Raw genomic sequence first — 144,179 nt, forward strand, 5'->3', positions numbered from 1 at the left:
TGTTTGCTGTTTCATATTTTTTAAAACCACGGTAAGCCTTGTTCACAATAAGCTTACCTCAATATACGATATACATAGAATTACAGATTATATAAAAAATCGTATCATTATATTCTTTGTAAGTCCATTGATAACTGCCTGTCTAAATCTTTTAGAGCTGAATTTGAACTTTATGTAGTAATATTGTTTGTACTGTGTATTGTTTTATTAGTTAACATTAAGTTTTTTCCAGTAATTTTCATTATTGTTTTTATAATAAATTTTATTTAATTTGTTTTATAAACTGTTCAACCAAAAATATGTCATTTACAAAAGTTTATGCCATTATCATCAATAAATTCATTATACTGTGATAAAGTCCTAAACAGAGGTCATAATTTAAAAATGCTAATGGAAAATTTATTGAGTTGATTTCGTACTCCCATTATATTTGATAACTTTGCATCACTCAAAGGACTTCGGCAACAAGTGTTACAGAAAGCTGGCAATGTTTGTTAAATTTAAGGTACATAATGCTTACGTGCATGTACACGTGCGTACATACGTACTTGTGTGCGTGCGTGTGTGTATGCGTGTGTGTGTGCTCACTGTTTTATTATGCCCCCTTCAAAGAATAAGGTATATATTGCTTTGCATTTGTCTGTCTGTCGGTCTGTCCGTCTGTAGGTTGTCAGTAGACCAAACGGTTCCCGATCTCAAACTAAATAATGTTTAGGCCTATGATTATTAAATAAAGGTGTCAATGGTCAAGGTGATATTGACTTTGTAAGTTATAACGGTTTCCGTTTAAAAACTAAAGAACGCTTAGGCATAGGAACTTCGTAGGCGCATTTGCCTGGGCAAGTAAATGAGCCCTTTTGAAATAAGGTTCAAGAGATCAAAGGTCAAGCGCACATTGACGTTGTAGTAAAACACGGATTTTCATCAAAATAACGCTTATGCCTAGGAACTTCAAACGTGATATGAGGATTGTTTTATAACCAGTAGATGACCCCTATAAATTTTGGGGTCAGGGGTGAAAGTTACATTGACCTTTTAGGTAAAAACGGTGTTCGATCTATTTAATATATATTATATAATATATGTTTAAGCTTGACCCTAGAAACTTCAAACTTCGTAGGTGCATTGGTCTTGGCAAGGAAATCCCTATTGATTTTGAGGTCAAGAGGTAAAAGGATAAGTTCAAATATACCTTGTTGTAAAAAAAGGTTTTCTATTAATTAGTCAAGAATGCTTATACCTAGAAACTTGATATGAAAATTATTCATGAACAGTGGATTACTCCTAATGATTTTTGTGTCCGGGGGTCAAATGTAAACGTCACATTGACCTTGTAGGTAAAAACGGTTTCCGATCAATAACTTGCCATCCCAGGAGCTTTTTGTATCTCAAACTTCGAAGGTACATTGGCCTTGGCAAGTAAACGACACCTATTGATTTATTGGTTAAGGGGTGAAATGTCAAGGTCATATTGACCTCGAAGATATCAACGGATTCCGATTAATAACTTCACATCCCATTGGATGTTAGCCCTCAAACTTCATAGGTATATTTGTCTTTTCAAAATGACCCCTACTGATTTCAGGATTATAGGGTGAAAAGTCAATGTCACATTCACTTTGTAGGTAAAACGTTTTCCGATCAATAACGTGACATCTCATGGGCCTTTGACCCTCAAACTGTATAGGGACATTGGTCTTTGCCAGAAGATGACCCCTATTGATTGTCGTGTCATGGAGGCAAAGGTTTCCGATTAAACACTTGACAACCGTCAAACTGCATAAGTGCATCAGTTTCGCCCAAAAGATGACCCCTTTTAAGGTCAAAGTCACATTGCCCTAGTACGTTACAATGTTTGCGACCATTTACTTATCGACTCAAATATCCTTGGGTGATATTGTTTATTAAACTAAAAATGTTTTGGTTTTCACCTTTCAAGGTCTTATATATCATAACAAATTGGCTTTCATTAAGGAGGCCGGCTACATAATTCATAAAAGTTATGCATATATCATTTGGTAACAACAAAAGTCGTTTTTATGTCATGTAATTTATACAATCCAGTATACTGTGTTAGACTGTAAATCTTAAAACTTTTAAATTTACATTATAATTATTGAAAAAAAAATGTTGTTTAAAGCAATTGAGTAGTCTGCAATATATATTTATCTAAAACATAAACATTGTATAGATAAGACATTAACCTAATATGATCACCTGTCATATACTAACCAGTACCAATGTTCTAATTTTTGAATGCTTATAATGATACATAGTCAATCTTATTATCAATCAACTATTTAACATCTCTCTAGCAGGATTTGTGAGTTCATAAACGTGTCAGCTATGAGGAAAATAAAAATATCCCATGTGTATTATTCGAAAAAGTGTTAAATAGAGCCACAAGTCTGGTTTACGAGTATTGATCAAAACCCTGATGTAGTCAGAGAACCCAACAAATGGTCTTACTTTTCAATATAATTGCCTTCTACATCAACGCACTTTGCCCACTTGTACTGCAAACTGTTTAACCCTTCTAAATAGAATTATCTATTTTGGTCCTTAAAGAACTCATTGACCGCCTCCATGATACCTTCATTGCTTCCAAAACTTCTACCACGAAGCTAGGTTTTTAGTTTTGGAAACAGGTAGAAGTCAGATGGGGCCAAGTCAGGAGAATATGTGAGATGGGGAAGAATTTTAAAGCCGCAATTAGTTGCAGCAGCCATTGCAACTTGGGATGTGTGAGCTGGCGCATTGTCGTGCAGAAGCAGAACTCCTTGAGTCAATATGCCCTCCTTGTACGCGCGAATTCTTTACGCAGACGTTTCAATGCATCTGCATAGTACGCATCGTTTATGGTACGATTCTGCTCAAGATAGTCAATAATGATTATTCCCTGACTATCCCCTCAAAAAATTGAAGCCATCATCTTCTCTGCTGATGGCATCCTCTTGAATTCCTTTGGAGGGGTGAGCCAGGGTGACTACAATGCATGTTGTGTATTTTTTGGATTCAAGATCCGTTCTAGTCGTCAGTCAGATATTTGGGGACCCGTCTAGCGGAAACTTTTGACATGCCATAAACATTAATCAGAATTGCCTGAGCTCAACCAAAGCTTATACTCACTTCCCTAGCAATGCTTTGCATGTCTCGCTTTCTGTCTCACATGACCAGATCGTGCACAGCTTCGGCAGTTTCATCGTTTGTGGCCTCTTTTTGCCACCCAGGCCGCTCATCATCTTTAAAGCTCTCCCTGCCTCTCTTAAATTATGCAGCCTATTTTTTAAAAGTGCTATAGGAAGGGGAATCCTCCCAAAGTTTATCCGTGAAGTTTTTACGGATTTCCTTAGGGACATCCATTTTTTACAGAGGGGCGTAAAGGCGAATCTGAATTAAACTTTTTCCATTTCGTCTAAATGACTCACTGATAAAAGTGTGTTTTTTGTTACTTAATCTGTGTAAAACCGCGTGTAACTTGGTCAGTAATCTCCGATAAGATATCGGTATCGACTTATGGTGTGTAAATGTCAGTGTAGGCGCCAGACGTATATCGGGCCGAGAACTTTTTGATTATACCTCGTACATAATGTCACAACTAGTACGCCATTTATGTTGACAGTAGCGTTTTGCTATTTACAAAATCAGACTTATTCTGATTTAAAGATATTTAAAAAGACTAAATTTAGGATAAAGGTATTCAAGGCATCAGCTTGTTCTCCCTAAGACAGAACGTGTTTTGGACAGACTTTTTATATTGATTGCTGCAATTTGTGGACATGCATATATTGTATGCATACAAATTGCACACATCCCCATTATTAATGTCTGTACTTTCGCTTTAAGAAACCAAATTAGAAATAACAGAAACGTCTTTTTTTTTCTTTTTTTTTCTTTTTTAACTTGCATGCTTGCAATAAATGTTTAATATTTTCTGATTTCGTCAAGCGACTTGAAAAGAAAATACGATGGTTTTAATGCAAAACTAGATTCGAAGGACGTACGAGTCATTGTTGGAGACCATGATCTTACTAAACAAGATGAATATGAAGAAATGTTTCATGTCGAATATATTGTCAAACACTGGAATTACAGTGGTAAGAAATTTTGTTTTTCATAGTAGCTTATTGAGCCAGAGATATGCACATATTAACCGTAATAATTCATTTTCTGTTATAAGCGGATTAATTCATCAAGTGAGTTGTCATGTTCAAATAATTAAAATTAATATTTGTTTAGTTATTTCAATAAGATCATTTTATGAAAATTACTAGATCATATCAACTTTTTTCTATTAATAAAATATCTGGAATTTAGGTAGATGTATTTTACTGCATATCAAATTATTTCCAACAATGACAACATAAAAAAATAGCGCCGAAAAATACGCTACAGTTGATTATAAAGGCTCATGTTTTAAACAAAATTAATGGAATAATAGGATTAACCATTTAAATCAATCTGCAAAAGCAGCTGTATAATAAAATCAGTTAAACATAATTTTGCACAATGGCAGATCAACAACTGGTGAAACGTGATTTTATTTGGTACAGTAGTAAATAACCTTGAAAATTACAAGAAAAAAAAAGAGAAAAAAAAACTCCTTTTCAGAAAATCAACAAGTAGGATAGTGAAAAGCACGAATATAAGCACGCTTTAAAGATCCTGCTACACAATCATGGTTTTATATCATAGTAGGATGTTTGAATTTAGATTTAAAAAATTTGTAAATCCCAAAAGGATTACCGTCATAAAAATTTCATGTAACTAAAGGAATGTAATGAAAAAATAATATTTTTCTATAAAATGTAAGTCGAATTTTTCAATAAAAAATTAGTGCATATATTTTAATGATTACATATTATATGTACAAATATTTGCAGTACATATTACACATTTTCTTCGAAGTTTGGAAATTGTTTTATTGGAATAATTTAATGCATATATATAATTCCACATATACAACCCCAATTTCAACATACAGGATCTTTAACGATATGTTTATATATGACGTAATGAGTGTTATGTAACCAATGTATTATCGCTTTTATTAAGTGGCTTTATTACACTCCTGCGCCACGGTTTATGTAATAAACTGATATTCTCTATGTTATAAGGTTAAAAGTTTCATTGCAGTATTCGAAAGAAAGTACTCTAACAATGATATAGCTCTACTGAAAATAAAATCAACGAGTGGGATATCCTTCAATAACTTTGTACAACCAGCTTGTTTACCTGAGGAATTCATGTTGCTATCACCTGAAACTAAATGTGAGGTTTCGGGATGGGGAAAAGACAGAGAACGTGGTAATAATTATTTATTTACTGTATATTTATAAATGAAATATTAGAAAAACTCTAATTGAGATTATGTGTTTTTATGTGTTGAAGATAAGAAAATCAACTGCGACAAATAAGTGAAAAAGTATTTTTTACACAGGTACAATATCTGATATATTAAAGGCAGCAGAGGTGACGATCATCAAAGAGCACGTTTGTCATAGATTATACAAGACTTATCCCATTAATTTTCGAAAAGTAATATGTGCTGGTGGAAGTGCTGATACTTGTCAGGGAGACTCGGGAGGCCCTCTTATTTGTGAAATCAACGGCCAGAGTACGGTTATAGGAATCACATCATGGGGTAAGGGATGTGGTCAAGAAAACCATCCTGGAGTCTACACAAAAGTATCAGAATATATCAGATGGATAAACAATCAAGTTTCTAACCACCGCTTAGAAGAAGGTTTGTGCACTATTATTTCTTTTTTTATAATAAAGTACTCTATCAAGCATCAAATGAATTTTTCATCATTGTCAGCAGTCTTTTCTGTGAAGAAAATATTTAACTAGAAGGTTAATTACAAAACTAACATGTCAAGTCAATACAGTGAAGGTGGTTTGAACCAAACCTTAACCCTGTCGTAAATCGGTTCTTCTTTATTATAACAATGTTGAGACGAATCGTTGTTAAAAGATCAAATACGGTGGTTGTGATGGAAACAGTAATTTCTTTGAAACTTATGTTGCTTGCTATATAAAGCAATATTTCTTTAGTGAAAAAAGGAAAAATCTTTAAGATACTGGCATTCAGATGGTAATATGAAAAGAAAATGAAATTGAATTTCAAGTGAACCGTAAAAGACCGACTTAGATAGGTTTAATGGATATCATAGTATCGATGTTTATAGTTCTTCTTTAATTTCGTATTTGAGCGTATAAACAAAATAAAAATGTCGGCGCTGAGTCGCTTGACCAAGCAGCTGGTTATTATTTTTTTCCGTATAACTACGGTCATGTTAAAATAACAAGGATAAAGATCAACAAGGCAAAGGCAACGTTTACAGGACGCCGCCCCCAGACTTACCCAAGCAGGACACCCAGAAGGCACCAAACAAGTACCTGGAGTGGACATAAGGGCGAAAGGAGCGGGACATGTAATGTGAAATAATATAAACGAAAACAGGCCAATAAGGGAATTTAAGGGAAAAGGGCTGTACTGGTGAAAAGGTGGGTGGGGGGGGGGTAAAAATGGAAGGGGGGAGAGAAAATACCTACCGTCAACAACAATCTAACAAGACAGACATCACAAAACATGTAAACATCCAAAAACAAGTAACAATACAGACAAGAAAAACACGTGAAGGAACACAAAGGGTTACCGCCTTGGAACGGTCAGTAGTATTTAAACCACGGGGGAGTTTTAACCAGTTTTAGGCACGCCAAACCTCACTCTTAGCCCCAATATGTTCCTGAATGACACGAAAATGTAAATAAAATTAATCCCCGCCAAGTGAAATTATAACAATGGTCATGGTTACATTAGACGAAATAAATAAAACACATACAAAATTATGTAAATATGTAGAAAAAGTTTCTGCCTAACGACCATTACATTAATATATGTTAAAACTGTAAATATCATTTGAATATAAGTGTAATAAAAATGCCCTCGAAAATAATAACAAACCTCTAATGCCTGTAGTCATTAGTAATAGAAACATGCATCATACAGATCACGAAATCCATGAAACTTTAGACCATAAAAGATTAAACAACTTCTGAGAATTTCGAAAAACAATATGTGTAAGTCTCGTATTAGTTGTTGGCATGAAAATGCATATGTGACAGTTTATTGCATAGCCGAGAAATAGACTGAATGTCAGAGAACGTATCGATGACTTTGGAGCGTTGCAGCATTGCTTCAAACAGTGATTCTATTATTTATACATTATTATCAAAGTTATCGTACTGTTTCCATACTGCTTTTAGCAGTTAACAGCAGTTGTTATGTACCGTTGGCCAACCGTAAAAGTGGTGATAAATCTATTGATTGCATTTGAAGAAAACGTGTTTAGTTTTGCTGTACTGTCAATTACAATGACATTATTATTTATTTAAAATTTACATCGTTTAAACTGATTTTTTTATCCTGACAGCCATGGGAACAAATACAGTCGACTCCGCTTATAACGAAGTTAGTGGGACATTTAAATATTGTTCGTTATGTCCGAAGTTATCTAAAAGCGAAGTAGCAAACACATGCTGACTTGTTGTAGAATCAATTATTTGGTAATTATTGAGTATTTACCGTAAACTATCAAACGAGGGTGCGCAAATCAAGTAGGAAATTATATATGATAACATTTTGTCAAAATATTTTTACCCTGAAGGTATAACTTAAATATGTAATAACTAGATTAAATGATTATCGGATTGCAGTATTAATGTACTGATATTTAATTGAGTAAATCCCGATATTTCAATAATAACAGTTTGTTTAAACCGAATAAATTTGTTTGCCGTTTGGGGCTTGAAAAAATGTTTGCTATAGCCGAAAATTTGTTTTAAGCGAGTACGTTTTAAGCGATGATATTTAATATAAAATAAAGAAGGAATCGGAAATCGGCCGAGGATTTCAGATTTAGTTCGCTATTAACGATAATACGTTATAAGCGAGTTTGTTATAGGAGGAGTCGACGGTTCTGTACATATTGAACGATATTTCAATTCTAAAACTAACTCATTATAGATATTTTTCTGTGTTTATTAACATTATTTAACGATACCAAAGTCACAACATTCCAAAACTCATTCATAAAATGTGTTCTGGAAATCTCAATTTTAATATGATTGTGATAAAGGTTTCTCTATTTATCTTGCTAGGTGTCATCACTTGACTAGACTACGTATTGTCAAATTATTTTTACTGCTTAATAATTTTAATTAGTTAAGCTTCAATCTCAATATTGAAAATGAGCTTTTACACTGACTTTTGTAACGAGCCAGGCGTAACTAGAAAGAAAAGCCAGCAACAAACTTGTAACAATAACAAATTTATTACAGAAAAATTATTAAAGAAAAATTAAATAACAATTTATGTTTACAAATACCTGAAGTCCAAATAAAAATATATATCTCAAATGTCTTTTGAATAGCACAGTTAAATCCAAGAACACTTTAGAATGAATTCCCACAATATAATCCACAAGAATAATTTAATCTATTATAAAATCCAAGCTCCAATAAATTTGGCACTAAAAACGTTAATATTCAAGTCGAATAATACTCCAAATGTTTTGATGACTTAAAAGGTAACTGATGACTTAAAAGGTAAAGGTAATGAAAAATATCCCCTAATATATACTAAGCTAAGATCATTCCAGATCAGTCTATTATGTTCTACAGTAATCATAATCTAGCACCTTCAACAATAAAGAATAATCTGGAAACTTCTATCTAAATATAATGCATGAATCATAATCTAGAATTTTCTACAACAGTTAAGAAACTCCTTGTTAAATCTTATTTACACACATGTAGTTTATGTTCTAAAAATAGAACAATAATAATATTGGAAATACCAACTTGTCAGAAATAAACTATATACATGTAATATGTTGCATACATAACACTTTAATTTTATAGTATAATATAAACCTGAAAAAAGTTAAGCCCAAACGGCATTTTACCTCAATTTTGACATGACCACAACATACATTCTAAATTTTATTTGGGCAATGGTACATGTACATGGTACATATTATACTTCAGAGGTGTGCTTTACTGAATAACTGATTAATTTGTTTTGAACGTTTAATTATTTTCACTTGCTTCTGTCACGAAATTTGTGGTAACGTTATGTAACCGCTAGAATGTCACTTAAGCAATTGGTGTCTTGTTTTTCAAAAAGACTTGATTTAATCATAAAGTCGAAGATAATGGTAGAATCGGTCAAATAAAATCAAGGCTATTAATCGGGGTCAATTTTCTGATCGCATGTGAGCGACTAAATCAATTAACTCATGTGTCTGGCTACATCCACCATTTGCAAAACGCTGTTCCGATTTTTATTATTTCAAAAGTAGTTGCAAAGTGCGTTAAGGCAGCTGTTAATAGTGGTGAGTCGATTAATCGCACTTGACAAAACAAAAAACATTGTACTCAGCAAATAAGTATATCTACATTCACCATACTAATGACCAGTTTAACATTAAAATCAATGTTCGAAAACTAGAAATGTTTAATCATGCAAAAGCCAAACAATCAATCGCATAAAACAGATTAAGAAATTGTGAAAATGGTGTCACATTTAAACATTGTACACTTCGAGAATTCTTATTGAAGCAAACATATAGAGTGTGTCCCCATTTTACTTAGAATTTGCTGCTTAAACGTATCGTTTTTCAAAAACATTTCATGTTAAGATGCATAGATACTGTGTTTGGCTTATGCGTTAGTCCCCTCTTATATGTTTTCTGCAATATAAAGTTTGACAATATTGTATATTGCTTTAAATAGATCTTGTTTAACATCAATTATATCAATAATACAAAGAAAGAGGAAAGGTGTCCAACATGATTACATTCAATAAACATATTCAGATTGAATCATAGTAATCATGGCGGTTATTTATATAATAATATGTCACTGACACAGACTAATTTGCTCATGTGATAAGCATAAATAACCTTTCCATATACAGTATAACTTTTGTGTTTCCCCTGATCTATTAAGCAAAACGACATCAAAGAACTATTTACAATGATTTCATGCAAATTGATACAGAAAAAAACACAATGATTTTCCTATAAAAATAAATAAGCTAGCATTTCCTTAAAAAAGAATAAATTAAATCATCATAAACTTTGTATACGTTTAACTTCATACCCAATGATGTAATTTACTACTTAAAAAATTAATCTTACTGTTGTTCAAAAACCAAATTCTCTAAAAGTTACAGAACAATCTTGGCTGGTTATTACACTACTCACACATTCGAAATCAAAAATTTCTATTACTATCTGAATAAATTCCTTTAGTTTACTGTCACTTATATATGACTACTACAAGAGGGACAATTTTTTATAATTCGTTGATGAATAATTTCCCTTCGTCATTGGCAAGGCATGGGCCATTTAGTTATTAGTGCTTAACGAACTTCCCACCTATAGTCAGTCGAAGGTTTCAACTTTACTTACAACACTGCCATTAATTTTTTGTTATTTTCAATATTATTCACAGTATTTGTCATATATAAATCTACTTTCAACATATTTTTTTTCTAGTTTCTGGACTTCTAATTGCATTATGTGAACTTGTTGATTTTCCATCTTGTATAATCAAAACAATATTTCTTTTACTGAGTTTGGATCGGGCATCTAAAATAGGATTAAAAAGAGATATATTTTAAACAATGTTCAATTTGTAGTACTAGCATATAACTACTTATCATGCGAAAATTATACTGACAAACACACACAGTATTAACTGGTCCTTTAGATCACCAGAGTTGTCAGGGTATGCCTTTAGGTTGGTTGTATGTACTGTCGTGTTTTCACATTTAGTTTTTTAAAACTTTGTTTTTGGGAGCACTTTGGAGCAAGACGTATGTTCAAATTCGAAACAGCCTTCCATGATTAAAATAATGAATTTAAAAGCCTCAAAAAGCGACCAAAACAAGTAAAAATGAGGCAATGTATTGGGTGATGTATTTCCCGCGGTCAAATGATTGTCGGTATGACGGGGTTTTCTCTTTTGGCTTTTTAAAAATTTATCATTCACTCTAAATATATTGACTCATTAATCAAAAAAATAGAAATATGTTTGAAAGTGTCAAAGACATATCAGCTTCCTAAATATTAGTAAGGCCTAGAAACACAGACAAAGAACAAACAGACAGACAAGTCCAATTAAAGATACACATATGTTCCTCAACGGTATTTTAGGTATTTTGCAATCAAGTGAAACAACCATAAATGACAAATTGACAACGAGACGGGGCGCGGATTGAAAGGCATCCTCTTGTGCTTTATTCGAAGAGATCCATGTTGGACTGTATGCTTTATATTAACAAACCATTATAACAATTCGAACTACTTACTTTTATTGATTCATTTTGAGACTGCTTATAACATAATTGCCGTATAAACTGTAACTGTTTTATTTTGATTTTGCCTTTTTTTGTAATTCTTCAATCTACCTTCTACCCAAATATCCTAATTTATATTATGCAAAAATAATGATTTATTACAACCAATATATTCTTTTAAACATATTTATTAAGAGACAATTTAACAATGTCTACAGGCAATCACATTGCATTATCCTAACCAAACTTAATTCAACACACGTAATGTGAAATAAATCAAAAGTGTTTTAATAAAAACACAATACTTGCCATAAACAACACAAGTTTCATACACGACATGTAAGTCACTATGCGGATTTCGTGAATTTTTAACAAAACACGCTGCCTAAGTAACGTTTTAAACACTCCAGGATAACGTGTGTTTTTTTTCTATTCAATCTGTACGATTTCATTAAAATGTTGTTATCGAAGAGAAGGTAAAATATATGTGCTTACGAATATATATACCTATTAAAGTGGAACAAATCTTTAAAGTATTACTCGAATAATGCTGTAATTTCGGACATTTTTGTAATTCAGTTCTAACATGTTGCATTTGGTCATGTACGAGGCTTAAAGCTGTTAAAATTCGTCATTTTCTTAATACATAAATACTTCTCATAAAATCTTGTAAATAGATCTATGTCCAATATTGTTTATTTTAATTTGTTCCTTTTTTTTAATTCGCGCACCCTCATAATTGTTATCTTCTTCGACACTGATAACAGCATAAAATTATGGAATGAAATAAAGCAATCTCGAAACAAATGCTAAATTAAAAAAAAAAACACTTTCTTTTCGGTATGCCAATGTTTGATTGATTTGGGTTATTTATATAATGTATTTAACAGTAAGAAAATGTAAAAAAAAAACACCACTTTATTTTTCCCAATGCTTAATATTACTCTTTTCTGGCTAAAATATGATAAACAAGATCAACAAGGAAAGGCGGCGTTCAATGAACGAAACCCCCATTCGACCCAGCAACAAGAACTAGTGGCAAGGAGCCCAGGCGGACCGCAAACAAAAACAAGACAGAGCACAAGACATCCTGTTTAATTTGTTTTAAATGCTCTAAATCAGCTAAACGGTTGTGTCCAACGTAAATTGTGTATACGTTATCATCTGCTAATTCTTAAGTAGCAATTTGACGATATAGATTTATTCTTGTTTAAACATTCTATATTTTCCACATTCGCAATTCATTAAAACAATCTGTTTTATATTTTTAGCAATTTCATGTCCAACACTCTCTCAATTACAACATGGCAGTCTACACCAAAGCAAAAAGGATGCCCTTGCAAATAACTATGGAAGTATTGTTAAGTACACCTGCCATCCGGGTAAGTATTTCTGTATTGTCAGTGTACTATATTTCCAAATTTAAACAGTGCAAATATTAGTTATCAAGTAGATAACTTTGTTCTCTAGTGTAGCACACGACGAAATTATTTCAGCATATGAATATCTTACAGATATTACAGATTTGTATAAAAAAAAATATAAACGAAATATGCACTTAGAACGCGACTCTTTGCGAACTGTCGAGGAGCGTCTTGAACATTAATATGTTAAGGTTGACAATATATCAGATTTGATTACGTTGACATTATTCCAACAGTTTTAATCTGTTTTGTACATATGACGTCAATAATTCAGGTAAAGTACGCGCGTAATATACAAAATATTTGTTGTATGAAATCCGTATTTTACTTTCATCCGGATTCTTATATATAATTTACAGGTCTGTTAAAAATTCTGAATAATTCACATTCAATTAAAGGAAAGAAACAGTCTGATCTTACATTTGTCAGAATTATTACTTTTTCCGCATACATAAACGTCCAAATAAGAAAGACATTAACTAATTCAATAGAATTGCAATTCGACATATATAATAATATATGTTATAAATTGACATAATTATACCTGTATTTAAATTTTACAAGCCCTGGTTCCAGTTTGTGGTTCTTTTCGGAAATTGACTATATATCTATCAGAAACGGTGATATGCTCGTATCAAATAGTAGGGACGAGTAAACAAAGCCATTCAATGCTTGAATATCAGGCAAAATTTTTACATCTATATCTGCTTTTTAATCTCAAGATATAAATATAAATTTAAAGTTCTTTGCCAAGGAACGCAAATTCATTTTTGCTTAATTCGTCAGTATTTACAAATAATGCAATACCATAAATATTGATAGTGTCGCCATACCCACAAACTACAACAACATTACATATAGATGTTGTGTTATGGAACGCTGTGACTGTCTTATGTGATCAATGTTTTTGCTATATTGTGAAACGATGATATTATTTTATCGTTTGAGCATGTTAGCATGTGCAATTCACATCATGCCTTGTCCAATCATCATTATGAAATGTGCAGACAACATGTTAACTTGTCAAAGTATAATGATGACTTGTGCAAACGACTTGTTAACTTGTCAAAATTTCATGATGACATGTGCAAACAGCATGTTAACTTGTCGAATTATCGTGATGACATGTGCAATCAGCATGTTAACTTGTCGAAATATCGTGATAACATGTGCACAAACATGTTAACTTGTCAAAGTATAGTGGTGACTTGTGCAAATAATATGTTAACTTGTCAAAGTATCATGATGACTTGTGCAAACACCATATAAACTTGTCAAATTATCATGATGACTTGTGCAAACACCATGTAAACTTGTCAAAATTTTACGATGACTTGTGCAGACAACATGTGTGTTTGTCGAATAATCATGATGACATGTGCAAACAACATGTTAATTGTCGAACTATCGTGATGACATTTGCAAACAGCATATTAACTTGTCGAATTATCGTGATGACTTGTGCAAACAACATAGTATCTTGTCAAAGTATCATGATGACTTGTGAAAACGACATGTTAATTTGTCAAACTTTCATGATGACTTGTGCAGACAACATGTTAACTTGTCTAAGTATCGTGATGACTTGTACAAAACACAGTCATGTTAAATACTCAAAGTATCATGAGCATGTCATCACGCTAATTCGTCAAGTAAACATGCTGTTTGCACATGTCATTATGAAATTTTGACAAGTTAACATGTCGTTTGCAGATGTCATCATGATACCTCGACAAGTTAACATGTTGTTTGCACAAGTTGTCATGGTACTTTGACAAGTTAACATGTTGTTTGCACATGTCATCATGATTATTTGACAAGTTAACATGCTGTTTGAACAAGTCAGCATGGTATTTTGACAAAATATGATGTAAAATGCACATGTTAATATGCTTAAACGACAAAATAGTATCATCATTTCACAAGATAGCAAAAACATTGATCACTTAAGACAGTGATGGCGCTCCATAGTGTGTTAAGTGTAGGATACTTGATCGGATATAACATATTTGTATTCAGCATATTATAAAATACACTGCATCAATTTCTATTCATCATAATTATAAATGTTCATATTTAATCGCGTAAAAAAGATCACCATATTTGTTCCGGAAATATGAGGATCATTGTTATTTCTTGAATTTCTTTTTTAGAGGACGATTTTTGTATTTTCTGATCGACGATCAGGAACTACAAAGTTAACATTCAATCTCTGACACAGCGGTTCACGACAAACCCAACAACAAGTAGTTCACAAACCAGCTTAAACCTAGTTATCACTGCAGGTGATCCTATATCAATATCACATAACATCCTATTTAATTCGTCCTGGTAGTGCGTGTATAAGTGGTTCTGTCTCGCGACAGTCAGTATGTTAATCCTCGCCAGGTTTAACGTTTATTATACGACTTATTTAAGATTAGATATATCTGAATCGTTATTTTGATAAACTATTTAAAGGGAGTCTGCAAATCGTGCTACAGTTCTGGAACTTGTAAGATATGGGACTTCATTAAATGGCAACTATCATTTTACAAGCAACATATTTAACCACATAAGAATGTGCCTGTTGGAAAAGAAAATTCATTTTGATCAGCCGCTTTTCTCAGGTTGCGTTAAAAATTACCAAAAAAAACAAAAACAAAAGACAGAGATAAATACTATATTTTTCATCTTCAAAGGCTACATCCTGAATGGCAATGCACAAATTCAGATAGTTGAAAGAACGTGCCAGTCAGACGGAAAATGGAGTGGCCATGAACCAACTTGTGAAGGTAAATTTCCATTGTGTTAGATGATAATATCATAATACCAAATCATTTATAAGGGTGATGTTCTGTTAATAAATTAAAAGCATTTTGGGTAAGATATAAATATCTAAAGGGATTAACATGACCAAATTATCTTCATGTCTATGATTCTTGTGATAATCCATCGGAAGTTATTTCTTTCCTTGTGTATTTTATAAATTCTCTAAAAATTACAGAACAATCTTGACTGGTTATTACACTACTCACACATTCGAAATCAAAACAATATTTCTTTTACTGGGTTTGCATCGGGCATCTAAAATAGGATTAAAAAGAGATATATTTTAAACAATGTTCAATTTGTAGTACTAGCACATGCGAAAATTATACTGACAAACACACACAGTATTAACTGGTCCTTTAGATCACCAGAGTTGTCAGGGTAAGCCTTTAGGTTGGTTGTATGTACTGTCGTGTTTTCACATTAGTTTGTTAAAACTTTGTTTTTGGGAGCACTTTGGAGCAAAACGTATGTTCAAATTCGAAACAGCCTGCCATGATTAAAATAATGAATTTAAAAGCCTCTAAAAGCGAGCAAAACAAGTAAAAATGAGGCAATGTATTGGATGAAGTATTTCCCGCGGTCAGATGATTGTCGGTATGACGGGGTTTTCTCTTTTGGCTTTTTAAAAATTTATCATTCACTTTAAATATATTGACACATTAATCAAAAAATAGATATTTGTTTGAAAGTGTCAAAGTCATATCAGCTTCCTAAATATTAGTAAGGCCTGGAAAACACAGACAAAGAACAAACAGACAGACAAGTCATATTAAAGATACCCATATGTTCCTCAACGGTATTTTAGGTATTTTGCAATCAAGTGAAACAACCATAAATGACAAATTGACAACGAGACGGGACGCGGATTGAAAGGCATCCTCTTGTGCGTTATTCGAAGAGATCCATGTTGGACTGTATGCTTTATATTAACAAACCATTATAACAATTCGACCTACTCACATTGCATTATCCTAACCAAACTTAATTCAACACATGTCATGTGAAATAAATCAAAAGTGTTTTAATAAAAACACAATACTTGCCATAAACAACACAAGTTTCATACACGACATGTAAGTCACTATGCGGATTTCGTGATTTTTTTACAAAACACGCTGCCTAAGTTACGTTTTAAACACTCCAGGATAACGTGTGTTTTTTTTTCTATTCAATCTATACGATTTCATTAAAATGTTGTTATCGAAGAGAAGGTAAAATATATGTGCTTATGAATAAATATACCTATTAAAGTGGAAATTTTTTTTAAAGTATTAATCGAATAATGCTGTAATTTTGAACACGCGGACATTTTCGTAATTCAGTTCTAACATGATGCATTTTGTCATGTACGAGGCTTAAAGCTGTTAAAATTCGTCATTTTGTTAATACATAAATACTTCACATAAAATCTTGTAAATAAATCTATGTCCAATATTGTTTATTTTAATTTGTTCCTTTTTTAATTCGCGCACCCTCATAATTTATCTTCTTCGACACTGATAACAGCATAAAATTATGGAATGAAATAAAGCAATCTCGAAACAAATGCTAAATTTAAAAAAAAACACTTTCTTTTCGGTATGCCAATGTTTGATTGGTTTAGGTTCTTTATATAATGTATATAACAGTAAGATAATGTAAAAAAAAAACACTTTATTTTTCCCAATGCTAAATATTACTCTTTTCTGGCTAAAATATGATAAACAAGATCAACAAGGAAAGGCGGCGTTCAATGAACGCAACCCCATTCGACCCAGCAACAAGAACTAGTGGCAAGGAGCCCAGGCGGACCGCAAGCAAAAACAAGACAGAGCACAAGACAACCTGTTTAATTTGTTTTAAATGCTCTAAATCAGCTAAACGGTTGTGTCCAACGTAAATTGTGTATACGTTATCATCTGCTAATTCTTAAGTAGCAATTTGACGATATAGATTTATTTTTGTTTAAACATTCTATATTTTTCACATTCGCAATTCATTAAAACAATCTGTTTTATATTTTTAGCAATTTCATGTCCAACACTCTCTCTCAATTACAACATGGCATTCTATTCCAAAGCAAAAAGGATGCCCTTGCAAAAAACTATGGAAGTATTGTTAAGTACATCTGCGATACGGGTAAGTATTTCTGTAGTGTCAGTGCACTATATTTCCAAATTCAAACAGTGCAAATATTAGTTATCAAGTAGATAACTTTGTTCTCTAGTGTAGCACACGACGAAATTATTTCAGCATATGAATATCTTACAGATATTACAGATCTTTATAAAAAACAGTCTGATCTAACACTTGTCAGAATTATTACTTTTTCTGCATACATAAACGTCCAAATAAGAAAGACATTAACTAATTCAATAGAATTGCAATTCGACATATATAACAATATATGTTATAAATTGACATATACCTGTCTTTAGATTTCACAAGCCTTGGTTCCAATTTGTGATTCTTTTCGGAAATCGACTATATATCTATCAGAAACGGTGATATGCTCTTATAAAATAGTAGGGACGAGTAAACAAAGCCATTCAATCCTTAGATATCAGACAAAATTTTTACATCTATATCTGCTTTTTAATCTAAAGATATAAATATAAATTTAAAGTTCTTTGCCAAGGAACGCAAATTCATTTTGCTTAATACGTCAGTTTTTACAAATAATGCAATACCATAAATATTGAAAGTGTCGCCATACCCACAAACTACAACAACATTACATATAGATGTTGTGTTATGGAACGCTGTGACCGTCTTATGTGATCAATGTTTTTGCTATCTTGTGAAACGATTATATTATTTTATCGTTTAAGCATGTTAACATGTGCAATTCACATCATGCCTTGTCCAATTATCATTATGACATGTGCAGACAACATGTTTACTTGTCAAAGTATCGTGATGACTTTTGCAAATAGCATATTTACTCGTCAAAATATATAATGACTTGTGCAAATGACTTGTTAACTTGTCAAAGTATAATGATGACTTGTGCAAACGACTTGTTAACTTGTCAAAGTATTGTGATGACATTTGCAAAGGACATGTTTACTTGTCAAAATTTCATGATGACATATGCAAACGACATGATAACTTGTCGAAATATCGTGATAACATGTACACAAACATGTTAACTTGTCAAAGTATAGTGGTGACTTGTGCAAATAATATGTTAACTTGTCAAATTATCATGATGACTTGTGCAAACAACATGTGAACTTGTCAAAGAATCGTGATGACTTGTGCAAACGACATTTATTCTTGTATCACGCTGACATGTCAAAATCACTGTCAAAGTATTATGATAACTTGTGCCAACACCATGCTAACATGTTCAATTATCATGATGACATGTGCAGACAGCATGCCAACTTGTCAAGGCATCATGATGATTTGTGCAAACATTATGTTAACTTGTGAAAGTTACCTGATAACTTGGGCGAAAAACATATTAACTTGTCAAAATTTCATAATGACATGTGCAAACAGCATGTTAACTTGTCGAATTATCGTGATGACATGTGCAAACAGCATGTTAACTTGTCGAATTATCGTGATGTCATGTGCGAAGAACATGTTAACTTGTCAAAGAATCATGATGACTTGTGCAGACAACATGTTAACTTGTCAAAGTATCATGATGACTTGTGAAAACGACATGTTAACTTGTCAAAATTTTACGATGACTTGTGCAGACAACATGTGTGTTTGTCGAATAATCATGATGACATGTGCAAACAACATGTTAATTGTCGAATTATCGTGATGACAAGTGCAAACAGCATGTTAACATGTCAAAATTTCATGATGACATGTGCAAACAGCATGTTTACTTGTCGAATTATCGTGATGACATGTGCAAACAACATGTTTATTTGTCAAAGTATCATGATGACGTGTGCAGACAACATAGTATCTTGTCAAAGTATCATGATGACATGTGAAAACGACATGTTAACTTGGCAAACTTTCATGATGACTTATGCAGACAACATGTTAACTTGTCAAAGTATCGTGATGACTTGTCCAAAACACATGTTCAATTCTCAAAGTATCATGGGCATGTCATCACGCTAATTCGTCAAGTAAACATGCTGTTTGCACATGTCATTATGAAATTTTGACAAGTTAACATGTCGTTTGCAGATGTCATCATGATACCTCGACAAGTTAACATGTCGTTTGCACAAGTTGTCATGGTACTTTGACAAGTTAACATGTTGTCTGCACATGTCATCATGATTATTTGACAAGTTAACATGCTGTTTGAACAAGTCAGCATGGTATTTTGACAAAATATGATGTAAAATGCACATGTTAATATGCTTAAACGACAAAAGAGTATCATTATTTTACAAGATAGCAAAAACATTGATTACTTAAGACAGTGATGGCGTTCCATAGTGTGTTAAGTGTAGGATACTTGATCGGATATAACATATTTGTATTCAGCATATTATAAAATACACTGCAACAATTTCTATTCATCATAATTATAGATGTTCATATTAAATTGCGTAAAAAAGATCAACATATTTGTTCAAGAAATATGAGGATCATTGTTATTTCTTGAATTTCTTTTTTAGAGAACGATTTTTGTATTTTCTGATCGACGATCAGGAACTACAAAGTTAACATTCAATCTCTGACACAGCGGTTCACGACAAACCCAACAACATGTTGTTCACAATCCAGCTTAAACCTAGTTATCACTGCAGGTGATCCTATATCAATATCACATAACATCCTATTTAATTCGTCCTGGTAGTGCGTGTATAAGTGGTTCTGTCTCGCGACAGTCAATATGTTAATCCTCGCCAGGTTTAGCGTTTAGCATACGACTTATTTAAGATTAGATATATCTGAATCGTTATTTTGATAAACTATTTAAAGGGAGTCTGCACATCGTGCTACAGTTCTGGAACTTGTAAGATATGGGACTTCATTAAATGGCAACTATCATTTTACAAGCAACATATTTTACCACATAAGAATGTGCCTGTTGGAATAAAAATATACATTTTGATCAGCCGCTTTTCTCAGGTTGCATAAAAAACAACAAAAAACAAAACCAAAAGACAGAGACAAATACTCATGTTGTTTCATCTTCAAAGGCTATATCCTGAATGGCAATGCGCAAATTCTGATAGTTGAAAGAACGTGCCAGTCAGACGGAAAATGGAGTGGCCATGAACCAACTTGTGAAGGTAAATTTGATAAAGATGATAATATCATGATACCAAATCATGTATAAGGGTGATGTTCTGTTAATAAATTAAAAACATTTTGGGTAAGATATAAATATCTAAAGGGATTAACATGACCAAATTATCTTCATGTCTATGATTCTTGTAATAATTCACCAGAAGTTATTTCTTTCCTTGTGTATTTATGACTTATATTTTTTACATTGATTCGGAATAATAAGCAAAATAATTATATCCCATCCATCGGTGAATAAGAAATCGTTCATTTCATAAAAAATAAGAGCCAAATACAGCGTTGTTCTCGTAAGAAACCACAATTCAGTTACAGTTTTGAAAAGATAATTATTAGAATACAATTTGAAGTATAAACTCCCTTAACACAGGATTTTTATAACAGTGATATGACAATATTTTTTGTTTAAAATTCCAAAAAGGGAAACAAAATTATAGTATTCTTACATTTGTTAAAGTGAATAAAAAAGCATAAGGTGAATTTGAGTCATGCAACTAACACTGGTGAAAGAACTATTATCAATAAGGGAAGCGTCTTAACGTTACAGTTAAATCATTTTAAACCTAAAACGAGCAATAAATAGTGAAATTTTAAATGAGTTAAACTATTTTTTCCGTTTGTTTTAATTGCTCTTCAACAACTAAATTGCTGTATTTAAATTCAAATTGAACTTTAATGTACCATCATACGCAATCCTTTAAATACAATTTAAAGCTATTAATTGATTGACTAGAAATACTGTTTGTAATTGATTCATGTTACATGTTCTTTATTCAGAATTTTTTCCAACTTTCAACTTTCATTTAAGCAATCGTATGTCCAACACTGTCTCGAATACAAATTGGCAGGCTACTCCGAGACACAAGTAATGGCTTTGCAAATAACTATGAAACTGAAAATGAGTACACCTGCGATAAGGGTAGGTAGATAATTGGCTCCTCTCAAGTTTTCACTTTGCCTTTAGATCAAATAGATTATTTAAAGTAAATGCATTATGTATGTTTTGTGAAAGTACATTAGCTATGATATTTGGCAGGTTGCAATCCTTAGTAGACCCGTCTTTGTGGTAAGTTAGTTATTTAAAAACGCGTATAAGTCTTCTTTTTAGAAATTAGAATAGACCGCTTACAAAGGTGTGTAATAAATGTTCTAGGGTTAACCATGATCTCGCCCTTGCTAACGGTTTAATATAGTCAATGTTTTCAAGTCTTCTTCTCCTCTCTTCCTTTTCTACGTCTTCTCTACACTAATTTCATAAGTTATATATTTGGCATTAACAATCATCACTTTGTAGCTTCTGAATCTTGTCCTAATAAATTCAATTGGTGATTTAGTTTATTTAGACTTAAATACGAAAATATTCTTAAAGTTTTCTTTCCAAAAACTACCAGGCAAGAGTTTAGATATGCTGCATTTATTTTTTTGTAGCAGATAATCTAAAATTATGTAGCTTTGGTAAAAAAAAGCAAACCCAATTATTAATTTTTGCTGTCAATAATATTACCTGTTCAACCTCAGTTTAGCAACCTTAGTCCACGATGGCCTGTTTTTAAATAACTACACCGTTTGTAGGTTCAAACCGATGTTAAGTATTATTGTTTTTGTAGGTATGTGTGTTAAACAAGTTAAAAGAGAAATTGTAAGGTTAGCAAAGAGTGGAAGCCGTCCTGCGATTGAATTGCAACGCTACGCATGCAACTTTGGAAACTATGGTTAGTTATAGGTCAATAAGATTCCTAATGGCGCTAAAATATTGCGGTAAATATGGCACACACTAAGACAAACAGAAATAACATTAAATTGTGGCATAGTTACCATGAACAGGAAAAATATAATAAAGATAGCAAAGGCGAATTGTTATACTACTTCTTTAAATGAGTATGTTGTTGCAATATTTTAAATAGCATAATGAGAAGGAATTAAACGTAAACATTTCTGATCAAATTTGGGAAAATTCCGTACACAATACAGGCTATTCTTTTTATTCAATACCGTTTATATTGGAATGTTAAATTTTTCATATACATGTATAAGATAATAACAATAATTGAGTGGCATGTTTTTCAAAAAGTCAAAGACGGATATTCGGAGTTTTTGAGGCGAGAAAAATGTATAATGTAAGTTTATCCGTTAATCCCGTTTTAAAAATAATTAATATATAGATATAAGTTACATTGTCAGCTTTTTAGATAAATTACTTGTATATTTCAGCTGTACGCGTTAGAATAAAAGAGGTTACATATAATGACAAAACACAAATGACTGCAATCGGCATTGTGATGGCCAGTTTGATTCAAGGTAAACATAGCTATCGTCATCATGACTATATCACTATTAAAGCAATAACTATCATTATGTTCGACCGTCATCATCATCTTCGTCAATAACATTATTAATTTTATTAAGTATATGTTTTTAAATTATTTTACTCAAACCATTTTAACTATTATATCTTTATGAATTGTGTAAGAGTATATTCACTATGAAAGGTTTATATGATGGCATGAATTTAATAATTCTCAAAGCCTTATCATAAACGTGTTGATGTTCATTTTTGTAATGCTAAAACTTGGCTCTCGTCTAATGATTTCAATTAAGAAGGTCATTTTTAATTGCCAAGTATCCTTAAACTAAAAATAATTATTATAATCATTCAGCCGAAGTAAAACTAGTACCCTTGCACAATTACGTTTTTCTAAGTTTTCGATACATAAACTTATACTTATATATTTAAATTAGTTCATTGAAAGAATAATAAAGAACTTTTAAACATTTTTATTACTTTCATTTAGTTTTATTTTATAATGGCAAGAACTATCCTTTAAAGATCCTGTAACACAATTTGTTTATGGTTTTAAATCATAAATATGACGCTTAAATTGAGATTTATCAATATTGTATGTTTCAAAAAGCATTATTTATAAAGATATTACCGAATTTAACATTTCATGTAAATAAAGGGAGGTAATAAAAAATCATTTTCTATAAAGTTTAAGTCAAATTTTACAATAAGAAACATATGCATATATATTTAATGATTACATGTTACATGTACAAAAATTTGCAGTACGTATATTTTATATATTCTTCGATGTTTGAAAATTGTTTTATTTGTATAATTATGAACACATATATGATTTCACTTAGTGTGGTTAATCACTTTTATCACAACATACAGGGTCTTTAAATTTTATTTTAGAACTATATTACATATTCCTTTTTGAATGGAAAGAACTGCCCTTTACATTTTATTTAAGACTGGCCGTTGATATGCCAATATTTTAGTTTGATTTCTTGGAAAGGCCAATGGAAATTCTTCTTATATTCGTCCCTGTAAATTGTACAGGAAATCAAACCGAATTTAGATAGCGGGCGAAACATTCTGTTGACGTCTGTTTGATACAATTGTATTTGCCATTAAATCTAGTGTTACTAAGTACACAAATGTGTGTATTTAAATGAAAGGTTTTTAGAAGGTAAAATATTGAAATAGATCTTTATATCAATTTTTTGCGGGTATGTAATACAATAAATAGTTGCATTGATATTTTATCAGTATTAAGTATCACATAAAGCATATACAAAGAAAGAAATATAATTGTAGGATACGGTTATTAATTGTTCTAGATCAAAAATTTATTATTCAACATATACATTAGGTTCATGTAAAATCAGTACGACCTTTATTAACATTATTTTCTAGCAATATTTGAAAATATCAAGATAGAACGTTTCTATTGATTTCATCAATATTTGAAATTTGTTATTCATCAGAAAGATGAATGCTACATAATACATCGATATGGCTGTAATAGATGCACCTAATAAATTTATGTATCAACAATGGCAATCGTTTTCCAAATATCTAAAAGAGCGATCATTGACCACACGTGTCGTCTGGTGAAAGTTAGTTATGCAATTGTATTTAAGGGTGATTGACCAGTCTGTTCCATATAATTTGCGGCTACTTTTTAGCATGTTGCAAATTTTTTAGCAAGAGACACAAACATCTTTAACAGGCCAAAACACTTTTTTATAATCATTTAACCGAAAAGAACTCGGTAGATATATGCAAGTATTAAAGGTATTGATAAATCCTTTAAAGTTCAATTCAATTTTTACAATCACTTTGAAAGATGCAGTCCGAACAAAACTTGTATGAGTAAAAATGATTAAAAGGCTTTAACAAATCATTGTAATGGAAAATCCCGACACCTCCTGGCACGTTTTGTTAAGGCCGGCAGGACGGACGGACATACTGATGGGCAGATATGAAAGAAATATGTTTTCATGGCTACACACTCGACATATTTCACATGTTTTGCCATATTAGCAAAAAATCATATACAAACTGTTGCAAAGTGTTTAAATTGCTATGTTTTTACTGTTTGTAAATATCTATTTAATTTAGGGGCCTTTTTGTGTTTCATTTATACAATTGCATGAAAGTCAAATATACAAATAATCAAAAGGATCTCAAAACAATCACAATCTTTTGATAAGATACTTATTGATACAACCTCTGACCTCCGATGTCCTATAAGTACCAGTATAATGTTTTAATGTATCATTTAAAGGAATTAAATTTAAATTTAATCAGGTTTAAAATAAGTAAAGAGTCAGGGACAAACTTCATTTATTCTGTTTTGAAAATTTTTAAAATTGCATGTATGTCAGAAGATTCCATAAACCTAGAACTAGACGCAAGAGAGAATAGATGCTCATGTGGTATTTATTTACATGTAAATATAAAGTCAAATTCGTTTACTTAAAGTACATATTAGAATTTGTTTAAACTTAAAAAATATTTTCAATTTCATTTTAGCATTTTTCACTATGCAAACCTTATGATTTAAGTACACGACGATTATAAGGGTTAAATTTGTTTGAATGGTTAAGTGGTTAACAAACCTTTTTCTGTACCGGCAACACTATATAAGTTGCTATTTTCTTGTGCAAACACACCTTAACCGTTTTTGCTTCACGGTGCACTAGGCCTGGCGTTCAGAAAAAAGTACTCAGCTCATCAGAAATATTAAATTTGTATGAAAACATCCGTTACAATGCGTAAATATACCGTTAAATTAGGACTGCTACTTATAGTCATGTTTGTTGATTTAATATTGAAGAACGGATGATCTGAAGGCAGAGTTTCACATGCAAACAGAAAGTGTACTTCCCATTTCGCCATAATGACGTTGCAGATTTTATGCTTATAAAAGTCATTTTGGTTGTCTGGAGACCAAAACAAGATCTGGAGTCGATTTGAAACCCAATTTATCAATGAAATGTCGCTATTTCTGTTTTCATGAAATTTATTTAATGTAGCTTTAACAATAAGTACATCCTTACAAACACAAATTTAATGTTTAGCCGACAGCACTTTTCTACACCTCGATGAGCCATCAACTGTTATTATACTTAAGTCGTTATTACTTTAGAGGACAAATGTCATAATGATGGACACATATCGCAACAGGTTGAAAACTGCATTCTTCGGGGGTGTTTCTGTGGTGACTTACTGATACGCGGAAATAATGTAAACGCAGAAAAGGCAATTATACGATAGTTTGGAATAGTTTATGCCATGTTTTCACAGCATTGTATTTGTAACGTCATATTACAGGAATAGAGGATCTTCAAAAAGAAGACGAAATGTTTTTTCACTCGAATATCTCATGTCGATTCCAAGAATTGGAACAAGGAAAAACCTATATAATTACAGGCTACGATGGCAACAAGTTTCGCGATGATGAAGGTCATGTTAGGTAAGCAAAATACCTGTAAATTTTAAATACTTTGTTTTAGGCATTTGTTTTGCAAGAATTAGGATCGTGCCATAAGTGTAAATTACAAATACTTTTAAAATTCCAGATGAATTATGTAACTAAGTATCATTTTTATCAAGCAGTATGCCCATTTCATGTCAAAATCTTTTTTTTCTTCTTTACTGACGCTGTTATTATATATCAAATTAATGTATGGAATTGATAAATAAGTAGTTCATAAATTAGGATTTGTTATAACTTTACTTTGTAACAAGAACATTACATCGTGTGATGAAAGTTTAAGACCATAAAATATTTCTTTAAATGGACTTAACAATAAAACGTAGTCAGCAAATGGCAGCATTTCGCTTTATATTTGTTGCTGCGAGGGACGAGGGATCTCTCAGTTTTTACATTGTTACATTACAATACTTCTCATGAACAATGAACAAAACCAAGGTTTCAATTTTCCACTATTTGTTTTGTTTACCTTACTCTGAATCGATTCGTTTTAGCCGTATTTAAACGATAATCTTGTGTCACCAAAAAAAAAAGATTAAAATTTAAAAAAATAATAAAGTTTATTGGTCGCAAAGTACTTACATAGTGATTATATTGCACGTTTTGTTTGATTTAGTCTTTTTTACACACGGCAGTAAAAAATGCCAGCCATCGTTTATGACCCCAACCCTCCTCGGTCACCAGAATAAGTAGATTTCTTTGTATGAACATAGAACTAATGTGTCATTCTAACCTAATAACCTAAAAGAGATCCCTGAGAAACCATTTAACATGTTTAAACTTGCAATACATTTTGGAGAACATGTGGCTAAAGAACAGTTAACACTATTTTCTTTTTATTTTCAGGATCGTGTATCCTATAATGGGAACAACATTAGTCATGGAGTATATAAGCCCCCAGCAGTATAGGGTTGATAGAAGAAATTATGATATACTTTATAAGGTCCAATCTAATTTCGAACACATAATGTCTAGTGGTTGTCCAAACAAGTAATAATTGGTGTCGAATGTTTCATGTAAACTCAAGGGTTTTCGACCAAAATCATAAAAGAAAGACAAATATGTGTTGTTTTCTGTGTGTGCGTGTGCGCACGTGTGCGTGTTTTATTGTTAAATACATATATATACATTTTATAGTGCAAATGAATGAGAAATATATTGAAACTAAGTGATCCCTCTGTAGTATCATCGTACATGATGAACTTGAGCTGACCTATGTATTATGCTTGTTTGCGCATGCTCCATATTTTCTAGTAAATCTAAGATCACATGTTAAGGGTTTACAGAATAAATTTATATCTTGTGCTGAACACTCGTCGTGTTTTACTTTACTTCATTGTATCAACGCACTTGGTTTAATTTCTATTACTTATTGTTCATTAATAAACGAACATTACAACATGGTGTCAGAAGAAAAACGATTTATAAATAACCTGGACATACAATACAAAAATTGGAACATTATCTCAAGAAATAAAGTTGCACAATTAAATTAATATTTGAAAACAAAATGAAATTATCTGGATTGTCAGTGCCCCAAATGGACTGGGAATCTTCGAATTTACCTAAAGCTTACAATAAATTCGAACGTCACGCAAAGCTAATGTTTACAGGACCTTTGAAAAAGAAGTCTGAAGAAGAACAAGTTTCTTACTTTTTGTTATGGATTGGAGATAAAGGGCGGGATATCCACTGCACGTGGAAAGATATTTCTGAAGACGATGCCAAAAAGATCGACACGTTCTACAGAAAATTCAGAACTTATGTGCAACCTAAGCTCAATCCAATATTTGCTAGATATAAATTCTACAATCAAACACAGGGAGAAGAAACCATCGATTCGTTCTTGACAAAATTACAAATCTGTGCACGAGACTGCAGTTTTGCAAACACAGACGAAATGATACCGGACCGTATTGTATTTGGCACAAATTTTTCTAAGGTTCGGGAAAAGCTCATTAAAGAATGTGCAGAATTGACCTTAGATAAAGCTGTACAAATCGCTCAAAATATGGAATATTCCAAACAGCAATTATTGAGTTCAATGGCATCTGCGGCGGACAAGGACGTTCACCAAGTGACAAGGCCTAGAAAACGTTTAGTCCGAAGGCGGGAAAAGCCACAAGACAGTGACGGGAAAGTGACCTGCTCCAGATGCGGGACAACACATCAAGAGGGCAAAACGGGTCCAGCGAAGGGGAAAACGTGCAGAAAATGTGGCAAACTGAATCATTTCCAGAAAATGTGTAAATCACGTAATACTGTGAACAATATAAATTGTGAGTCGGACTTATCGAGTGACGATCAGGATTTCTATGTATGCACGGTAAATGATTTCAATATTTCTCGACCTGATTGCGCAATGGTTAAACTCCAAATTGGCCAAAAGTCCGCCCCTGTAAAATTCAAAATAGATACAGGTTCTCAATGTAACTTGATACCTCAGGAAATGCTCAAGAAACTAGATTTCAAAGGCCCCTTGCTACCCTCTGATGATAGGTTATCTTCCTACACAAAAGACCCTATCCCAGTTTATGGAAAGGTCAACTTACCCTGTAAGTTCAAGGATAAGGAAATCATTGCATGCTTTCATGAAGAATGCAGTAAATCTCCAGCATTATTAAGCTTACAGACTTCAATAGATTTGAGATTGATAAAACTGACCTATGCTATAGAAAAACAACCGGTCACGTTAGATAAACAAAAAATCTTGACTGATTACAATGACGTATTTAAAGGCATTGGTTTATTTCCAGGTACATGCAGTTTACATTTAAAACCAAAAGCTGTACCTGTAATTTGTCCATCCAGGCGTGTACCTGTAGCTTTACAGGACCGTTTAAAAATGAGTTGAAGTCTATGGAGGATAAAGGAATTATCCAAAAGGTTACTAGACCGACTGACTGGGTCAATTCATTAGTCTGTGTGGAAAAACCTAGCACTGAAAAGCTTAGGGTGTGCTTAGATCCTAAAGAGGTGTGCTTAGATCCTAAAGCACTAAATGACAATATTATGAGACCGCACTACCCTATGAGGACTATAGAAGACGTGACAAATCAATTGACTGGTGCTAAGTACTTCAGTGTATTAGACGCAACGAAAGGTTATTGGTCGATAAAATTAACGGACGAATCCTCATATTTGACGATATTTAATAGTCCCTTCGGCAGATACCGATATTTGCGGCTTCCTATGGGTATCAACAGTTCCCAAGACATATTTTGTCAAAAAATCTACGAATTCTTCGAGGACGTGACGGGCGTGACGTCAAAAGTAGACGATCTTCTTGTGTACGACGGACTATCGAAGAGCATGATGCAAACCTGACACGTGTTTTGGACCGAGCACGTGAAAGGGGTATTAGGTTTAACCCAGACAAATGTGTTATCTGCTCTCAGGAAGTTAAATACTTTGGTCACGTACTGACAGCTGACGGTCTTAAGCCCGATCCCGAAAAAATCAGGGTAATTGTAGAAATGAAAGCCCCAGAAAAAAAGTCAGATATAGAAACTATTCTTGGCATGATCACGTATCTGTCAAAATTTGATTCAAAATTGGCATAAATGGTAAGCCCTATGCGTGGCTTGTTGAAAAAAGACATTGAATTTATATGGGACAATGCGCAAATGGACGCCTTTGTAAAGGTTAAAGTCGCAATGACTAAGGCACCAGTCTTGGCATACTATGACCCGAAAAAGCCTGTCACATTGCAAGTCGACTCGAGTGCACGTGGTTTAGGTTGCACGTGCTTACAGGACGGCAAGCCCATTGCATTTGCATCAAAGAACTTGACCCCTACAGAGAGAGGCTATGCTCAAATAGAAAAAGAGACATTAGCTATACTTCATGGTCTTCGACGTTTCAAGCAATACTGTTACGCAAGACATAATAAAGTTGAATCTGATAGCAAACCTGTTGTTTCCGTTATGAAAAAAGAAATATGTCGGGCGACCCCCAGACTACATGTACAACGTCTCTTATTACAGATTCAACAGTTCGACATAGAAGTCGTACATTTTAGCGGGAAAAGCATTCCCGTAGCGGATACATTATCCCGTCATTTTGTCAAGGACACGTATCCAGAATTGTCTGACGGACTTGACGTGCACGTGCACACGGTTATTAATAGTTTACCGGTTAGCGACGGAAAATTACAAGACCTCAGACTTTCCACACAGCAAGACAGTCAGTTTCAGACACTGAAACAAACAATTATTGACGGCTGGCCTGAATCTAGGCATGAGTGCCCGAATTCCATTTTAGAATTTTGGAATCATCGGGATGAACTCTCGACTGTAAATGACATAATTTTCCGCAGTCAAACATTGGTCATTCCAAGTTCATTGCGAACTGAAATGATTAACGCTGTTTATGTAGGTCATATGGTAGTGAATAAAACGCTGAACAGGGCCAAGGATATAATGTTCTGGCCAGACATGGTTAAACAGGTCACAAACCACGTGTTAGCATGCCCTTTATGCCTAACACACAGAGCATCAAATGTGAAGGAATCAATAAATCCCCACATTGTGCCCAAAAGACCCTGGCAACATATTGCCGCTGACTTATTTACGCTTGACGGACGTGATTACCTTATAACTGCAGACGTCTACAGTAATTACTTTGAAGTCGATGCATTGCCAGAAACAAAAAGTAAAACTGTTATTAGAAAATTAACAATGCATATGGCTCGCTATGGTCAAGTAGAAACATTGAAAAGCAATAACGGGCCACTGTTAAGCTCAGAAGAATTTCAAAAATTTGCTTCTGACTGGAATTTTAAATATGTAACATCCTCACCTGGATATAGCCGATCCAATGGTTTCATAGAAAAAATGGTCTCAATAGCCAAAAAGTCAATGAAAAAATGCCACGAGACCAAAACAGACCCATATTTAGCATTTCTGGAATATCGTAACACACCTTTAAACTGCGGCTATTCCCCCGCACAACTGTTAATGGGCAGACGGTTAAAATCCATTTTGCCTACAACTAATGAGCAATTGAAACCATCTTTCATTAACTACAAATCTGTCAAAAAATCTCTGCAAGAAAACAAGGTTACGCAAAAAGAACTATTACGATAAGAGTTCGAGGTCACTTCCCCCGCTAAGCAAAGATGACTCTTGCAGGGTACAATTTGGGAAAACTTGGAAACCAGCCCTAAAAAAGAAGGGGAGAGATCATACAAAGTGCAAACTGAAGATGGCGCTATTTACCGCCGTAATCGCTGCTTCATAAACAAAACGCGGGAAAAGTTCCCTATCAATACAGAGTCCTTCCCTAATATCCTCCACCAAGGTCAAGATCCTCATGATATAATCTCAAACAAAGCACCTTTAAATGAAACAGGTATTTCCCAGAATATTCAAAATCCTATTAGCCATGAAACAAGGTCATGCACAGATTATCAGACGCGCAGTGGTCGAGTAGTAAAACCTAATAAACGTTATAATACCGACGAATGGAGCACTGTTAATTAATCATCCGGAATTGATAGACATTATAATGTAAAGAAAAAAAGAGAGAACAGAAATAAAATAATAGTAATAATAATAAAAAATTGTGACTTTAAGACTATTTAAATTGTTCTCTTCAGTATGTATATGCATTTTTAATCATCATAATTGTTTATTATCATATACAATTTTATTAACATGTGTTGCTTTTTTTTTTCTTTTAAAAATAGTGAGATGTAGTATCATCGTACATGATGAACTTGAGCTGACCTATGTATAATGCTTGTTTGCACATGCTCCGTATTTTTTAGTAAATCTAAGATCACATGTTAAGGGTTTACAGAATAAATTTATATATTGTGCTGAACACTCGTCGTGTTTTACTTTACTTCATTGCATCAACGCACTTGGTTTAATTTCTATTACTTATTGTTCATTAATAAACGAACATTACAACACCCTCGGAAGCATTTAAACAGCAAAATTACATGAACATTGCAGACTCGGTTAGATTGAGTCTGTACAGAAGTCACGTTTTAGTTAGATGTATATTATTCACAGTATAGCTAAAGCAGCTTTACATTTTTACATTTCATTATTTCCTGTGAAACGCAAATTGCTATACATCAATTTGGTAAGAAAAACATTATACCGATGAGTTTCTATTCGTTTAAAATTCATCCAGTGTAAAGTTTTGTAAACTGTAACGGAACACTGAAAATAAAGAAGAGTAATAACAAATTATATCATTTGAAGGCTTAGATTGCCTTTAAGGTTGTCTTGCAACCAAATTATGACTGTATGATAATGTTTTCACGACGATCAGTGAAAATGTAAATTTTGCTCATAAAATTTTCACCGAAGCTCTAATAGTACAGTATTCCGTCAAGACATCAGTTTTTCACTTATGGTGTATATTATTTTGGTATGAGAAATATTATTGATGTAAATCTTTTGCCGAGGGTACCATTTTCGGGGTAAGGCTTTAATAACAATCAAACATAATTATCAAGTCGACAGTGCATGGGGGCATGAATATAAGTTTGCGTTGATCAAAGCCACCAATGAAAATGTCGTAAAAAAACAAGAACAAATAAGATTTTTATCAGATATTTTATATCTATTTTCATTAGAATAATTAATCAACACATACTGCAAAACAATACCTTTTTTCGAGAAAAATGGGTTAATTGCAAACACGTTTTGACTGTTGCTTATGGGTTGACATTGTTGAATAGCAAAGACTTCTTTATTTCATATTCTGATATTTATTATGTTTGCTCGACTGTGCATGATGAATTGGCTAATTGATGTAAATAGTCTATAGATATCTAACTAAGCAAATTTAGAAGAGTTGCAGACTTGGTTTGATCGAGCCTCAGTGTTAAATGCAACTTATTTTTGCAATATCTTGCAATATTATTATGAAAAAGATGATTACCTTAACCTGTAAAAGGTAATACTGTTTTATAAATAAAAAAACAAATGATTGCTTTTTTTCTGTTCTTTTTCTGATACTCAGATATTATTTTAATTAATTGTCTTAACCCTTTGACATATAAACTAGACAACATACGTTGGCAAACGTATAAAGTAAGCCATTTATATCTTTTGATAATATATAATGTCAAACTACTACCCCCTAAGTGCTTTCAACTCCAATAAAACAAAAGAGCTGCATATTGTGTGGGTATATGACAAATCGCTTTTTTGCTTCTTCGCTACTCGACATTATGCGCTTGCTAAAATGGAGCGGTAGAGCGTTTTATCGTAGACCTCCAAAAGACGTAGCTCTGTTGTTTACTACGAGTCGACATCATTTGGGGAATGTTTACTTTTAAATTAACATTCTTATGTTCACATTATTCTAATCTGATCTTATTGTTGTCATTATTCAACACTTTACCTGCAGGAACTTTAAATGTCAGCTATTACAACCATTATAGTATTATAGTAATACCAGTACAGCCTGTATATCATTTCAGTCTGATCAAGATAGATGTTGTTGGTGATGATATAGAAAGAATCCAGTTTCAGTTTAATACACCATTGATAGCAAATAATCCAGCGAAAAATTAAATATTTTCAATCACATGTACATGTACTTACAAACATAACTAGCAAAGTAATACACATAAAAATACTATACACGAAGTAATCAATGTTAATAAGACTCACACATATTCTCTTTATTTAACGCGTCAATAATTGAGCTTTTCCTCATCCAAAATATTAGATTTATTACAGCATGTACCGTCTGAACTTCTGTTAGCTTTTATACATTAACAGAATTCTGATCATATATTTTATATTACAACTCTGCAAAATGAGTTCTCTATAAAAACCCGAAGATCATAAACTGTGCGTTGTAATGTAATTGTTAACCTATATCTTTTTCTTTCTCTTTCATGCTATTTATCCAAGATAAAAGTTCTTCTGTGAGCTTTGTGAAGAATCCATATCTGCCGTTTTCCTTGCAGCCGAACCCAAATGAAAATATCCCTAAATAAGTAGAATGTTTGTTTATGTAATCATTTTCAAACAAGCAAAAATAGTTTTAGTTGCATAGAAATTTCAATTCGGTTAATATATTTTACCGGTATGCAGGATTTCAAATTGTTTCGTCTTCCTTTCTCGTCAAAAATGAATTTAAAATATACCTGTGATCAAAGTCATACTTGCTATCAACCGAACACATTAAGATAGTTATTTACGTTAGAATCTGTAACAATTATTGGTTTCATTGATTTTTTAAATATTTATAGAATAGAAATTTGAACTATGCCAAAGAAATTATAAAATACTTACCGATCTGAAGGAACTTGTTTTCCTCCAGTGGATGAGGTAAAAAAAAAAAGGACCACCATTATCTCCCTCACATGCGTCAATATTTTGGACCTTATCATCGACTTTTTCTAAAACCAATACGTTTTTTCAATTACTTTATGAAGTGACAAGTGAAATCATAACTGTCATTAACACAGCAAGCACGAACTAAGTGACAAACACCAGGAAGGTATGCCATAATGTAATTAAAATCAGCTGTTGATTCTTTTTTGTTCTGTTTAAATATTCTACACACATGTTGATATGACATTTATGCCAAACAATTATTATCACGAGTGCCAAAACATAGCCAAGTACTGTCCGGTTTTATGTAATGTATATATGTTGTCAAATGTTCGCCTAATAAGATTACTAGTACCTTGTCTTTAAGCATTACAACAAGTGGTTGAATTCATCTGGATAAAAGATGTAACTGACAAACCTTTTCCACCGGCACAGAACATAAGCTCAGTGCTAACATCAACCTTTTCTCTGAGCTTTAAGTTTTCCAGGCATTCCTTGGATGATTTAACTTCCATTTGCATTTGTTTTAGCGTTCCTGCATATTTCGTAGATTCCATGTTTCTTTTTCCCCAACCAGTGACGACACCGTATGTTTCAGTGAAAAGTTTATCATAGGTAACTCTTGTTTTGTCTAAAATATTTATCACATAAGAATCAATGTCTCAATATCAGGAAAGCACATGTGTTTGTAATTTTATAAAATGTTCTTGTTTAATAATGAAATCTTTGTTTGCTGCTACCTGTATTCATCAGTGTAATGAAAGCTTGTAATAGATAAGTGCTTGACTTTCCAAAATAAAAAAAAAATCGCTCTATATAATCATTCAATTTAAGTATTTATCAGCTGGCCACATAATACAGTCTTAAAAATCAAAAACTTTCCTTGAAGAAAACACAGCTTGCTTTTTTGCTTCTGTTATCATATTTAAGACAAAAGGAAAGGTGAAAAAAATGTATACTATTTATGTGATGCCTCTTGTGTATAAACCAGAATCCCAAAAAGTACGACAAAAACGACACAATTGAAAATATTACAGGCTCGGTTTGATTGAGCCTGTTCATGAACGGTACTGGAAAATGCAAGATACCGTGCACGCCCCGTAGCACCGCTTAAGTAGAATTCAAAATTTAATCATGAAAATGGTGAAATTTAAATTTGGAAATATTCGCAGACGTAGAGTACTATTTGATTGCTCACTAAATATTCTTAATGACGCAAAATGTAAAACTGTTGGTATTTATTTAAACGAGTAGACATTTTTTGCCAGAAACATAGTGCAATATGGGAAATTATTGATCATATTATAAGCACTCATATCTGCAATAATTACACTAAAAGCATCAATGTAACAACCATAAAGCCTGTGTGCAATCTTATTTCGTTTATTCAAAAACCCTTTATTTCATCAAAACGAAAAATTATTTTCTTCAAATCTGATTAATTGTCAACGAAAAAAACCCATTAAAATCTTAATATGTGTATACTATCGTACATTAGCTATGCTAACTTCTGAGTGCAAGTAAAAATCATAATAATTGTATTATAAAGGAAATCAGTTATAATTTCCTTCTATCATAGCCTAAATCCAAACTCAACTTAACCAAACTCAACTTAGTTTAACTTATCTATCTTTATCTTATCTATTGAATATGCACAAGCAATTACTTGTTAGCTAGACAAGGTTGTTCAGTGAACTGGTTTCATTCATTAAAATGTATTAAAATTAAAAGTTCAAAAACAAAGTATACCTTCAATGGTTTTGTCCCATAAGCAAACTGGCAGCAGGTCGGGTATCCGATCTATCCTTTTATCAAGTTTAACCAATGCAATGTCATACAGTTTTTTAGGTTTATTTTCTTCGTTGTATTCTGGGTGTACATATATATTTCTCTGTAGTATATCTCGCTCTTTGAAGTAATATTGGTCATTCAACTTTAGTTTTTCTAAAAATTAGAGTTGATTTTTTAAATACATTTGCAGCATTACTCTGTACACAATCTGTAAGATTTTACTTTTATCAAAACATAACTTTACCACTACAATTTACATTCATACATGTAAGTATTTCTAATAATTATTGTGTTTTGATAACTATATCTTGCCTATTATTTCACTTAATTTAAAACACATAATGGTTCAAAAGTTCTTGTTCAATGTTCTTACAAAACTAAAAAGTATTCAAAGATGTTCTGATTGCCATTTTAACAAAATAAAATCTCACGACAAAATTTATATTAGTAGTTGAGAGTTTATCAAATCTTAAAACGTTTTTGCCAATGCCATTCATAAGTTTAAATTTTATCCTACAATATAAAATCACTAACAATAACTCTACAATAAGAAACTTCAGTGGAAGCGTTCATTTAAGATCGATACTGATGCACTATATCTGTTTCCGGTATAAAATGTGAATAAAATCTGGTAATTAGGTGTTTTATTTATAGTTTGATCACAGCCATTTTACTAGTTCCCTTAACAGATCGAGATACGGTCGGAAGAAATAAATTGATGCAACGATTAAAACACATGTTTCCACCTATTGAAAATTTGAATATAGATCTAGGTTATCCAAAAACAAAGTATTTTACGTTATTGCTGTGGTCATAATATTTAAGTGACATACCAAAGAAATACTGGTATAAAATAAATTCTTTTCTACTTACGTAGGTAATCAGTATGTAAAGTTGTCAAACTCCTCTGCAAAAGTATGCATGTTAAGTATGTTAATACGGATTATTTTCGTATGGATATCACTGATTATAAACTGTTAGCCTTCGTTGAAATTCAATTATGATTTTATTTCTGTATTTTATTTGGACAATTTACTCACTCAAGTGAATTTTTGAAACATTTTGAAAGACGCAATGAGCAGCAGTTAGGATCCACTGCTCTCTTATAAGAGAGCCCCCGCATACGTGTGCATTCTGCAAGAAATAAATAAGATAGATTAAGACATATGATTAGAAATTAGCATTTCAAAGGCAAAGTAGTCATACATATCTTCATTCCTTATTTATTTATTTATTTATTTGTTAGTCCTATAAATTAAACTTTGTTATTTGTGCTTGCAATTAACGTTTTAAACAGGTCGTTTTATTTCAAACACTTAATAAACTTAGAAATAAGATACCCGAATTCAAAAACATTCAAAAACATTAGAATGTTCTCATTCTTATAATGCATTTCCCATTTTCGAATACGACGGAGTTGCTGCAACATTAAAACAAGAGGGCCATGATGGCCCTGAAGTCGCTCACCTGTATATAGGCCTCTGGAGCAGAGCCAGTTTAACCCCAGGGCTTTTATTTGAACAAACTTGGTAGACACCCATTAAAAGATGTTTCATGCTAAACATCTAAGGTCTAGCTCGTTGGGTTTTTCAAAAGAAGATTTTTAAAGATTGTTCTTATATATTTAAAAACAATGACACCCCTGGGGCAGGGTCAGTTTTGATTCCCAGGGCTTTTTTTGAACAATCTTTGTAGACACTTACTAGAAAATGTTTCATGCTTAATATATAAACTCTAGCTATTCGGGTTATTGAAAGAAGATTTTTAAGTCTTGCGATACACAAATAAAGAAAATCAATTTCCCCCAGAGCGGGCCAAGGGCTTTTATTTGAACAAAATTTGTAGACACTCACTAGAAGATGCTTCATGCTTAATATCTAAACTCTAGCTATTTGAGTTTTTTCAAGAAGATTTTTTAAGTTTTTGCTATACACATAATTATCAGGAAAATAAATGACCCCTGGAGTGGGGCAAGTTTTGACATCAGGCTTTTATTTGAACAAACTTTGTAGACACTCACAAGAAGATGTTTCTTGCTTAGTATCTAATCTCTAGCTATTTGTTTTTTTTGTTGTTTTTTTCAAAGAAGATTTTTTAAGTTTTTGCTATATACACACAAAAGGAAAATCAATAACCCCCGGGGCGGGGCCAAATTTGACCCAAGGGCTTTTAATTAAACAAACTTGGTAAACATCCATTAGAACATGTTTCATGCTAAATATCTTAGCTCTAGCTCTTTGGGTTCTTTAAAAGAAGATTTTTAAGTTTTTACAATATGCATATAGGGAAAATCAATGACCCCCTGGGGCGGGGCCAATTTTAACCCAAGGGCTTTTATTTGAACAAACTTGGTAGATATCCATTAGAACATGTTTCATGCTAAATATCTTAGCTCTAGCTCTTTGGGTTCTTTAAAAGAAGATTTTTAAGTTTTTACTATATGCATATACGGAAAATCAATGACCCCCTGGGGCGGGGCCAATTTTGACCCAAGGGTTTTTTATTTGAACAAAATTGGTAGACATCCATTAGAACATGTTTCATGCTAAATATCTTAGCTCTAGCTCTTTGGGTTCTTTAAAAGAAAAAAATTAAGTTTATACTATATGCATATAGGGAATATCAATGACCCCAGGGCTTTTATTTAAACAAACTTGGTAGACACCCATTATAAGATGTTTCATGCTAAATATTTTAGCTCTAGCTTTTTGGGTTATTTAAAAGAAGATTTTTAAATTTTTACTATATGCATATTGGGAAAATCAATGACCCCCTGGGGCGGTGCCAATTTCGACCCCAGGGCTTTTATTTGAACAAATTTGGGAGACACTCACTAGAAAATGTTTCATGCCAAATATCTAAGCTCTAGCTCTTTTGGATTTTTAGAAGAAGATATTTAAAGTTTTTTTCTTATGGTTGCCATTGCAACCAGAGTTCTGCATGGAATGATATTCTTTGAACAACTTTGTTAAGGCTTCACACAAGGAACTTCCCTGTGACGTTTCATTATGATATGCCTTATGGTTTCAGAGGAGATGTCGTTTTAAAGGGAGACACAGACAAAATTTTCATTTATTTTTTAAGTTGTCATTCATTATTTTGTAAATGCCCTCATAATAAATATATTAGACAGTAAAAGGAACAAAATTTTTCTCCATATAAAGAATAAAATGGTGGTTTCCTAACTTGACCCGCGTGGGTCAGGTTAGAGCGCTAGCATTTCACAATAGTTGTCAAAGTGAACTCAGGAAACGTTATTGAACATGTCAAATGAATAACTTGGGATTGTTTTAATCATACAATATCCACAATATCTGTTATTGTAACTTTAAGGATTTGTTCAAGTCACCTGACTTGTTTTAAAACTATTTGGTGATTCTATTGGCGTCTAAATTTTGTTCAACATATATAGATATATTTACGCTTCAAACCCTAAATATTTAGAATTTAAACAGAAATACATGCTGAAACTTCAAGAAATGTCATTTTAGCGTAATTTGAGAACTTAACATCATTTTAATATTTTTTGTCATTATTTTGCCTGAATATCCCTTTAAAAGTATGAACGGACAACGGACGACGAACGACGGACGACTGATGGTCAGGTGAGCTAAAAACAACAATTAAGTCTTAATCAAAGAAAGATTTACTTCCGGTTATTCAAGACAGACTAACTCGTGCTTTATAGACTTCTCAGTAAGATGTTATAATTAATTGGACGACTATACAATTATAGGATACAAAATGCCTGATTTTTTTTTAATTGTGAGTTTAGTTTTCTGGTAATTTCCCTTCAGATAGAAGAGAAATAATTCTTATTTGCATTAATTTTCTTTTTTACTACAATTATGGCATCGGAAGGTTCAGTAAAAGCAAACAGTACCAGTGATCGCAGTTCTGCCATCCACGGCCAAGCGTACCATTTGGCGTCAACTTCATATCTATTTTCTGATGGATTTGAGATACCTGTTAGTTGTGGCTTTGTTAATCCACAAGATACCTCAAAACTGTCTAATTTAAAAGAAAAAAACATTAACCATTCAGTTAATACATTTTACAGAATAAAATACAAATAAAAGTTATATATCTTGCATTCCTAATATTATTATAAACTTTATGTGTATATGTCGCATGTGCTGCAAAGATAGCTGTGTCTCTAATTCATGAAATGCGTTCTTTTCATATTGCCTGTCATAACTATACAATGCACAGAAAGAAAGCTTTAAAACATTATTATAGATGGGCGTGTTGAATTCATATTGTCTCGACTTAATTAGAATAATGAAACAATAACAACAACAACTACAACAACAACATATTAGGTCGCAGACACGAGAAATTTGAAGCAACAAAACTAACTTGTGACAAAGAGTTGCCTTCTTTGTCCTTCGTATACATTACTTACTTTTTAGAAAAGTATCTTCGCATTTATTATTCGATCTATTAAAGCAGCATGCCTCCATTTTTCGCGATTAATTTTGTAAAACTTCTTTACAAACGTACGTGTTTAAGTGTTAAATATTGTAAAATGAACAGAGCATAAAATTTACTCATTGCAAACGATGCTAAAATCGACGTAAATATCCCCATCCCTCCGCTCAAAAATAAGCACAAATATTCTTGACTGCATGAATAACGCAGAAGAAATATTGTGATAAATATTCCAAAACCGAGCGTTTTTTCTTAAGTTTGATTTTCTTAAAATATTTCAGCATATCTGGAGGTTTGCAGCTTTTAATCCCGTGATATTTTATAGTCAATGTAATATAAATATTAACAAGTATGAAAAAGAACAATTGAAAGAAGTTCAATATGACGTCATAGAACCATTTGAAAGATTAAAACTACATTTCTTTTTTTAAATAAAGAAGATCAGTGTCAGACCTTTGTTGATCATCTGGTACATAACATCTCTAAAGACATCCTCATCATTACTTATTGCAAAGAAATGATTTTCGTTTTCAATATGTGAAGCCAAGTTTCGCATCGTATTAAAGCCTTTAGTATATGTAGGGTCCCCGATTGCGATTGAATATATTTCCACATTGAAATCGTCTGTAAGTCTTGAAGCGACATCAGTCGGATCACCCATTGTTGTGAATCTTCCTGTTATATAGTTAGATTTCAAAGCATTATCCTTAAATCTATCAGAAGAGACAAAGCTGAATATGTAGATGTCGACGATGTTAATGAACCAACTTTATTCCGTTGAACTGAACAATATCTTTCTATGCTGTTATCTCTCTTTAAAGTGAATCAAATTATATCATATGAAACAGTTTATAAAAACGTTTTTAGAAATAAGAAGTTTTCAAAACTTAATGGTAGTTTCGTGTTAGATGTGTAACAAAAAATGTTTATGTATTTCAATATTTATATGCTGGAATATTGTACGTATACAGAATAAAAAATATGTGACACAGTGAAATTATCAATTTGATAATTTTCACTTTTTTTTAATTCAAGCCCGTTACGTTATTTCTGTGAAATACTAGCGTGCACAAAACAGGAAACCAACTAACTGACGTTTTATTATTTGGCGCTCTTTTCATTTAAAATTAGGTAATAACGTCTTTTTAAACGTTTCTTTGCATATAATAAAAAATGTTTACTTTAGTTCAAATTCGAAATATGTTTCACCTCCTAAACACTAAAAAGTTCATATTTCACTCGTGGTTGCGCCACTCAGGAAATGTACCTTTTGGTGATCACTCCGTGAAATATTCCGATCTTACACTGAACTAAACAAATATCCTCTATATCTTTTAGTTACAGTAATTTGGCAATTCAAGGATAGAAATTATATAGCTTTAACTCTCTATTACATTTTATCATTTTCAATTTCACATTACTATTACAAGACTTTCAATGGTGATAACATAGTTTATATTATGTGATTAAAAGCGAATAGTCATGAACTGACATCATATATAGTCAAGAAATGTTATAGCGGTAGCCGCAGTTTCTTTCTCTTTTCAAAGTTCTTTTTTTGCGAAAATAATTGTTTTCAAAGTATCTTTAATAAAAATATATTGTTATGATATCGATCTAACAGTCCTGAAACTCAAAATATGCGGACACTTAATTTCGCAAATATGTCCAAAGTGATTATTTTACGAAATAATGGCAACGCAAACATATATTAAATTACAATAATATATATTTGGTTAAAATGAAAAGCAATCAGGTACCCGCCGCAATCTGGAGTTTAATTTATAAAGGAGTCGAATGACCACTACAGGTAAAGTGAAAAATATGTAACATGCTATAAACTGAATAAATGAATAATAAAAGTAAGTAGACAAAAATAAATCATTACAATAGCATAATGCTAAAGCAGAATTCACTAACCGTCACTGATGATAAATAAAACTTCCTGGGAGAATCTGCCCAGACCTTTCAATGAACGAACTCCTTTAAGACCAACTTGCCAAGTAACGTCATCCAGCGCAGCTGTTATTGCAGTGCCCGTACCTGTATATTCATTATAAGATTTTCACAAGGTCAAAGGTCAGGTTTACTATAACCTTAAAACTGAAAACAGTTTTCGGAGGAAAGTTCCATTTGGCCCGCAGTGTTCAAACTTTATCGGATGATTGTCCATATTGGGCAGAAGACCCAATTGATTTTGGTGTCACAAGGTCAAAGGTCAAGGTCACTTTTACCTTAAAACTGAAAACAGTTTTCGGAGCATAACTGAAGTTCCATTAGGCCCATAGTGTTAAAACGTTATACTTAGGATGATTATCCATATTATGTTGAACACCCTTATAGATTTCTGGGTCACAATGTCAATGTCACTTTTACCTTAAAACTGAAAACAGTTTTCGGAGCACTACTTAGATCCATTTGGCCCACAATATTCAAAATTCATAGAAGGCTTGCTATTTGAAGAAGGTAACACTTTTATTTAATTCCCATGTCTTCCAAATGCTTTATTCTTACTAAAACACTTTCGGGCATATAATTCTCCGCCCAGCGGTGCTCTTGGTTATTTTCTTATTGAATAACAAATTGGTTTATGCCATTGTTACATGTACTTATTTCAATAAGTTTATACGATCAAAAGACAATCACCAGAACAAAATGATCTGGCAAGCTTGGAGCTCAAAAATGGTTCGTTTAAAATGTGCTTTATCATGGTAATACATATTTTAGTGATACAATAAATTGAAATAAAACCCTACTGCTTGTACGTAATTTGATAGCCACAGCACAAACACATGTGTTACTATGAATACAACTAAATAAATCCCTTATTATTCAAAAATTATTTTACTTCTATAAGTATACTGCCTTCATTTTAAAGTAGAAAGAAATGACATATTGTTTGCTATGCCATTTGGGTCAAACTAAATAATCTTAAAAAGAGTAATCACTATAAAAATATTTTATTATTTGTTTCGTATACATGTACAAACTTCGAAAGTCTACCGGTTTTGATTGCAAAATATTTACGGTTGAAAACCATGAAGGTGGAAAACTAGAATCCATCCAATGCAGAATTCAACATGCGACAATTAAATTGTAGGCTTCGAGCATAGATGTGTCAAATTGCGGTCAAATCATAGACCATTAGTTTTTCTTTAGGTTAAGTTATTCATTGAACAATGAAGTGGCAAATGTTCCCGAAGTAAAATCATGTCCTATAAAATTATCACGATTATATTTTTCTTTGGAAATTAAACAAAAATAAATAAATAAATAAATAGATTATCAATAAGAGAAAAATGTTAAAAGCGCCTGGAGTTATTCAGATCAATTATCAAAATCTTGAAAAGTCACAAAATGGCATTTTACAGTGCAATTGTCCTCCAATCAAACAATATTTATATCCTCAATATGTAAAAATTAGTTCAAAATAGCAATGCATGAAAATTACGATAGGTATAGAGTACGATATCATAATGTCTTTTAAAAATTTCAAATAGAATGTCGAATAAGTTTTAAATTGCATGGCAATGATTTGCAACTTTCCCGTTGATGCTAATGGGCTGTAATACATCTGTACATGTTACTATATAAGTAAAAATAAAAAAACAACAACTTACTTGTTTTCATTGTTATTGCATTTAGCTCCTTTTTATTCATATAACTTCCAATTTCTTCTGCTGCTTCTTCGTATGACTTAATACCTCTTCGAAATTTGTTGAATGTTGGTCAAACATCCTACACGGTTTGGTGCCAAAGAATGTCAGCGCTAGTCTTGTACCAGTATCACCATCATTTATACCAAGCTTTAATAAGGATGATTGAATGTAAACTGACGAAAAAGTATCTCATTGATTTTTTTATTTCTTTAAGTCTATTTAGTTATAAATTTTTTTTTAGAATATATTGACAGTATATACAGTGTCCTTAATATAAAATTCAATTTTAGGTTTGATTGTTATTTAGAATTTCTCTCTAATTTATCACACATTGATGGTTTTCGCAAACTGAATTTTCGTAACAAAACATTATGATGCTACGTTAAGTAGGGGTTTAACCGTTTAACAATGATAACATCTTTCTATCATTTTTCTTTTTCAAAAATCAGTTCTGCAGCATATACATTTTATAGATTTATACACTTCATAAAGTAGAATGAACAACTATAATCTGCAACATAATGACTACGACTAAGTGCTTTCCTTCAAACGTGTTTATGTACAAATACCCTTGTTTTCAAGCCCTGATGTTAACAAATCCCTGACATTACAAGCAAATGGAATTTCAAGACGTTTTATTAGCTCGAGTTTTTTCAAAAAAAAAAACACATAGCAACAATCATCTTGTCCGTTCCCGTTGCGATCCGAAAATCAGTTATTACCTACCATTAGTTATTATTTCTTTATAGCTTGTCTTCGTACTACATATTGATCAAATTAAATATGACCTTCACTCACCAATAACATTTAGATTTGAACAAAAATAGCTTGATTTTTGCTTTGATTTGTTTTTAATGAATGGCTGATGATAACATCCGTATGCTAAAAAGTTTAAGTATAACATTGAAGTCAAAACGACCATGACCGTTATGTCAAATTATTGAATTGTTATAGTTTGTTACTTATTTTCGGATTTGATTCATACTCAGACAAAATAGCACATTTGACAAAACTGACAACTTGAATTCCTCTATATCTTCTATGCGGAACACGCTCATGCTGAATTATTCTAATTTGCCCTAGACTTTTAAATGACCTTGACAACAACCAATATCAAATCATTGAAATTTAAATTTTCATAACTTTGCCATATCTTTATTTTTTATGTTATGAATTTGATTTATCCCTGGACAGAAAATACAATATGTCTAACCGATATTATGTTTAACTCAAATTAGACATTTACTGACTTTTGATTGAACTTGACCGGTCAAATAAAGAATTTGAATTCAATTTGTGTTAAAATGTTTTATATCTCCTCGGCCAAAAGGCTAATTGTGGAAAAAAGAATATTGTTTCTGTTCCAAGAACAATCTTTGTTAGGAGTTTGTCGTGAAATAACACATTACAATCAGCATATGAAAAGTAACAAAATTGACATTTTTGTAATGATTTATTACCAATATTTATGCACGCTGTATAGAGAGGAAAATTATATTCTATGTCTATATGGCACAATAACTCAAAAAAGATACTACATATATAAACATTAAACAGTACGAATAAAGTCGTTGAAATGGGTGATTAATAACGTATTATCAATTTGGCTTTTTTGTATCAGTAATGTTCTTTCAGTGTTTGGTTGTTTTTTTTTTGTTTTTTTTTTTCTTTTTTACTTTAAATGTTTTTTTTTTTCCTTTAAAGGTCAATTACTCAGATGAATAAGTGAAATAAATACCTCTGGGAGTAAAGCAAATAGAAAACTTAATGTTGTGTTAAACATTTGCGGTGTAATACTTTTAGATACATCGACAAGCAGGTAAACGTCTAAACCTCCACTGTTCCACTTTATAGTCTTTGACATTATTGTATCTGTTTTAGTCGAGTTTTCCTTCTTAGTCTCTGACATCTGTTTCATAGCTGATATTAACTCTATCCCAGCGCTAGAATCAAACAAAGACGCCCCTGTAAATCATAAATATACATTTGTTCTTATCTAAATTAGTTGTGAATTATATGAAAAAAATAATCAAATATGCACGAATGTGTATGTTCTTGGTTAAGGACGGTCCCGGGAGTTTTCATATAGACATATAGGCAAAATGAAAACTGTTCATAAGAACTTTGCATGCTGTTAGAATTTGATAACAAAAACATTTTAAGCGAAAGAAAATTGGGGTCACCGTTCCTGTTTTTGGGTTATCTGCCCCCCTGAATCAGAATGTTCTAATTATTTCAGGTCATTTCAAGGGCAGATAACTTATACATGCTTAAATGAATTCTTGTTGTTATTTCTGAATCATGTTTTTCTTTTTATTGTTGTGTACAATACGTTATAACATGCAATTCCTTATATCGTTTCTCTTATAATGTGTTTCAATGATAATAAAGGTACTTTAAATTCTTAAAAATAAGGCCATTTTAAAAGCAAAAAATGCACAGCTTAAAAAAGAAGTGGGGAAAAAACTATCCGCTTTAAATTCTTTCCTGCAATTTTGCATATTGATTAAAACCAAGGTAAGTTTCGTGAAAATAAGAAAATAAAAATATATTGCTTCCCTTCATGGTAAACTATCGGCTCTTGAATTTAACGAAAAAGTCCAATCCAAGATTGAAGTCCATAACTTGAAAATATGAGCGGTGACCCCAGTGTTTTTCCGTTTAAAATGTTTTTTTAACATATTCTAACAACATGTCAAGTTTAAAGAAATTATATTCAATAGTTTTCATTTTGCCTATAGTACACGAAAAAAAGTCTTTAAAAACGAGGTATTTCGTCTCACAAAACATACTAACCTGTAAAATGTTTTTGAAGTGAATAAACATCTAAACATCTTAACAATCTTTGCTTCGTCACAATCAGTATGTCGGACCATCGAGCGAATATATGTTGAGCTTTTAACATTGAATTGAAAGGCAATATATTATATGCGGGATTGCAGGCAGTGTATTACGTAACTTACCCGTGCAATCTATAGGGGTACCACTCCAGTACCTATTGTTCATGCAGGTCCGATTAGTGGAGCCTCCGTAATATTTGCCAGATTTACATGTTACATGTATCACGTCACCCATCTGATAACTCCCTGAAGAATGTTTAATCATAGCTCCATGTGGCAAACATGGCGGAGAACAGTATGGATCTGAAGACAATCACGAGCAAATTTATTTTTTCACCACGCAAAATACCTAAACTGAACTTGTCAATGTATTAAATTAGACAAAACTATTTATCATTGAAAAAAGAATTTCAATTACTCACTGACTGAATAGCAAAAAGTTCATACCATAACCTCACGACATAGATATTGATCTATGCTCTGCATCTATCGTAAAGTTAGAAACTTTTGTTGCAAGCAGGCAAATCATTTTACGAGACCAGTACAAGTAGCGAAATAAGAACGTTTCCCTGAGATCAATTTAAAATGCCTGCTTTATGTAAAATTCAGTCATATTACTAGGTAAGTTAGTATAAAGAAAATGTAAAATAACCAACACGTGTGACTCAAATATTGACAGAAGTTTGACTTGCGTCATCAGAAAGTATTTAAAAAGAAGCCACTAATATTGTAGGATAAACACAACACATTCAGTGTATTTTTACCGGATGGTTATTTATTTAAGATAGGTTGTGCATAGTCAAAGTGATGTTAAAAAGCGTTTAAGTTTAAATATTATTTGCACAAGGGGTATAATGTTTTTGTTATCCACTTTTTTAAACTGTTGCATACGACATGGCGTGTGTGCGTGCGTGTCAGCGTGCTTACATGCGTGTGTGTGTGTGTGTGTGTGTGCACGTGCGTTGGTGAGTGAGCGCGTGCTGGCGTATGTATGTGTGTGTTAATATGTAAAAATTATGAGTTACCTTCACTCGCACATTTGACACAATCGTGGTCCCATTTTCCGTTTGATTGACATCTCCACTCCGAATATCCTATCATGTCGTAACCAGATTCGCATCCGTAAATAACTGTTCCATTTACATAATTATGATCTATTCTAAGAAAGCCATTACTCGGGCTCTCCGGTTTAATACAACGGATCCCTAAAATAATGAGGCATCCATCAATGTTCTTTTTATGTTTTCAATAAATTATGATTTCTTAATTGATATGTCAGTATCTTTAAATTCAAACCGATTTAAAACTCTTCACCAATATAACACGTATGTGCATATTTGAAAAGTTTTCTTCGTAGCCAAATATTGTTAATGTGATCATCCGTTTTTTTTTTCTTCTTCTTCTTCTTCTTCTTCTTTTATAAAAAAGAAAAAAAAACAATTCCAATAAAAGAAAGCAAAGATTTCTGAATAATACTCACGTTTGCAGCCAAAATCACTCAAAAAGAATTTACTGAAACTTGATGGTGTCATGCAAAGAACAGATTTAACACCGCGGTTTTGCCGATATCCGTCATCGCATTCCAATATCATCTTTTCAAGGAATTCGTAAGTTGCCTTGTAGTTTGTAATAGTTCCATTACTTATATCAGCATAAGGGGTTGCATCACATTCTATTGCTGAAACATAAAATACTTAAGGCTTTCTTTAATGTATTAACAACAACTGATGTTTAACCAATAGTTTCTGATGTATGTCATCCATACTGGTATTTTTGGATGGAAAGTCAAAAATACAAAAAGACGTGAAACTAGGAATGAAAGAAATTCGAGACCAAAACGTATTTAATTGACTGTCGTCACAAAGACATCATAACCTGCTTTGGTAAAAACTAAAATTCAAAACGCATATCATACTTTTTACATCACTATATCAAATCCTATTTTACAAAATTGTACTTTTGCTTTATAGAACTTGAATTGTGTCCATAGGACACGGGTGCCCCAACACTCCATTGTTTTGTCAATCGTATGACTATATGTCAATATTTTTTGGGCTACATATGCCACAAGTTGAAAACTAAACATATTTTAGTAAGTTAAGGGCAATAACTTTCCAAATATTGAATGAATCCATAAGGGAGCCCAAAGGTGCATAAATACATATGCTGACCAACGTTATAGACTGCAATAAAATGCCTATGAAGTTGAAAAATACGTAGTGTGGTTTAACAAGATATGCTGATTTGGAAGAAAATGTTGATAATGACTGTCGGTTTACGTCAGATGAGGCAAAAGTGCATCACATAAGCACACCTCTAAGGTACGCTACAAAATAAAACAAGTAAAATGGTTTCCTGCGGGGAACATTTTTGATGATATAAAGATATTTCATTTAACTATCTTCAACATTGTTTGGGTGGTTGGATAAATAAACGTTTTGTATCAGGAATATATTTGACAATAATCGATCAATATAGAAGAAGGTCTTTGGACTGGTGACCGTTTATGACCGGAGAAGGTCGAACATAAAACAATTATTTCTTTTTAAGAAAAAGATTACATAGGCCTACCATTTTATGAATAATTCCGAGCAAAAAAAAATAAGCAAACACACAAGTTTTCGCAGAAAACATCTCTTTTTATTTTATTATGGCAGATACCACTACGAATATTTTAATTTTGTAGATTTTCAGTATAAACAATTTATTGTTTGTAACATTTTGAGATACATATTAAAGAAACATTGATAATTTTCAAACACATCATTCAAGTTTTTCCACCTTAAACGGTATTATAATTATAGAAAATTAAAAATATCACGTAATAGTTTTTGTTCTTAATTAAGTGTAATTCTGACTTATTCCCTAGAGGATTATCGTAACGTACCGGCAAACGGTATTTAACCAGGTTTTCGAAAAGGTCAATTAACCTATCATGTACGGTTTACAGATCACATGCTCCTCCATGTACCGAAAACAGGTCACGTGCTCCTCCATGCCTCAAAAGTTAAACGCGTACCAATACCTCTCCAGACCGCAGGGAATTAATAGTAAATTTCAAACAAGACTTTTCTTTACAATTCAAAGTGGCTATGTAACACAATAAGAAAAGCTATGATTTGGTCAAGATTAAATCGAATAAAATGTGGAATAAAACCTGCTTGTTATTTTTCAAATTACGATAAATCACATTGCTTAGAAAAATGTCATTGTGGAACATGGATGGTGCAACATTAATTTTATGACAAAATGATATATTAGAATAAAACTTGTTGTAATTATGGAAATTTGTATTATAAGGTGAAATTAACTGAAGAGTCAAAGATTGATATAGCATTGAGAAATTGTGTAGTTACTATAGAAACAATACAAAGATCTGAACTACAGATGAAGTAAACTACAGATGAAGTAAACTACAATTGAATCTCTAAAGCTTAAAAGTTTGCTCTCATATGATGAAGTTTCATTTACATTAAAAATATGAAAAGTGATAAAAGCCAGGTTTTTATTGGTTTTGGAACTAAATTGGACATTATGCTAATAGTGTAGATAACTTTTCAAGAAGGCAAAAACTAGATACAATAGATGCATTTCAAAATAAAACAAACTAAAATAGTAAGAAACAGTTTTGAAATGTTTAAATGTTGTTTCTCAATTGCCTTATGGTTGTAAAGCAAATATAATTAAAAGGTGTTTTCCCTATCTAAGTGTCAATAGATCAAACTATATGAGTAATAAGTAGATAAATTGAAGAGAATACTAGATTATTATTTACTGACGGTAATAACATACCCGATTTTAATATATGATAATCGTTTTTTAAAATAATTTTTGATACAATCTTTTATATTTATAGAAAAATGATTTACACTGTTTGATTTTAGTCCTATGTTTTGGAAATCAATATCATTATCTTTTTACAATGCTAAAACTTGTGTAATACTAAATTGTGTGTATCTACATTCATCAATTTGAAAGTTAAATGAGGGTGTAAGCAAGATGACCCCGTTTCATCGGAAATATTAATTTTTTGCTCAGAAATACTGGTTTTTAGAATTAAAAATGTAATGATGTTAAAGCTATACTTATCTATGGTGACGAATATAAATTGCACAATTTGCAGATGATACATCACTATTTTAAACAAGGTAAACAAAAGTAAAAGTTATTGGAAAAAAGAACGTAAACACCAATAGGGAAAGTCACTGTTACTTAGTCTATTTAACTTCCTTTATTTACACTTTGTTTTATACGTTTGTAAACTTCTAGTGCAGTACTTTTTAAAGACAATGATTTATTTTATGACTTAATATAGAAAAGCAAGGCACATTTAGCTATCAATTATGACAATGACATGTAAAGCTGGTCAAAATATGAATAATATTTATAGTTAAATACACTGTAACTTGATAATTAATAAGATATAAATTCTGTATGATGTTATAAAAGCCTTTATCATACTTATTGATTAGCTTGATATTGATATTTATGTATGCCACTATTTAATAAACATGAATTGATAACAGAAAGTTAAAGCTTTTTCATCACAATTTTATTTATTCGTGGATTTATATTTGTAAATGATATTTCAAATAAACATGAATAATTTGAGACTTAAGTCAAATAGGACAAATTACATGTAAACAAATTACTTTTTACGGTATCATAGTTTGAAAATGACAATAACAAATTAAAAAAACAGGACATTAATATTTGTATTCAATATGACATCACTAACTGTATGTTCAGTATCCCATTACATGTATAAGTTATTACATCGCACAAATCATATTTGTAAATAACAATCATAAACCAACATGTCAAGAAAAATGGAGATAATACATTGGAGACAAAACCTTTAATTGGTAATATGTTTAAAGAGACATTATACTCATATTTTTATAGTCAAGTTGAGCTGAGTTGACTATATATTTTAAAAGATTGACTGACAAAATGGTGTTTGATCAACAGTTGATATTGGAAAATGTTAAGGGTAAAAATATAAATCTGCCTAAAATTCAAAAAGACTGTTCCACTCTTTTTATAAACTAAAACATTATAGATAAATTCTAATTGATTTACAGAAATTTCACTTGGATCTGTGCCTTATTTATTGTTTATGCGAACTTACTTATTGAATTAAAAGATATTATGGCAAAATGAGAACGTTTTTGATCTGCAACCGTTAACTCACTTTATACCTTTGGATGGGCATAACGTCACTTTAAAGATCCTGTATGTTTTGTCATTGATATTGTTACTGTGTGTATACAACACTAGCAAAAAATATATATATTTGTACATATACTCAACATCACTAATTCCGTGTCATCACTTAGTTCACGATAATGGCATATATCCATGTGACCAGTGTTAAAATTTGTCAGAATTGACATTTTTTATTCATACACCTAAACAACAAAGTTTTTGTGCAAATATTTTAAATCTTTAGATTTTTACGTTAAACAGAACAACATGTTACAAATTTCTGCAAAAAGCTACAATGGTCCATACATTTTTTGCGTATGTTGGAAACAATCGTCATTTTCTAAATGTTCTCGTTCGTTGAAAAAATAATTTTTGAGTCACAAAGTAAATATAGGTTTAATATTTAAAATTGAGCCGTATACCATATAGAAATATTAACCGAAACATGCAAAACCCATAGTTTAACGCCATTTACCTCAATTTTAATGATAACATACTGTTTCAAAATGGCCGATACATGGTCTATTTTCGACCTAAAAAAACTAATTTTTATTGAATATATTGTTGTTTTCTTGTGTCATATAGTATAACAATACCTAAATGTTACAGCATATGACAGTTTTTGAACCATAGGTTCATTGTTTGTTTTCTTTTCTGTTTTAAAGTGTTAAGTACCGTGAACTAAGAGAAGCACAGTATAATTATGCAGAATATGTAAAATGTGTACTGCTAATAATTGTGCACATTAGATTTAATTAATAAATTACTTGCATTCATTTTTCGTTGGAAAATTTGACTTAGAATTATAGAAAATAAATTTCTAATTACCTCCCTTTATTTCTATGAAATGTTAAATTGGGTAATATCTTTATAAATAATGCTTATTGGAACTTACAATATTGACAAATCGTAATTTGAGCATCATATTTATGAAATAAAACCATGAAAAAAATTGTGTAACAGGATCTTTAAATGTACTACAGATTCATATTGGCTTCAGACAGACAAATATTTACAGAATATTGGCAAATATTTCAGTTTCTGAAAGAAAAGATGCATTACTTTGATACCTTTTCTATACAAATATGACAAGAGAAGAAAACAATAGATGGGCAATTGTGAAATCTCTATTTGTAAATTAGCATTACTGCATCATATCTAGATAATATTTCACTTGTGCATATGACAACTTTAACCCATACATTTTTGTCAGATTTTTTTTTGCCATTCTTCTATTCTGTTAATAGATTAAATAATTGATCAAAATATTTATCTTATTAATAGCATGTATATGTTTTAACTGTTACTATTTTAATTTTAGCAATGTGCTACAATGATATTATAAACGGGTTAAACGAGTTGGAGCCTCACAAAATGTTGTTATGTTAAAAATCGTCCAAGTTAATGAGTTGGCGTGGATTAAATTCAAGGAAAAAATAAACAATTACGTCTTGTATTGTCCCCCCAACCCGAAAAAAGAACTTATTTGGTATCAAAAAACTATTACAGGCAACGGGCTTTTTAACAATAGGGTCAAAATTCACCTTGACATTCACCAAAGAACAATTCAGAATCGGGAAAACCATTCCAGAATCCATCCACATTGCAAGTAATATCCTTTAAAATTGGGGCGGGTTCTGCAATTGTTGTTGTTGATGGTGACGATGATTCGTTATAGTCATAGTAGTTATCATCAGAAAGTAATAATGTATCCAATTCATTCGATAATATATAACTGCAAAACAAACAAAAAAGATGTTCATGTTTATATGCTTCTTCGCTTTGATATATGATGTTCTATGGCAAAATCAAAGACATGTTTTATATGCTGTAATACCTTAAAATGAAGACCTTTAACAATTTGAAGATACAACAAAAATACCCTATCACTTATTTCGTATAGAAGAGAAAGCAATTTGAAACAAACTTGGTAACAAGTGAACATCATAAGTAAACATTTAAGTATCTTAACGGCAGATTTGAAAGTTAACAAAGAGATAGAACAAATCTAGACCTCTATTCTTTGGCTTGTTGCACATTATTCTATGCATACAAGTTTTATTATATCTCAATTCATCCTTCAGTGAAAATGTCCCATATTTTATTTCCCTGGTTATGTTATTCTTGGACGCATACCTCTAACAAATCTGCCGTCGTTATTGTATTAGTGAACTCCGTGAAATTGCTTGGAATGATTATATTCTACTTAAAGTAAATATTAAGCGTTTTCTGATTATGGTCGTAGCAATGAAAATTTATTGTTAGATAAGATAACCATTTAAAAAGAGCGTCGTCATGTGAAATAATACAACAAAAATACATTGAAACAGTATTTACCCCGGTTTACAGCTGTACTTTACTGTATCACCAGTGTAGAAATCGTGTATGGCTTTCTTAGCATTATTGATCGTGACAGGGATTAGGTACCTAGTCGTTACTTCTCTGGTCATGTCCTTTGGCAATGGTGGAGCTGAACATTTTTTCTTTGCTGGTGATATTATAAAGTCAGTAATGCTTAAAAAACTTTTAATAATATAGATACGCTAATGTTTCACATTAAATCTCTAAAATATGTTCGATTTCTGTATTTAATACATTTATTAGATTATGGTTCATTCATAAACATATAGGACTTTTCATTTAAACATCTGATAGAGGGAAAATATATCAATTGAAGAGTTAAACTATAGAAGAGGCTACAAATTCTGAATCAGTATAAATACCCATAGATAATTACGTAATACTGTTAAGAGATGTAGTACAAACACGACTCTTTTTAGAAAATGATTCAGAATATTGAATTTTATTGCTACAAATAGAAATAAATAAATACATACGTTCGCATGTCACATTTTGTAGATATAAACTACCGCCTTCAATAAACCAAGCTGACGTGGCTTTCCATTCATATGATGCTAACGCGTCAATGAACATACACTTAAACACAATATCCCCCAAGTCTGGAATATTACTGACATAATCTGTCCGACACTGATATCTGCGATACATGTACCTGCCTATTTGCGAATCATGTAGGATCTTGCTATTATCAAATCTGTTACCGGCATCAGTGCATTTCTTTTCTGGAAGAAATACAATACTGATAGTGAATTAATTGTCGTAAAATCGAATTTATTAAAGATGAAAGGAGTATCTTCTGCATCAAAGAAAACACAAGTGTAAATACAAAGATAAAGATAAAACAAGTGCATCACATATAGTTTAGCAAAAAAAGTAAAAATATCAGTAAAAGTAAACACAAGTAAATAGAAAAATAAAAAGTTATAATATTAATAACATTTTATATACGAAATAAGTGAAAATATTGCTAAAAATAAACAAAATGTTAAAATATCGACAATATATTATAGAAGAAATAATTATAAAAATATTGGCAATAAGTATCAACAAAGTCAAATGAAAATATTAACTGCATAAAAGAAGAAATAAATGAAAATATCGACAAAATATTGAAGACACAAGGGAGATTATCGACAGATTTAAAGTACATGTATATAGAACAAAAAACAGCAACAATATCAACAGAGATATGTAAAAAGATAAGAATAAAGAATAATTAGATATTCTGAGAAAAATGCAAAATAAATAAATAATGAATTGAAAATATTAACAAAATATAGCGAGACACAAGCGAAAATATCGAGAAAAGTATAAAAATGAAAACAAATAGAATATAAAAAAAACATATCATAGACAAAGTGACAAATAAATAGAAGAAATTATGAAATCTAAGGGAAAAAACTACATATGAATAAAAGCAATTGAAAATATCGGCTATAAAATACAAAAGAAACAAGTGAAATTGTCAACAAAGATGTAGAAGAGTGAAAATATTGACAAAAATATATTGCGGATATGTGTGTGTTTGTCTGTTTCTGTGTAAGATCAAATTTTATATTATCGATATAGCTTTAAAACCAGTATTCTCACGAGTCGCGTAGCAACGAACGAGAATCAAAAAAAATTATACCTTACACAACAAACACACACATTTCTTTTTATTTAATGCTTAAAAAAGGAGTTCAAATGAAATTTTCTCAATATTGACTCGAATATTAAAATTTGTTTTCCCTACAGGTAGCCTCAATTTCAGACAAATTTATCATAAATACAAGCAGTCTTGATCTGACAAATAAGTTCGAAAATTAACGTTAAATAGCGACTTTATTATTTATTTATTTCAAACAAAAAATATGATTGATTGCTTGTTTTAACCATTAAAACATACATTTCAAGAAGATAGAAAATTTACACCATGACGGCCTTAATTTTGGGTCGGAGAGATATATTGCAGTAACTCCATATCACTGTTCAAAAAAAGTTTATGTCATGCAATTAAATAATAAAATATCTTTTGATAACTTTACATCAGTCATAAGAAAGAATTCTTACTCGTAGATTGCTACAGATAATAATTAATTATCTCTGATATTTGCGTATTATTTCAAAAAGCGACCGTGGAATCTTTTGAAAGACTGTCCCTCGCAATACCGTACTGTGGCTCTACCGACTGAGCTTACACATCTTCACTGTGAAATTATCAAATATAATTTCAACGAATAAATCAACATAAAGCTAAAAAAATAAATAAATAAAAATGTCGGTAAATTTGATAAAATAGAGGAAATTACCCAACAATCTATTAAGGTATATAAAAGAAAAAAACACAATATCGGCAAAACTATATTGACGAAATTAAATATCCACAAAATTAGATATGAAAAATTTGGACGCAAATATATGGAAAATTCAATCGAAACAAGAAGTATCTTTAAAAAGATACTCGGCCGAAGTCAAACTTGTTAACTTACATAGGATAACCTACTACTAATAATGCCTACCGCAAACAGACCATTTTATTCGTCCTCAATAATTTTATTTCAGTTCATTTTTACCCGCAATGTTTTCCACATTAATTGTCATCTTAGATTTAAACAACATTAGTTACAATATTTAATTTTAATCAATTGGAATTTAATTTGAATAAGAATTTATAAAAATTTATAATAACACAAAGATTTAGTAGAAACTGTACACCAATTACAAGGAGAATTTTGCAACTGTAAATTAGTTGAAAGTTTGTTTCAATCGTCTTATGCCCGTTTCGAGAAGAGAATATAATGGCTAGAACAGCTAAGAAGAGAAACCCAATCGAACGCAAAAGTATCAAAAAGGCGATATGTCATATTTAATTTCATATATTTATTGAAAAGCTGTTAGATACATCTAGAAAATATCATTATTTGGTTTTAATATTTATTCTGACTTTTTCTAACACTTCTTGCCATCGCGCAATCGAACAGACCTCTACCTATAACGGAAGTTCATCTAAAGTATCAATCGAACAGGCTATAAGTGTAAAAATGACTAATGCTCATTCTGTCTATATTCATTTCTTAGCGAAAGTCAAGGTGAAATCAGACGGCCTTCGGCCGAAAAAAATAAAACAAAAGCTACGCAAGAAATAAATGTAAATATTGACAAAATTAAATATAGAAGAAACAAACGAAAAATATCAATTCAAGAAAATTGAATGTTATTTACAATTTTTTTAATTTGCAGTGTTTTTTTTTTCTTCAGTATTTCCCTCTGTACCTGTTGCAAATCTGTGGATTTATTTTAGCTTACGCTGATATATTAGCTTATTTGGAGAAAATCAATAGGAGAATAGGACTGGTGATGAAGTTAATGCTGTTAAATTGTTAGCTTCATGTGTATCATAAACAGTCGCCATACATATATTTACCAGATTTCGTTGTATAAATGTATTCATTGCAGGCTTATAAGACAATATACATTTGAATAATCCTAGAAAATAAAAGTAATGTACTGGTCTGTTCTGTTGGAATGTGGAGTTTTAACTTGGTTTTGCATCATAACTGTGCATTAAATTAAAGATAAAACGTTGTTCATTAATTATAAACTACTCATTATCTTTTTATTCCGGTTTACAATATGTCATATGTGATTATTTTATTGCTAACATTTCTATATGGTTCGAACACTTAGAAAAAGCATGTGCAAGTTATCTAGTTTTACACGTTTCAAGATTTTTACCGAAATAAAAAAGCTTTGTAACCTCGCTTTACTATAATCAGGCGGCATTTAAAGTGTTAACAAAAGTGTTAAGCAAAAACTATATCCACGCAAGACTATCCAATTATCTAAAAACAAAAATACAAAACTTTAAAAGATATTTACATTTAATGTTTTTACAAAACAAACTTGTTTTTCTAGTTTCTTAAAGTAAAGAAATGGATAGGTTTAAAACATCTTTCTGACAATGCAGTGCAACAGCTCTTATACCAATGTGTTTTGTACAAATGCCAAACAGGAGATAACATGTAAACACGTGTTAATGCTGCAAACGAATATCGTGTCTATTTCTAGGACATACCGGGCTATGTCAGTAAACATGGGTTTCTATATATCAAATTAAACGTTAAATGTTGCACTGTGCTTACCTATGTCAAAACATTTTTTATCCAAGATGGCGTCCAAGATAGCCGCCATATCTTAAATTATATGTTATACAATAGGATGCATTCAAATTCAATGATTTTAATTATTTGAAATTCCAGGAAAACATTTAACATCGTACTTGAAGATATCAAGGAGAGTAAATATAATGTTTTTGTTGAAAAAAAAGGTTTCCTAAAAAAAGATGTAATTGGAATTATTATTGATTTTGTCATTACTATGTTTTATCTCTTTATATAAAACAATATTTTTCACACAAATATTTAACTATTACAGTGAAGTTCCTTAGGAATCCTTAGAATCTCGAAGAAATAATCATATGCTTATCTTACTTTATAAAATGAAAAATGGCGTAACACCAGATTACTTGTGTTCTTTACTTCCAACTTCTGTAGGCGAAAATTCAAGGTACGATCTACGCAATGCTACAAATATTCAGACTATTCGAACACGAACTACTCTTTATCAAAATGCTTTTCTTCCAACTGCTATGAATAAATGGAACGCCCTTCCAACTGAAGTACAAAATTTACGTTCACTGTTTGCTTTCAAATCTCATTTGAGACGAAGCAGCTCTAGTTGTCCTATTTATTTCTATGAAGTCGATAGAAAATGGCAGATCCTTCATGCTCGACTTCGTACTGAATGAAGTTCACTAAATCAGCATCTATTTAAGAAGAATATTTTCCATCTCCACTTTGTCAGTGTGGCATAGTGGAAAATAATTACCACTTTTTCTTTGGATGTCACCGCTATGCTGACAGCAGGGCCTCTTTTCTTAACACTATATCTACTATTTGTTCAGCAACTCTCCAAAAGTTATTAAATGGAGACCCAAACATTAGTGATGATGCAAACAGAAGACTGTTTGAAGCCGTCCATACATACATCCGAGAAAGCAGGAGATTCTCTTAAGCATATTCACATCAGCTCAAATCAATAAATACTTCCCATTTAAATCGCCGAACTATCCGAATGATCCACATTTAATTTATTTCTTCTTCTTTTCTATTTTGCTGAAAGTTTCTTACTTCATTTCTTTCTATCTTAATTTACGTTATTTCTCTTTAATACAAGACTGCATCATTTGTTATATAAACAAATGATGCAGTCTTGTATTCTCATTCATTTTTTTGTATATATTTTTGCTTTACATTATAACTAAATGTTAGAAACAATTTTGACTTTAACTTCTTAAAAACAATGTAAAATCAGATATATTTCAAGCAAGTCACATATACTGTCATACCGTATTTTATGCATTGTAAATCTGTAAGGAGAAGGCCTTTATAAGCTCAGCTTTCGGACCCAATCCTTTTTCAGCATATTATGTTTGTATTGTGTACATTATTGTCTGTATATATATTGTGAATTTGTTCGAAATAAACTTTAAACTAACTATTACAACCTAAAAATTTTTCAAAGAATTTAAAATTGAATTATTTTCTTTATCATTGTTCATTTGTAGTATAAAATAAGTTTGTTTTTATTACTTATCAATGGGTTTTGACCATTTCTAACTTCATTTATCAAAACAGAAAGGTAGATCTATTGTCATGACCCTCTCATCGGAGTTGGCGTTGGCATAGATAAACTTTATTGTTAGATCCATTTTCTCAGAAACTTTAAAAGCTATTCACCTCAAACTTGGTGTACATGTTAATTGTCATGAAATGACACTGTTTCAAAAGGGCAGATAATCTTCAAATTATTTTTGCAAAGTAATGCCTCTTGTTGAACTTCAATTTTAAGCCCTGGTTAACCTTTTTGTAGGTTCTGTTTCTCAGTAATTATGAAAGTAATTTACTTCAAACTTAATATACATTTTCGTAAATAAAACATGACACCATTTCAGATAGGACAATAAACCTACAATTCATTCTTTAAAAGTTATGCCCCTTTCTTACTTACTTTTAGCTGGATTATACGAAGTAAATTGAGAGCTGTCCTACTTGCTCCGGCGTCGGCGCGTCCAAATTTCAGATTAAAGTTTTGGTGCAGTAAAATATTTTTCACAACTTTTTTATTTCTTAATGTATCAACTTCATACTTCAAATTTATGTTCCTCATCATCAATCAAATCTTATGTGACAAGGTTCATAACTCTAGCATCAATGTTTTCAGATTTATACCTCCCTTGATCTTAGAATTTTCCTTAAAACATATTATTTTACTTTTATTGTTACTTCTTTATTTCTTAAGGGATCAACTTCATACTTCAAATATATGTTCTTCATCATTAGCCACATCTTATGTGACAGGGTTCATAACTCCAGCACAAATATTTTCAGATTTATCTCCCCTTGAACTTAGAATTTTCTTTTAAAAATATTATTTTTTTACTGTTACTTATTTATTTCTTAAGGGATCAACTTCATACTTCAAATATATGTTCCTTATAATTAACCACATGTTATGTGACAAAGTTCAAAACTCTAGTACCTATATTGCAAGAATTATCTCCCCCCATAAACTTTTTTTACTTTTTTAAAGTTTTTATTACTTGAAAAATGTTTTTTCTTTCCTTTTTAGTATAACTCCTTTAGTTTTAAAGGTATCTACCTCAAACTCCAAATACTGATTCCTTATCATCAATTACATCATATGTGACAAAGTTCATAACCCTTGAAGCAAAATTTTCAGATTCATTTCTCTTTAAACTTAAGATTTTCTTTAAGAAATATTATAACTTCTTTACTTTTTAAGGTATCTACTTCAAACTTTAAATATATATCTTACGTTTTTACACACATGTTGTGTGACAAGCTTCATAACTCTAGCTTGACAATTTCCAGAATCATCCCCCTTGAACTTGGAATTCATGTTAACAAATGTTATTTTTCTATTAACTTAATACATTATTAGAGATAATTGACTTTTTTTCATACTTTTGTCTTCCTTACTACGTCCAGTATTTGATAAGTCGAGCTTCGCTGTCTCCTTTGACAGCTCTTGTTACGTCTTAGGCTAATCACTTTTAACTTTAGCTTTTTAAATTGAAATGCATATCTAAAGGGCAGGTATTTTTTTTTTTGAAAAAAAAAAATCAGAGTTATTTGGGGTTTTTTTTACTGAAATATTTGGTTTACTTTTTGTTATCAAAATTATGTGACACACGAAAAAACATAGAAGATGAAAGGAGCTTAAGAGTATAGTGTTTATAAGAACTAAAAATTTTGCATTTAATGTCCAGCGACAACAAGCTTTCGATAAAGAAAAAACACCACAAATACGTTAAAGGGCTTTAAGATTATAAGTTAAACAATGTATGTATATCACTATCATTAATCCAAATGTATCTACTGCTTACCCTAGTGAAAAACAAACATAAAGATATTGTTCACATACATGTGAACTTAGCCAAGTAGGGAGATTTGGCTCCATTTGGGTCACTAGGAAGTTGAACATAAACCTAAATAGGGGAATATTACTAGTTGGTTTAAATATTTTCTCTCATTTTTATGCCTGAAACTTAAAAAATCACACATTAAAATGATTGGCTATATCAAACAACTCCCAATATATTATATCATAATTTACATTTCCAAATATATGATATTGTAATCATAGTTTTATTTAACAGAACCTTATTCTGTACAATTATTCATGACAAAAAGCAGATGATCTATACATAAAAGATAAAATATGTTAGTTCACATTACTACACAGACTGGCAAGGCAGAATCATAGGTTCTGGGATTCTTTGTGGTGTCTATATTAATGAAAACTATTGATATTTGTAGAAACGTGTTGTTGTTCGCTTTTTAAAAGTACATGTTAAGTCTTATATTCGGAGTTGATACGTAAAACATTAAATTGAGATGAAATACGGCAAGGCTAAGCATGAAACATGAATTGTTTGAATTGTTAGTTTCAATCTTTGTAATTCTTGGTGTTAAATTGCACAATAACAATGAAAAGAAAGTCTCAAAGTCTAATTGATTATACACCATGTCTCCTTGAAGATTGTGCTATAACTGTAACATATTAAGTATGGATCATGTATCATATCAAGCAAAGTAAAGGCCTCAACAGGCAGTAGGATTAAGTTGTACATGATTAATTAAAGATATGACGTACATTTTTCAAAGCAGTACAACACTTGCTTCTATATTGTATGAATCATCAGGTTTCCCTCCAAAACAATTCCCTCCGAATGAATTCCTTATATAATGTATTCACTATCATTACTGAGATATACGTAAATGTTAAAAGTGTTGGTATTGACCATGTAAAGTGAATGATTAAGAGGTAGGAGGCGGATTGCATGGAGGGAGCTTTTTGGAAATTACTAAGTTCTGGAATCATGAATAAAATCAATGAGCACCCTAAAACCTGTTCAGTTTATTGGTCTCATGAGTAATGATGGAAAAGTCTAACATGTTCACATTTAAGCCCTTTTTGTTCTGGAATTTCATTCATTTTACACATTATCAGGGGCTAATTGCGGAGATTGTCACCTGCCATCATGAGAGGTCAATACAACAAGAATTAAGAGATAGAACATGTCCTTTCCTGTTAATCTAGTATTAAGTTGTATGAATTCAAGAAATAGTAGCCTTCACAAACAGGATTTGCTTGTACATATAAGTTTTCAATGGTGTTGTAGTTCAAAATCCTACAGTCTATTGAGGCCTTAAAGGGGTTAATATGTACCATTGAGAAAAATGCCAAAGTTGGTAGGCTCATCTCAAAAAAGTGAAGAAGAGTTAAATATTATAAGAATCTTACACTGGCTGGCGGTAAAAACCGGAATATCTAGCTCGATGGTAACTGTTTACGGCGGTAACGAGGCTATGCCGAGTTTCCGCTCAAACAGTTACCCTAGAGCTAGATATTCCCGTCTGTACCGACAGCCAATGTTTGATTATTTTTCTTGCATATTACATAGCAATTATTTTCAGAACAGAAATGACGAAACCTGATATTTTCCTTACGCACTTTTTGTTCCTATATTAGCGTATGAACTTACAACTTCATTTATAACGGTTAAGTGACGTCATCCTAAAAACGAAATTCATTCACAAAAGGCGCGCAGCAATGACATCATTTAAAGCAAGCGACTTGTCTTACATGGGGTGTAAGACAGGGTCTTCTAGCACCGGTGTAAACGGTAGATAATCCTGTCTGACATGCAAGAAAATACATTGTATGCTCTTTGGAAATATCATCAGCTAAGATGTGACAAGCACTTGTCTGATACAACAGAAGAAAATGATCACTACCCATGCAGTTTGTTAAACTTATCGCGATGTACATGTATTCAAATTAAAAAAATGAAATGAAATAAACATATCTTAAAATACATTCATGTCAGTTTTTTTGTGAATTATAAATAGACCATCCAATATAAAAGTAACTGGATAGTCATTTGGATAATTTAATTTTAATATAATGAAACGTGCAACATCAATGCCAACAAGTTCAAAGGATTCATCTGAAAATTTTATCTTTAAAAAATAAGATTGGCCACTTGATGATATATTCACATAATATATTATTTATCAAAACTGGCAACACATTTGAATAGTCAAGATGCATCACATGCATTTGAACAGTGAAACACCTACATGGGCACTCTAAGTGTTCGTTGAAAATGAACCAAATCAAAGACACTTACTTTTCTAAACAAATTAAATCTGCCAAAAAATAAGATTGCTGACATCAATTCATCGTTGTATATAATGCTTTTAGGCTAATGATAAACAAAATGATAAACAAAATGGTAACTAATTCAATGTTTGTTGACATTTACGTTTTGTAGTAGAGTATACACATTTGGCCAGTTTAAAGAAAAAGTATAGACACAATCTCAATAGAAATATAGGCAACATCCCCTGCTGGAAAAAGTTGTAATTATTCATGTCCAATCTTCTTTTTTACAGTAAGAAATAACTTACTAAAAGTTAAGTACATGGGAATTACATTCAAGCTAGAAATCATTTACTACATTGCAAACAATTAAACAACAAGTTTACCAACATACCATTATCATCATACAGATCAACTTTTGCTATATTTGATACAGTCCAAAAGCTATTTTGAAAAAATTAGAAGACATCTTCCATTGAATTACACTTTCTATTAAAGGTTGATGTTTTAATATTGATATATCAATGATAATTATGTACAGTACGTTCTGCGTTATATCACGGCTATTTTGGCTCAAGTACGCATTCACTTTTTATGTAATCACTTTTAATATTTTACAAATTACTTACAAAAAAATGTTACTCTTATTTTTTCATTCCATAAACATCATCATAATTACAAAACGACACATGAAAACTTACTAGTTGTACTCATTTTCTAAATAAATTTCATTTCAACTATTTTTCACTCATAACTATGGAAACCGTTTCTTTATTTTGAATGAGTCTAACAACATTTTAACCTTGATTCCCACTAAAATAGTTAAGTCATTATCCATATGTATTAACAGAAAGCAAGCGGTGGCCATCTTGGACGCCATCTTGGATAAAAACGTTGTGACATCAGTTAGCACAGTGCAACATGCAGTTTCATCAACTACAGTTCCTAACGTTTATTTTGATATACAGAAACCCTTGTGTACTAACAAAGACCGGTTAGGTGCATAAAGCCAGATCAAATTTGCAGCATTGTGTAGTAATTTTAGTGTGGTTTCATGATATTTAGTCTCGATAAACTACACTGATAACATGAAAACAGTTGCACAGTCCATTATAATGTTAAGAATGAGATGGGAAACGTTGTGTTTCCATCTGAAGAAAACGTAAAAAACATTGCAACACAAATCAAGAAACTTTAAATAAGCTTAAGAGTAAAGCTGTTGTATTTGAATGTGTAATTTATTAATGTTTTGATTGATGACTTACAAAATAAAATCATTCCGCAGTAAACCTTGCGTCTTATTCATGACTCGATGAATAAGACGCGGCTGCTTTGCTTGATAAGATATGCAGCGGAAGAGAAATTAGAATTTAATTTTTACTTTTGATATGTAAATGTGACCTTGACACTGGGTGAATCATTTTTTTGATGTTGCGTTCTGCACTTTATCTTTTGGTTGTGAACATTTGTACCGGATTGTTTAAAATCCTTTCCAAAAGATAATAAGTTTTGGAGTGAGCAGGAAATTTCTTGGCCACTTTTTAACTAGCTAATTATCACTGTCGTTTCTTGAGCTTTTATTATGTCTTTGAAAACGAAATGTTCATATGTGTATTGGACTTTTAGAGCGGTGTGTTGAGATGAATGTTTTAAAAAAATTACCATAACACTTGCAACAATATCTTGAAAGTAACATTATAATATTATGTCCAAAACTACATTTTTAAATTAACCTTGTTATAATATCGACACTATTTCATCTAATAACCACGTAATTGATGGGGTTTTTAGGGTTGCTAAAATGCGTATTAAGGAGATAAGTATAAAAAGTGATATTTAACATGTCCCTTTGGGCCAATTATCATCTTAAAGGCACGAATATCACCACCCGGCCTTAAATACGACTAACGGTCTTAATCAATCTTAAGTTCAATATCTTTCTATGTAAAGTGCATTGTATACAGTTAAATATTGTATATGCATCAATTTAATAGCATATTAAACAGATTTTTTTTTCTTTTGTATAGAAACACCAAATAAGTAAGAATTAAATTCTAACGGCTAATATTCAAGCATACATAACTTCATTTAATTTTCCATATGATTACAACAAAAGAAAACAACAAACAATAACAAGCAAACGAGCAAAGATCTCTACTGGTACTCACGTGTCCTATAGCTGACCCTTTGGCAATTTACACACAGAGACATCCATAACAAAAAGAACACTTTAATTGTTGTCATTTTCAAAAACGAATCGTTACAAAAATGAGAGTGTTCAAATTAACGAGACAGACTTAAGAAGAATGTTACATACTTGAAATGGCAATATCGTGTTTTGCTGAAACAGAAACAAGCCCAATTAAATACACCAATTAGCAAAATACTGCTCTTTGTAAACAAGGTTAGGTTTGGAAAAAAAACTTGCCGCGGAAGTGTTTATGTTTAGAGACATATTCCTACATAATGTCCAAGCTGATTTATTTATGTTTACATAATTTTCGTAAGCTTTTGGCCTTAGGTGCGTTTGTTACATTAATTTTGGACAGAATTTTTCCATTTTAAACATCAAGTTTTAAAGTTATCCTCTCTTCACATTTGCTTGAGAGAATTAAGTCCATGTTTTCTTTTATGAATTCTTTAGTCTATTTTTTACCAATATCTTTTAAGCTATTTGTGGTTCGTAGATTATAAAACAAAAATGTTGAAAGCTTTAATTTATTTCTTTATTTCTTTAATAAATAGAGGATATTCAAGTTTTTTCTATAAATACATGATTTATTTTCATCGAGTGGTATGAAAATAAATATTTCATGAGTGGCGGTAGCCACGAGTGAAATATGGTAATTTTCATACCACAAGATGAAAATAAATCATGTATTTATAGAAAAAACTTGAATTTTCTGTTTATTATGTACATTTTTCTCTTTTTTGCGATAAAATTTGAAAAACTTTCCCTTAAATTTTGTATACTGGTAGAATTTAAAAGAAAGTAGTCCGGCAAGACACCAGTGAAAATACGGAAAATATGTTTCACTGCAGTGAAAAATAAATTTTTACATTGAAAATACGGAAAATGAAAATACGCATTCTATTTCATCAATATTTCTCAATATTTCATTTATAAGTATATAATAAACACGTGTATAGCTGATATCGGTCAGTTATTTCTGAAATAATGTTTCAAGCTATTAATGTGTCTGTAACTGAAGCACTAGATATATTTGTAGCTATAATTGTGTCAATAGTTTCTACACTAAATATGTTTGTGACTAGTTTTGTGTCTATTATGTCTACACTAAATATATATGCAGCTATGATTATGTCTATAATTTCTGCACTTAATATATATGAAGCTATCGATTATACATAGTCTGCGACAACTTATATAAACATGTTTGTTATTTTGGTGTGTTATATATCTACTAATTATATTTTTATTTCTTACATAGTCCGCAATGTGCGCAATAACACATATGCACTTTTGTTGTAAGTACTGGACAAAACTGTCATTGAAAATATGTAACTTGCTATTTTAGCCTTTTTATTTTTTTACTCAACCTCTTTCTAATACATATAATTACTGAGTCCGAAACCAGCGAAACCACACACAACGCTGATTTTAGTATAGACCATTGTTTAATGACCAATTATTCTTTTATATTTTTGCTTCATCAGCGGAAATCGCAAAATAAATCGGCTTATGGTTTGAAGTGGCGTAATGATTGACACAAAGAGCACTTGATGATTTGTAACTGTTTCTCCAACATACATTTCTCTCGTATTTAGTTCACACGAACACTATTCCGAAATAGAGGTCACAAGTAAAACAAACGTCAACGACCACTTGAGTTTATTCTTACACACCGAAGTCTCTTGTGAGAACCTAAAATGTGTCAAGTACTTTGACTTTATTTAAGGCCAAATGGAAATGTTTCTTTGTTTTACACTCAAATACAAAACTGTTTCGGTGAAATAGAAATTAAATCAAGTACCTACGAATATTGTTGATATGAATACGGCCGCTTTCAACCAATTATAGATATTCATTCAAATGGATTTGTTTTGAATTTCACACTGGTAATTACACTTAAAACAATATGACGGAATCATTAACAGAGTTGTCTTAATTGAAAATGGTCAACAAATGTTTTATAATTTCTAATGAATGAGAATTACAAATCGTTTAAAGGGATATTCAGGCAAAATAATAACAAAAATATTTAAATGATCTAATGTACTCAAATCACTTTAAAATGACTTTTCTTGAAGTTTCAGTATGAATTTCTGTTTAAATTCTATATATTTTGGGTTTGAAACGTAAAAATATCTATATATTTTGAACAAAATTATGACGCCAACAGAATCACCAACTAGTTTTTAAACAAATCAGGTGACTTAAACAAACCCTTGAAGTTACAACAACAGATATTGTGGATATTGTATGATTGAAACAAGCCTAAGTCATTCATTTCACATGTTCTTTAACGTTTCCAGAGTTCACATTGACAACTATTGTGAAATGCTAGCGCTCTAACCTGATCCACGCGGGTCAAGTTAGGAAACCACCATTTTATTCTTTATATGGAGAAAAGTTTTGTTCCTTTGACTGTCAAAAGTATTCATTTTGAGGGCATATACAGAATAATGGATGAAAAATTCAAAACTAAGAAATGAAAATTTTGCCTGTATCTCCCTTTAAATGACCACACTGTTATTTATTATTTTTTCTTGTGAATACTATAACTCACAATTTTATTTTATGTTTAAACCTTTGGTACTATCTCGTTTTATGAACCATTTCTTTCTTCGTAAGAAAGGTAAAATTAATATGGGGAATATGTTCTTTCCCCGAGAATCATCTATTTGGCAATGTTAAGGGAACATGTTAAAATACCAATAATTTATATGTTCTGAGCAGGTAACAATTATCAATTTTTATTAAATGCCACTTTGCAATCAAAATGTTGAAAGTTTGGTGATAATTCTTAAGAAGGTACAAATGTACGAAGAAAATACATTGACATCGTTGCAAAAAAAATGACTGTATATTCGCCGATAAAAGGCGTAAAACCAGTGTAATGACCGAGAACCATTTAAGAAAAAAAGCATATTTTCCTGCGTTACCTTGAAGCACTATTCACGTACATCGGCGTTACCTCATAAAAAGGCTTGAATCACATTGTATCAGCTTATTTTTAATTTTCTTTGTTACCAGAAGTTATGTAGATGTCACTTGTCTACCAAATATCGAAATTATATGGTATGAATACGGAAATTTATTGCACAAATCTGCGTTACATTTTGCACGAATCGTGCGTTATTTTCACTTTCCGGCGTTACGGGGTAAACACGGTGATTTAGGCGATAACACAAACGTGATAATTTGCAATAACTATGTTATGTCTCTTTGGGACAATTATCATTAAGTTGGACGAATATCAACATCTAACCTTAAGTAGGATAACCGGTCTGACGCTACCTTAAATGACTCTTCTTATTAAGTGCATTGTAAACAATTAAATAAGGTGTATGCATTTATTTAAAAGAAAATAAACATAGTGTAGCATTGTTACAATTTCTCAAAGAAAATACCGAACAACGGACATTCGAATTATAAAATAGTGATGTCTTAATAATGTATATTATACAATAGAGAAAATATTAATCCCTAAAGAAAGCCCAACACGTCAAAATTGAAAATGTTGCAGACTCGGTTTGATTGAGCCTGTTCATGGACGGTACTGTCAATTGCACCGGCTTAAGCAGAATTTAACATTTAAACATGAAATGTCAAAATTTTGAATTAAAACACATCCGCAGATGTATTCATATAATATATTATAAAACCATGAAATACAACTTTACGTTAAGGACCAAAAGGAAACGAATAGTTATATAAACATATATAAACCAGCTTGACCGTAAAGTAGGAATGTGTGTCTTAAAACACAAACACATTTTGGCTGTTAGTTATTTTTTCCTCGACATCAAGTATTGTTTAGAAACTTAGCTTAGCATTTTGCAGCTTGGAGTGTGAAATAAATTTTTCTTGCTACCCTAACATCGACATCCACTCATTAGCAAGAATAAATTTGGCTGGAAACCGTTCAAAGAAACAATTTCAGAGCTTTTGTGCTATAGTTACTAGGAAAGAGTAAAATAGAGAAAATTAGAATCCCTAAAGAAAGCAAAACACGTCAAAATTGAAAATGTTGCAGGCTCGGTTCCAACGAGCCTGATCATGGACGGTACTGTCAAGTGCAAACTACCGTGCACGCCCCCTAGCATCAGCTTAAGCAGAATTCAACATTTACACATGAAATGGTAAACTTTTGAATTTAGAAACATCCGCAGATGTTCATACGGTGGTTATCATGGAACCTGTGTTTCTTTTAAACAATTAATTAAACGTTACAAAATTCATGCCCTATCTATAGAAATAAAACTATATTTGTTTCTGAGAGACAGTGTGGTTTTCATGAATGAAAACGTATTTAAGCACTTTATTACAAGTGGCTTCATAATATTGACATTGAACAACATTATTTAAAATAATGATATAACGTATTGACAAATATCAATTAGAATAAGCACAGGACGTCTTTTGCCCCCTTCCTTTTTTACATTTAAATTATTATAATAACTTAAAAAAACACCACCAAAGGAAATTTTGTACGAACAAAATTAAATCATGCATTCTGTTCTAGAAGGATTACAACAGTATAAATTCTTAAAACATTTTCTATAAAGACCTGCACAACCCAAAACCTTTCATCTCCATAGCCAAATACATGAAACAAGTTTATTAACCCAAGAAAAAATTTAGATTCACAGGCAGTCCCAAGAGATGTGTTTAAATCATATCAGTAATTGGATTGTTAAATATTTATATTAACAAATGAATATTCATTTTCTTTAAGTTTGTAAGTATGTTATTCAAAGAACGGATAATGAAAACAAAGGGAATGAAGGTAAGTATAAATATGTAAATTATGAAACAAAATAAAACTTGCGTCTGTCATTTTTCACTGGCTGTAAAATCACTGGTTGTTATCTAAAATAGAGAAAATAAGAATCTCAAAAGAAAGCCCAAAACGGCAAAATTGCAAATGATGAAGGCTCGGTTTGATTGAGCCTGTTCATGGACGGCACTGTCATGTGCCAACTTCAGCCCTTGCCCCTTAGCACCGGCTGAAGCATAATTCAACATTTAAACATGAAATGGTAAAATTATAAATTTAGAAACATCCGCAGATATTTTATACGCCGGTTATTATGGGACCTTCAATAATACACGTATGTGTCATTCCATGAAAAGCGTTTTTTGGTCCTCAAATAATAGAAAGCGTGTGCCTAAAACGAAATAAACACTGAGCGGAACTAAACAAAATTGAATTTTGAAAGAGGATCAGAGGTTATGTAGCATTATATCGTATATAAGACGTCAAAGACAAAGTTAAAATGCAGACAACTTATCTGAAGGGTGATTCGGCATTATTCCAAAAGGATTAATAGAACCAGCCAACTAGAAATGCCGAATAGTTAAAACTAAAAATACCACAAGACAGCAGTAATGTCGTGCTGGACGATCTTTCAGTATCGGAAATATAGCATCACTGATTGATTGTATGAGGCGACTTTTACAGCTTCCACACGGCACACACAACGCTGATTTTGGAGATGAAATAGAAAAAATACGAACCCCTAAAGAAAACACAAAACGGCAAAATTGAAAATGTTGCAGGCTCGGTTTGATTGAGCCTGTTCATGGACGGTACAGTTAAGTGCAAACTGTTAACTAAAGTTATAATATCCGTTGGACGCCATATGCAACAGGATCACTTTCGGTGCACTTCAATATTATTACTGTCCGAGCCCTTCGGCTCAAGTATTTTAATAGATTCACAATTTTCATGTTTATTGTTGCATCCTGCTTAAGCAGGTGCTCTGTGTGTTCTTTAGGGTTTCTTGATTTTGGTCCATTTTAATTTCTTTTCATTGGATAGAGATATGTCATTCTAAAACTCATACTAAGTAACAAATTACTCAATCATTTGACCTGTCCGGCATATAACTGAATCGCCAATAAATAGAAGATATTTTTCGTTTGAGTTGTTATTATGATTATCATTATATACAGAGAAGTAAATGTGATATTTAATTGCTTTAAGGCATTGAAATAGCGTTTTTGTTTTGACTTTTTTTTTGAACGTTGAACGAAATGTATTAGTGTTCGGACCCAAACTCCTCACAGTGATTACCTTTCTTGGCAGAATTGTAATCACTGTCTTCACAGACGTCACATGATGATAATGGTCACATGACATTACGTCGATATTTAAATGTAAATATCGACCGTTACATAGAAAATCTAACGTCATTTTTCTCTGTCGGTTTTATTTTTACGTTCGTTATAATTTATAAGAAAAATTATCAATAGTATACAAAAAATGAAAAATAAATTCAAAAGCTAAAATACATTTTATATCAAAATATTGATAAAAATGTTTGTGATGGCAGAGATCTCTGTACTGATAAGGGGAAATCACTGCGCAGGAGATTGGTTCGGACAAATAAAAAAAGTTTTTTTTCTAATTTATGAGATTTTTCAAACAAAATGGCGACGTCAAAGTGTCAAAGGGATGAATAAGAACGACGAGTGCATATATCACGTCCTTTGTTTATGTAAGTGAAATTTCCGATAGTGTTAGAATTATTATTTAATCTAAAGGTCTTATTTTGATTAGTGAGAATGAAATGTATAACTGAAAAACTGACCGTCAGAATATGAATTTTCACTCCGCACACTTTCATATTAAATATTGCATATTTATTTACAACAAATATGATTTGACTGATATAGCACCAAATATAAAAAATTCCCTATATTACAAAAAGCGTTTAGAAATAGTCGGGTTAAATACAAAGTGTAGTTGACCATAACACACATTTCTAAAATATCTTTTTCACAGAATAAAGACTTAAAAGTTTTTCCAACAAAAAATGCAAATTACATTTTAGTAAATAGCTTAAAAATAAAGATCCATGTAATAGTGCTGTCAATACTTCCAATCGATGTTAAAATGAAATATAAACCAAAAGAGAAATCTCCATTTGAAAACTGTAAGATAAGACCGGCAGATTTGTCTCCCTTATGAAAACTATTAAAATATAAGTACTGCGAAAGTTATCTCCCATACACCACTCTTGAAAAGAATGACCCTATTACATATATACGATCAAAAAATGACAAAAACTTTAGGACTCGAATAGAAAATATGACAAACTTATGTGCTTCAGGCAATTTTGCACGTTAAATCTTTTGATAATAAGTGTTATGAGTGCTTTAACATACTACTTACTCAAAACAGCTTGAGTTAAACACATAAAAACAGGAAAGCCCTTGTGAAAACACTTAAATATAAAATAAGTCATTGTGCATAAAGATATATTTAGCGTTATTTGAAAGAAACAAAATGTCCAACAATAAATATTGAGCTTAATTATAAAAGATGTGTTTCATGCGGATATATTTAATTCTGGTAAGTAAAAGATATCAGTTGATGGATAATTGTCTTGATCATTTTTTTAAGATTGATGTGGAAATATAAACAATACGTTATAACTGCAAATTAATGCAAAAAAGTCAAAGTGTAGTATTATCGTTATTTTTTCAACCCATATTGTGTTTAGTATATCGAACACAATGATAGCAGACATAGTGTATAAATTAACATTTTAAGGCACGTAGTGACTTTAAACCGCATACATTTGAACTTGTTTAGAAAGGGCATAAATATTGTAATGTTAAAATGAAGATATTAGAAAAATGTTAGATGTTTTTACTTTCACAAAGTAACGATAAAGGTTAAAAATTGTCATAAAATGATAGCAAAGTAGTATTTGGATTTCTTTGCAAAATACAAGTTCAGTACAACGGTCCTTTTGTACAAAACAACAACAAATGATGGTTCCTTTAAACGGCAAAAGAGTAACATTTATAAGATACAATAAATTACACCAAAATAAAAATGGTTTTTGAGAAATAAGTAAAGGCATATCTTAATCATAATGGGCATTTAAATAATTACTGATGTGTGAATGTATTTATTCTTCAACACATCCTACAAAATATTAATCAATATTCAAGATTGACGAATTTAATACAAACATGCTGTTTTTTTAATATTCTAGCCATGCATTGCCCTCTTAGACGCATTATTTCCGCAGCTTCTGCAGCGTAAACTTGACGGTTTTTAAAGAAGAATTTTATGGGGAGAAAAACTACACCAGCTTAAAAACAATTGCAGGATATCAATTCAGGAGAAAGAGAAAAGAAATCAAACTCTAATCTAAATCATTTGACTCGCTAAATGCATGCCAAATTTCATATTATATTATTATTGAAGGTAATTGTTGCAATTTGGAGCCAAGGTGCAAATGGAGATATTTCAATTGACCAAATACTGGCTGAAAATAATGATAATAATGGTATGTTACTTAAAACAATATCACCGAAATGTATAAGAATGATTCATAAGTATAAAAATTTTAAATGAAAATAATAACTTTATTGTTTTTGTTTTTTTTCATATATTGTCAGTCCGACAAATAATAAATGATACCATTTGTACATTTAAAATTGACTAGCATTTAAATACCACACAATGTGGAAACATTATTATTATTAATTGATGACTTATATCAATTATTTGATAACGAAAATCAGTCAAAAACGTTTAGAACAATGAGAAGATTTAAATTGAAATAAAATAGTTGACAGAAGTTTTAACTACAAAAGAAACAGAATAATGTAGCGATTATTCATTCGTGCATTTACATAATTGTGCTATGAATATGAATTTTAATTGACAGTGCTTCAACTTTTTGATACATTTTAGAGAATGTTGATGACAGAGAATTTACTTTGATGGAGCTTGATATGATTGTAGATAAAAGGGACATGACGGCTTCAAGGTAAGACTGTGAAATTTATTTTAACAGTTTATTCATGCAATTATCTAATTAAAATGTTATTGCCTTATTGATAGGAAAATATAAAACCTTCCTGCGTTAAACAACAATTAAATCGGAGTTTTGAGAAGAATGCCAAAATAAATGATGGAATGTTGTCAAATTTTGTGTATGCGGAAAGTAGCAAATAATCGTTGCTTAAGTTACGTGTAAATGATAATTAAGTTTTAATGTGTATACAAATACATTTTCCTGTATAATTGTGAAATATATGGCTATAATCTTACAGCAAGTACAAAGATGGCATTTACATCGAAAATATACGACGATGTCTTTGTGTTGGTGACAGTTATGCATGGCCAGCCATAGAAATCTATGTAATGAATAATAAAAAAATAAAAAAAACTTCAACAAGATAATGTATCAAATGTATATCCTTAACTAATTTTAATCTTTATATCATTATTGAACATCTAGACCGGAACGTTACCGTGCAATTATTGACAAAGACGAAACAAAACGTTGGCAGAGAAATATTCCATTTGAAATTGGCGATGGTATTGGTAGGTTCTCTGTGATAAGTGATCTTTAACTATTTATTAAACATGTATTAAAGAATAAGTTTTTTCAATATATCAAACAAAGGAATTTTCAGAATAACAATTTGAAGATAACCATAATTTGATTATGTTGTTGTTTCTTTTTCGTTGTTTTTAATGTTGTTGTTTTGCATCATTTATCGTTTCAAAAGTGTCTATTTTGTTCAAGGACTTTAAGCAGCACATGCTTTTTAAGAACACAACTTTCCATAAACAGAATACTAAAAAGAATACTTAGAGTTGTTTGAATATAATTTAAGATTTTTTTTTCGCCACCCCTGTATGTCATTTACGTGACTTTCAAAGAGCTAAATGAGCAATGATGTACCTATTCACCCTTTGAGTTATCCAGTGATACATTTGTAAATGGAAAACGAGTATTGCAAATATAATTGTATCGAGCTGATATCATCATGAATTTTAGCCTTATTCGTACCATTGTAAAATTCAAGTCAGACAATTGTGTTCCAATATATCTAGGTTGTCTTAATCATTACTATTTATAAAGGTGTGAAGTGTGTGTTCTTAAATTTTCCATTTCAGATGACCTTCAGGAACTTACCATTCGACGGGCGATACCTATGTGGGAAAAGTACTCATGCCTTAACTTCTATAATGACAAGCAGGTGTACAACAGATTAGTGTTCAAACGTGGATACGATAACTAGTAATATAAATTTAGTTTTTTATTTGATATGTTTGGACTAGTTTTGTGGGTCATGTAATACAGCTACTTCAATCATACATGTATGTTGAGTACTTTCTTTACCAGTTTTTATTTGATTGATCAGACTTGATCAATGTAATAAACAGTTGCATTTTCGCTTGCATTTTTAAAGTATATTCTTTTTTCTGCTATCTAATAATCAATTGATTTTATATGCTTAAATATGTTGTGTCGAGTCTTTTACGTAAAAATAATATGAAATGTATCAATTGAAATATTGTTTGTTTTATTAACCGCTGAACATAAAAATTTATAAAACTGATGCCTTGTTATTGAAATCTTGTTCATTAGAACCATCTTCTCACGTGAGCCATTAAGGACCGTCATGGGTATCTTGTTTTATATATGCATGTCGATAACTGACATTGTACAGTAATAAAATTACTTTTATCTAAATATATTTAAATTGTAGTTGTGCGTCAGAAGTTGGGATGAAACAAGGACCTCAGATAGTTTACCTTGGGAAAAACTGTTTTACGGTATTTCGTAACTTATCTTACAATGATATATGTAATAGTAAAACAAAACCATTGTTTAAGACTTCAAAAATGCAAGTTTTCAATGATCATATACTTAAGCAATAATGTTTGTTTAAGTTTTAATCTTATCATATAAGATTGTTTTATATCATACATGTTAATGCTTGTAAAATTTAATGATTTAAAAAAATGAATTGATTTTCCCTATAATATTTGATATCGAACACATCTAACTTAGTACTATGGAATGCTGCGCGAAGTACATATTGATCTACTTTATCAAATCAAACAGTGACCAGATCAGGTTTCAGATTAATCAAGAAATATAATTAAGTCGTGTCAATTGCAACATTGAAACACTGTACTGATACAAAGTAAAGACCATTAAAGCATCCCGAAAATATTTTGTCATTATTGTTAATTTTACGTCATTTCAAAATACTTATCTGCACATGAATGGTGTCAATGTAACCGTCAATGTTCAATTTATTTACCATGAATGAAGACTTCCAAACAATTTTAAGGTCACTTTGATTAATTATGTTTTATATATAGACATGAGCCTTTTTAAATGCATTTGGTTCCTATGTAAAGCAGTTGTTTTCGATCTTAAAACCATAAATTTCAATGAGAGTGATATTTTATAGCTGATACAATCTCTCCCCAACCCGCTCATTTCAACAATATTCATCAGATGTTTGTAACCTATTCGTCACTATAACAAAAGGTCAGGACAAACTATCTAACTGATAAAAGCCACATAGTGAGTTTAGCATTTTATAGCGCAAACTGCGAAGCATAGTTTTGCAATATGTTTTGATTTTTGTATAATTTATTATCGTTTCCCAGAAAAAAAACATGCATGGTAAGAAAGTGAAGTTCAGAAATATTTTGTAACAGCATTTATCAGCTCCAACCTCCCAACAGATGCAAATACTTTATTTCTGCTATCTTGGATTTGGAATTTAAGGATATAAAATTATACTTTGGTAATGGTTTAACATTAATGAGATGTATGACAGTCATACTTTTGATAAAACGTAGCGAAGCGTGTGAGAAAACAGATTCTTATGAGAGAACATTTATGAACTCTTCAATGTTTTTATTTATGTGCAAAGAAGTGTCAGCAACAAACTTTTGAGCGTTCTTTTGGTTACGGATAATTTAAAATTTGTTAAATATGCAAAACAGTTTGATGCATAAATAAAAACGAACCAAAACGTTGATGCACTTGTTGATGCAAACGTTGATGTTACTAGCACTCTCGATATTTAAGTTCAAGCCAGGTGCAATATTTGTTTTTATCTTTCATTTTTAAGAAAATTGTTATATTCTGGAATGTTCAACGATAAACAATATATAGTCCGTGCTAATGATATACAATTTTATGATTTCCTTTCAGCCAGAAATAGTTGTTCATGAGATAGGACATGCACTGGGATTCTACCATGAGCATAATCGTTGGGATAGGGATAATTACATTAAAATACACTATGAAAATATTGAACCCGGACAAAATAAATCTTTTGTTCAAGAGAAACCAGAAAATGCAGATTTCGACCATGATTATGATTATTTGAGTATTATGCACTACGGACAGTATGTAAGTGTTTTAGTTTCTTGTAATTTATTCTTTACGATTGAATCAGAAATAATAGATTTATCAAATGTGCATGTGACGTTTGCGTGCTTAGGTGACGTCAATTTACAGTTTTGAATGAAGATATAACTATGACATATAAAAAGTACCATATGAACTTTCAATATTCCGTAATTCAAAGAATATAAGACATGTATACATCAATATGAAAAAAAACATCACACTTCTAGCTGTGTAGAAAACCGTCGTAAACAGTTATCCTTACGATTGATATTTCGGTTTGTAAAGGTAGCTAGTGTAAGATTCTTACAGTCAACCCGAGAACTGGGAAGACACCCCGAGGAACAACCGAGGGGTAATATGCTAATTCATATCCACTTTCACCCTTACAATCATGTGTTACACTTGTTTATTGAATGATCATAATATTGCTGCAATCTCATTGATCCAAACAGTAGTCAACGGATTTTTTTATAGAATCATATTCACTGGCTGAAGTGGATTTTCCAAGTATAAAAAAGATTGAGATTCATATTCAATGACCATATATCGTAGACTCTTGATAACGCGTGCTTATTAAAAATAATTGTTGTGTTTTATTCTGTAAGATTTTATTCTCGATTAAAATATCATTACTTTACAATTATAGTTAAAAGTTACACCGGAATGATGAGTATAAACTTGAAATACTTTTGCATGCGCAGCATTTGCGTAGTTGTTGAACGCCTTGACCGGGCGTTGTTTTTCCGCGCTTCAACGAAGCAGGCAAAAGTTGTACATGTAAAAAGTTGTACTTTATGTGTGTGTTTTTTTTTTAAACTTATCGCCTATTCTTATAATAAAACAATTATTGACTAGTGTGCCATTGAATATGATGGTGAAATTCACCGGCAGAAAGTCATATTGTCATTTGCCAGTGAATATCCCATCATGTTGAATGGCACACTAGTCAATAATTGTATAATATGTTATTCCATAGATGTCATGTGTGAGGTAATAATTTGTTTCTATCGATGGATTTTGTTTGCATATATGACGAATACAAAATATGATATATCAACTATACAAAATCTTTTTGTCTGAAGAATGTTTATTATCCCCTACATAAAGGTGGCGGGGGATATGGAAATAGTCTCTGTCCGTCCTTCCGTCTGACATTTTTGTCCGGAGCATATCTCAAAAAGTATTTAAGGTATCAACTTAAAACTTCATAGGAGTGCAGTGCACAAAAATGATAACTCAACCCTGCATATTTTTTTCAGTTATTTGTTATTTTTGAAACATAATTTTTATCCAGAGCATATATCAAAAGCCTTTCAGATATCAACATGGAACTTCATGTGTGGATAGAACTTAATTAGGAGGTGTACATTGCGCAAGAGTGATTACTTTACCTGCATAATTTTTTAGTTATTTCCCTTTGTTATTTTTTCATACATCATTTTTCACCTGAGTGAAGCATAGCTCAAAAATTCGTTTTGAGATGTCAACATGAAAATTCATAGGGGGAGAGAAACTCTGTGCGCAAGAATGATAATCTATCCTTTTATTATTTTTGAGTTATTGCTCTTTATTATTTTTCATTTTGTCAAGAGCTTATCTCAAAAACTGTTAGAGGTATCAACTTCAAACTTTATAGAGAGATAGAGTGCAGCACACAAGAATGATAACCTACCCAGCATTATTTTTCTGTTATTGCCCTTTGTTATTTTCAGCCATCAACATTCATTTAGGTTTCAAATCTGTAATCACTTCAGCCATCAGTTTTCATGATCAAGAGACCTCTTAAAATTGAATCATTCTGGTCTACTGCATATACAGTGAAAGTTGAGAAAACCGGACGCTGAGAAAATCGGAACTCTCTAAATACCGGACGAATAATTCAGTCCCAAATTTTTCCTTCTTTAAAGTATTGTATTAAACATTGACAATACCGGAATCTGTAAAAACCGAATATCGGACGGTTGATAGGGGACTACAAAGTGAAATATATAGATAATTACCCTGACAATACCGGACGACGAAGGTGTGAATAATCTTGTGTACTTATCAATTGGTTGTGCCTTATACGCCAACTGAGCGGTAACGGAACACTGATTATCTGATTTGTTTATTATGTCTCTTTTCACAGTTTGATATATTGTTAGGTATAGATGTTACCGTTTTATATAAATGCCAAAATGCACGAGGAATTGATCAGTTAAAATCAGTATGAATAAAAAACAGAGTATTTTTATACTGCGTTGCTTTATGTATATTCATTTCCCAAAATGACAACGCAACGGAAACGACATTTATCGGCGTTAAGTTCTATTCCATGGCCGAAAAGAATTCGACGAGAGCTGTCTATAAATAACAAATTTAAATTAATTAAAGACAGTGAAACTTTGCCGATACCTACTTTAAAAATCTTTATCTGACAAATATGGTATCGACAATATTTACAATTGGGGCATTATTATAAACAAAGTGAACTATGTTCGTTAAATCATTATCCATTACCCAAACGGACTTTATCGTTGCGAGGAAACTATTGTTTGTTTAAATCTAAATTTTTATTGTATTTATTTGCAATAATGGGACAAAAACAATTATATATAGGATCCTGAACAGCTGAAGGGGACATTCAGAAAACCGGACCGCTGAGAAAACCGGACAAAACACTCGGTCCGAAAGCCGTCCGGTTTTCTCAACTTTCACTGTACATTCTTCCAATGAGCAAACACATTCGGCGGGGATGGCCATGTTAACATATTTCTTGTTGATTTGATATTTGAGTTTCGTTTATTCATTTTGGTTCTGTTGTACAAGTCCAAGTACATACATTATTGTTATAATATTATATTGATACACCTAATATACAAGCATCATTTTATTGCAGTAACGGGTAAACTCTTTATAAAATATTATAAAAGAGTTTACCCGTTACTGCAATAATATGCCGATATGTATTATATAGAATAATGAAGTTATTCATGTGATCATAAAGGATTATCTTTGTTATCTTGTGTTTCAGTCTAACTATGACTATTTCTAAGACAAACATTTACAAGATGATGTAATTGGTTTGCGTATGTTTTTTTAATTAATTGTCTTACCATTTTGTTTCAGTTTTTCTCAAAGAATAAAACAAGAAAACTTATCACAATAGAGACGACAGATCCTAAATTTCAATCTAGAATAGGAATAGTCAAGCATCCGAGTTTCCAAGATTATAAAACTTTGAATGCTATGTATAAATGTGAAGTTAAGTATGTGTGGTTACGGCTGAATAAAATGTTATATGCAGTGTTGTTTACTTACATTAAAGTATTTTAGCATTCTACGTCCAAAGGTGTGTAAAAACGTCAACTAATTATATATGATCTACGCATGAATTTATTTCAATTTTAACTACTAAATATAATGCAACATATACTTATGAAAAATTATTTGATATTGATAAACTGATTGAATACGAATTCTGTTTTAGTCGCCATTTTGAGGTCGGCACTAGACACCATATCTTGTTTAAACCAGACAAACTGCCGCAATTGTAATAGCGTTGTAATCGTTAAATAACTTTTTTTTGTCTATAGATATTTGTGCCAAAGTTGAATGTCCTAAAGATGGGTTCCTCGGAAAGCATTGCCAATGTTACTGCAAAGGAAATCCTGATGACACACCTGTTAAACCTTGTTTTGAGAAAGGTATTATATCATAATGCATTCAAAATAGAAATCATATCAATGCTTTTGAAGTATTGCTGTCCCTGATATGATATTTTTGTCAATTTTAACTTAGGGTGCTTTCGAAATTTGTTATCAAAAAGTTATCAAGAAGCAAGTGGACACAAACATTATTCCAAATGGATACAAAATGATTCTGAACGATTCTTAAGCAAATACGAAATGCACATAAACTGTTAAATACACAACGCAATATAATGTTTTATTATATTTTATTTCAAAACTGTTAAAAAATCATACTAATATTCAGTTTCATAACGCAACATAATGATAGGTTCGTGACAATTTTTAACATAAAAATTATATACAAATTGTACCTTTACTGTTTAATACGCAATTTTATTTCTTGGTTTGCTTGTTGTTTTGTGTTTTAATAAAGACTTGTATAATAAAACATAATATAATATATAATAAAGACTGGACAATGTATACCGTCCATGAACATGCTCAATCAAACCGAGCCTGCACCACATTTGTAATTTTGCTGTGTAGGGCTTTCTTAAGGGATTCTTATTTACTCTATTTTATTTCAGAAGAGTGTCCAAAACCATCAATCAATAAATATTTATTTGATGTGTGGAACAAGGAAAACACAAGCACAATCAATATGACCCGTACATCGTTTCCTGACAAGACAGTTTTAAATCTTTTATCAACCAATTGGAATTGTCCATTAGCATCTCAGTTAAGATGTGAAGGGAATACATGGATAACAACAATTTCAGAATGTCCAACTGTACTTGGTAAACTTATTTTTATGTATGAAAATCATTTCCTTCTTAACGTCAAACAGTAAAATTGTCTTCCTTTATTATTTTGACATATTCCTACTCGCACATTGCAAAGAAGGTTTATCTCCGCAGAAAACAATAATCATCTCTCATGAGGCTAATCAATATACAAATTGGACAAGAGATGACGTTCAATGCTAAATGCAGCAGTAAAAACATGCCCAATTTAATTCGATTGTTCTTATAAAAAAACAATTGTAACCACTTGGAAATTAAGTAGGTGTTTTGCTAAAAGCTTATATCTAATAAAATGAGTGTAGTTATATAGTGTAAAAGCTGTCACATCATTTAGGCTGACATTGATTAAAAATATTTGTAACTGGTTAAGAAATGTGATTGAGTATGTACATGAAGGATAATGAAAATTGCAACATCCATCACAGCCCCCTTGATCTTAATATTCAGCACTAAAAGTAATGAAATCTATGATACCGAAGATCCATAAAATAAAACAACACTGGAATGGAGCATTTGTTAAGCTGCCACACGCCAGGTGACACCTGCTATTGTGTGGTATAAATAGTATAAATTATCTATTTTTAATAGATAATCAAATATTTGCATACAATTGTACATCACATTGAACTTGTTAAATCGTTAAAGCTGTGATCCAATTTTAGATATCGAGAGGACTGATGGAAATGAAGGTGTTGTTGAAGTTATTTTAAATGAGGTCTATCGTGGTTATATCTGTGATGACGATTGGGATGATAATGATGCAACTGTTGCTTGTAAAATGCTCGGATATACGTAAGTAAACTGATTGATATGTTCCAAGTAAGCACCCAAACATATTGTGGCTAATTTGTACCATTCGCGTTTTCGCCGTGCGACCCGGCAAATCGACAAGTCGAGAATTGACAGATTTAAAAAATAAAACAGCGTGGTGCGGAACAAAAAGAAACTTATTAGCGGGGTCGCGGGGAGAATTTAATAAATAAAACGTCGCCCGCGGGGGAGCGGAGCGAGATTTAAGAACTGAAACGGCGGGGGCGCGGAGCGGAAACACCCTTACTAGCAGGGGCGCGGGGCGGAGTTAATCAAATAAAACTTTGCCCGCGCCCGGCTTATAAGCGTGTTTCCACTTCGCACCTCCACTATTTTAACTTGTTAATTCTCGACTATTCCATGGCGCACACACGAGGCGAAACTATGAATAGCACAAATCAGCAATATGTTTGCAGAGACATCCCAAGATGTCGCCCAGCCATTGGTATACGCCCATAACTGACAAGTTTTGTATGTTGAAACTGTTTTATCGCAATTTAATTTAAATCAGCAAAAATATATTATTTTCGTGTTTTTCCCTCTTGTGTGCCCTTTCTGTTAAAAATGTAAACCCCTCAGACAATGAACAAATAAAAGCTAATACTGTCGTAAACTATATTTCAGCTATAAGTCTTTTGTGTGCGAGTCTTCAGTGTGCGAGTCTCCAGTGTGGGAATGTTGTTGTTCACTTGTTTTTGCTTTGGCCAAACAAATTTAATAAATTAATGAAATAAAATAGAAATAGGTTGATTTTCAGACTAATGTTATTAACTCGCATTAAGTTTTTCACAGGTAATAATTCTTTTTGTGGATAAACACATAACCATTTTCATTTTTCCGGTCATTTCTAAATCTATGATTTTTGCTATTGGAAATATGTTATCCCTGTCCTATTTCAACCTATGATAGCGCCATTTTATAAGGGGAAATGGGAACATTTAAATTACAACGTTTAGGTTTAAAATATAGTGATGTTCATATATGGGAAATAATTAACAGCCTATGGATTATATAATAGGGAAATCATGTTACAATAACGGGAATTAGTCTTTACAATTAATTAGCCTGATTACGAAAGACCAATTTTGTGTGAAGTTTCAGTTCTAAAACAAAACTAAAATCCGTTTTTTACCTTTTACACTTTTTACCAGGAAAGGTTTGGCTTACTTTCCAAAGCCTAAAGAGGTTAACGATTCTTTACCTATTCTTCTGGACAACGTGCGATGTCGTGGCGAAGAACTTTCTCTTGCTGATTGCAAACATAATGGGTGGGGTAATCATAACTGTTTATATTCTGAAGTGGTATCATTGAAATGCTTCGACGATTCATTTACCAACCATATAAATTCAACGACGAACATAACTTGCGGTAAGAAAACACATTCATTGGACCTTCTGTGAATAATTATCCGTTTTTCACTTTTATAAAATATAAGTTTCCATTTTACAGTTGTAACATTCAGTTTGTTAAGCGGGAATTTATTCCACAATTATTTGATTACCGTCGGATAAATTAGTTTTAGTGTAAACATATTGTATAATCAATTTGACTGATTGAAGGACGAATTTAAAGTTTTGTACACGTTTTGCACTAGTAATATGTACGAAAGAGGAATACCTTTAAATATTTCGGATATTTGTACGGCAACCTGTTTACCAAACTTCAACAACTTCATGTATGTTTACAAACTAAGACTCATTAGCGTGTGCGTGCCAATGCCTATGTATGATCCTTATGAGGTTTCTGACAGTCTTAGCGGGGTTCGCGACCAGCTCTTGAATCAAAATGGCCTATAGCTCCTAGATACCGATATGTTGCACCTTGTTAGCTGCAGTTCATTCCATATGTGCTTAATTGTAATTTCGGTCGAGTGATCGAACTTGCCAGTAAAAGCGCTCGATTTCCGCCCACGACAAGTACTTGTCTCACAGTGTCCTATGGGCGCAGGTTGGTTATGACTAGAATATAACAATTCTTGAATTCACGGCTATTGGGCTTTACGTAATGTCACAGTATGCAACGAAAAACGAAATCCATTAGTTATAATACTTTAATTATAAAATGTATTAACATTTGTTCATTTTTCAAATGTCTAGACTTGTACATATGCCATTGTGACTGCAACTTTTTTGGGCCATAGTGATCTGTAAACACATTTCTTGTTATAAAATATAATATGTTGTAAGACATGTAAGACATGAAACTAAATATTTTTCTGTTTCGTTTTTTAAAATATATATAATATCTAAATCTGAATATATGATTACAAGAGCAGGAAAGCTCTTCAAATATTGTTCTTTTATGTTTTAATGACTAACAATCGGGTTTTTTATTTGTTATTAGCCGCGCCTGATGCAAAGGGTCTATGCCTGGGAAACTGCTATTTGTAATTTGCTGTTTTATATAATGATTTTTTTTTTCTACTCGGAGAAGTAAATTTTTCTTTCGTGATTATTAACTTTAGGTAAAATTAAATTGCATAATTCCAAGAGAAAGAAACGACAAGTAAGGGTAACTGGTGGCTTGGAGACAGTAAGGGTATGCATCCATGGCAAGTAAATATTCAACGAAGAAAGAAACGAAGATGGATTCATTGGTGTGGTGGTACAATTATCAATAACGAGTGGATATTGAGTGCTGCACATTGTTTTGAGTATATCTTTTATGCAAACATTAATGATGATTATTCATTTAATGGCATTCTTTTATCTTGGTGAACATTATCATCTTCGGCTGAATAATACTATCAGATGTTACTCAATGTTAGTTAGCTAAATTTATTTACTTTTATCTCCACTGAGGTTTAAAAGCCTAAAAACATAACATTTGAACTTCTTACATAAATGAGCTGGGGCACTTTAAACAGAAATATATGCAAAGCTAGTTAAGAAATATACTTTGAAATAAATGGAAAATTGTATTTTTATGCTTTCCTTAGCCCGATTTGGGTGAAAAGCGTTTAAACGCTTTTCATTTTGGGGCCATTTTTTACAATTTGAATAATAATTCTGAAAAAATGAAATGCGCGAATGATCTGAAATTTGCACAAAGATTAGTGGTCCAAAATAACATCAAATGGTACATTTATCTGGGAAAAATATTTTTGTCCCATCATGTCAAAAAACCTCAGTGGAGTCCCTTTAAATTAAAGTCTTTTTTTTTTTTTTTTGCTATATTTTCAAAACATTTGACTACATACTTTTGACAAAGATATTGACCAATTTCTTGTAAGGATTATCTAGACAAATGCTAGCATTGTCTTATTATTACATAAACATCAGATTAATATAAAACGTTGCATTTTAGATATCAAAGGAAAAAGCAATACGCGCTGTAAGTAATGAGTTATGTTTAACATTTTTGTTTTAGTGATTTCGTACGATCATACGATGGTTTGAGTGCTAAATTAAATATTAAGGACATACGGGTTATTGTTGGAGACCATGATCTAACGAAACATGATGAATATGAAAAAAAGCTTGACGTCGAATATATTGTGAAACACTGGAATTACATTGGTATGTATTTATATGGTATCAATAAGACATATCATTTTTATCTTCTTCTAGACAAAAAAGTTTTTCTTTTAAGCATGTTAAAGAAATCAATTGACATACACACTGATATAACAGTGGTCTTTATTTGTGTATTTATTGTTTATCTAGTATGTGAAGCAAGCAAGAGCATAGCATGCATTTTTTTTGATATTTGATATTTGATATTGATACACAGTTTACCAAACTTCATTCATGAACAAGCAAACACGTTTTTAATGAAAGTCAGTTTATTGTAAGAGTTTGATCGGTAAAATGTTATTAGAAAAAGCTTTAAATCACTTCAAGGATGGTTATTTTATTAAAACAATTTTAGATTATAGAAATGCCTGAAATGGATAGTGTATTCTCTTATATATGTTTTCTAAATTGCAAATATGTAGAGACTCTTCACATCAGCTTGACATCCAATATTTTAAACAGACTTAAATTTTTGCTGAAAATATTTATAAAATTTCAAAAAATTCATTGCAGATTTCAAACGAATATACAATAACAACGATATAGCATTGCTTAAAGTAAAATCAACAGGTGGCATAACATTCAATGACTATATACAGCCAGCTTGTTTGCCAGAAGATTTGACTCTGCTTTTATCTGAAACAAAATGCGAAGTGTCTGGCTGGGGAAAGACAAATTTCCTTGGTATTTATTTATTTTGTATTCTTGATATTGTTATGTAAAGTATTATGTTGTTAGGGATATCAATCATTATTGTAGCATCGTGTTCAGCGCATTAGCTATAAATTAAAAGACAGAATGTATGAAAATATCAAGAGCGAGTAGGTATATGACTATAATAAACTTGAATTAGTTTTATATTTTTGTAGTTTTTAAGTACATAAAATGGGTCTTTTAACACGTTTAAATGTTGAATTCTGCTTAAGCCGGTGCTAGGGGGCGTGGACGGTAACTTGCACTTTCCAGTACCGTCCATGAACAGGCTCAATCAAACCGAGCCTGCAACATTTTCAATTTTGCCGTGTTGGGCTTTCTTTAGGGATTCTGTGTTTATCTATTTTAACTTCAACAATAAAAATATTTTTGTCACAGGTGAAATATCAGACAAATTAAAGGTAGCTGAGGTACCGATCATACCAAATCACGTTTGTCAAAGTAACTACCAACAATATTCCATTGATTTTGAAAAAGTGATATGTGCCGGTGATACCACAGCTGATACATGCCAAGGGGACTCTGGAGGACCTCTCATTTGTGAAATCAACGGTCTTAGTACAGTTATAGGAATAACATCATGGGGTAAAGGGTGTGGTCAAGAGGAATCTCCTGGTGTCTACACAAAAGTATCAGAATATATCAGATGGATAAATGATCAAATTACCAACCACCAATTAGAAGGTTTGTGCAATATTTATATTTTCAAACACAATTCAAATTTACGTTTTGATCGTGTTGTATTCATTGTGGTCTTTATATAATCTTTTTAATCTGCAATTTAATCTTTTGACAGGCTTTTGTCGGTAAGAATTATGTATCTAGTTAAATTGCAATTCGAGGTTTATTTGTGTACATAAATAAATTGCAAAGTTAACTGCAATGTAATAAGTGTTGTTGCGTAATTTCATTAATAAAAAGTACATGTTTAATAAACTTGTTGCAAAATATAGAGTTGTCGTATACAAGACTTAGTTTTTATCTCCTCATATATGACTTTGTTTTCATTTTCAATAAGATATTTAAGGTTTATTATTAATTATTGAATAAAGCTTCTTGACTATTCTTCCCGTACCTTACATAATGTGATACTATAAATCATTGAATGGGTCTGAAAGAGCATATTCCCATACAACATAATGACGATAAAAGTAAACTATGTTTAGAAATATAAGTCGCATTTATACTCTCAGTTATGTCAATAACTATAATATAAACTAACTAGGTTGCATCCTATCTGATGACCAACGCTTCATGTACATGGATATGAATGGAGTAGAAATAAAACCCGGAGAACGAGTAAGTAATATGGCATGTAGACATAATGTTCGTTACGTAACATGACATTATTTGAGGACAAAGTTAACATTTTATACGCCCGAAATTTCTGCGTTTATTGTTATGCACCTGTTTGTCCGCCCGCCCGTCGTCTGGTAGCAGGTTTTCGTGTCCGGTCTGTATCTTGTGAACCGCTGATAGGATATTAAAACCACTAGGCAGCATACTCACCATAATGAAAAAATGTGCGGAGCGTAGGTTTGACATTTCTCAGACAAAGGTCAAGGTCACAGTCATTTTGTATCGATTTTAAGATTTTGTGTAAGTTTGACTTTGCTCAGGTTTAGGTAAAGGTCAAACTTAGGCATTTTGTATCAATATTAAAATTGTGTGTCCGCTCTTTTGAACCGATAGAAAGAAATTATTTTAAGGCAGAAATATTACTTATATTGAGATGGTTTGCATACCTTAAGTTCGGACTTCCTAAGATCAACATTGGCCCGTCCAGGGGATTAATTAATAAGTACAACATTTTGTGTCCGCTCTGTTTCTTTAAAACCGATAGTAGGAAATTAAATCTATTGGTTACTGAGATGATGTGCAGAGCGCGGTTTTGCACTATCTCGGACCAAGGTCAAGGTCACACTGACTCATTCAAAACCCTTATAATATAAGTGTAAATATTACAAAGGGAGATTACAATGTATTAATTTATTATAGATTATGTACCACAAATTTTGTATGGTTTTAGATCATAAATATGATGCTCAAATTAAGATTTATCAATATTGTAAGTTTCAAAAAAAGCATTATTTATAAAGATATTACCGAATTTAACATTTCATGTAAATAAAGGGAGTTAATTAGAAATCTTTTTTCCATAAAGACAATATTTTCAATAAGAAATGAATGCATATATTTTAATGATAACATATAATGAGATGAGGACAAATATTTGAAGAACATATTTAACATATCCTTTGATGTTTGAAAATTGAAAATTGTTTTATAAGAATAATTATACACATATATAATATTTCACGTAAGTGTGGTAACAACCTCAATTACAACATACAGGATCTTGAAAAGGCTTCCTCCCAATATGTATTTATAAACTTAAATATTTTTCTTTCCGAAAATGTATTACCTTATGATGTTTTTTTTATATCAAACTTTATGTTTTCAGATTTTATTTCTGTTAAGATTATAAAAATTGAGGACCTTTAATAGGTTAATCATATTATCTTTTATCTATTAACACAAATTGATGTTTCTTAAGATATGTAAACCACTAAATAACAATAAAATGTCTATTTTTTGGCAATTTATCAAAACTTTTGACAATAATACTGTTTTTCTGTATTATGGAAAGGCTCTATCCAAAATGAAAAATGGGTTATATTGATATGCCGCTTTTCATTGAATGGCACGGAAGTGTCACGTTGAAGGTTCCATTATAGCCGCCATATGAACAAATCTGCGGATGTTTCAAAATTCCAAATTTCTTATTCTTATTTCTCTTATTTTATCATCAGCGTTGTTTGTGCCTTGTGAAGGCTATTTTCTTGTTGGCTGGTTCCAGTATTCCTTACATGTACACTGTTGAGATACCCTTATGATATTTGGCCTGCTTATAAATTTGTCGTTTGACGTCTTATCTGTGACATTCGGCTTTGTAACCTCTGACCACTTTCAAAATTCCATTTTATTTAGTTCCGCCGCTGTTTTCGCGTTTAGGGTACACACATGTTTTTACTTGGGGACATTATGACGTTTCTAATTGAATGGCGTCGAATTGTCACATTGAAGGGTTCCATGATAACAATTCCAAATTATACCAGTTCATGTTAAATATTGAAAACAAATCTGGAAACAAAGTAATCGGAAGCATTAATCACAACAAAATAACATTAGAATAGCAGACTCGGTTTGATTGAGTCAGTAATTAAGGGATAATGAGTAAGTGCAACATCCCTAGCGCCCCCTAGCACTGGCTTGAGGGGTTCTCAATTCTCACAACTATTGAGTGCTGACATCAATGATCCTAAAGGACAAGAAAAATATAACAACACTGAAGTGAAGTACGGAAAAACTTTTTACAGCTGCAACCCAGCACTTGACACCTGTTGTTTTGAAGTATAAAAAATCTGGAAACAAAGTGATCCCTCGAAAGCATTTATTACAACTAAATTACATAAGAATAGTAGACTCGGTTTGGTTGAGTCTGTACATGAGGGATAATGAGTAAGTGCAACATCCGACACGTCCCTACCACCGTCTTGTGCGGTACTCAATTCGCAACACTCAATAGTGCTGACATCAATGAATCAATGAATTCTGCTTAAGCCGGTGCTAGGGGACGTGGACGGCATATTGCACTTTACAGTACCGTCCATGAACAGACTCAATCAAACCAGGCCTGCAACATTTTCAATTTTGTCGTTTTGGATATATATAATATAATCACTAATTAAGTCATAAAATTGCAGTTTATCAGACCTAGGACCATAGAGACTTAAAAGTGTGAGACATTTATAGAAAGATGATCTTAGATAATTATGTTTCCATTCAATAAGTGTTTTCCTAATATTGTTCTCAATAAAACATTTTGTACTCCCAAATACAAAAAGCGACACCTCTGAACCTGGATATTCCAGAGATGTTCCATTCAGTGTATATAGTTTTTGCATGTCCATTGTTATGTGGGTGTCTTGCAAGCAGTAAATATAAGATTTATTTTCTTAAAAAAAAGAAATAATTCCTTCCATTTGTTTATATCAGTTAAACCTCTATAATTCAGAGACAATAGTTTTATGCCTCTCATAAAGCAACTGCATTGAATTTCTATTATTACAACGGAACATTGGTTTACTATGATAGTACATGTAACACACCTTTTTTTGTTTTGACTTCCCTGGCAGGTACACGAAAACGAACAAGACAAATATGGTAAAAATGTAATCAACAATTTATGTCATTTATCTTATTGAATCAAAAGAAAGAACATATTATAAGACTCAATTTTAATTGTCTGCAATTAAAAGTTTTGTGCTACTTTCACTGTTTTTTTTTTTCTTTTTTTATTTTTTTTTTATTTTTTTTGTTGTTGTTTGTTTGTTGTTGTTATGTAACAGCATGCATAAAAACATCAGTAAATTGGAAGTAACAGTCCTCTTAGTACGTATGAATGATATCAATTGCTTAAGCAAATATATCTGAGAAAAAAGTCATTAAATCAAAACTAGTGAGGTTTTGTGATTATTACGAATAATCAAAAGATATAATAATGCATTCAACTAATAGAAATTTGTAAATATTGCAATTTTCAATTTTGCCGGGCATAGCTAAAAACACATTGGACATAGAGTCACGAAACTTTACTAGAATGTGGGCCATTAAAGGTAGCTCTGCACCTGGGGATTTACTTGTGAATATATTCAGTGTTACAGATCAATGACATTAAAAGGGCATGTTAAACTATAGATTTAACTTAAAGTTTGATCCTTACACTCTTAATGTAAAATTGTATTGTACTTCATACGTTTTATAGTAAATAAAGAAATATTTCTGAACGTAGTTAACGGTTTAAGATAGATACCGGGACACATGGCGTCTATTCCAAAAGTTTAGGAGGTCAATCATTTTATGTCATAAGGCAGTCAATGAGTTCAATATTATGATAAGTTAACATTGCAGGAATAAATACTTAAATTTTAGTTTACGTGAGACATTCATGAAACAAATTTGATATAGTAAACATGCACTCTAGTATACATATTCATTGCCTAGAGTCATGGACACTTTGTCTGCACATCTTCTTTCGGGCTCTCCAGTTTTCACAATGCGTTTATCCGGTCATTCTTTCTGTAGGCAATGTGCAAAGTCACGTCGCTTAAAATGGAAAGTACGGCTCTCAAACGTTACGTTACTTGAGCCCTTTTACTGGCGAATACCAAAAACAGTCAACTTCTTTATCTCTATTCGTGGGTGTTGTATACTATTATGTGATGATGATTAAGATAAGTAAAGCTAATCGACATTTCTTAATTCGTCACCTCTTTTTAATTTTTTAACTACTCCGTTCAATTCCGAACTGCACTATCGTTGGTTTGTTTTTCCCAAGTCTGTGAGCAATACTAATATTATTCTTTGTTAGTTTGCTTTCAGCTAATTATTTAAGTCAGTTACCACAACATCAGCTGTTTTGATCGATGTATGTTTGGTCTATCGAATACTAGAACAATGGGTTGAACGTCCTGTGAACATTGCCTTTGCCATCTTTATTTTCGTTTTTATGTCTTTTAATACAAGATGTTAAGTTTTCTTCAGTCGGGTGGAAAGTATATCGGGAAAATAAGTGATGTTGTTGAATCAGTGAACAACAATGTTGTATGAAAATAGCAAACATGCCTCGATTCTGTTTTTGATAACAAAATGAAAAAATGGAAATAACATCGATTTCAACAGTATTTAGTCCTATACTACTACCAGATCAATAAAATAAAAACACGTTATATAGTCTGAATCCCTGCCTTGTATTCAGTGATAGTAAAGTACATATACAAGTACGGGTTATCAAAACTATAAGCTCTTTAACGTCATCTCCTCAATAGAATTATCTTGAATATACATTCATCGTTTCACTATTTATTCCGGCTTTTTCCGAAAAAGAAAACAACAAAGATGTCGTTATATTCATGTCGGTGTTCCCGTACCTGATGCCGTTGCCTAGCACGGTGTCGTTGCCGTTACAAAATTTAACATTGATTGTAAACATTTCTTGGTGTATTGTTCTAATACATGGCTACAACAACCTTTCGAACAAGACCTTCAAGATTACCAGACTTCATAACCTCTGATCCTCTTTCAAAGTTTCATGTTGTTTAGTTCCGCCCATTGGTATCGCGTTTAGGGCACACGCTTTCTATTACTTGGGGAACATACGCCACTGTTCATGGAATGGCACAGAAGTGTCACATTGAAGGTTCCATGAAAACCGTCGTATGAACACATCTGCTGATTTTTCTTAATTCAAAATTTTATCATTTTCGTGTTTAAGTGTTGAATCTCCTTAAGTCAGTGCTCGGGGAGGGGGGGGGGCGTGTTGAAAGTACCTTCCATGATCAGGCTCAATCAAACCGAGCCTACAAAATTTTCAATTTTGCCGTTTTATGCTTTATTTAGGGATTCTTATTTTCTCTAAATTTACTTTAACTTTTGAAATACGATAAACAAGATCAACAAGGAAAAGCGGCGTTCAATAAACGCAACCCCGCTACGACCCAGCAACAAGAACCAGTGGCAAGGAGCCCAGGCGGACCCCAAACAAAAACAGGACAGGGCACAAGACAGAGCACGGACAGGTTAATCACTAAATGATAAATAATAAGTAACGGATTAGGAATTCAAAGAAAATAAATAAATGATTGACTAATAGGCCCACAAAGTCAAAGGGCACAGGATCAGGGGACAGGAGACCGGAGGAAGGGGGTGGTTAATCTAAGAAATAAAAACCAGGGGTAAAGGGGGAAGATACATTTGTACTTACCGTAGACGAGAAAACAACAAGGGACACAAGCAAAAGTGTCACCAGAACAGTATGAAACAACATAGGCATACATCTAAGGAACACAGAGGGGAGTTTAAACCGGTTAATGGTGCACCAAACCTTGCTCTTAGCCCCACCATGTTCCTATGAACGAGACAGTGTAAATAAAATGAATCCCCGCCAAGTGAAATTCTAACAGTTGTTATGGTTACAAAAGGTTAAATAAGTAAAACACCAAAATGATCAGGTAGAAACATATAAAAGCATATAAAACCTGAACACAACAATCATAAATGACTGACCTTCATGATAAACAGACAGACCTTGGTATGCGCTCATAATTAACCTTGACATTGAAGGTCAAATTTTTGAAACTTTGTATGTCTCATACAAGCAAACTTGTATGTCTCAAAACTTTGCCATTTATTTATAGATATACAGTAAATGTAACTAGACCTATCTTTTAATTTTATTAATGAAACTATTAACTATTTCTTGAATTTTCTTTTAAAAGATTTATTTAAAAAGTTTATCTGTTTGCTTAAAGGAAAAGTAAAAGAAAGAAGAGCGCTACTATAACTCTAAGGTGTGGAGACCTTTATAACCTCAAATACTTAAAATGTCTTCTCTGAAGAGAAGGTGTTATGGTCGTTTTCGTACGGTTGTCGTTAAAACCTATCAAATTTTTATCTAAATGTTGTTGTTGGTTTTTTATTTGTTTTTGTTGTTTTTCGTTGCATATCATTTTAGCTTTATTATTCGATAACAATAAGTGAGCTATCCTAGTCACCCGAGCATCTGTGTCGGCATAACCACTGATGTTTAAAATTGCGTACAACCTCAAATATTGTCACAGTTTATTGACATCTGGTTTTGAAAGAAGTTGAAATTGTATTCACTTCCTTGAGTGCATAATATTACACTCTCAAATGCCTATAACTGTAACATGGATTTGAAAAAAATATCCCGTTTGTAAACTTAGAAAATTTAACATAATCAAGGCTGTTTGATAATCAAGCAGTAAGAATATTCGAGCGTGCTGTCCTACTGACAGCTATTGTTTGTTATTTCATTTCAACAGATTGCTATCGGAACTTCATTGAAGGCACATTGCAGATTTAATGATGAATATTCGTATCTAACATACGATTATGATTATTATAACAATGATACTTACACAGCAATGGATGACAAGACATTAACTTGCGAGGGAGATCGTAAAATGTCTCAGATACAAAAGCAATGTCCTGAAGGTAAATAATGGCGCAAAATTCCGTATTGATATATATAGTTTTTTATTTTCAAACACACTTTAAATCGTGCGTGTATTGTACCTCCTGTCTGAGTGTTGTTATAGACGTGAAAGATCAAACAAACGCTAATAGATTAATGTGATGACATAAACTGTCGATTACAGACCCTTGGATCATGAACACACACATTTCTAAGCACTAGAGAAGACCTGTTTTAAAAAGCCGACCTTCGTTATGTAAGTAACTTGGCAGAATGTCAAAGGGGCTCAGCGAAAAAAATCTAAAGGGTACATGTAACAGTTGAAAACATTTACTTCATTGCATTGTATTTGGCAAGATGATTAAAAAAATATTTATTATAAAATACGTTGTGTTAAAGTCGAGGCATGTATACTTAATTGTTTAGACTTCCTTTTTTAAATGTGTCTCTCAAAATTGTTTATATGAATTTAGCGGGGAAAAACAACGAATGCATGAGTATCGATAACGGACTTGTAGCTAAAACAAAAGATTACTACATTATCTCATGTCATAAAGGATTCTCATCGATTTTAAATGAGATTGAGGACGAGAGGTACAATTGCATTAATGGAACATTGAGAAGTTATATTACCAGGCAGGAACCTTTATGTTTACCAGGTAAAATACACATATTTTTAAAAATAAAACTCAGAGTTTTTGCCTCAAATATATCTGATAAATAGTTCGTAAAAATCTAATTAACCGTTTAAAATAATTAAAGTAATCTAATGTATGCCATCTAATAATAAAAGAATTCAAGTGATATCCATATTTAAATCAGTTACAGTTAAAATGGGCTAACAATTCCAATTGTTTTTAACATTACCCTAACATAGGTAATTCTCCTGACGGGCGTATTCAAAGAAAAAAGAGTTTTATTTCGGAGATTTTTTACATTTTTCAGTACGTCTTTGTAAGTTGTTACAATTATGCATAACTCACGTATAAATGGTGTTTACTATAAATGCTAAAATACTTTGGTTGCTTAAGATATAAAAAATAAAAAATTAAACATTAAATAATCTTGAAATTTATCACACTCATTGCAGATCCTTGTCCTGTTTCGTACGATATGGACAGGTTTCTGACGATATCCGACAAATACCGTATATATCTTTCCGGAGGCGCTGTTGTTGAAGTGGGGGACATTGTTTACTTCAATTGTTCAATGGCGGGAAATGATATACACGAACCTGTAAACAGACGATTCAAGTGTATTAACGGTATGTGGATTGAGGATGAACGAGATAAAACTTGGAAGTTTGGAAACAATGGAAATTTTCCAATATGTAGAAAAGGTAAGCAATTTGCTTTCTTTTAATAAATCATTAAGAATGTGTATCTAATTGTTTGAACAGTTATATATTTCTATTTACGACCGTAAGCTTACAACACAGTGCTTAATGAAAATAAAAGATGACCGATAACCTCCAAACTCTTCTAGTGCATTCAGCTACAAAGTTTGTTTTAAACAATAAATAACCCGTTTTATTTCGAGGTCATTAGGTCAATGTGTGGGTGTACATTTACATGAGTAAATGCTACATACTACAAATTACAAACTTCTGGAACAGAGATGTTGCCTAAGAACTTAGGAAGCATAATGCACATTAACATAACAGAAAATTGCTGATTCGGTTTGAGCGATACTTCATTTTCAATACAGAAAGTGCTGGATTAATTGTTCACTTGTAAAAGACTAGAGAAATATAAGAACACTGAAGTGAAATACTGGAAACTAGGTATACAAGACTATGTGTTTCGTCTTATTTCATAAATGATAATGTAATATATTTTAGCAAAACAGAACACACACAAATACTTATAAAATTATTTATTTCTATCGATAATGACAACTGTTTTTATCTCATGACATATATTACAACATATATTATGGAAACGTAATGTGATGACTTTTAGCAATATGTGAACCGGTGTGTCAAAATGAAGGTGTTTGTTCGAGAGATGATTATTGTAAATGCAAGCATTTCACAACTGGAAAACGTTGTGAAAACGGTAATAATGACTCTTTTCTTTTGTAAAATAAATAAATAAATGTTAACACTATAACTTGATATGCATTTATGTATATAATATTCATTATTCTGTTAAGGCTTTGTCATATGATACCATATTGATGATAAGCATCCTACGTCATTTGTTTGAAATACAGATACACGAAGAGTTCTTAACAGGAAGATATCATTTTAACGATTTTTTGTGTTAACGACTTACGATTGATCTGTTTTCAGATTTATTATAGTGTGGAAAAATCTACCAAGTCTTTATTAATCATTGTTTAAATCATATAAAACACGGCATTGTTGTTTACTAACGTTATTTGTCATGTATTGTAAAATATAGTTGTATGTGACGATGAATGCTATGTTAATAATGGCGAATGCGTTGGTCCTAGAAAATGTAAATGCCCAGAGTGGAAATTTGGAACTAACTGTGAACTAAGTAAGTTAATATTAAGGAAATATAGCATCTGTCAAATTACAATATAGAAAACAATATAAGATAAATCAATAATACTGATTGACTCTATAATATCATTGTATTCATTGAGAATTTTAACAGCTAGACTGATATGATTGATGGTTATTCCATTACTTTCTTGTCTGATTTATACTTTAAATTTTATATGATTATAACATAGGAAACACAGTCATTGTTACATATACATGATATAATTATGATATCTTTAGCTCAATTTTTAGAATATGTATACATAAACGATATAAAGACTATTAACGACTACTGTTTTTAACAATTTTTGTCTCTTTTGTGACTGAAATAAATACGTTGAATGTTTACATTTGTATAGGTTCCTGTAGGCTTCCGGAAAATAAAAATATGGCGAAAGTATCCACACAAAAAACCTATTTTGCTATTGGCGAAACAGTTCGCACTTTTACGTGTGGCTCTGGTCATTTTCCATCATCTGACCAAGGAATGACATGCCGAAGTGATGGATCATGGTCAGATATAATAACATGTGAAAAAGGTATTAATAAAAATTTATATTTTGTCTTAAATAAAAAAATGTGTCCTGGAGCATACAACCACTGAAGAAACATGCCATTTTTGCAAAGAAATTTAAGAAGAAATTTAAATGTTTTTTTACGAAAATCTTGCATATTTTCTGTGTTAAACTTTAACAAAAAACATTTCTGGTAATGGATGTATACTTTGTTTATACAAGACACATTGGTAAAATGTACATATACTTATAATCGTACATCTATCTATCTATCTATCTATCTATCTATCTATCTATCTATCTATCTATCTATCTATCTATCTATCTATCTATCTTTCTATCTATCTATCTGTCTGTCTGTCTGTCCGTCCATCTATATATCTATCTACATATTGTACATATTGTTTTTTTACTTTTTTAATCTTTATTTAGATTTTTTTCTCTAAAATATCTGCAAGTAAGTAATTTATATGTAAGTAATATGTATGTATATTTCCTAAAGTTGGAGTGGTACATGCATGACCAAAATGCACAACGGTTACAACTGTACTAAAGATAGCATAATTATACGATTATTTTTCCCGGAAAATTTTATTTTTATAACAAATTCCATATGTGTTAGATAACAGAGAGAGTCTTTGTAACAACCATTTCCAGAATCGAACATAATTCTATTGACACAACATTTATTTACCGTTTACTAACTTAATCAATATAATTGTAGATATGTTTTTACAATTAATTTACTTCCATAATGTACCTATGTGTTTTACTTATGTTATCGACTTTATATCTATTGAGATCTCTTCATAAAATATATAATATTATTCCATTCCATTTATTATATTTCATACTTTAATCAATGGTATGTATTAGTTTTATTCCACATATCTTCTAATGAAGAAGCAATCAACACGCCAAATTGAAGTCGTATTAAATACTGAGTAACAGCGGTAACATCCTCTTGAATCACAAAATATGATATCCGAAAGCTACGGGTTAAACTACAAATTAAACGATTCATGAGGGTTTGTAATCCTTAACAACATCTCATCGTCATTATCTAGAGTGCAACAGACCAAAATTTAAAACCTTTTAACTTATATCCACGACAATTAATTTGTATTCTTCAACTAGATGTGACGTTATGTTACTTTAATACGACTGGTATTGCTTAATTTATCTAGTCAAGATAATTTGCCAATTTACAATGCCAGGAATAGATGTGCCAACATATGTCCTATTAATTGAATGGTTACAGACCATGTGCAGGTAATAAAAACTTACTTACATTTTAATAGCGTTAAGCTATTACGTCACGACCATCAGTAAAATCGGTATATCTTAAACAAAACAAATGTGTATTTATTAAATTATTAAATGTTTTGAAGTTATTATGCAATTTCTTTTACTTTTTGATAAGGTAACTATTACATGATCAGTACGAAAACGGGAATACGTCGCTTTGCCGGAACGGATGCCAATGTTTACATTACTCTGTTTGGCTCAAGAGGAAGTACAAGAAGAATAAACTTTATGGGGAAATTTGAATCTGGTGATGTCGACGAGATTAGAACATTTGCCAGAGATGTAGGGCCAGTAAGTAACATATTTATGTTTGATGATTTTCAAAAAAAAAAATTAAACTGAAAGTGTTGTTAAGAGTTCTTTAATTCTTGTTGATTTTTATAATGCAAGTTATTTCTTTTCATTGTTCATTTTAATCATCCTTCAAGTTTGATTTAGTTGCAGTTGATTTACATAACAATGTGCCAATGTTATCAAGGATCCCTCACATTTTTATTTTAACACATTTTGCAGATACAAAGTGTACAGATCGGACATGATGGTGGAGAATGGCTTTTCTTATCTAATTGGTACCTGGAATATGTATCAATATATGTTGAAGATATGGAGGAATTTTATGTTTTTAGAAATATTAAACAACAATGGGTAAGGGAAGGAAGTGATCTGACCCTTGAGAGGGAAGGTAAATTTTTAACTAGATTATAAAAATATAGCATTTTGATATGCTTTTATTAGCCTGTTTTAATTTATTTACCTTTTAATTAAGAAAATTAACAATTTTATATGGTATAATACAGAATCGTATGTTTCCTTTAGAAAAATGTAAACCTCTTAAAGCTTAAATACTTTGGTGGCGCTGTACAATTCCTGAACAAATTCTGTTTAATATAGAAAAGTTATAAGACTTTTCTTAAATAGCCTAAGAAATAATATATAACAGCATAGAAAACATTATATTATAGTTTAGCCTACGAATCATTTTGGAAGAGCTATCATTGTGTAGCTTATGATATATTTTGTAGAAGCCAATAAAACATTTTATAATTGCCTATGAAATATTATTAGTAGCCTATGAAACATTTAGTAATAAGCCTATGAAACACTATATTATAGCTGATGACAACAGCCGATATAATATCATTTTATGTTCTATAAAACATTATAAATGTACAATTATTGGCTAGTCAGCCATTGAATATGATGTGATATTCATCGGCTTATGACATATAGCCGAGGTCAGTGTCATTTTTTGCCGGTGAATATCACATTATATTCAATGGCTGACTAGTCAATAATTGTTTAATAGTTTTAAAAGTAAATCTTTTTTTTAATACAAAAAATACAAAACCCAACTTGTGCCTGTTTTCATTGAAGTGCGGGAAAATGGACGAACTGTGTACATGACGTCAGGCGTTCATCGAAGTTCTACGCAACAAAAGTAATTCAAATTTATACAACTATTATAATGAAGTATTGATATTTTATTCGAGAAATCTGCCATGTAGAACAAAACGCAACATTTAGTTTTTTATACGCACGCGCAAAAAAACTGTCCACGATATTAGGTCGTTGAGTATGAGCCTAAGTATATAGTTAGATTGGGAACACCTAATTCAGTCAGTGAATATGATAATTCACACAGTGAATATGATTTTATAAATAGTGCTGGTTTTTGAACCGAAAAGATTTCTGCTACATTTAGGTCAAAATGACTGTTTACCGCCAGTCCTTTTGTAACGCATTTGCATTCGGCGTCAATAACGTCGCGTCAATTGTTCGCGTCGTCGCCCGCTCCCTTCTTGTCTGTGATCTCGTCATTCACCGTATTTGAATTGCTTGCGCCAGCAACAAACGATTGTCCCGATCGCCTCTTAGTTGCCCTGTGGTAATTTAATCTTTACGTAAGTAGCTAAAGGGGTATGTCCAATCTATTTTGCAAATTTAACTATCGCACAAATGTTCAATTTTTCAACATACAACATATTTCTACATTTACTGCTATATACTCGTATATTTATAATGTAGCCAATTCTTGTCTGAATAATATTAGATTTAGACATATTGTCATTTTAACTATATTGATAGTGTTAGTTGAAATTACGTAAAAACAGCAAATTATGAATGCAATAGAAGTACAACTTTGTTTCAAAAACACTTAGATGTCTTGGGCCGGTGTATGTTACCATGGTTATTCAAAATCACAGGGAACACGCGTTTAACACAATCATTATATAATATTCTCTTCTAATTATGGAAAACAATTAACGACTGCAACAAAAAGGAAAATATCGTCAAAACAATTTGAAGATACAAGAGACATATATGGGATATTGAATTAGTGTAATTTGATACTGAATTTATTGAACGAGTTGAAGAAAATTATATTAAGCGAGCCTCTTCAGTATACAATGTACTGTTCAAAAGAGTCAGTTTTCGTTCATAATAATATTATTATCATAATTAAATTATACTATAATCATAATCGCTGGGTGAAGTATCATATTTACTGGCTAAATTGGGTTTTCCCAATCTAAAAATAGATTGAGACTCATATTCAATGAGACTACGCATAAAAAGATAAGTTTCGCGTTTTTGTTCTTTATGTCACAGTTCTCGATTTAAATAACATAACTTTACAATAATACATAAAAGTTTCACCGCATTGATGGATATAGACTTAATTTCGTTTGTTTGCGCAGCGTTCGCGTTATCGCTGAACGCCTGACGTCAGCTTGGTTACAGTGTGTTTTCCCCGTACATCAAAGAAAACAGCCAAACAATGTGTATTGTTTTTTCTTTTAAAAGGCTTATTTTTTGTGAGTGTTTTTAACATTTGCCTATTCATATAATGAAACAATTATTGACTAGTGAGCCATAAAATATGATGTGATATTAACCTGCAAAAAATCATGTATCTGCCAGTGAATATCACATGATATTCAGTGGCACACTAGTCAATAATGTTATAATAATCTATGAAACATTAATCATCATAATAAATTATTATGTATATGTTAGTGTTCATCCGTGCTGTTCTACAGAAATTAGAAACTTCGACGGGAGCGATAGCGACTGTTCTATAAAACTGTTCTATAAAACAACGTATATTAGCCTATGAAACATCATAAAATAGCCTATGAAATATCATAGGATAGCCTATAAAACAATAAATTAAGCCAATTAAACAAAATTACTTTTTTCCACCTAATTTTCAAACGACGAGTTTCCTTTTTCAAGTTTTAGCAGAAATGAATGATATGCACACTAATCCAAATTTTTAAAACAGGCATTCGTCATATTCTGAAATAAACATAAACAAGTATCTTTATCTTTGATTTCTGTTTACATTTTTCGTTGAAGCTTCTGAAATATCGGAACAAAACAGACGTATTATAAGGATATTGTACTGAAAAAAAATATGACAATAATTTTCAAATGATAATCTTTTTGCATATTTCAGGAAATCAGTCATGCATCAACACATTCGACGAGAAATATCTGTGGTATCCTAGATGGATGTTAGTAAGGGGGTTTCTCCTTGGCAGAGGGATGAGTAGTAGAGTCTGTAAACAAGCTTGCATAAACTGGAGTAAGAACGTGTGTAACGGATTCTACCGTGATACAATGCACACAACTTGTTATGGTTTCACTGAAACGCGTGATGAATACTTTACCGTGAAAAAAGAACCTTGGAGTGGAGAACTGTTTTTCAGAACATGCAAGAAGTTCAACTGAAGGGATTATACTATACAATTGTCGACATGTCTTATTGGTGATCAAGATATTTTGAAGGGATAAAAGATATTAATTTACACATACAAAAACTACCAAAAAGAATTAAAAATTGGCGAATTTGTCTTTACTGCGTTACTAACACCGTAGAAATATTGTGATCATAACTACAAAATCATAGATGACGCATAACATGCAAGTTATTACTTGCATCTTGAATCTTTTTTTACTTTTTCCAAAACCTGATTACGTTGTTCTAAAGTTTAATTTTCTTCGAATGTGTTGACTTTTCTGGAGGCATGCAGCTTCAAGTACAGTTGTTAATTATTATTTTTTAAACATCTTGTCTTGACTAATCTTGCGGCTCATGGTCGAATTAGTTTTTTCTTTTGTTATTTCATTTATTCACTAATTAAAAAACACTTTAAAAAATCATTCTACTAATTTCATTCTCTGTTGACCCCAGTAATTGCTTAAGCCTAATCATGATACATTACCCATCTGTTCCATTGACAATAAACAATGAAAGTATCGGTGCATTCTCAGTTTCTGTTCCAAATGCATTTTACATTTCATTACGCAACATTCCATTTTACTGTTTCCTGACAAGAAAAATTGTAAACGAAAATTAAATTCAGAAATGCTGCTTTAAAAGATAACATAATATAAGGAGCAGTGTGACAGCATCACCAAAAGATAAAGGCATCGGACTAGTTATCTATGGATTGCTGGTCGCGTGCGCTTAAAACCTGTAAGGGGGAACCGTTGTGTCCTTAAAGGCTAGTAGACATCATATTAACGTACTAAGTGTTACAATTGATTGTTTATTTTTCATAATTTACCCATCAAATAATCGGTTATTAGTCCCCTACCGGTTTACCGGAGGGGACTTTAGGTTTACCCTCCGTCCGTCTGTCCGTCTGTCTGTCTGTCCGTCCGTCCGTCCGTCTGTCCGTCCGTCCGTCCACAAAACTGGATCCCGCGATAACGCAAAAAGTACTGAAAATATTTTAATGAAACTTGATATATGGATAGATGGCAGTACTGGCATGCGAGCTGTTCCCGTACAAAAATCATAGTTACTTAATCATTATTTTTTATTACGCTCACTCACCAATATTTGAATGTTACACATCAATATTCGGCTCGTCACACAAATCATGGAAATTCCATCATGTTCTAAACATAGAATAACCCTTACTTATGAGGCCTCATATGGGGTACCGAAATTATCCATTATTTTGTATGAAGAGAAGTAGTTCCCGTACATAAAATCTAACCCATTAAATTATACAATTTTATTATATCGGACCTATTTTTCATGTACAATTGTTGAACAGACCATTATCTAAGGGATAAATAGATGTAATTCAGGAAATAGAGCGTAGACTAAACGCGGGTATCTATTACCCGGTACCGTTACCCCAACGCATTAATATGCAGTCACATGCTTGTATGCATGCTATTTTACGCATCAATGCCATAAAATTATTATTTATAGTAATATTGGTCAACATTCTGATAATTAAACAATTTTTCATCTCATTGCCTACTTATTTGTAAACAGGTGGTATTAGTGGAAAACCACGTGTAAGTATTTTTGCGCATGCGCGCAAGGACGGAATCCCCCAGAGAAAACAAGGTCACATTTTGACGACGCACAGGTGAAAGTGATTTAAAATGAAACTTTATATACGTACTGCCGAACTGACAATTAGATTTTGTCTCGTTTATGTATCTGCTTGATTTGAAATGAATTTTTGAAGAATGCAAGTAAAAATCAAGCGTTTAAATGAAAAATACGGGTACTGCTTCTGTACGGGAACTGCTCGCATGCCAGTATGGAGATTATGCACGTCTTTTTTTTTTCTTCCTATGTTGAAAATTCTGGTTGCTATGGCAACAAATAGACTGAAAATATGGCAAATTTTACACATAACCTGGATCCCGCGATAACGCAAAAAGTACTGAAAATATTTTTATGAAACTTGATATATGGATAGATGGCAGTATGGAGATTATGCACGTCTTTTTCTTTTCTTCCTATGTTGAAAATTCTGGTTGCCATGGCAACAAATAGACTGAAAATATGGCAAATTTTACACATAACCTGGATTCAGTGATAACACAAAAGGTACTAAAAATATGTTTATGAAACTTGACATATGGGTAGATGGCAGTATGGAAATTATGCACATCCTTTTTTATCTTTCTATGTTGAAAATTCTGGTTGCTATGGCAACAAATAGACTGAATTTCAAGATTTCTGATTCTAGTTTTTAAGTTTTTTCACTATAAGTTTTTTTATTTCTTAAGGTATTTTCTTCAAACTTTAAATATAAGTTGCTTGTCATCAACCACATCATATGTGACAAGGTTTACAACTCTAGCACAAAATTTATCAGAATTACCTCCCTTGAACTTAAAATTTTCATGAAAAAACATTGTTTTTTAATAGCTTCTTCTTCTGAATGTATATACTTCAAACTTCATATAAATGTGTCTTATTGTCACTCAACATTTGTGAGTGTTCAATACTCTAGCAAAACTATTTCCAGAATTATGCCCCTTTTGAACTTAGACTTTTTTTTTGAGAAATTGGTAATTTTTACTCCAACTTCTTCAATCATGATAGGATTTTAAAAATGTTATATTTTGATAACAGGGATGTTTAAAAAATAACTTTAGAGTGTCCTTCAGTCCGTCTGTTTGTACATAAAAACTGTTTCCTGTGATCACTTTTAAAGAACTTTTTCAACAAATTTACTTAAAATAGGAACCTAAGTGAATGGCCAATGGCCCTTCAGAATGTTGCTTGGGCTCTTACCGGTAGGGGACTTATGGATTGCTTGCAATACTATGATAATTGCTTGTTGCCCTAGTATTGCCCTAACACAGCACGGTATCACACAGATGTAAGAGTTGCTAGTTGCTGCCCGATATGCAGGTGCGACCTAAACCGGAAGTGACATACATATATCCGTGTGTAAATTATTGGTAGTTCATGGTAACGATATTTTGCTGTCTTTCTTGTAAGATGATTTTTATTTACGTACATATTATGTTCGAAATAAAAAATCGCTGATAGTGATCCATTTGTAGTTAACATTTATATGTTTAAAATACAGCCACCGACAATATCACTGCTTACCTGCGAAACAGACCATGTTCGTCATCTTAAAATTGCAAAGAAATTAAATTCATTTTTTTATAATTATTGTGTGTGCGTGCGTGTGTGTGTGTGTTGGTATGTGCGTGTTAGCGTGCGTGTATGTGTGCAAATATGCTAAAATTGAACTTATCACGACAAATAAAGATCATAAACATTTGTTCACGTAAAACAAGCTGGCGGCAATCGAAATAAAATCTCGCGCAAAGGATTGTGAGTCTGGCCGTGATAACATCCTGTTTTGGGAGCTTCTTATACCTTTTTATATAAGTCTCTGATGAAATGAAGTAAATGAATTATACATACGCCGTAAACTGCATAATTTGTTACAAAAGATATAGCCTATATAATGTTGTTGTCTTGTTTTTTTTCCTTTATTTTTGTATTTTTTTACAATCCCGTTGAATAATTGAATGGCTATTTGTGTTAAGAAATCAACGGCGTTTATAGTCACGTTCAGTTAGAGCACTAAAATATCGAAAGAAAATCTAAATTTTGTTTTTACGTAATCTTCGTTTATAACAAAAAATTATTAAAACACGTTTATTAAAATAAAGCAATTATATAGATATTTTAATTTAATAGCTGAAAGTATTTACACACGAGTATAAACAAAAAATGGGTAGGGATCTTTCTACGTCATTAACGAAAAGGACGGCGTAAAGAAAAAATGACTTTGTAAATCATGATGTTGTTGTTTTTCTCTCCAAATTAAAGACATTTCAAAACTCTTTTTATTGAGTTTGTGTGTAATATTCGTATCTAACAGAAAAACACATGCCTATTCTTGTCCACATATCTTTAAGCAAGAAAGTGTACTTTCACTCTTTGCTTGGTACTGGTCGCTTCTGGGAACCGATTTCGAAAGTGTATTGTAGGTTTATTACTTCTGACAAAACCAAACTCAAATAGAGTCTGTATAAACTAAGAAACAATAATAATTTTATTCTTATATAACCTGTATTATAAGACGAAAGGATTAAAAAATAGCGGTGTCGCCATTCCGAGACACTCGCCTCAAGATGGTGAAATGATAAAAATATATAATAAGATTTCAAGTAAACAGTAAATTATGATTGAGTAAGGTTAATTGTGCAAAATCCATTGTAACTGACATCTTAGTTCAAGAAAGAATGTTGACAAAACCATTAATATAGCGTGATTTTTCTTTGCATAATCTACTACGTTACTACATGTTCTATACAAAGGTCAGATAATCTCATTAATTTAATATAGACTTACATTATAAGAAATGACCCAAAAACAGACTTTAAAATTTAGTTTTCACCATAGAGATTTTTTTCTAGGAGAAAGACATGCCTGATACATAAACCTGATCTCGTTTTATAGAGGTAGCCAACCAAATTTTTCGTAAAAAGACTTCAAAGCGGATAACCACCCCACACCCTCTGTTCACTGTAATTCACTGTTGATCACAGGGACTGACATTACTTCTTTAAAATGTAAATATCAGAGTAAAATGTTATCTTACAGACTTACAAAATACTTTATCTTGTCAGAAAACAATGTACTTTTAGTTTCGAAAAATAGTTTTTATACTAAAACACAATACCTTTTTATCCAATCGCCAGATGTCCGATTAAATCTTACGGTTTTCCTTTCACTTTTTAAGCCAATTGCTTGCCATGTAACAATGCGAGACCCTGACCTTAAAGCATTTTCTTGTTGTACAATGTAGAATTATTTTGTATTATGTAATGAGAATAAAGTATATCAAATATATATGCGTCCATTTTTTTGTATTTCAAATAAATTTTGAGAAGATTTCACTATAAGGCATGTAATGCCATTAAGCCTATGAAAATAGAGTTAAGAAAGAAAGAAAAAACGTCAATAAATAAATGAAAATAAAACAGTAAAAAACTCTGCAAAAGGATGTTTAACAAATATTGAGTAAATGCAACTATTATTATATAAAAATGACCCTCTTAAATGACATACTTAATGACCAATTAGCCCTTCTCCAAAGCCTTACTGAATTGTCTATATCAGACTTCCAAATTTATATACATATGCAAATTACTATATATTCATATATGGTCATCTAACACCCTTATATATATCTGGCTTATCTAAGAAATTTCTTTTCTAGTAAAATCAGTTAAACAAAAATGTTCATTTTATACTAAATTGGATAAAAAGATGGAATAAATCATTTTCAAAACATGCAAAAAAAGATTTTCAAAGGATCATAATCCTTCACCGCGTACGTTTAGGCACAGGGACAATTAAATATGTCAAAGTTGAAAAAAATGAAGACTCTTGTACAGGCGAACCCGCTAAATATATATACTATCTAAGGCGTCATCGTCAGCCGAGAACGCGGACCAGAAGCCGATGAATTTCAAACCCCTTTCGAAATTTTCCCAAAAATGATGTGAAACTTCAATTTATATCGGACGATGGACAGCACCAAAGGAAAAACTATTTTACAATCAGCTATGATACGTATCAAAGATCCAAACATCTATTTAGATTCTTGCTATCGATTTCACACTTTTAACAATTTGCTGGTGATTTTCTCACAAATTGTAGCTATAAAACAATTAATCATATATACATTTAATATTATGGTTTGTACCATTAAAACACAGTTCAGAGACTTATACTTATATATCTCAAATCAAAGGGAGACAACTCAAAAAGACACATATAAATCAAAATCAAAATAAATGTGTTATTGTTTTTCCTTGTTCCCTTGATATTGCAAAATTGATACATTACACTATGATTGATATGTATATATGAGCCGCGCCAAGACAAAACCAACGTAATGCGTTTGCGACCAGCATGCATCAAGACCAGCCTGCGCATCCGTACAGTCTGATCAGAATGTGCAGGCTGGTCTGGATCCACGCTGGTCGCAAACGCATTATGTTGGTTTTGTCATGACGCGGTTCATATCATTGTCAGTGGCAAAAATGACTGCTACAAGCTGTTTCATACAAGCAAACTGTTGGATATGATCAATCAAGTCAGTCGAGAACATAGATAAATGAAACCAGACTGTCAAGGAAACCTTTGCTTCGATTCATCTTCATGCTGCAATGGGACTTCGGATGGCGCGACAGTGCAAAGTGCCAGCCCTGTTACTTGCTAGATATTGAATTATTGCCGTGCCAACTAAACAATATATTGTATAAATCTTAAAATTTTAAGCATTTATCTTGTCAATATTCTTTACTCAAACATGTACATGATCATCCTTATATGTAGCATGTGTATATGTATGTATGTCAATGCTCATTGTTTATACACTTTGAATTTAAACCCAAATAAATTTAAAACGCTACATTTACATCCCAAACATCTGCTAAACAGAACTCATTCTTAACGTCTTGCAAACAAATATCATGGAGTACCTAAAGTTATTCTGAGTTAGAGCTATTGAAATTCCAAGGGTCACAGAAGCTGGTTTAACTTTCGAAAAGATTTAAGCTTTACGCCGAAATAAACAGTTGTTGGGGAGTTAAACCATCTTCTGTGACCCGTGGATTTTCAATAGCTCTAATTCAGACACCAAAAGCTTCATCAAATGTGTGAAAAATATACCATTGAGGGAATTTACTAGCCCCCTCAGCTGCCTGCCTGCTGAGGACTGCAAACCTTGTCAATGAGGTTATTCGCAAAGAAAACCAAAGGGACATGAAAAGAATCAGACAATAACTGAATGAAATACGAAGGAATGCCACAGAATGTTATCAATGAAGATGGAATGTACAACAACAACTTATACAGCGCCGTGGGGCATCCAATATCAAATTACTGATGCAGATTCAAGGGTTTTTCGTGTTGCCACAGACCTCAAGCACATAACCTGTTCATCAGCTGGACACGAGGCATCTCGCAGCAGTTCATCGGAAACAAAGAGCTTATGCTCGCGTTTTTTTAATATGATGCACGGTCTTGAAAAGTACTGAAAGTACTTAAGAAATAGGTTAACACTTGATCTACGTCGACGATGTACGACTGAATTTGAATCAGTATATGATATAGATCAGTCTGGGGGTTGCTGCTTTAAAACCAAAAGCATTACTAATATAAATTGATACATCTTACTATGTAAATTAAAGAAACTAAATGTACTATTGCTGGAAGCCCTTTATACATATAATTCTTTTTTTGTTTTACAGTTTGTGTGTTAAGCGCAATCAAAATGTTTTATTAAAAAACGTAGTCTTCCGTTATTTGTGTTGTTGTTGTTTCCTTCTTACATAGAAACTAGCAAGTTTGATCAATTTTGAACACTTTCGATTACTGCTGGCCTGCAAAAACTTTTTTTATTGAAGCTTAACCTCCGTGTTGTTTTATTTGTTATATCTGGTGCTCCGGGACTGCCCAGAAAAGTTAAAAAGATAATTTTCTTGTGAGATAGAATGACATGGAATTGTGTTTCCGTCCCCGGTCGCCCAGAAATCACTGATTCCGTGCCAATTCCATGCGAATTCCGCCTTGAATCCGTGTCGAAATTTCGTAAAGGTGTGAATATGGTTGATATGAATTGACAGCTTGTCCTTATTTTTAAATTGAGTTTTCTTTTATCATAATCGTTCACTTCCTTCACGGACTATGCACTTTAAGAAGTATGGAAACGCACCATTGGCACACACCGAATATTCATACAATGTTTAAATATAAACTAATGTTAATTTAAATTGAATAGTAATTTCTGGATGAAAATTCAGGTAAACATTTATTAATTTAAATATCATATATCTAATAATTGAAGTTATTTGGAATCGCTTAAGAAACATAGGGTGGCTAATTTACGCCATGTCGTAATCTCGCTTCTTCGCCTCAAAGTTGATTTTGTCGCATCTTCGTGTTCACTTTTTCTGATTTCCGAGGCAAAAAAGCGAAACAAAAGACAGAAGGAGGGCGAAAATACGAAACAAAATTTGTCGTACATTCGCTTTCCACCTGTTGTATTTTCGTTTTTTTTTTTTGTTGTTTTTTTTTTTTTTTTTTTTTTTCAAAATACAAATATGTGAAAACAATTGTCTCTTTGCATTTTCGCATCTTTGCATTGTTACACTTCGCATTGTTGCATTTTTGCTTTTTCGCATTGTTACATTTTTGCATTGTTATATTTACGTTTTTTCGCATTGAGGGATATTGCACTTTTTCATTATCCCTCATGTACAGACTCAATCAAACCGAGTCTGCAATTTTCATGTAAATTTGCTGTTTTTAATGCTTACCAGATAATTTTACATTTTCGGCTGTGCATGCCCCTGGAGGCATCAATTACATTACACGTATGCCAAAAACAACAACGGTCGACAAAAGTGACCATTATATTATCCTTTTTTAAATAAATTGTAATGTGAGTGTTTTCCGACAGGTTTGCATTAAAAAATACAACTATGCCAAAAAGCGAAATTACAACAATGAAAAAGGTCAAAATACCACAATGCGAAAAGGGAAAATACAACACATGAAATGCAAATAGACGACAGATTGTATGTGTCGTATTGCCGCCCTTCTTCTGTCAAATTTTTGCCTTTTCGCCTCGAATATCCGAAAAAGTGAAAACTGGAAGAGACTTTGTCGACAAAGCGTAGATAAGACACCATACTATGGTGGTTGATTTACGCTATGTCATGCTTTTGCTTCTTTGCAACTATTGTGACTGATTGTGACGCCATGTCTTGATTTTGCTTCTTTGGCTTGAAAAAGCATAAATGTGAAAACACGTCTCTTTTTGTTTTCGCTTTTTCTTATTGCTGTCGTATTTTTGCATTTTTGTCTCTAACATCTGTAAAAGCGAAAACACGTCTCTTCTTGTTTTCGCTTTTTTTTTTTTTTTTTTTTTTTTGTTTTCTGTCGTATTTTCGCATTTTTGTCTCGAACATCTGAAAATGCGAAAACACGTCTCTTGTTGTTTATGCTTTTTTTGATTTCTGTTGTATTTTCGCATTTTTGCATCAGACATCTGAAAAAGCGAAAACACGAAGAGACAACGACTCTTCCCTTTTTCCCAAATTTTGCATTTTAAGGTGAAGAAGCGAAAATACGACATGGCGTATATCAGCCACCATACATATAATTATGGTATTGATATGCAGTCATTCAACACCATTGTGCGTGTATGTTTGTTTGTTTTCGTGGGGTTTTAAGTCACATCATAACTGTGATGATCATATCATTACTGGTAGGGAAATACCTCAGGTGCACCTCCATGCATTATTGCAGGAACGACTAGATATTTGAGTAGACCCACCCACCTTTCGTGAGCTAGCTGATCAATATGTGTGTACTGTGATGTTGGCGGAGATAGGTATTATTTATGTACGATGCTAGGCCTCATTGCTCTACTAATCTGAATAATAAAACTCGTAATAGCAGATGTCAAGAAGTTTAGGTCCTCCATGATATTTGTTGGCAAGTCGTTAATAATGAGAACTGTTGAGCAGATGTTTGGGATGTAAAATATGTGTTGGTTCCATTGCTTTTGAATTACTTCATCTTTTATAGAATATTATTTGTATAGGTTTACGGAAACGAACCTTTTTATCTTTTTATTGAAAATTAGACAAGCATCTTGATTGGTCTAAACAAAGATAAACAAACAAAGAAACAACAGATAAATCTAACTTGAAAACTTTATTCCCCCAAAACACATTTTTTCAGTAGGATGAAATTTATTTAATAGACGGTTTGATTTCATGTAATGACAAATGGTAATAACGAGTTTATTCTGTACATAAAACTAACTGTAGGCGCGTTCAAATTAACTTTTTGTATATTTTTATTATGGATAAATAAGATGCCTAAAGATTCTTCACAATAGTAAACAAACACGAGAATAAATATGTATGAGTAACCTGACATAGGACGCTCAGATCGAAACTTAGTATTTATTAGGTGTTAAAATAACACATTGAACAATTTATCCAAATATGTCAACGTTGTAGCATTTTCCAAGTCATGTTTATTTATATCTAGTTTAGTCAATTTCCATTGATTTATATTGTGTCTATTTTTGTCTGTGTTTCTAATAAGACCCACAATGTAGAAATAAGGAATATTCAATATAGATAAATATAGATTTCTATATTTTTATGACTAGATTGTTGTTTATGTTCATTTATCACAGCTAATGGATGTCTTTCCAGTTGATACCAGATCGTCCGAATCGTAGACTTGGTAACGACATTGATTCCTTAATCTGTCGCTCCTTCATGTGGCTTATATATTGTTGAACACGTGACATTAAATCTTCCATTTGATGTCGCTTAGCGGCTGCAAAACATTATTGCAAAAAAGAGTCGTTATTATATTCAACCATATTTTTACAACGAAAATGAAGTCAAAGTTTATTTTTAATAAACATAGACAGATGAATGTCTTTGTTATACACATTTAGATATAAATATGATATGATACTCAAAATATAAAAAAGTAAGATGCATTCAAAACTACTTAACATTGAAAATAATTATAGTCAAGATTTCTTGGAGCTATTCATAACTAAAAACAGAAAAACAACTTCATAATTTGATAATAATTTCTTTCTTGTATCATTTGCATTCCGAAACATGGCAAAAGTAATTACTTATGGTAGATGTCGGAATGTAAATTTATATTTGACAACCCCGTATGTTAAATGCTGCTACAACCTATTGAATTTATTTGAAGATATATTAAAATCTCCAGTCATAACAACTTGACAGTTTCATCATCAAGAAGTGAGAATGTAACATCACAAAACCGGCATTGTCATCCTTACCTTTATGTCTCGCTTTCGAGTCAGCAGCCTCGTTTGTGTTTTCAAGGATTTCCTCTGGTGGCTTCATGTGCTCTTTAAGTACATCTCTAAACCGAAGTTTTTTCAGTAATAACTTCCTTAACCCTGGAACAAAATACTATATATGAATATATGAAATAAATTTAAAGTAATATTGATAGTATTCCATTTTTTATTATAATCATTTTTATTTTTCTATTTTGTTTTATTTAACATTCAAGTATCGTAATGATGTGATCTAACAATAACCTTTCTGTTTATAATATCCCCCACATATTTTATGGATGCTTTATATGAATTTTGAGCATGACAATTTCACCCACGGAGCATGATTGAAATAAAAATATAGACTTGGTTTTATCAAGTCTAGTTGTGAAACGCCCTGGTTCGTCGCAATTTACAAGCTACTGTCCGATACGCCTAAGGTATAAGCATAACTAAACATTTGAAAGCATAATGTGGTAAATTAAAACATTTTGTAACATCTGTTAATGTGATTATACAACGGTGATGATGGAACTTTTAATGCGACATTTTCTTACCATCCTACGACGAACTGTGTGGTTAACATTCATAAAATGGCTGAGGCCAAGACGAGACGAGAAAACTAAGGGCATGTTTAACAATTGTTTACAGATAATCGGGGTTGTTGTTTGCATTCAGTTGTCCAAAGGCAAGATTAAACATGAGACAAGATGATTCTCACTAGATACTTTTCTTGTCAGAAAAGTAAAATTACCCAAAGAGTAAGGATGTAATTTATTGAATAACAAAAACTCTGTTTGAAGGCACAGGAATACATTACGAATCCAACATTCTAAATCTATTGTGGATATTATAATTTTGGTCTACAATCATGACAATGTAGCCACTGGGCACCATCAGATATAGGCACTCCAAAAGCTGTAAAAAATATTTAAAGAAACAGATGGATCGACATATATATATCCAATAGATATTTTTTCTTTCGTTTTTGGTTTTATTTTTAAGTCCTGGTTATTTTGAGAAGAAACGTTTGATATCTAAAGAGATGTAAATTTCCTTTAAACAAGTAGTCTGCTTTTTGTTAATAAATTACGTTCGAAAAAAAAATTACTAGTATCGTGGTGTCGCTTGCTTTAATTTCAACAGTCTTACAGATCATCATCACTTTCATGCCCATAGAGGCAAGCACGAAACTTTCTTACAATATCACCTGTGGCGAAAACGTTGGAAAGTAATCTCAGTAGAAGGATCTATCTCTTACAGCAAGTCTAAATAAACATACCAGCATTGCCTCCTGTGTCGAGATCAAGAACATCTCTGTAGCCTGGTTCGGAAGGCGTTTCATCATCGTCATTTATATAAAATGCATCAGAGCAGATCAGGCAGTACGTCACTAATGTAGTAATGAATGCTAGAGAGACCTGGTTCATTTTGCTTCTTTTATCACTTAAAGTTGCTTAAGTTTTCTGCAATAAAATACATGAAAGTAGAGAAACAAATATAACGTAAGAGAAATTATATGAATTTGTGAAAATGTGTTGCAAGAAACTAGCAAACGTCTATCCTACGACAGATCCGCGTAACTGACCAATTTCCAATGTCGTTTGCATTCAGGCTACACGCTGTCTGGGAATTTTTACTTTTAAAAACTCCAAAAAAACAAGCATGGGAAGAATTTTTAAAATATATGGCCATCTCTTGGCCACTCGACAGATGAATTTAAGATCATTTTTATCCCCTTGTAGTAGAAGTTAACATATTGCTAAAGTCTGTGCTAATGTGTTAGAAAATATTGCATGTTTTGTATTACATAATAGTGCTGATTTTGATCGATACATAAATTGTTCGCAATTATACTCTCCCTTTAGAACTAACAATGTTAAAACTTAAAATAAATCGGATGGTACTAAGCGATTATAGTCTTTTTTTCTCTTTCACATACCAGGGTTCCCCAATATTCAAACTCTAATGATATGGTCCGGAAAAATTACGATTAAATTTATCCGGGATAAAAAATACAAAGTAATTTTTCGCTAGGGGAGAAGAAAGGGGGGGAAACATCAGTTTTAAAGAAATTCACAAATAGTTAATTAAAGTCATCGTCGTTGCCTTTCATAAAATATGTCTATGTTCGTTTTGTAAGTTTCCACCGCTCATAGTCAGAAAGCAAATTGTTAGGAGTGGATGAGCATGTCTCCACCGGAGCATATTCCGCCGTAGGTAATGGTTCCTCAAGTAAAAATCTATAAAACATATTAAAGTATGAACAAAATCAGTTCAAAATTCAAACGTCTCTTCCATTACTTAGATTTGTTCTTTCTTTGTGTTGGTTCGAAATTTGTGGTTTCTTTTGGTGTAACAGTTGAATATTTGTAGTTTTCCTTTTTGTTCTTTATTTCATTCTTTTGTATTTTTTGTTATTTTTTTTTGTCATTGTGAGTATGTTGTTGTTTTTTATGTTGTTGTTGTTGTTGTTGTTGTTGTTGTTGTTGTTGTTGTTGCTGTTGTTGTTGTGTTTTTTGTTGTTGTTTATTTATTTATTATTATTTCTTTATTTATTTATTTATTTATTTTTTAATTCGATTAAATAAGGGAGTGGAACCGTGGTTTCGTACATCACTATGACAATACGTGATTCTGTGCCCGCGCTTCGTAACATCACTATGACAATACGTGATTCAATTTGCGGAACAATAAAATTGTTAATCATACATTATTATGACATGTAAACTGATGTGTAATTCAAGTTTATCACTGTTGATACAACATGAATTAACACTTTGGGCTATAACCATTTTAGTTTTAACCAAACTATTAACCGGTCGACATAGAATTATGGTCGCTGTTGTATGGAAGGCAAATGCACACATTAGTAACAAATAAAGGAGGTGACAAATCATAAATAGAATGTATATGAACAAATGTAATCAAGTGTAGATTATCGTTATATGATAAGCATTGTCATAGTACATTTCAACCATAGTAACATATCACCGTTTGTTAATATATATATAACTGCATATATCTATTCAGTGTTTACACACTTGTAAATTGGTTATGTGCAATTACTTAGCTCTAAATAAGCTCGACCAAACTAGTTGATTTCCGTATTTAGTTTATTTACACGGAAAAAAATACGTTAAGACTATGTTTTACCTGGGAGAAATTTCGGAGACAACTTTTTTACAATATAACAACATGCTGTAACAGCATTTTACACAACAAAATTTTCCCGCAACAACATTTTTTTACATAGAAGCAAGCCATTTTACATGGGAAAATATGCCATTACAGCATTTTTAAAAAAGAATATGTTGAACTAGCTAAATTAAATTCGTTTTCTTTTATACGAACGATATGGGTAAGATACAGACTTTACGTAAATCGACCACTACTGAAAACGCGAGCATTTAATTTTGAAAGAAAAGATTTTTTTTTGAAATGCAAAAAGTTCATGTAGCCTCCATTTATCTAACTATAGACACCAACCGCTCATTTTCTGTTTGAATATTTTCCCAAGCAGATGAATACGTTTTTTTCATATATTTCAAATTTCCTTTCTCCTATGGAGTTAATTCAGTTTACCTAACAGTGCAAAGAGCAGTTATTCAATTGGCATCTAAAAGCGTTCAGCCGGCTCGTAATGAATTCAGTTGGTCATTAACTTGCCTGTAATCATGTTAATTAGCAAGTTATGGCTTCATGATCTCTACATACAACTTCAAGTATTTACCAACAATGTCATTCTGTGGTGAAAATGGCAATAGTTTGACATGTCTGGTAGTGTAAGGCGATACTTGAATAACTACAGAATAAGTCCATCATTGATGATTGATTTGTGATAATATGGTAACTTGCGGCTTCCGCCGGGTATGAAACACGCTGAACGCAATGGTTAATGGCAAAAAAGCTTTTATTGTCATATTTGTAAAACGCATTATCTGCATTGTTTCACTTTTTAATTTTGTTGAGGTGGTTGGGGGGGGATAACGTCACATCATTACAATGACGGTTATCTGTTATTCATCAACATGTAAATAATAATTTTGTTTCAAGGAAATGACAATATCTAGTTATTTGGTATTCAATCAATAATTCATAGTGTAGCCATATATTGATAGTTTGTTTTTTCACTAGATTGTTTTTTGAGGTTAGCTTGATATGGAAGCTCCCCGCACAAGCATACATCCTGACAATACACGTGCATTAAACATTTACCGCTAAGTCAAAATAGAATAAAAAGTTATGTATTCCTTTGTTGTGTATCTATTTGTTATAAATGACATAAAAGAAAATAGAAAGGCCGAAACCTATATCGATCATGATTATTTTTTTAATATAAAGTATAATAATAAATCAACAGAAATAAATCTCAAACAAAATAATCATGTGACATTGAACACTTTATATATTAAATATATATCATATATAGAAATGTATAATTATTGCACAACTTCTTTTGTTAACAGCCTGCACGTGTTTTTAAATTATTATTTAAACGCCATATCATTGTTCTTGTTGAATTATTTAGTTATACTGAAGCCAGTGCTGGGGGGGGGGGCATGGGTGGTAAATTGCATTTAGCACTGTGACTCAATTAAACCGAGTCTGCAACATTTATAATTTTGCCTCGTTTGACGTCCGTCAACTGTTTAAATTGTATCTATATCACTAATTTGGAACAGATTGTATGAAGATAACTATGAGCAGTTATATTACTACTCTGCAAACATATTATGACCAATATGCAAATACTAAACTAAATATCTGGCCGTGAAATACAATCAGTGATTGTGCTTTAACAATATCAATATACGTGCAAATAACTCCAAACAGTTTTCCTCGAAACACTTTATTTTGTATTGCATTATTTGTAGATTGATAATTCTAGTGCGAATAGATATAAAATATGTGATTATGTCATTTAACTGTTGGCATAATACAATTTCTTATTTATATGCATGTACATCATATGCTAATAGAGAATGACGAACGCTTACAGCTTGTATAGTATAACAAAAAATGAAAGTGTCACACACTCAGTCTGATTTAATATTTTCATGGGTGTTTTTATCAATGCAATCTAATATCCATGCCCCTTAGCACCGGCTTAAGCAAACTTTAATGTTCCAATTTTTTTCTTCAAAGATATGCTTGAAGCGGCGTTCTTTTTTTTTGACAATCGTATATATTTATGTGTTAGGTAGTTTTGTATATGTAATAGTAGATGCTGCTTTTTTCCCATTCAGTTACATTGACAAATTTAGCCGGTCTTTTCTATATATTTCCAGAACAACTCAAACTGTATCACAAACAAAAATATGTGTTCTTCTCAACCATTGAATATGTTTTATTCCCCACCCTATGTGAAGTAACTGGAAAGCAAGTCAGGCAATTGGCATAAACTTGGTAATCATAGGAAAGGTCCATGGCATAGTAAGTCAGCCAATTTGCATAAAACTGTAATCATGAGAAGGTCCATCGGAAAGCAAGTTAGCCAATAATATTTGCATTAAACTGTAACCATAGAAAGCGTCCATGGGAAAGCAAGCCACCTAATGTGCATAAAACAGTAAACAATGGAAAAGTCCATGTGATAGTCAGCTAATGTGCATAAAACAGTTAACAATGGAAACGTTCATATGATAGTCAGCCAATTTGTATAAAACAGTTAACAATGGAAACGTTCATATGACAGTCAGCCAATTTGCATAAAACAGTTAACAATGGTAACGTTCATATGATAGTCAGCCAATTTGTATAGCATAGTAAATATTAAAAAAGGTCCATGGGATAGCAAGTTAACTAATTTGCCTAAAACTTTGAAAAGGTATGTTACATAGTAAGTCAGTCAATTTGCATAAAACTTTAAACACTGGAAAAGACTATTACATGGCTCGCTGATATTTTGAGGAAAGGACATACACTTGTAGTGATTATAAGAAGAGATTACAATGACTGTCAATAGATTGGATGGATTATACGAGAAGTTCGTGCACATTAGCTAATTACCATCTCTCGGACGCAATTATTTCCGTTGTGTCTGTTAAATGTCAAAACATATTCTTTCATTTCTGTCACTTTGCTAATCTCCGTGTACTTAGCTTGGTAAAAAAAATAATAGCCTTTCGAATCTTGACTTTGTCACATTGAAGGTTCCATGATAACTGCCATATGAACACATCTGCGGATGATTAAAAATTGTACCAGTTCATCAGTTCATGTTAAATGTTGAATTTGGCTTAAGCCTGTGCTAGGAGGCGTGGACGGTAGTTTGCACTTGACAGTGCCGTCCATGAACAGGCTCAATAAAACTGAGCCTGCAACATTTTCAGTTTTGCCGTGTTGGGTTTACTTTAGGGATTCTTATCTCCTCTATTATTTTTTCACAAAAAAGATCAGAATTTTGTTTGTATTAAATGTGAGTCACGTGGCAAAGAAAGTTGAGCGGAAAAGCGTCAAGTATACAACATACACGAAATAAAAATTAATCACCTATAAGAAAGCAATAAACATATTTAGAAAATTAAGATGTATGATTTGTTAATAAATATACATATATACATGATAATCAGCAATATTGAATAGACATACATAGACATCGTACAAGAAAAGGAGTTTTCATTCTGTAAGCGTTACCCCCGCCCATTGCTCTTGAAACTTACAGTCTTTGATTAAATGAAATTAAGATAAAATATATAGTCCTTATCGAGATTCTAATTTTGCATAATTTGTTCTTGCTTTCTTGCATATTTTCTTTTCTTCTTATGTCCATTACATTTGAGTTCTATTGTAACATAGCCTTGAAAACTGTTTCTAATAAACTCAACTATATTCCAAGTTATAAGGCTTACATAAAAAACAACAATATCAAAATGTATAAAACATACAAAATATAGGATTAAAAATGGAGAACGACATTTACAAAACGCAGCACCCCCTACCACCGCCCATACATGACCCAAGACGCACAGGACCATCAGTTAGATACCCTGCAGGAAGATGGACATTAAGGATCGTACGAGAGCAGAGTAAGAACTTTCGTATCATTTATACCAAAGCTTAATGAAGTCGTAATTATAAATGTGAATTCTTTTACAAATCATTTTTCAAGTATGCATATATACACAAACAAAGAAATTAGATGGCAAGGCTATACTGATTAAAGATAGAGAAAAACAGTATCCCTAAAGAAAGTCCAGCACGACAAAATTGAAAATGTTGCAGGCTCGGTTTGATTGAGTCTGAGTTTAACTTGAAGAAATGTATTAAGTCAACTTAAGCTAGAAAGTTTTTGCACCAGAAGTTATTTCCGCTTGAAAATATAACATTAGTGATCTTCCTTATTTCATCGTGATAGAATCGAAATAACATCGGCCTGAGAGGTTTATATCGGCTATTTAACACCGGTTTTGTCGTTTTGGTGCGAAAAAATAAACCACTCAGGTCTACGGTCTTCGTGGTCAATTCCTACGCATCAAAACTCCAAACTGGTGTTAAATAGCCGATATACACCTCTCAGGCCGATGTTATTTCTTTAATATACTCAAAATGTCAATGTCACTTACTGGATAACAGATATACTTAAAATTATTGGATGGATGTTGTTTTTGGTTTGTTTATTTTTTTATTTTTTAGCTTTGCAAAAACTGATAAAATTTCGTTTCTCTTAAACTACTCATGCTAGTATAGTATAGACAAAAAAGGCAATTTACAGATTATTTAACTGATTATAAAGAAACACATATACATTCTCATTTCAAATTAAATATTATACTGTGTAGTGAAAATTCACTTTTTATTTTACAAAGCGTCTTATTTTTTTACAAAGCTACGTTAATTTTAGTTGATCATGGCCACTGGGCAAAGACAATGCAAACACTATTTTATATTTTATTTTATAGCGTAAATGTAAGCATTCTGAGGAGACAGTCAACAATTTTGATATTATTACTAAGCATTATGTTAAATATTTAATGTCACCATGTCATTCATTAATTAATATCGAAATAAATAATTAGTCCATAAAGCATATCGATACAATACAGAATATATAATTACTTATAATATATCACATATAATATACTTGCTTATGTGATTTATTATTGTATGGTATTATTCTATAGTCTTTTTTCTTCAGAATGATACGTACAAAATTTATATTGATATGAATTTTTACCGTTAATATTTGTGACGTCATTCATACATTTATCCGAATGATATAGTGTTTTAAAGCGACACGCCTCCAGATGAGCCAAAAGTATAATATTATAAAGAAAATAAAACCTGAGAAAAATCAACTAAGATTAAAAACATCAAAACATTTTAAGAGTCAAGTTATAATTTACAAATTATGTGCGATTGAGTATGTTTCACTATATTTATGCTGCGCTACTAACGCAATAGTGTTTTTTTTTTTTGCTTATTTTGGCCTCTGTTTGGGTAATTGATGCGGACTACAAGTGCTGTTTGCAATTTGTTAATTATTTTACTTGTCTTGTTCGATTCGCAATATTCTATGTTTAAATACGTTTTTTTAAAGTTTCATGAAAATTAGCATGAATCTGGATGCATGTTTTAAAGACCAAACTGACCGGTATACGGCTATTTTTACAACACAGTTCATCATTATCGTGAACCGTCCTTAAAGCTGCATGCCTCCAGATGAGCGAAAATATTTCAATAAAAACAAATTTGAGAAAAATGTACTAAGATTCTAAGAAAAGTAAAATTATTCAAGATTCAAGTAATAATTTACATGTTATGTGCGATTAATGACTGATTTTTCAGTATTTATAATTATATTTCTACTGCGTTACTAACGCAGTAAGGGCAATTTTTGCATATTTTGTCCTCTTTTTCATAATTTACGTGGGCTGTAAGTGCCATTGATAATTTGCAAATTGCTTCCTTTTGGTTATTTCACTAAATACTACTTTTAAACACATTTTCAAAATTTTCATGAAAGTTAGCATGAATCTGGAGGCGTGTTGCTTTAAACCGACATTGACTAATACAGTTCATCATTATCGTGAACCGTCCTAAAACGGACAGACGGACATTGATTAGCCTTTGTCACCAGTATAGAGTCAGTCCAGCCTGAAGGTCCTTGCAGTATGGTCTTAGTTTACACTGGTGATGCCCTTACTTTAAGGTTCGATCATCTTATTCAAAATAATGATAACGGGCCGTTCAAAACATTGAATTTGTTTATAAGTCTTATAAGTGATGTTATATTTTTCTGGTCCCTTAAGATCATTGATGCCAGCTCTATTGCGTATTGAGAATTGAGTACCGCTTAAGCCGGTGCTAGGAGGCGTGAGGGAAGGTGCACGTATTCATTATCCCTCATGTACAGACTCAATCAAACCGAGTGTGCAATTCTCTTGTAATTTTGTTGTGATTAATGCTTCCGAGCGATCACTTTGTTTCCAGATTTTAATAAGTCTAGATAAAAGTTTCAGTAAGTTGTGGGTTAAAGTATTAATATTATTAAAGCTGCATGCCTCCATGAGCCAAACTATTTAAAGAAAAATTAAGAAAAAGATGTAATAAGATATTCAGAAAAGTAAACAAAATTCAAGATCAAAGTTATAATTTACATGTACTATTTGGTTAATGACATATTTTTGCAGTAATTTTAACATATTTCTACTGTGTTACTAACGCAGTTAAGTCCATGTTTGCATATTTTGCCCTCTTTCTGTTAAATTTACGTGGATTGTAAGTTCCATTTGAAACATTTAAATAACTTTCTTAGTTCAATTCACAATATTTTACTTTTCTGTGCATTTTAAACATTTTCATTGAAATTAGCAAGAATCTGGAAGTATAATGCTTAAATGTAATGATATGAATATATGCTGCTAAACTACCACTTTTTACATATACTTTTGCTTCAAAATATGAACAGATCGATTGTTCTCATAGTTACAATTATTGGTTGCCTAAAAGCCTGTTATAATGTGTCGGCATTGACTATAGAATTGATATTGTAAAAATGAAGCCGCAAGTATAGTTCTATGAAATACAATGATGTATATATACAAAATGTATATATAACGATTATTCAGTGTGACAAATTACCCTGCTATTCAAAAAAAGCATTGATAAATTTTATAAACATTTCATGAACAAAGCATTGTCGTAAAATACATGGTACGAAAATATATCATTTCAAATAAACAATTTATGGTACAACTTTAGGTCCAATTATGCATATATATTGCTTTTATAAATATCTTCAAAACAGTACCATCCGATGATTCGCCGGCGATGATGAAAAACATTAATTATTTATCTATTAAGTTTATTTCAATGAAGCAATGTAAATCAATCTTGTAACAGACAGTGTATGCATCAGGGTGAACTATTATAATTATAATTGTTATTGTCTTCTGTTCAGCACATATGTTTCAAGGACTGGCAATGACGCATGTTGGCCGCCCTAAAAATCATGGATAATTGTATCCGTGAAAAATCACTTTTATTAACACTTTTATTAACAGATGCAATAAAATAATACAGTGTAAAATGAATTTTAAAAAGTATGAATTTTTAATGTACACTTTAAAGTGATATAATGTTGTTGAATTTATATCACAAAATATAATAGGTTATGCAACGCTGACGTTTTTTAATTGATAATTGCAAAGTGTGAGGTTATTTTAGCCGCGTCACGACAAAACCAGCATAGTGCGTTTGCGACCAGCATGGATCCAGACCAGCATGCGCATCCGCGCAGTCTGATCAGGATCCAAGCTGTTCGCTATGTGTTTCTCTACTTGTAATAGGGTTGGTAAGCGAACAGCATGGATCCTGATCAGACTGCGCGGATGCGTAGGCTGGGTTGGATCCATGCTGGTCGCAAAGGGACCAAAAAAACATAACATTTGAATTTCTTACATAAATGAGTAAAAATAGTTAAGAAATATACTTTGAAATAAATTGAAAATCGTAATTTTTATGCTTTTCTTAACCCGCTTTTCATTTTGGGTCATATTTTTACAATTTGAATAATTATTCTGAAAAAAAAACGAAGTGCGCGAATGTTCTGAAATTTTGCACAAAGATTAGTGGTCTAAACCTACATCAAATGGTACATTTATCTGGAAAATATATTTTCAGTCCCATCATGTCAAAAAACCTCAGCGGAGTCCCTTTAACATATGAATATGAATGGTTAATTTATTATTTTTGATTATTAGCGTTCAGTTCCTTACGTGTTGTGTTTTTTGACCATTCAAATCCTAAAAGCAAATTTAAAGTAACATAAAGTGGAAAGTTTCTGAAAAGTCCAATCTATGTGAACAACTTGTTGACTGATAAACAATACAAAAATCTTGTGCAATATTTAAATACGAAAAGTTTTAATTTCTTTGTTGTTATTTTGTCTCTGAATAGGATAGTACATGTATTATTAATAATATGACAATATAATACAATATTTGTGATGTTTCAACACTTTAAATCATGTAAGCATGTATTTTGATCCATAATAAATTTGAATACATGTATTTGTATTTCATTGTATTTTTATTGCGTATACAGGTTTGATTGCAATAAAGTATTGTTTAGACTTAACTTATATATTCAACGTATTTTTGAGAATTTTATTTAGTGAATGACTAAAGATAATTTAATGCTAAAAAGAAATTTGGAATAAAAAGACTTTCTGTAAATAATTAATTCCTATCGTTAGTGTGAAATTTGAGAACGACGCAAAAATAGAAACTGTAAATTTTTAATTCCTAAGAAACCTTTTGTCGACGGCTATCAGGTTTAAGATCAAAGGGTTTGTGTTAGAATTTGAAACACAATATTTAAAAAAAATAGTCTAGTATGAAATTTACTGAAGAAAATAGCAATGTATGATAAAGAAACCAAATATGTACGTTATGTTGTTCTTTTCTTACATTTATGTTTTCTATTAATACTATCAAATTGCAATAAAGCAAATTCCAATGAAAAAGATAGAATATTGCAACTAAAAACTTCGTTACTTTATCTCATTTATAAACACAAGACTGGAATAGAAACTACAATAACATAATTTGAAAAGACTAGAACACAATAATTAATATAAAAAACATTTAAAAGACCACCTACCTTCAAGATGTTCCTTCTTAGCTGTGTCTTCATTAAATTCTGAATTTAAACTAACAAAATTCCCAACTTATATAGCAATGTCGTACCTGCGTCGCTTTTTAGCCAATTGATATGTGCGCGCGAAACGTGACGTCATGAATTCATTTGGAATCTCCCGGACATAGCCTGTCAGTTTTGTACAAGCGTCAGGAAACTAGCGGATTAGCCTGCCTCGTCCTTTTTTTCATTTTAACAAATATCTGCGGTATATACACGCATTGACAATAATACAATTGTTGTTAATAGTTGATTTATACGCTTGGTCGTGAGTGAGGCGTCGTGTTACAGGGACAATAGGATGTGTCGGCTGCTTCTTTGTTAGTCGAAAATTGTGACGAGGGGAGTCAAATAAACATAACAATAATGTGGATGGGCTGAAGTGTTAATTATTGGTGAACAACTTAATGATTCATTCATCATCTGCAATATTTGTTGGGTGAAAAGAATAATTTATTTTTATTCTGTATCAATAAAATGAACTTGATAACGTATCCGAACAAAATTGCGTACGACCGTTTGATCTTTGCTACTATGGAACCGTGTGACCCCTTCATGATAGAAATACTCGTATTTAAATGGTTTAAATGTTTTATTTTTAAAGAAAAACCATCGATTATGATAGAAGAAGTATTGAATTTATCTTCTATGTACATTTTTTATATTTTTGATGTAAAAAAACAAATTTTATACATTTGGTGAAAGAAAGCAATAAAATATGATACATGATGTACGTGATATGTAATATATCTCAATTTATAATAAATGAATGACTTCGATACGCTTAGCGGCGGTCCAGAATCAGTGTTGAGTACTGTAATAATAATACCATACAAAAACTAGTGGAATAATGTATTGACATAACTTTAATATTTATGTATTGACATAATTGCTTAAGGTAAAATTCTCGTATACAGATGTTTCCTTCAAAGATACACTTTGCGCCTGTCTGCCAAAGGGCCACAAATCTGCAATTTATAAGCTACCATGTCAAAGAGTGCTTTGATAACCAACGACAAAATTATCCCTTAAAATGCTGAAAGTGATTACCCTTAGCAATCATTTTAGGGCCAAACAAGGCAAGCTTTATACAAGTGGCAGGTCAATTTTTGACATAGTTTGATATCATGAATTGTTCCAAAGTCAAAGTTGACCAAACCCATTCCATAATTCGTGTAGGTTAAAAGTTATATATATGATAGGAAATTGTATCACTGTTTATTCTGTCAAAACGGAGGGCTTTTAAGTATGTGAAGATAGAGATCTTTTCTTTTTATTTACTCTTTCTGTAGTCCGAAAATGACAGGTTTTATTAAGCAAACATATTGCAAATGAAAAACTCCTAAAACTTGTTCGTTTTTGTTACAGTTTTAAAATGTAAGTGCAATATTTCTTTTCACCCACCACCACCACCGCTCCAAGAGAAATGGCCGCCATATTAAACAAAATAAATATTGGTATTTAAGAACAAATCTGCTTTGTATATTTGAAGCTTCCCGATAATTCTTTATCCCAAGTAGATAATTTTATTTCATGTCAAATCGCAATCGACCGTTATATTCATTAGTTAACTGTTTGGGGAAGACCTCACATGTTTAGTTTTCTGACTCGAGTGAGTACCTGACTGGGACACCCGAAAAAGAGTATCTGGCTGGGACACCCGAAAAAGAGTACCTGGCTGGGACACCCGAAAAAGAGTACCTGGCTGGGACATCCAAAAAGATTAACTGGCTGGGACACTCTAAAAAGAGTAACTGGCTGGGACACCCGAAAGAGTACCTAGCTGGGACAACCGAAATAGTGTACCTGACTGGGCGCCTGATAATCCTTTAGGGAACTGTCTTAAAAGTAATGAATTTGATATTTATATTCAATTTTAATGAAGGTATATAAGCTTTGTATCATTGTCCTCTTTTGAGTGTGTGCGTTCGTGCGGTGTTTAGTTTAATGTTTATTTCACAGAGTTAAAATTAATGCTTAAATTCTATCAAAGTTAGGATTTCAATAATACTTATATATATAATATTTAAACGGCTATAAGAACGGGTGGTATTTATCAGTGTGCGTATGTGGCTGCTAAAAAGTTTACAGTATTTTTACCATTCATTAAAGCGCCGTATTTATCTGGATAAACACAACGCGCGCCTATTAGCAATGATTTTTTATAAAAAGATGGTAATCCGCTTTCACGACTAGACAATCTTTATTTGTCAGGCATTTCATAGACATTCTCATAGAATGCAATACATCTTAAGGATAAATGCCCAATTTTAATCAAGGTATATTTTGAGGCAATTTCTCATTGTGTATGGTTATAGGGGAACCAATAGAATAGCCTGATCACTACATACAACTTGGCGTTCACAGAAATATACCGAACGCCTACATTTCCCAACACTAAAACATTCGAACAGTTCAATTTAATAAAAGCATGCTTACTACAGAATATTTGGTAATTTATAGTTTGAATATGAAAATAAATTCTGTGTTGAAAAGATACATAAGGAATTCAACAACAAAACAAATATTTTTTATTATCTCATTATATATGTGCGCTTAAAGTGGCGTTAAAGTGGCGAAATAAAGTTTCGAAATACTAAATGACGGCTTTCAAAGTAGCGTGCTTCCAGATGAGCCAAACTGTTTCAAGCATATGCTCAGAGTTTAGGCAAAGTAATAGATTCGAGATTCAAGTAACGGTTTACATGTTATGCGTGATAAATGACTGATTGTGCAGTATTTATCAACTTATCACCATTTTCCCACTGCTTGACTTACGCAGTAATGTCTTTTTTTTTTTTTTTTTTTTTTCTTTTTTTATTTGGGGGGGGGGGTGGCATATACATTCTTCTTTTTGGTAATTAACCTTCATTTTAAATGCCATTTGTAATGTGTTTATTAACTTCTTTGCTCACTTAACAATATTATACCTGTGTATATATTTTTCAAATTTTTCATGAATATTAGCATGGATCTGGAGACATACCGCTTTAAGCATAGATAGCTTCGAAAAAAGGTCACTGCCTATTGCACGTGCTAGTTGACTCTTCTCAGTACAAGATTTGTTTGCCTGGTACAAGGAATGTTCATATTGCAGAACTTACTACACCTAAAATGGAATAATTTTTAAAATGTATCTTCTTTTTTTAAAAGACATTTGTTTGATTTTTAAATGAATTGAGTTTTGTTTTCATTAACTGTCCCAAAGCCCATCGAATATTGCCTTGTGTTAGTGGATTTTAATTACCAAAATGACAGTGACACTTTTGAAGAGTTAAGTTGGAAAGTTAAAACTCATCCAGGCAATCATTTAACCATTTGTAACCATTATAAGTTCGTTTTCAGATTCTAATCAGTATTTAACACGACACTGACTTACATGACATGAATAAATACGAAAAGTATAAATACACTTCGTCAATTGACTTTCCCCTATTATTCATGTCTATTTACACAAATTGTTAAAATAACAGTCACCGGAATACTCCCACAAAATGTCGTCCAATCAAAACTCCGCTCATGCGCAATAGGTACATTCAAGCCCGGATGGTTAGTACATTACGGCAATTAGCGTGTTCGATTTCAATGATAATACTTTCCAGTAATTTGATACTTTACCTATTGTGTGGTATGAAAAAATACGTATTTAAATCAACCAAGCTTATTAATTTATCATCATAAATATTCATTTGCGGACATCATTGAAAAAAGTCACTATAAATAAGGAAACAGTTTATTTTGTTATTGTAAAAATGTTTATAGAGATGACGACACATTAACCACTGAATAAATCTCGTACTGTGGTACGTCTTTTATCCGCTCAGAATAATCAACGTCCCTTCCCTTAAAAATGAAACCTAAAAAATACAAGTACTCAAAACACTGTAATTGACAAAAAATGGTTCAATTGATGAGATCACTTAAATAGTTTTTTTTCCAATATTGCTGAGCGTATTGACATACTATTTTAAGTGAAAATGTTATGATTTGTTACAAAATGATATCATACAGGTATTTGAAATAGGGGTATGTTCTTCCACTTAATACTTTAAGTATTACCATTGGGTCTGGTCCAAAAACGATGTGTAAAATTTCAGATGATCACCTTTTTTTCCTTTTTTTTTTGTCCTTACAGATACACCATGCTCATTTTAAAGTAGAATGATTTAATCACAGAAATTTGTAAAAATCTATAAAATTCTTACTGAATATGTAATATGTCTAATTTGAATAAAAGAATGAATAAACCATGTACCATGTGGAGAAGCTGCGTTCTCTATTACAGGTGAATAAAGTTGGTCTTCTCTTTTAAAATAAAAAAAACTTCCAGTTTTTTAATGACACTATATATTCATATTGTGGCCACCTATAGATAGTTTGTAGAATTTTAAAAATGATATATATATAAATATGTATATGTAATTTGTATGAAGTCAAAACATGTTTATTTCATATTTACTATTAGGCTGGGTAGCAAATACTTTCGAATATCAAATTTAAGCATATTATATCTTTAACTTAAATTAACTCTCTTTTCTTTCAGAATAATCATTTTTAACTATTTAAAACATATTACCAAAAAAAAAAAATGAAACACGTTTATTGCCTTTTGCATCTCTTTTCGTTTTAATTGCTCGGGATTACCTTTGAAAGAATAAAAAAAACTTCAAATATTTTAGCATTTTTAAGCTGTTTGACTGCAATGAAGCTTCTATAAATTATAATATTGTGAGAAGGGTTAATACATGTTTAAGAAATGACAACGAGTGTAAGATTCGTTTTTAGCTCGACTTTTTCGAAGAAAAGCTTTTTCAACAGCCGGGTTGACGTTCCCGTTGCCGTCAAGAAGTTTAAACGTTAGCCATTATTTTTTTTGTATTTCTTAATCGATTGTCTTCATACTTAGACACATGAACCTTTTGTTGTCTATTTTTGGAATTGTTTTATTTTTGGACAAAAGAACCCTTAGGACACCGTATGTTAAATAATTCAATTATGTCCTTGACATTTAATTGACATTGACTGTTAATGTCAAAGTATTAAAGTTTGCTTTAATTGTCATTATTTTGTTATTTAAGTACTTACAGATTTGATGTAAACTTTGGCAAAAGAACACATATGACAACAAACATATTGTTATTTTTTCTGATATTGCCTTGACCTTTGTTTGACATTGACAGTCAAGGTCAAATGATTGAAATTTGCTTACATTGTCATAATTTGTTATTTATTTATGGATTTGATTCTTTCTTAGACAAAGAGCACTAATGACAAAACTGGCATGAGGATTTATTCAAACGTGACCTTGAACTCTGAGTCACCTTAGCCGTCGAGGTCAAATATGAAATGTTAAGTTTATTTGTTACAAAAGAAATGGCTGCGTTATGCTGGGTTTCCATTTAACATGTACAACAGCAGACAAAAATGGACAAGATGTATCGCATTTCCCACGATCTTAAAGAAGTCACAGTACCAGAGACACTATACAGTACAGTACGGAATTTTGATATCAAGAAAAATAACTTGTTACTTCGTAAGGCATTGTGTAAGCTACCACTAAATAATACAATAGTTCAAAAGACGTGTGCATGCACTACCAAAAAGTTGTCAATGGTTCAAAACACATATGCATGGTGTTAACTACAAATAAGTTAACGATGATTCAAAAGATTAATGCATGGGGTAAAATTAGACAATAGTTGTAACGACAGATTTGCTTTTTTCCAAAACTCTCTCAGCTGCGTGGATCCAGAGTAGCTTGAGGGCCATTACCTCCTGCCCCCTCCTCCCCACACACCGACTATTGTCTATTAGAAATGGAACTAATCATTGTTAACAAAATATTTGTTCTTATGTAGCTTCAACTTTTTTTTGAAAAAAATGCCTGAATTCCAAACGAGTTGAAAGTAATATGCTACTGTATATCAATAAAATAACTGGTCATTAATTCCTGGCAGATTGGACAGCTACAATATTTGTTAAGATTTAGATTTTACCAACAGACGGATGTTTGCCTTTATCTATCGCCTTTCCTCTATCAAACGCGTGGGTTTAAAACTGGTGACAAAATAATCTTTTGAAATGCTAATTGGCGAAACAATATGTATCCTAAGATGGTATTACTGTTGCAGGAAATAAACTGGATTAACTACAGACCAATCAACAGATTGCGACATATATGGAAAGTAAGGGTAAATCCTAGGTCGTGCATTTTATTTCACAACTGATGAAGATTTTTTATTTATTTCTTTTTATTTATTTTTTTGTTTATTTTTTCTTATTTTTTTTTTATTTTTTTTTAATAGATTCTATTTTTTTTTTTTTTTTGGTTAAAATTGGTCATTTTATAAAATCTTCTTTATTTCTGTCAAACTTCTTAAAATGTTACCAGTCATCATTTGCCAAATAACTGAACCACTTTATCCTTTTTTTTGCTTTCAATTTTATTCATTTATTTATTTATTTATTCAGTTATATATTTATTTATTTACTTATTTATTTATTTATTTATATATTTATTTATATTTATTTATTTATTTATTTATTTATTTATTTGTTTACATATTTATTTATTTATATATTTATTCATATATATTTATTTATTTATTTATTTATTTATTTATTTATTTATTTATTTATTTACTTATTTATTTATTTCTTTATTTATTTATTAATATATTTATTCAGTTATATATTTATTTATTTATTCATTTATTTATTTATTCAGTTATTTATTTATTTATTCAGTTATTTTTTTATTTATTTATTTGTTTATTTATTTATTTATTTTTGCAATTAGTGCAGATTGTATTTTGTATGAAAATTGTAATACCAATTTGTTTAGATTTTACTACCTTTATCATTAATTATGTTTTACATTCAACACTATTTACTTCAGGAGATTACCATATTAAATGTTCTGAAAATCATCATTATAAACATTATAAAACACATGTTTGACAGAAAGAAAACACAATCATATCTGAGGCTTAATGTCTAAAAAAAAAGAAGAAAATATACATGTCCTTCTTGCGTCTGAATTCTGAAGATCTATTCAAACAGGTAGATATAGTAGAAACAGAATAGAAAGCCAAGAAAGATTATGCCAATTATGCCAGTAATGCTCTGTGATTGAAGACGAGTATCATTTTATTCTTATATGCAGTGTTTACCATGATTTAAGAATTCGATTTATGAAACGTCATTTTTATCCTAGACCTAGTTTGTACAAATTCATACGTATGCTTAAGTCAAACAACCAATCTTAGCAAATTTATTTATTTAGCCATCATGAAAAGAACTGATTTATTGAATTTATATCCTAGACTTTAACCATGTTCATAATACCCACTGTAAGTGACAAATTACTGTTATTCAATATCTATTTTCATACATGTACTTATTAGAGCGTATACCCCAGATTGTATAAACTGAAACATTTATTATTATATTTTAATATCAACCAGGACAAAATGTTTTATATGTATTACTAGTTGATGTATAACGAGATAAATGTAAATGTATTAATTCAATAAAAAATCTTCTTCTCCTTCTTCTTCTTCTTCTTCTTCTTCTTCTTCTTCTTTTTCTTCTTCTTCTTCTTCTTCTTCTACTACTACTACTACTACTACTACTACTACTTTGTGTTTTAAGTAGTATGTGCAAAAAGAAGATACATGCCGAATGTTTACTAAGAATAAGTCAATAGTAATTAAGAATCTTGCTTAATGGGGATAGTATAAGCTTGCAATAGCTGGTCACGTGACTAAATGTGGAAAGTTACTCTATACTCTTGTATATGACGCTTTTTAATCAAGACAAAAGCTATATTATCGTCATTGTCCTGTTTGGTGACCTTTACTGTCATATATGACCAGCATTTATTCTGTCCAGTTACTAGTACATATGAATCAGCCATACCGATTTCCTTTCAATTGATACATGTATATAAAATTACATATAGTATATGTTAAGTATGATTTTGCAACACACATTAAGAAAATTAATTCATTATTGTGAATTTGCCTTCTATATTATAACAAGAGCACCGCTAGGCGGAGCATTATATGCCCGAAAGTGTTTTTTTAAAGTAAGGATGAAGCATTTGTAAGACATGGGAATTAGCTGTTTATCCTATCAAATTTTAGAGATGTAGATTTATTAATACTTAACTTATTAATAATGACCTTAACCTTTGACCTTGTGACCCTAAAATCAATAGGGGTCTCCTACCCAATATGGACAATCATCCTATGAAGTTTGAACACTGTGGGCCAAATGGAACTTAAGTTATGCTCCAGAAACTGTTTTCATTATGAAGGTAATAGTGACCTTGACCTTTGATCTTGTGACCCCAAATCAACAGTAGTCTTCAACCCAATATGGACAATCATCCTATGAAGTTTGAACATTGTGGGTCAAATGGAACTTAAGTTATGCTCCGGAAACTGTTTTCAGTATCAAGGTAATAGTGACCTTGACCTTTGACCTTGTGACCCCAAAATCAACAGTGGTCTTCTACCCAATATGGAAAATCATACTATGACGTTTGAACATTGTGGGTCAAACGGAACTGAAGTTATGCTCCGGAAACTGTTTTCAGTTTTAAGGTAATATTGACCTTGACCTTTGACCTTTTGACCTTAAAATCAATAGGGGTCTTTTACCCAATATGGACAATCATCCTATGAAGTTTGAACATTGTGGGTCAAATGAAACTTAAGTTATGCTCCGGAAACTGTTTTAAGTATCAAGGTAATAGTGACCTTGACCTTTGACCTTGTGACCCCAAAATCAACAGTGGTCTTCTACCCAATATGGAAAATCATCCTATGAAGTTTGAACATTGTGGGTCAAACGGAACTGAAGTTATGCTCCGGAAACTGTTTTCAGATTTAAGGTAATATTGACCTTGACCTTTGACCTTTTGACCTTAAAATCAATAGGGGTCTTTTCCTCTATATGGACAATCATCCTATGAAGTTTGAACATTGTGGGTCAAATGAAACTTTAGTTATGCTCCGGAAACTGTTTTAAAAATCAAGGTAATAGTGACCTTGAACTTTGACCTTGTGACCCCAAAATCAACAGTGGTCTTCTACCCAATATGGACAATCATCCTATGAAGATTGAACATTGTGGGTCAAATGAAACTTAAGTTATGCTCCGGAAACTTTTTTCATTATGAAGGTAATAGTGACCTTGACCTTTGACTTTGTGACCCCAAAATCAATAATGGTCTTCTACCCAATATGGACAATCGTCCTATGAAGTTTAAACATTGTGGGTCAAATGGAACTTAAGTTATGCTCCGGAAACTGTTTTAAGTATCAAGGTAAAAATGACCTTGACCTTTGACCTTGTGACCCCAAAATCAACAGTGGTCTTCTACCCAATATGGACAATCATCCTATGAAGTTTGAACATTGTGGGTCAAATGGAACTTAAGTTATGCTCCGGAAACTGTTTTCAGTTTTAAGGTTATATTGACCTTGACCTTTGACCCTTTGACCTTTACATCAGTAGGGGTCTTCATCCCAATATGGACAATCATCCTAAATTTTTAACATTGTGGGTCAAATAGAACTTAAGTTATGCTCCGGAAACTGTTTTCAGTATCAAGGTAATAGTGACCTTGACCTTTGACTTTGTAACCCCAAAATCAACAGTGGTCTTCTATTCAATATGGTCAATCGTCCTATGAAGTTTAAACATTGTTGGTCAAATGGAACTTAAGTAATGCTCCGGAAACTGTTTTAAGTATCAAAAGGTAATAGTGACCTTGACCTTTGACCTTGTGACCCCAAAATCAAGACTGGTCTTCTTTCCAATATTGACAATCATCTTATGAAGTTTGAACATTGTGGGTCAAATGGAACTTGACCTTTGACTTTGTGACCCCAAAATCAACAGTGGTCTTCTACTCAATATGGTCAATCGTCCTATGAAGTTAAAACATTGTTGGTCAAATGGAACTTAAGTTATGCTCCGGAAACTGTTTTCAGTATCAAGGTAATAGTGACCTTGACCTTTGACCTTGTGACCCCAAAATCAACAGTGGTCTTCTACCCAATATGGAAAATCATCCTATGACGTTTGAACATTGTGGGTCAAACGGAACTGAAGTTATGCTCCGGAAACTGTTTTCAGTTTTAAGGTAATAGTGACCTTGACCATTGACCATTTGACCTTAAAAACAATAGGAGTCTTCTACCCAATATGGAGAATCATCCTATGAAGTTTGAACATTGTGGGTCAATGGAACTTAAGTAATGCTCCGGAAACTGTTTTCAGTATCAAGGTAATAGTGACCTTGACCTTTGACCTTGTGACCCCAAAATCAATAAAGGTCTTCAACCCAATATGGACAATCGACCTATGAAGTTTGAACATTGTGGGTCAAATGGAACTTAAGTTATGCTCCGGAAACTGTTTTCAGTATCAAGGTAATAGTGACCTTGACCTTTGACCTTTTGACCTTAAAATCAAAAGGGTCTTCTACCCAATATGGACAATCATCCTATGAAGTTTGAACATTGTGAGCCAAATGGAACTTAAGTTATGCTCCGGATACCAAATTGCTAACGGACGGACGGACGGACAGACGGACGCCAGGGGGTATAACATAATATGCCCTTTCAGGCATATGAAAATGAATGTTTATTTATATGTGCATGTAGAATTAATCTAAATCTTGAAAAACTTTGTGTAAGCTGCTTGTGGTAATGGTCAAAGGCAATGACATTACAGATTTAGTGAGAGAAAAACTCTGAGAAAAAAAGATTCTGTAAAATGGCGGTGCTGACGCCTGATTGGACGAACACTTATTCGTAAGGCGGCGCTAATCTTCAGTAACCCGTCCCGGGTATTTTTTTTTTCCAAGTTAATTCCCTATTGCCTTGCAGTGCTTCATTAAATACTCTTCAATTGTCCTGCCAAAGGTCAAGGGCGATCTTATTCTATAAATAGAACATTCGTTTAAAATAATTGCTATAATTATCTAATCCTTAATATTGCATATTTATCAAACTTTTAGAATAGCATCGCTTTGAAAAATATGTTTATCCAATGGTTTCCAGTTTTGTATCTAGGATATTATATTTAAGTCGTTGCCTTACTTTTTGACCAATGAGATGACAGTCTGTTTTCTTCAGCTGCTTCTGTTTATCTGGATAAACACAACGTGCGTCTACGAAAAGTAGGTCTATGTTTGTTTTACGCTTTTAAAGCAGCATGCCTCCAGATTCATGCTAATTTTCATGAAAATTTTGAAAATGTATTTAAAATTAAAATATTGTGAATTGAACAAAGAAAGTAATTAAAACATTGCAAACGGCACTTACAATCGACGTAATTACCAAAAAGGGGTCAACATATGCATAAACACCTCTTACTGCGTTAGTAGCGCATTAGAATTATAGTGATTGATACTGCAAAATCAGTCATAAATCGCACATAACATGTAAATGGTTAATTGAATATTGAATCTTGTAACTTTCCTTGAGATCATAATACATTTTCCTAAAGATTGAATCCAAAAGGTTACTCATTGGCAAATTACCTGATTTTTACTTTGCTTCTGTTGCTTTCTGGACATAAGTACAGTTATAGACAGAATAAGTATTTTGTATGAAAGTTAAAATACTACTTTGTTTACATTTTGCTACTTTTATGATAAATATTTTCACATTTAGCGCTACTTTCCTCAGGTTATAATCATTTTACATGCTCTTTAACTAATGTTTAAACATTTTTTGCCCTTTCTTAAGAAGGAAAAATTTCTTCGTTTCCGAGACATAATGTAATAATTTGAGCTGCGTCACGACAAAACCAACATAATGGGTTTGCGACCAGCATGTATCCAGACCAGCCTGCGCATCCGCAAAGAACAGCATGGGTTAGAAATGAGGTATTCACACTACAGAAGGAAAACAAAGAATTAACAAGCAAAGTCCAGCAGCTGATTCGGGATCGGGACAGACATAAAAAGGTAAATACATGTACATGCAATTATGTATTTCATTTTTTTAATCCATTACAAGCTATATATCTGGAATGGACTCGTCCATCTATCAATCTAGACATAACTATTCGTCATATTTAGGGAAAATTTGACAACTATGTACTGACCAAATATCGAACGGTGCAGACCATAATCAAATTGCACGCATGCGCAGGCTGATCGTGGTCTGCACAGGTCGCAGGCGTAGAATTAGTTGTCGTCTGCTAGAAGGATTTATTTTTCGAATAAGATACCTAAAAAGAATTGCGACATAGCGATATTATGTGCCGTTGCCACTGCAGGGACTGATAAAACTCAAGCCCCAAAACAAGGAAACAGAAACAATGATGATGATTTTTTGCGTATATTAGTGGAACAGGTATATGTTACAATATGTTTTCAGCGTTATATAAGGAACGTTTATAATAACATGTATACATGTTTATTTTGATTTTATTCAAGGCGGCAGCAAATTTATGAATGTTCAGCTTTGCTCCAAATAAATAAAACCTGCAGTTGTGCACATTTTTTTAAAAAGATTTTTGACAAAATATATGGTTATGTATAAACGATTGTTTGCTATACACGCACTGCCATTTATAAATACGGTCCAAAATATAAAGTAATGACGAATCGAAGACAGTTTACAAATAACGAGACAAACACTAATTTTTATTGATATTATTTAGTCTCAATCTTGGCATACAATCTTAATAAATAATATTTCAGCGCTGTTGCTTTTAAGATATGTGACGAAAACAACAACATTGAAGAGCGAATAGTAAATTCTGATCGCATGCCAGGAAGCATTACCATACCGCAATCGCATCCTGGAACGCTGGGAATTCAGAAACGTAAGTGACGTCAACGTGTTGTAAAATACACGTTAGAATAAAAATTTTAATTATATGAATACACAGGGCGATAATTATTAACCAATGCAAGCATTTCCATAGTGTATTTAAAAGATACTCCTGAAGACGAGATACATGTAAAACTGCTTTAATTTGCTTAAGTTATTTCGGAGTTATGTAATAAACTCCTTTAGATTATTTTATAATTTAGACGTTTATACGTTTCAAATATATTATTAATATGATTATTAATATGATACCCTGTATATCAATTTTAGTCCTGCTTCCACTACATGTAACACTTACTAGTTTATCTTGAGAACATCGGTTGAAAAATTAACACTACAATAAAGTATATAAATGAAGAAACTTGTTATTTTTTCTTCGTTTGTTTGTTTGTTAGTTTTTATTGGGTCTTCATATGAATTATGGTTACATTGTATCTATCTTTAATGTGATGGTGGTTGATAGAAACACTTTAACTAAAACCCGATGTATTACCATTTAATTGATACTTTTATCATTTATGTTTTGAGAAAGTCCCCAATTTATTCCTTATTACGAAATCCGTTTACGAAGTCCGTTTAAGATTCAGGCAATACTCAGTTCTTCACCGGGAAGTCAAAACGTTCTCAGACGGACGTCGTCCGAAAAATGTACTATAGTATCTATTAACTGATAAATAATTAACATCAGAAATATGACATGGTTTATACAGGGGTGATAGTTGATATTATAACCCGAGAACTGGCATATTACTCCGAGGGCATATTGATATACATTTGCCAAATGGGGATATAAGGAATCTGCTGCATATAAAAAAAGATGTTAGTACTACTAGAAAGTCTTTAAGTTATCTAAACCATCTCACCGTCATAGACAAGTTGTGTTCTTTAAATGTCATACCTGCGTGAATGATTTAGTAAGATAATTCTATCAAGGGAAGTAACTGCTTTAATCAATCTTTTCAAACTTAAAATCAGTTGTCTCCCTTGTATTAGATTAAAAGCATAAGAGTATGATTACAAGAACAAGTCAAGGCAATGTTTATTGGATGGAGGGAGACTATAAATCCGTAGTAACCGGTTTGTTTCTCCGCTACTCAATTTCAATTTACAAAATTTTAAGTATTCCGTATTTTGCACGGTTAAGTTGTGTGGAATTGAAACCTCAAGAAAATTAAATTACTTTAATCAGGAAAGGTTTCAGCTTTCATCATGTTCATTGTTGACGCAAAGCAGATATATGTCATTTTTTTTATTCTATTCAGTTTCAAAAAGCAAAAACCCTGAAAATACGGATCGCCTATACCCGTACAAAACTCCTCCTCTAGCGTCGGACCTAACAAATACGTCCGCACCTTGGTTGACTTCGATTATAAACTCTTCATTGGCCGACTCGTAGTCCTCGCTGCTCGGTATTTCTATCCCTAGATCAAATGCTACTTTACCGTCTACAACTAGCTCTAGATGGAGCTTGTGTCGTGGCGGTACTTTCATTTTTACGGTGAACACATAAGCGCCCTTGTATGGAGCAACAAAGATGCCAGAATTCGAGTGATAAGCATTTCCAATGTTAGTAACTACGCTGTCGAAAATCACCGTCTGATGTGAACCAAGATGTGGAATTTGATTGGATAATACCGACGTGAATGCAACTCTTCCGTCCGCGGGTATCTGCCCTGCGATTGAGAGACAAATGAGCCGTGTTACGACAAAACCAACATAATGGGTTTGCGACCAGCATGGAACCAGACCAGCCTGCGCATCCGCGCAGTCTGATCAGGATCCATGCTGTCCGCTTACAGACCATGTAACAAGTAGAGAAACTAATAGCAAACAGCATGGATCCTGATCAGACTGTGCGGATGCGCAGGCTGGTCTGGATCCATGCTGGTCGCAAACCCATTATGTTGGTTTTGTCATGACGCGGCTCAAATCATAAAAGCATAAAGTAAATGATGCAAGTGCATTTTTTACGCACTATATTTAATTCCTTAACTATTTAATTAATCACCGGCGATGCACAAGTGTTAGAATTAAGATATTTACGTAGGAAAAATCAACAAGAACAACAGACGCGTGCATACACACCCACAGACACTTGGGATGTGGAGCTCCCAAACGCTTTAAAATAAAAATGTATATTTCTCAATCCCAGCACATATACTTATCAATTTATCATATATGTAAAAAATGTTAATATAAGCGGTTTTGAACATCTATAATAGTGTATTATTACAGATGTTGAAATATGATCTTTTTTATCAAAACAGCTTATATTAACATTTTTTGACGTATATAATAAGTATATGTGCATAATTTTATATTGAACACAAATGAAACAACAGCATCCCGGTTTTTACTCTGCTATTACTTTATAAGCTTGTTGTTTTTTTATCTTACATTCAGAATAAATTGCTGACGTCATTTTGTCATATGGTATACATGTATAATTCATTTGAACATGATTTAAGTTATTACCGCGTTTTACATACTTTTAAATGATTAAACACAACTTTAAACAATCATGAAACAAAAAGAATAATTTAAAATTTGATTTTAACGTATTTTACAATACGCTGACGTTACTTACTTTTCTGATTTCCCAGCGTTCCAGGATGCGGTTGCGGTATGGTAATGCTTCCTGACATGCGATCAGAATTTACTTTGTGCTCGCCAATGTTGTTGTTCTCGTCACATATCTTAAAAGCAGCAGCGAAGAAATGAAATATTTATTAAGATTGTATGCCAAGATTGAGACTAAATAATATCAAGAAAGAATTGTGTTGTCTCGTTTGTCTCGTAATTTGTAAACTGTCTTCGATTCGTCATTACTTTATATTTTTGGAAGTATTTATAAATGGCAGTGCGTGTATAGCAAACAGTCGTTTATACATGACCATATATTTTGTCAAAAATCTTTTTAAAAAGAAATGTGCACAACTGCAGGTTTTATTTATTTGAAACAAAGCTGAAAATTCATAAATTTGCAGCCGCCTTGAATAAAATCAAAATAAACATGTATACATGCAATTATAAACGTTCCTTATATAACGCTGAAAACATATTGTAACATATACCTGTTCCACTAATATACGCAAAAAAATCATCATCATTGTTTCTGTTTCCTTGGTTTGGGGCTTGAGTTTTATCAGTCCCTGCAGCGGCAACGGCACATAATATCACTATGTCGCAAATCTTTTTAGGTATTTTATTTGAAAAATAAATCATGCTGGCAGACGACAACAGATTCTACGCCTGCGACCAGTGCAGACCACGATC

General features: G+C 31.8%; 7 protein-coding genes across 11 annotated transcripts in view; 3 read left to right on the forward strand and 4 right to left on the reverse strand.

Moving 5' to 3' along the window:
- Window positions 1-3,895: 3,895 nt before the first annotated feature.
- On the forward strand, window positions 3,896-27,925 carry LOC132738908 (uncharacterized). 2 transcript variants are annotated; one of them, XM_060726520.1, is made up of 9 exons: window positions 12,732-12,753; window positions 15,477-15,569; window positions 17,615-17,727; window positions 20,721-20,813; window positions 21,635-21,745; window positions 22,434-22,538; window positions 23,038-23,124; window positions 26,453-26,594; window positions 27,462-27,925. In XM_060726520.1, the coding sequence occupies exons 3-9, from the start codon at window positions 17,622-17,624 to the stop codon at window positions 27,607-27,609; spliced, it is 792 nt and encodes a 263-aa protein (XP_060582503.1). In that variant the 5' UTR covers window positions 12,732-12,753; window positions 15,477-15,569; window positions 17,615-17,621; the 3' UTR covers window positions 27,610-27,925. The 2 variants fall into 2 exon arrangements, 1 of the variants encoding a protein (XP_060582503.1); XR_009626934.1 differs by lacking the exons at window positions 22,434-22,538; window positions 23,038-23,124; window positions 26,453-26,594; window positions 27,462-27,925 and adding exons at window positions 3,896-4,097; window positions 5,137-5,307; window positions 5,441-5,746 and having other exon boundaries at window positions 12,643-12,753.
- Window positions 27,926-30,271: 2,346 nt separating this feature from the next.
- LOC132738901 (uncharacterized protein K02A2.6-like) lies at window positions 30,272-31,702 on the forward strand. The gene has a single exon (XM_060726510.1). The coding sequence runs from the start codon at window positions 30,272-30,274 to the stop codon at window positions 31,700-31,702; it is 1,431 nt and encodes a 476-aa protein (XP_060582493.1).
- A 2,752-nt stretch (window positions 31,703-34,454) lies between these two features.
- Window positions 34,455-41,807, reverse strand: LOC132738902 (serine protease 28-like). The gene is made up of 6 exons (XM_060726511.1): window positions 41,600-41,807; window positions 40,599-40,726; window positions 37,756-37,849; window positions 36,674-36,868; window positions 35,343-35,555; window positions 34,455-34,576 (listed from the first exon to the last, which is right to left on the reverse strand). The coding sequence occupies exons 1-6, from the start codon at window positions 41,805-41,807 to the stop codon at window positions 34,455-34,457; spliced, it is 960 nt and encodes a 319-aa protein (XP_060582494.1).
- Window positions 41,808-44,802: 2,995 nt separating this feature from the next.
- LOC132738904 (complement receptor type 2-like) lies at window positions 44,803-67,272 on the reverse strand. Its single transcript, XM_060726512.1, has 9 exons — window positions 67,115-67,272; window positions 55,691-55,936; window positions 55,191-55,341; window positions 54,398-54,588; window positions 49,126-49,323; window positions 48,671-48,850; window positions 47,769-47,948; window positions 46,544-46,770; window positions 44,803-44,952 (listed from the first exon to the last, which is right to left on the reverse strand). The coding sequence occupies exons 1-9, from the start codon at window positions 67,188-67,190 to the stop codon at window positions 44,803-44,805; spliced, it is 1,599 nt and encodes a 532-aa protein (XP_060582495.1). The 5' UTR covers window positions 67,191-67,272.
- An 8,577-nt stretch (window positions 67,273-75,849) lies between these two features.
- On the forward strand, window positions 75,850-108,064 carry LOC132738907 (protein SpAN-like). 4 transcript variants are annotated; one of them, XM_060726517.1, is made up of 15 exons: window positions 85,849-85,984; window positions 87,081-87,269; window positions 87,986-88,134; window positions 88,645-88,815; window positions 89,224-89,529; window positions 90,071-90,144; window positions 96,753-96,924; window positions 97,378-97,563; window positions 97,995-98,243; window positions 98,866-98,961; window positions 99,310-99,408; window positions 99,776-101,530; window positions 101,753-101,921; window positions 102,614-102,677; window positions 104,700-108,064. In XM_060726517.1, exons 2-12 carry the CDS (start codon window positions 87,157-87,159, stop codon window positions 100,018-100,020), a joined length of 1,860 nt encoding a protein of 619 aa, XP_060582500.1. In that variant the 5' UTR covers window positions 85,849-85,984; window positions 87,081-87,156; the 3' UTR covers window positions 100,021-101,530; window positions 101,753-101,921; window positions 102,614-102,677; window positions 104,700-108,064. The 4 variants fall into 4 exon arrangements, with proteins under 4 accessions (XP_060582502.1, XP_060582500.1, XP_060582499.1 ...); XM_060726516.1 differs by lacking the exon at window positions 102,614-102,677; XM_060726518.1 differs by lacking the exons at window positions 98,866-98,961; window positions 102,614-102,677.
- A 6,684-nt stretch (window positions 108,065-114,748) lies between these two features.
- On the reverse strand, window positions 114,749-128,131 carry LOC132738905 (uncharacterized). The gene is made up of 4 exons (XM_060726513.1): window positions 128,005-128,131; window positions 117,179-117,362; window positions 115,894-116,016; window positions 114,749-115,406 (listed from the first exon to the last, which is right to left on the reverse strand). Exons 2-4 carry the CDS (start codon window positions 117,324-117,326, stop codon window positions 115,261-115,263), a joined length of 417 nt encoding a protein of 138 aa, XP_060582496.1. The 5' UTR covers window positions 117,327-117,362; window positions 128,005-128,131; the 3' UTR covers window positions 114,749-115,260.
- A 14,008-nt stretch (window positions 128,132-142,139) lies between these two features.
- Window positions 142,140-144,179, reverse strand: part of LOC132738906 (complement C1q-like protein 4) — a 2,502-nt gene continuing 462 nt past the window's right edge. The window contains exons 2-3 of the mRNA XM_060726514.1: window positions 143,491-143,599; window positions 142,140-142,576 (exon numbers count right to left, since the gene is read on the reverse strand). Coding sequence (XP_060582497.1) covers window positions 142,158-142,576; window positions 143,491-143,599 — 528 coding nt within the window. The 3' untranslated portion in view covers window positions 142,140-142,157. The remainder of the gene's footprint in view (window positions 142,577-143,490; window positions 143,600-144,179) is intronic.

Source organism: Ruditapes philippinarum, unplaced genomic scaffold (genome assembly GCF_026571515.1).
Source record: "Ruditapes philippinarum isolate M1 unplaced genomic scaffold, ASM2657151v2 ctg1910_1_1_1_1, whole genome shotgun sequence".
In the NCBI taxonomy this organism is placed as follows: domain Eukaryota; kingdom Metazoa; phylum Mollusca; class Bivalvia; order Venerida; family Veneridae; genus Ruditapes; species Ruditapes philippinarum.

Excerpts from the sequence above, each read along its gene's own strand:
- LOC132738907 (XM_060726517.1), top strand. The coding sequence starts at position 87,157 with ATGCATCCATGGCAAGTAAATATTCAACGAAGAAAGAAACGAAGATGG. Across the intron at positions 87,270-87,985 it reads AGTGCTGCACATTGTTTTGA|TGATTTCGTACGATCATACG; the intron begins GTATATCTTTTA and ends TTTTTGTTTTAG. Across the intron at positions 99,409-99,775 it reads TGGAACTAACTGTGAACTAA|GTTCCTGTAGGCTTCCGGAA; the intron begins GTAAGTTAATAT and ends ACATTTGTATAG.
- LOC132738905 (XM_060726513.1), bottom strand. The coding sequence starts at position 117,326 with ATGAACCAGGTCTCTCTAGCATTCATTACTACATTAGTGACGTACTGC. Across the intron at positions 116,017-117,178 it reads CGACACAGGAGGCAATGCTG|GGTTAAGGAAGTTATTACTG; the intron begins GTATGTTTATTT and ends ATTTTGTTCCAG. Across the intron at positions 115,407-115,893 it reads CTCGAAAGCGAGACATAAAG|CCGCTAAGCGACATCAAATG; the intron begins GTAAGGATGACA and ends AATGTTTTGCAG.
- LOC132738901 (XM_060726510.1), top strand. The coding sequence starts at position 30,272 with ATGACTAAGGCACCAGTCTTGGCATACTATGACCCGAAAAAGCCTGTC.
- LOC132738908 (XM_060726520.1), top strand. The coding sequence starts at position 17,622 with ATGTCCAACACTCTCTCTCAATTACAACATGGCATTCTATTCCAAAGC. Across the intron at positions 21,746-22,433 it reads TGAGTACACCTGCGATAAGG|GTATGTGTGTTAAACAAGTT; the intron begins GTAGGTAGATAA and ends TTGTTTTTGTAG. Across the intron at positions 22,539-23,037 it reads ATGCAACTTTGGAAACTATG|CTGTACGCGTTAGAATAAAA; the intron begins GTTAGTTATAGG and ends TGTATATTTCAG.
- LOC132738902 (XM_060726511.1), bottom strand. The coding sequence starts at position 41,807 with ATGGGTGATCCGACTGATGTCGCTTCAAGACTTACAGACGATTTCAAT. Across the intron at positions 40,727-41,599 it reads GTACCAGATGATCAACAAAG|ACAGTTTTGAGGTATCTTGT; the intron begins GTCTGACACTGA and ends CTTTTAAATTAG. Across the intron at positions 34,577-35,342 it reads GTTCTGTGCCGGTGGAAAAG|GGATATTTTCATTTGGGTTC; the intron begins GTTTGTCAGTTA and ends CTACTTATTTAG.
- LOC132738904 (XM_060726512.1), bottom strand. The coding sequence starts at position 67,190 with ATGACAACAATTAAAGTGTTCTTTTTGTTATGGATGTCTCTGTGTGTA. Across the intron at positions 55,342-55,690 it reads ACAAAATGTGACATGCGAAC|CAAAGAAAAAATGTTCAGCT; the intron begins GTATGTATTTAT and ends TAATATCACCAG. Across the intron at positions 47,949-48,670 it reads TGTCAAATGTGCGAGTGAAG|ATCCATACTGTTCTCCGCCA; the intron begins GTAACTCATAAT and ends GATTGTCTTCAG.